At 47.2% G+C, this 121,896-nt stretch overlaps 2 protein-coding genes across 2 annotated transcripts; both read left to right on the plus strand.

The window, feature by feature from the left end:
- Window positions 1–16,126: 16,126 nt before the first annotated feature.
- thsd7aa (thrombospondin, type I, domain containing 7Aa) lies at window positions 16,127–95,322 on the plus strand. Its single transcript, XM_084695966.1, has 28 exons — window positions 16,127–16,283; window positions 48,982–49,861; window positions 53,030–53,278; window positions 56,435–56,616; window positions 60,188–60,343; window positions 62,564–62,767; window positions 67,881–68,075; window positions 70,814–71,054; window positions 72,165–72,280; window positions 73,352–73,484; window positions 73,755–73,858; window positions 74,794–74,988; window positions 75,311–75,577; window positions 76,695–76,873; window positions 77,245–77,250; window positions 77,519–77,652; window positions 77,919–78,072; window positions 79,003–79,144; window positions 79,432–79,547; window positions 79,661–79,778; window positions 83,008–83,153; window positions 84,106–84,280; window positions 85,439–85,612; window positions 85,889–85,984; window positions 88,600–88,682; window positions 90,760–90,973; window positions 91,411–91,498; window positions 93,249–95,322. Exons 1-28 carry the CDS (start codon window positions 16,127–16,129, stop codon window positions 93,334–93,336), a joined length of 4,992 nt encoding a protein of 1,663 aa, XP_084552092.1. The 3' UTR covers window positions 93,337–95,322.
- A 3,892-nt stretch (window positions 95,323–99,214) lies between these two features.
- Window positions 99,215–120,510, plus strand: nxph1 (neurexophilin 1). The gene is made up of 2 exons (XM_084695543.1): window positions 99,215–99,656; window positions 118,516–120,510. Exons 1-2 carry the CDS (start codon window positions 99,603–99,605, stop codon window positions 119,269–119,271), a joined length of 810 nt encoding a protein of 269 aa, XP_084551669.1. The 5' UTR covers window positions 99,215–99,602; the 3' UTR covers window positions 119,272–120,510.
- The last annotated feature ends 1,386 nt before the right edge of the window (window positions 120,511–121,896 follow it).

Here is a 121,896-nt window from a genome sequence, read left to right on the forward strand (position 1 = left end):
AAATTTCACACCACCTCCAACCCTACTCGCAGCGCCAAATGTAACCTACACCCTACTGGCTCTTCACCAAGAGCCAGCGGTAAGCTAGAACAGTAGTTATCACGAAGGTGTGTTCAATTAAATGAAAAGGGGAGGAGGCGGCGTACAAAAATAATGCACTTTATTTATGGTACAGTTGGTGTTCCCTCGAGCCACTAGCACAACAAGCTGCACCAAGGCTGCGATCTTATTACGTTGCCTGTTACATAAAGTCAAATCAAACTAATATAATTAAATCAATCCAAACACAAGGGGGGCACTCTCACTGCAAAGAAACAAAAGGACAGAATAACGCCCGTCCAATAAAATAAATGACACACAAAACTTGGAGGTGGTTTACATAACAAAGGCACTCAACGGCAAACTGCAAGCCCTGAACTGCTGTCTTGTAATAGGCATTAGGCTGGGGAACAGCGAATGTTTTAACTAGTTGAAATTCTACGGTGGGAAAAACAGTGGCTACTAATGATCCCTGAAAATAGCAGACATTATTTTAGCCACTTGTGTATCAAAACATACAGGTTTTACATAATATTACACTGGTCAATTAATACCTTTACGTCTGTGCTGAGGTCCGATTTCAGATGGGAACCATGCGTTTCTAGCACAGGACACTACAACAACAATCAATGCATAATCAATACAACAGTATAAACATTACTCATTTACTCCCACAATTTACTCTGTTTAATTCACCTCACATTTACTGTCTTAAAATCTCAATTAAAACACAAACATTTGTAAACATGGCTTACGTGGTGACGCTTGTCCTTACCCGCTTCCAATTTATCACCGCCGGCCAGCTCTGATTGAAAACAACACTAACTGTGGTATGCCATCTACCTGCATTTAATTGAAATTAAGGTGGTCATGTGACAGAACCAGGTGAACCAAATGGCTCCCTGGTTTATCCCCCTCCCACCTGTCACATGTATATTAATGAATCTATGACGACTCTAAATTAAAAACAACGGCTCAAGATTAGTGTGAATCGATGAAATAACTACACTAAACCATCTTTGAAAGTTGTAATACCTTTGGGAAGCAGTTACGGTGGGAACACACATTCTTAAAACATTTTTTTATTATTATTGTGGGTCACACATTCTGACGGCCGTCAGAAATGGTGACCTCGGTGGTAATGGCTCTAAAACGACTCTAAATCAAAAACAACGGCTCCAGATTAATGTGAATCGATTAAATAACTACCCCAAAGGATATTTCGAAGTTTCAATACCTTTGGGAAGCAATTACGGTGGGAACAAACATTCATAAAACATTTTTTTTTTTAATTATTGTGGGTCACACATTATGACGGCCGTCAGAAATGGTGACCTGTGTGGTAATGGCTCTATGCTGACTCTAAGTAAGAAAAAATGGCTCAGGATTAATGTGAATCGATAAAATAATTACCCCAGACGATCTTTCGAAATGTTAATACCTTTAGGAAGCAGTTACGGTGGGAACACACATTCTTAAAACATCTTTTTTTTATTATTGTGGGTCACACATTCTGACGGCCGTTAGAAATGGTGACCTGTGTGGTAATGGCTCTATGCTGACTCTAAGTAAGAAAAAATGGCTCGGGATTACTGTGAATCGATAAAATAATTACCCCAAACGATCTTTCGAAATGTTAATACCTTTAGGAAGCAGTTACGGTGGGAACACACATTCTTAAAACATTTTATTTTATTTTATTGTGGGTCACACATTATGACGGCCGTCAGAAATGGTGACCTGTGTGGTAATGGCTCTATGCTGACTCTAAGTAAGAAAAAATGGCTCCAGATTAGTGAGAATCGATGAAATAACTACCCCAAACCATCTTTGAAAGTTTTAATACCTTTGGGAAGCAGTTACGGTGGGAACACACATTCTTAAAACATCTTTTTTTCTAATTATTGTGGGTCACACATTCTGACGGCCGTCAGAAATGGTGACCTCGGTGGTATTGGCTCTAAGACGTCTCTAAATCAAAAACAACGGCTCCAGATTAATGTGAATCGATTAAATAATTACCCCAAACGATCTTTCGAAATGTTAATACCTTTGGGAAGCAGTTACGGTGGGAACACACATTCTTAAAACATCCTTTTTTTTGTGTGGGTCACACATTCTGACGGCCGTCAGAAATGGTGACCTGTATATTAATGAATCTATGACGACTCTAAATTAAAAGCAACGGCTCAAGATTAGTGTGAATCGATGAAATAACTACCCCAAACCATCTTTGAAAGTTTTAATACCTTTGGGAAGCAGTTACGGTGGGAACACACATTCTTAAAACATTTTTTTATTATTATTGTGGGTCACACATTCTGACGGCCGTCAGAAATGGTGACCTCGGTGGTAATGGCTCTAAAACGACTCTAAATCAAAAACAACGGCTCCAGATTAATGTGAATCGATTAAATAACTACCCCAAAGGATATTTCGAAGTTTCAATACCTTTGGGAAGCAATTACGGTGGGAACTAACATTCCTAAAACATCTTTTTTTTTATTATTGTGGGTCACACATTCTGACAGCCGTCAGAAATGGTGACCTGTGTGGTAATGGCTCTATGACGACTCTAAGTGAGAAAAAATGGCTCGGGATTAATGTGAATCGATAAAATACTTACCCCAAACGATCTTTCGAAATGTTAATACCTTTAGGAAGCAGTTACGGTGGGAACACACATTCTTAAAACATCTTTTTTTTATTATTATGGGTCACACATTCTGACGGCCGTTAGAAATGGTGACCTGTGTGGTAATGGCTCTATGCTGACTCTAACTAAGAAAAAATGGCTCAGGATTAATGTGAATCATAAAATAATTACCCCAAACGATCTTTCGAAATGTTAATACCTTTAGGAAGCAGTTACGGTGGGAACACACATTCTTAAAACATCTTTTTTTTATTATTATGGGTCACACATTCTGACGGCCGTTAGAAATGGTGACCTGTGTGGTAATGGCTCTATGCTGACTCTAAGTAAGAAAAAATGGCTCGGGATTAATGTGAATCGATAAAATTATTACCCCAAACGATCTTTCGAAATGTTAATACCTTTAGGAAGCAGTTACGGTGGGAACACACATTCTTAAAACATCTTTTGTTTTATTAATGTGGGTCACACACTCTGACGGCCGTCAGAAATGGTGACCTGTGTGGTCGATAAAATACTTACCCCAAACGATCTTTCGAAATGTTAATACCTTTAGGAAGCAATTACGGTGGGAACAAACATTCCTAAAACATCTTTTTTTTTATTATTGTGGGTCACACATTCTGACGGCCGTCAGAAATGGTGACCTGTGTGGTAATGGCTCTATGCTGACTAAATGGCTCCAGATTAGTGAGAATCGATGAATGAATGATGATTTATATTGTGGGTCACACATTATGACGGCCGTCAGAAATGGTGACCTGTGTGGTAATGGCTCTATGCTGACTCTAAGTAAGAAAAAATGGCTCAGGATTAATGTGAATCGATAAATAATTACCCCAAACGATCTTTCGAAATGTTAATACCTTTAGGAAGCAGTTACGGTGGGAACACACATTCTTAAAACATCCTTTTTTTTTGTGTGGGTCACACATTCTGACGGCTGTCAGAAATGGTGACCTCGGTGGTAATGGTTCTAAGACGTCTCTAAATCAAAAACAACGGCTCCAGATTAATGTGAATCGATTAAATAATTACCCCAAACGATCTTTCGAAATGTTAATACCTTTGGGAAGCAGTTATGGTGGGAACACACATTCTTAAAACATCCTTTTTTTTTGTGTGGGTCACACATTCTGACGGCCGTCAGAAATGGTGACCTGTATATTAATGAATCTATGACGACTCTAAATCAAAAACAACGGCTCAAGATTAGTGTGAATCGATGAAATAACTACACTAAACCATCTTTGAAAGTTTTAATACCTTTGGGAAGCAGTTATGGTGGGAACACACATTCTTAAAACATCTTTTTTTTTTTATTATTGTGGGTCACACATTCTGACGGCCGTCAGAAATGGTGACCTCGGTGGTAATGGCTCTAAAACGACTCTAAATCAAAAACAACGGCTCCAGATTAATGTGAATCGATTAAATAACTACCCCAAAGGATCTTTCGAAGTTTCAATACCTTTGGGAAGCAATTACGGTGGGAACAAACATTCCTAAAACATCTTTTTTTTTATTATTGTGGGTCACACATTCTGACGGCCGTCAGAAATGGTGACCTGTGTGGTAATGGCTCTATGTTGACTCTAAATCAGAAACAACGGCTCAGGATTAGTGTGAATCGGTGAAATAACTACCCCAAACCATCTTTGAAAGTTGTAATACATTTGAGAAGCAGTTACAGAGGGAACACACATTCTTAAAACATCTTTTGTTTTATTAATGTGGGTCACACATTCTGACGGCCGTCAGAAATGGTGACCTCGGTGGTATTGGCTCTATGATGACTCTAAGTAAGAAAAAAAAGCTCCAGATTGGTGTGAATCGATTAAATAACTATAACAAAAGAATATTTCGAAGTTTTAATACCTTTGGGAAGCAGTTACGGTGGGAACACACATTCTTAAAACATTTTTTGTGGGTCACACATTCTGACGCCCGTCAGAAATGGTGACCTGCGTGGTAATGGCTCTATGATGACTCTAAATCAGAAACAACGGCTCAGGAATAGTGTAAATCGATAAAATAACTACCCCAAACCATCTTTCCAAGTTTGAATACCTTTGGGAAGCAGTTATGATGCGAACACATTCTTAAAAATATATATATTTTTGGGTCACACATTCTGACGGCCGTCAGAAATGGTGACCTCTGTTGTATTGGCTCTGTGATTACTCCAAATCGGAAAACATTGCTCCAGATTGATGTGAAGGGATGAAATAACTACCACAAATTATCGTTCGAAGTTTTAAATTATTTGGGAAGCAATTACGTTGGGATCGCATTCTTTTAAAACTTTTTTTTGGGTCACACATTCTGACGGCCGTCAGAAATTGTGTCCTCTATGCGTCTATGGTAATGGCTCTATGACGACTCTAAATATGAAAAAATGACTCCAGATTAGTGTGAATCGATTAAATAACTACCCCAAACCATCTTTCGAAGATAATTATTACCCTGTAAACCTAAATCATAGAATCAACATACGTGGTCTGATCTAACCTAGCCTAAGCCTTACCAAAGGGAATCGTGTTAATGACTTTCTCAATAAGTTACAGAGGAGTCACATCTTCTGGAGCCCCCTCGAGCGCTCCAAATAATACAACGTTTTTTGGGGTGTTCTAACATTCTGACGGCCGTCAGAAATGGTGTTGTATTGGCTCTGTGATTACTCCAAATCAGAAAACATCGCTCCAGATTAATGTGAAGGGATGAAATAACTACCCCAAATTATCGTTCGAAGTTTTCATTTCTTTGGGAAGCAGTTAAAGTGGGAACACACATACTTAAAAAATATTTTTATTGTTGTTGTGGGTCACACCTTCTGACGGCCGTCAGAAATGGTGACCTCTGTGGTAACGGCTCCCTATACAGCCATTCCCTATTTTTGGAATTCAGATTCATTCTGGTTCATTCTGGTTTATTGTAGTTTATTGACATTTGCATTGTGTTTCATGCTAAAAGCACCCTTGCTATTAATGGAGTATCATAAAAAAAACTATCCAAGTAATTGCTGTGTATCAGATTTGGTAAATTAGCAGTTAAGGGCATGGTGAATGTGTAATGATATGTTAAGGAACAAACAAACAGCTGAGGTCTTGACTCAGTAATTATTAGAGAGAGAGAGAGAAAGAGAGAGAGAGAGAGAGAGAGAGAGAGAGAGAGAGAGAGAGAGAGAGAGAGAGAGAGAGAGAGAGAGAGAGAGAGAGAGAGAGAGAGGGAGGGAGGGAGGGAGAGAAAAAGACTGTGAAGAGAGAGTATGGTACTTACTAAGGTGACTGGATTTCAGAGACTATCGCTTTCAAAGATACCTAAAGTAACCTAGGCAACCCCACCCACTTTTTCCAAGAACTTTTAATGCCATCAACTTAGTGTCAAAGACTAAGCTCAAGACAGCCTGAACTCTGAAGTGTGTGTGTGTGTGTGATTCTCTGTAGTGAGGCCCTACCCGCTGTGGAAGCTACTGTTTCTCCCTCTAATAGGTGTTTGGCTGCAGACACTGTGAGAGCAGCATGTGTGCCTCGAGGTGGCTGGCAGGTATTCCCTCCTAATGACCAGCCAAACTCTCAGCTACCAGAGAAGAGGCTTTTGTCTTGGGTTTGTCCCACGAACCTGCTGTGCGTTCGTCTTCACCACGGTGGGCTGTTGCTTCAGTGTGTGTATGTGTGCGTGTGTGAGAGATAGTTTGTGTGTCACGGTAAGAGCCGTGTTTAGAGCAAGGCCTCCTCAATCGGATTCCGGAGTTTTCTCAGGACGAGCCCCAATCTCATCTCTCATGCTCGTGTGAAGCGTTTATTGATCTGTCCTGCATGTCAACCCCTTTCTCCTTGCATCCAACCCTGCCTGGCAGACAGCCACGATGTGTGCATGACCTGTAAGCCTTCCTGCCCATCTCTCCATCACACCGTGTGAAGTGTTCGCCAGTGGGTTTTGTGGTTCCAGATTGACCCAACCTGACATGCCAAATCTGTACCAGCCTGCGAAACGTGTGCACAGAAATCCCACCTGCCCTTCCTCTGCCCCTCGCTGAAGGCAGAGTGGGAGGGAGGGGAGCGGTGCAGCTCAGGCAGGGGCGACTGTGAAAAACAAGGGTGGGATGACCCACATTCTAGGAATATCACCGCACACTGCATAACTTGAATAATAGATACATTTCCAAACACATATGGAACAGACGGAACATTCTATACGCAAACGGGAGCCAGGCTCTAAGTCATGGAATGGTTCTGAGGGTCCTGTGCCAGCTAGCAAATATGTTTTTATAATGTCTCTCATGCAATGACATATCTTTCATTTAGACGTATCTCTGCTTCTCTATCATATGTGGTCAATCTACGTCTACATATCTCCTCTCCTTCCTTCTCCCCCCACCGCCCCTTCTGTTCCCTTCGGTTCTGGTCAGGTGGTTTGCCAGTCTGGCTCAGTAGACGTCAGATTGTCGCCCTAGACCGGTTAGCAGCTCACCGTTTCCCATTCAACAGACATGCTCACTGTGAAGATCAATTACCTGTGTGTGCGAAACACTAAAACAAGTAGCTCCTATCAACCCTGGTGTGTTCCTCCACCTGACGGAATCCTGCCCATTTCCCAGGCTCCTTTGTGGATACGGAGCGCTAAATTCCATCCCGTCGCCAAGACAGATCCGCGAGCCGCAACGCTGGCTGGAGATAGCTCTGGTTCCGTCCTCTTTGAGTGCCTGATTGATTTCCCCTCGTCGCATGCCACCGATCAAACAGATGAGCGCGATACGGGAGAGAGAGGGAGACATGGAGAGTGTGACTGCAGAACTGATTGGACTTGGGCCCTCGTCACATCCAGGGAACGTCGAGGCGTGGGGCCGACGGAGCCTGTGGAAGAGGCCCAGGCTTTCACCCCTCCCTGACCTGTTTCTGGGCTGTTGCTGCTGGAGCCAGTGGGCAGAAAGAGGCCCTTTCTGAAAACAAATCCAGGATCTGTTGACCCATCTGTTCAAAGACCAGCCTAATGATGTGGGTTAGCTGACCGCAGGCTAAACAGCTGGATGTATGTGTGTGTGTGTTATTCTTTTGCTAATGTCATTGTTGACTTGACTTTTAAACATCTATGGGCAGATGATCTGAAAATAAATTCACAACCTAAAGCCCTCCGAATCATTTTATGACCTGATTTCCACTCTGACTTTGCATGGCAAGATCTTTTTTAATCATTGAATTGAATGGAGCTATGAATGAGCACAACCCAAATCTCTGTCATCGGCTGACGCAGTGTGCTGTTGACACTAAGCTGATGTGGAGCCGATTCCACTTAACCCAGTAACTTTCCAACTTCTGTGAGAAACCACCCAGGCTGCGAACATGTGCTTGGATTGAGATCAGTAATATTGACCATCAAACTTCCTCTTACTGTGGGTGGTGATACATGGATAAATATGACTTGTAGGATAACTTGTATTCATGATTTAATTGTCAGTAGACCAAGCAAAGAAATAAAAACAAGTAACCAAATCTATGTAAGCCAAAATGTGAAAGGTAATTGGCTTTGTCTGTAAGCATGGCTTTACCAGGCAAGCAGTCACGATGCCTGAGGCTAGTAACCATGAAGAACCACATATTGTGCGCTTTGCCAAATCGGAAGTCTCTGATGCGGAATCAGTTGAGGCTGAGCATGTGATTGGTGTTGAGCGCCATGACAAGCAGAGGGAGGGAAGCAACAGACCTGGAGGTTCTTGTCTCTGGGAAGGAATGCTGCCTTTGCGTTCTCATTGGTAGAGTGGGTAAGATTCCGGGGGTCGTGGGGGGGAGGGGGGGTGGCGCGGCATGGGGGGTGGCAGGGGGGCGCGGCATGGGGGGCGGCGAGGGTGGGGGGTGTGCAGCGCGGCAGGGGGAGGGGAAAAAAACGAGGGATGTGCAGAAGAGTGAGAAAGATGAAAAACAAGCCTGCGTGGTTTCTCTTCGCCATCGTTATGGTTAATATCCTCCAACTGCAATTACAGCATGGAGAGAATTAGGCTGATTTCTTCACTGGGGTCTCTTAAGACTCTGGTTCTCTGTTCTTTCAAAAAATAAGCCTGATCCTCTGTGCTCTCAAGAATGTGCTCTTTTGTAAATGTTCTCACAACCAGAATATATATTCATGACAGCACTTTCATGTCATTTCTTTTGATCTGACTGTTGAAAACATTGTTAATACCGTATGTCCCCAGCTATTCTTCATAGCCCATGGGATTACACTCCTGGAATTTGCCAGTGCTTTTCTAAAAGCATGCAAACTGCATTGAATATTTACATGCATCTCTTGTTTCCCCCCCAAAAAAATCTTGACTAAATTCTAGACTCAGCAGACGGTGTCGGTGGAAAACTGTCACAAACTATCAGTAAGAGGACATATTTCAGAGTCACACAGGAAGCTTCCCTCTCCAAGAAATCCACCTTGACTGTGCATGAGTGAGATAGCTGTTGCTAGGAGACACCGCATAAACCGTTTTTTCCTGACAGAATACCTACACTTTTTTTTACAAATTTAAGACGAAAATTCAAGTTGACAAAAATGCTGCATAATACATTTATTGTACAAAAGTCGAGACACAGCGCATCCACGAAACACAAACCACCACAGCTTCCTCAACTTTGGCCAATGTCCTCTGCAAACTTTCAAGTGGAGGTGTAAAGCAGAAAATGACTTCATTCATCAACTTTAACGACTGAAGGAAAGCATAGCCTGTGCTTTTTCTGTCAATAGTGGTAAAATGCAACTGAATCAGTAATCAATGGTCAGTTTCCTGTTGGGGCACAGAAGGGTGGGCTGACAGCTGTTGATTTGTGAGTCCAACCGAGTCAGCAACTCTCCCAAATTCCATAGGGGATCAAGAGAGCAGATATCGGGGCAATGTGTCGACGTGCAAAACATCCTGCTAATGGTATTAATTTGTTTGGAATGAATTAAATTAGACCTTCGCCAGAGCAGACCAGGGGGAGTGCACTGGGGCATGACGACAGGCCCGGTTCAGCTTGGGAAATTTGACCAGGCTGTTTGTGCAATTACAAATCAATCAATCAACGGCAGCATGTGGAAAGATGAGATAAGGAAACGCGGAGAGGCAAAAGCCTGTCTATATGTACTCACCGGAACCACTGTGGACGTACGAGTTTGTATTTTATAGACGTTTTTGGATGTTAACCATGGGTTTGTTTACCTATTGGCTTATGCAAATGATGATTTGATTAGATTTGGCTCGGATTTAAAATGTCGTAGCACACATTGTAGCATTGTTAACATTTAATATGTGTGGACATATAGAGGCAGATAATCACTAAACCTCCACGAGTTCACGAGTCAAGGTGAAGGAGTGTAGTATTAGCATGAGATAGCATCCCAGATCCTTCATGAGAACGAGCGGACAGCGGCGTGTGTCTGTATTCCCCTCGTGCTGTCAAAGTTAATACGAGGGCTGCCGGGTTCACCGTGGAACATCCTCCGAGTGTCATTGAGGAGGAGGTTCTTCGCTGGGGTTTCTGCCGCAGCGACAGCAGGTCATCCACGCTGGCAGACGGCGTCTGGGTTGCGGTGGGGGGGGGGGGCTGAGCCGGGACGACAGGGTAGCACTCCCCCACCACCCTCCACCTCTACCCCCCCCCACCCCCCCACCCCCACCCTCCTACCGTTGCCACAGATCTGTCAGGCTGACGTGGGGGGGGATGAGCTGCACCTGAGAGCTTCACCTTGTCCACAGGACACCGTCTGTAACAGTCTGCGCTCGCCCCTGGGGGAAGCAGCCCATATTGGGAGACTGTTTACTCAGGTCCACATATGGCAAGAGGCGTTTGATAATGCCTTTCAAGGAAGGAAGATCTGAATGTGATGCAGGTGCAGATGTTGGGGTCCAGCCACGGCGCATCCTAGTCTGACAGCAGAGCCAGACGTCTTCACCAGGGGAGAACCAACAGGAGACACACGCACGCACGCACGCGCGCGCACACACACACTCGCACAAACACGCATGCAAAGACACACAGACACACACACAGACACGCACACAAACACTCCTCTGTCAATCCCCAGGCCCGGCCATCAGTCCAGACACCTGTCTGCTCCCCCCCCCCCAGCCTTGCCCCAGGAGAGGTGGGCTGATATTCATGCTAGCTCACTACATCATGTAGACAAGGTCATTACAAAAGGGATCAATTGAGCACACAGGCTGACAGTCACGCAGGGTTTTGGCACCGCTTGTTTAAAGATGCCGGCAAACACCGGGTTAGAATCACTTTCCATCTCGGCTGTCTGGGAAGAAGGGGCCGGGTGAGGGTCAATAAATGCCCCCCCTCCACTCCTCTGAATCCCCCAGCCCCCCCCCCCCCCCCCACACACACACACACACACACACCAACATTTACATATCTATCTCATCTTCGCTGAAAACTCAGATTGAGTGCTTCTGGCACATATCAGATAACTGTGTTACGATTTCACAATTCCACAGCAGCCATTTTCATCCCAGTCAACGAGAAACGTGGTTAGAGTTACCATAGTGTCGGTGGTTGTGTGAGCGTGGCAGCTAAGCATACGCTGAAGTGCAGCCAGCAGACAGTACTTGTGTGTTTGTTTTGGGGATTCCCCAGGGGTTGCGCTTATATCGTGAATGGCAACCCGTTTAAATCCTCTTTTAGGGTGCCCCTGTAGCTAGCGTGAAGTGGGCCTCTTTGGGGGGTTAAAAGCAACCTCCTCTGGAGGCTTTGTTCTTTCAATCTCGTTACAGGCTCCAAACCCAATCAAGTGGAAGACAATGGGAACCGTTGGATGAGGCTTGGAGGGCTGGTTCTGGTCTTGAGATTCCGCCTGATTGAACTCATTTCAGGGATGATTTGCCTTGACGGATATGAGCTGCTTGGATTAGTATTGAGTCTCTTTGTTCCTGATTGGGGAAGGGGTCAAAACAACCTTCCCCCAGCTTTACGGGTTTGCCTGTTTTAGGTGTCACTTGACATATTCCAACAGCTGTGCTCATGTTTGTGATTTTGGGCCATTTCAAGGGATGGTGAACTGAATGAGAATGAGAAATATAAGAACTTCTATTTTACATGTTTAACACGCATGTATTGGTTATTCCTGAATGAATACATGGATCACTATCATAGAGATTCGTTAGATCTAGTCTAATCTTGTTCTGGTGGTCCAGGGCATTGATCCTGTCACTTGTGTTTTAACTAATAGACACTAAACAATCACCCTCTCCATCGCAAATTGGTTGGAAGACACTTTAATGTAATTATCATCTATGAAATGTCTCTCTGGCGCTTGGACAAAAGACTCCGCTCACATTCGCCACACCTTCTAAACGCCCTGATTGATTTCTCGATGGCTCAAGAAACAATGGTAAACATTTAATTACATTACAGCGTTGTTATTCTCTCTGTTCCCCGTCATTGTCTCCTTGTATTGTCACTGGCGCCCTGCGATAACATTTGCATATTTAAATTGGATCAGCTTGGTTGGGCTTGGCCCTCCCTCTGCACCCAACCTCTCCACCACACCCCACCGACCCCCCTCCCTTCTCCCCACGCAGGATCCCCCCCCACCCCACCCCCTGCCTGCAGCTGTTCTCTCTGAACTCTGAAGTAAAACTGTAATCCAACATTCTGGGCAGGGGAAAAGGTCCGAAAAACAGGATGTTTGAAAGGGTTATCAAACCAATCTTCACTTGAACACAAATCACCTAAACTCTCTCTGAATTGTATCATGCCTCTATAAGTTGGAAAAACTACAGATTTTCCCAACCTACACTGAAATTGAGAACATTCAGTTTGAATTAGAGCTGTATTCCACAACCATAGAAAGAGTTACCTCAAGTGTGACAGACTGAATGGCTTTTCTCAAGGCGAGATTTCATTCTCTAGTCCAATCATTTACTGTCATACTGGTACCATGTTTATAACGGTCGTACCAACTGTTGGCTCATCCCTTCCTAGTTTGAAGTTCTGGGGGGCATGTGGCTCAGTGTTGCATGGTTTTCATGTGATGAAACACTCCTGTACACTGCTGCTAATTGCAGAGCGTACATAGCTGGATAAGGGATGGGACAAGTGAACGACTGGGTTGAACAGAAATTTGCAGGAGTGGCATATGGTCTTTCTCTCTCTGTTCTGCCTCTTTTCTCTCTTACTCTTTCTCTATCGCTTTCTCCTCTCTCTCTCTCTCTCTCTCTCTCTCTCTCTCTCTCTCTCTCTCTCTCTCTCTCTCTCTCTCTCTCTCTCTCTCTCTCTCTCTCTCTCTCTCTCTCTCTCACTCTCTCTCTCTACTTCTCTCTCTACCTCTCTCTCTACCTCTCTCTCTTTCTATCTAGGTGCTAATCAGAGATGATCACAAGTGCTGTTACTTTCTGAGAGCAGAGCAGTGCAGAGCTTGTACTTGTAGTCATCATTATGCCTGCCTCTCCTTGGATCTCCTCATTATACAGTCCCGTGTCTCAAATGCAGAATCTCTTTCTCTGGCACCCCCCTTTCCCCCCCCCGCCCGTCAGTTGTGTGGTCCCCTCCTCTTCCTTTCCTCTCCGTCCTTCCTTGTCCTCCTCCTGTCCTGTCTGGTTCTTTCCCTCGCTCTGTCTTCCACCTCTCCACTGTGTTCGAGAGTCTGATGGGAGGATGTGTCCTGCCGGGCCCCAGCAGGGTCTGTCCCTGCAGCTGTGCTCCCCTCCCAACACAAGGTGGTAGGGAAACTGACAGGCAGGCAAGTAGATAGGCAGTCATCCAGGCACGGCCTCAGAATCCGACCGCTTGTCAGTGTGTCTCAGTTTTCCTGTGTGTGTGTGTGTGTGCCTGTGTTTGTGTGTGTGTGTGTGTGTGTGTGTGTAGGTGTTTGCCAGTGTCTGTTTGGAGTCTTAAATGAGAGCGGCCGAGGCTGTAATCCGACCCAGCTGATTCCCACTAATCAGGGTCGTGCACAACCTCTTGGTAAGCTCTGATAAGCACCTCCCCTCTCTCTCACTCCTTCTCTCTCTCTCTGTGTGTCTCTCACAATATCTTTTTGTATCTATCTACCTATCCATCTCTCTTTTATTCTCGCCCAATCCCTTTATCTCTCTCTTCCTTGCACCCTCTCACTCCCCCCCCCCCCCCTCTCTCTCTCTCTCTCTCTCTCTCTCTCTCTCTCTCTCCCCTCCTCTCTCGTTCACACACAAACACACATACATCTGTTTTTTTGTCTCTCTCCTTGTTTGACCCATCCTCTCCTCCACACAGCCATGTGACCACTTGGCCATGATGAGACCTGCGCTGACTTGGCTAAGTGGACCCTAGACTGCCCTGACCTCTGTCACCTCAGCCGGTCTCATCCTAACTAAAATGTCAGCTTCTGTTGTGCATCTGTTGTATTTATTCGTTGTCCGTAGTTTTAGTTCTCTAGTTCAGTGAACAGTGCTCTAATGGCATCAGCTGTCTTTCCTGACTATCCTCTCAGCCCACATGCAGTTTCCATGAACAGGTGTCTGGACGGAAATGACCCAGTTCTTCTTTTAGCCCACCAGCTCCACCCCTCCTTAAACCACCAAGCCTTGGCTCAAAACAACCCACAACTGGCTGGTCTCTGGCTCTGCTGTGCTCAGGTGACCACTAAGACCTTGCCCTCTGCCTGTTGGTGTTTATGTGTGTGTGAGTGTGTGTGGGTAGAGGGCATGTCTCGGGCCCAAAACCAGCCAGTTCCAGGCTTGGCACGCAAAGGAGGGGCCCAGCTCAGCACTGGACAGCGCCTGGCTAATTTGTTGGGCTGCATGCTTCAGCAGGCGGGGGGCAAAGGCTCCCTTTATCAACCTAATGGCTGTGAAATGCCTGAGACGGACGTGAGGGGAGGCGGGGGCACTGGGCAGAGGGGCGGGGGTTGGGGTGGAGCAGGGGTGGAGCAGGGGTGGGGCTGTGGGGTTGTGGTAAGAGGAAATGGGGGATGGGTGTGTATGTGTGTGTGTGTGTGTGGACCCCTTGGCGATAGGGGGTGTGGCCAGCTCGGCTCTCCCTAGGGAGTTGAGCTTCAAAGGGATTCTGGGAAAATACTGAAAGAAAAGGATCTGTATGCGTCTTCTTCTTGCACGTCACTCATCAGCTACATCAATATCCTTATCCTGTTACTGGTTCTATTCCAGTAATGGAAGCTGTGGATATGGATAGGATGTTTAGCATCACTGCTTATGGCTTGGATGACTGACACTCTGGTGGCTTTACGGTCAGATTGATTTAGAGGCCTTTTTTACAGGGGATCAGATTTATGGTCTGGTTTCATTGAGTGCTCGGGTCCTCTCAGTGAATAATACGGATAGTCAGATCCCCCCAACTGGACTCTTTGGCTTGAATATCATACAAGGTCAAACTGAACTGTCATCAATAATTCATCAGAATTCTTCCTACACTGATTTCAAGGGGTTCATATTCTCACTCTTTTTTTTGTGCATTTTAATGTCCATGCAAGGGTGCACACACACACATGCACACACACACACGCACACACGCACGCACACACACACACACACTACAAAAAAAATATTCTCTGAAGTGCTAACTGTGTCTCACTAAAAAGATTCATGACCTGCTCTCACTGCCCCCCTCCCACTCAAACACCTCTCTCTCCCACACACACACATACACACACACCCTCCCCACAGCTCCTATCCTGCCTCTGCTGTTTGCTCAAAGTGGAGCGGCTTCAATGAGCGCCCTGCAAACTGAAAAGGAGGGAGGCAGAGTGTGTGTGTGAGAGAGAGAGAGAGAGAGAGAGAGAGAGAGAGAGAGAGAGAGAGAGAGAGAGAGAGAGAGAGAGAGAGAGAGGAAGACCGAGAAAAGGGCAAGTGAGTGAGAGAACAACCGAGCGAGAAAGAGGGAGGGCAAGTGACTGAGAGAGCAATAGAGAGAGAGGAAGGGAGGGAGAGACGGCAAGTGAGTGAGAGAGCGGTAGTGCGAGAGAGAGACAGGCAGAGGAAGAGAGAGGGGCAAAGAGAGTACGAGAGAGATTGAGAGAGAGAGAGAGCGAGAGAGAGAGAGAGAGAGAGAGAGAGAGAGAGAGAGAGAGAGAGAGAGAGAGAGAGGGAGGTGCTGCATCAGCCCGGCACACTCAGGACGCAGCAACAGCAGCAGCCTGGGCTTAGGGGCTCTATTGTTCCCTGTTTTCCAACAGCAGAGCTGGTTCTCCCTGACTGACCCAGCAACCGGAGCCAGAGACAGAGAGAGCCAGAGTGAGCGAGGGGAGGACAGCAAAGGAGCCCACACAGCCTTTCATTCACCCCCCGGATTACCCTATTAGGACGAGCCGCGCACCCTCGTGTGAGAGGGACAAAAGCCAAGCCTCGCTTGCCCTTCTCCCTCCCACACCCTCACGTCTCCGCGGGCGCTCGCCTTGGAGAGCCTCGGTCCTCTGGTCTCTCCCCCTTTTTCTGTTTTGGCGTGGATATCTACTGGCCGTGGGAAAGCCATGGGGCTGGCCGGCGGAGTGCAGGGGACGCTTGGTGTCTGGAGAGTGGCACTCCCCCCTCTCTGGAGGCTGGCAGCACTGCTGCTGCTGCTGGGCGTCTGGGAAGTCAAGACACAAACCGAGGAGGATACCAAACCTGTCTACGTCTGGCAAACAGGTAGGGTGCTGCCCGCTTACTCGCCTCCCTTTCCCTCGGTGTCCTCGCTCGGCTTGATCTAGCTGGAGAAGCAGGGAAAGATCAGTTGCTGGAAGTGAATGCCCCACTCGCATTTGAGTGGTACTGTGTCAGAGACCCTCCCTCCCTCCCCACCCCTTTATCAAATATTGATATCCAAATGTTTGTGTGTGTTTTTGGGGGTGAGGAGGGGCAGTCGAGGGTAGAGATTAGTGATGGGGAAAGCTCCAGAGCTTTAGCTCCTGGAAATCTTTCCCTGAGGGTGGTTTCTTGCCTAAACACCGCTACATCCAGGAGTCAGTCCCGGGGTGTCTGTGATTCAGGTCTAGTTATTGTCTGCAGTGCTGTCGCTTGAGTTCTTATCAGATCTTAGATCTGGCTGGCTTTAAAGTCACTTCCAACTGCCAAGTAAAAATTAAACATGTAGATCTAGCTACTGCTTAGTACGAGAGAGAGAGAGATAGAGAGAGAGAGAGAAAGAGAGAGTAGAATAAAAGATTAACCTAAGTTGTTGAATTGCTCTTTGCTTTGAAGTCGCCGTTTATTCCCACTCCTCTGTGGGTGTAAAGGTGTGAAGAAGCGTGTTCAGGAGGGGTGGGGGCGCGGGGGGGGGGGGGGTCATGTTGGAGCCATTTTTGCCACGCTGCGTGGTATGAGCCATATTTACTGCAGTCCCTGAGGTGGATCCCTGCTCGCCCTGCTGAAGCGCGGGGGCTGGATCTTTTGATGCTGCTGCTCTCCGATTCACTCTCCACGACTCTCTCTCTATCCATCTCTCTTTCCCTCTCTCGCTTTCTCTCGCTCACCGTGGCGGGCAGGACCCGTTTCGGCACTCCTAACCGCTATCGGAGCCATTCGTCGCGGCTTTGACATGTGTGTTTTGAAGTGGCGTGCCGCGGTGGACACCCGAAAGCCGCCGGGGGAACGTAGGGAGTTTGAGCGCGTTGAACACGTGGCCGGCGCCGCTGGAGGAGCTGCAGACGATGCAGGCCGGTGTTCATTAGCCAGGACCACGTCACAGTCGCCGCCATACATTCTCTCTGTTGTGAGGATGATGGAGGTTAGAGTGCGCGGCGCCCGAGAGCTGTAGACCCTAGCGGAGTGTCGCTGTGGGTGGACTGCTGCAGCCCCAGTGTGTTCCGGCACAGTAGCCGTGTTCCGGCAGAGCGGCTGCTTTGGATGGTGCCTCCCACCCGTCGGTTAAATAGAACCACGTGGTCAGAGGAAGGCATTGAGCGTGCATGGACGAGGGAGCAAGGGGAGTAAGTGGGGGGGGGGGGGTGGGTGTGAAGGTGGGGGGGGGGGGAGTCTGTGCTCCTTCTCTCAACCTCCTTCTCTCTCCCCTCTCTGACTCTCTCTCTCTCTCTCTCTGTTATTCTCCTCTCTTTCGCTCTTTATCCATCCCTCTCCCTGGCTCTCCCACTCACTCCCCCATCTCTCTCTGTCTCCCCTTGCTCCTCTCCCCTCTCCCCTCTCCCCTGTCTGTGGATCAATGAGCTGGTTTCTCTGGGACCCTGAGCCCTCTGCAGCAGCAGATCAATGAGGACTCATTGCTGGCCTCATCCACCCAGATGGGGCTGGATCAATGCCTTGTCGGGTTGGGAGTCCTGGGCAGAGACGCGGTCATCCCATGGAGGGGGTCACACCGCTCTCTCCTAACGACATGATACATCACTGACTGGCCCTGGTCATGCTCACTGTCGCATGTCATACTATATCTCTGCAAAAGGTCCAAGTGTTACCGATGTAGCATGTTCAAGTGTGATGCTGTTTGACTTGGCTCGACCCCCAGGAAAATGACTGGAAGCAAAGTTTTTGCATCAACGTGACTGAGTGTGAGGTTTGGTCTGGTTGGTTGCTGCCAGCTGCATGCTGGATTTTCCAGTGATAATGAAATCTCTAGACCTAGAGAGGGTAACGTTCACAGCCTAATGGCCACATGTTTGTTTGGGCCCTTGCCTTTGTTGTGCCAGCCCCCCTCCTCCTCCCATCACACACCTCTTCTAAAAGGCTTTTTGTTTTTGTCTCTATGTTCACTCTCTCTTGTCCTCCAACCCACCCATCCTCTCTCTCTCTCTCTCTCTCTCTCTCTCTCTCTCTCTCTCTCTCTCTCTCTCTCTCTCTCTCTCTCTCTCTCTCTCTCTCTCTCTCTCTCTCTCTCTCTCTCTCTCTCTCTCTCTCTCTCTCTCTCTCTCTCTCTCTCTCTCTCTATCTCTTTCTCTCTCTCTCTCTCTCTCTCTCTCTCTCTCTCTCTCTCTCTCTCTCTCTCTCTCTCTCTCTCTCTCTCTCTCTCTCTCTCTCTCTCCTTTTCTGGTTAAAGGCATGGAGCACAGAGTAGGAGATTAAGGATACAGGGAGAGAGAACAGATTGGCCGCTCCAAGTTAACCTAGATACAGGCATGTTTATGTACAAACACTAACAGCACAACAAGCTGCTTTAACTTGCTTAAGTGGGAATGTGCTAAAAAGTGTACAGCACATTTTTTGGCTGGGGTATCTTTTTGGGGGGGAGCCTTCCAGAACCGGACACCTCCTGTATTCGCCCAACGTTGTTGAGGAGAGGTCTGCAGTAATATGACATTTTGATGAGGTCCCACGAGCCTCTCTATGTATGGCCCTGTCCTTCATGTACAACACAATGAACCCAGACACTGCTCAGCCCTCCTCAGCCTGTGAGGGGAGCGCAGGGGGAGGGGAGGCAGGCTGGGGGTGGGGGGGTGATGAAAGATTCTCTTCAGTGACAAATAGGCTGGATGTCTGTGTGTGTCTGCCGAACAGAATCAGATATTTGAAGGAATGATGTTTCTGGAGTCAGGAGGATTCCCATATTTCCCACCGGGGTAGGTTATTCGTGCAGGTGATAGAAGGGGGAGCTTTCATGAGCACTATCTTCTTGGCATGATGTGGGGAAGGGTGAGTGGAGAGAAAGAGAGTGAGAGAGAGCGAGAACGAGAGGGAGAACAAGAGAGAGAGGGAGAGTGAGGCACAAAGATGCACAAATAGACAAAGCAAGAAATCTCCATAAGTGATGTGAATTCCCTAAGTGATTTCAGTTTATTTTCCCTGATATTTTAATAACCACCCTCAAACCTTTCCAAGGCCAACGACACTCAAAGAATACGAACACAGACACGCTCTTAGAGTGTCTGCTGATTGCTGCAGTGCTTCAACTGCACGCCTGTCAACGCTTTGTTGCTCCGGAACATTCCTGTGGAATCTTCCTCCTCGTTCACATCGTCAAGATGCACCTGCTGCTCTCTTTGAGGACCTCCCTCCTCCCCTGCCTTCTCCCCTGCCCCCCCCCCCCTCCCATTAAGATGGTCATCAGTGGGAGTGACGGCTGGCACGGGGACGGTCACTTCCTGCTCCACGTCCGCGGGACAACAAAGGCGTTGCCCCGGGTTCAACACAGTGTCCAGCTGACTGATGGTAATTGACCAGGCAGTTCCCTTCCCTGCTGTAGAAAGACATCCCAAATAAAGGGCCCCTATTGAGGGATGTAAAAGGACCGCCCACCCTCACTCCCACCCTGCCGGCGTCAGCACAACCCCAAAAGCCGAGGCTCCACACTCCTACTATTGTCCCCGATAGAAGACGTCTGGCACAGATGCTCATGTCCCCAACTTCACACAAAGAGGAAGCCCTCACCTAGCGTCCCCCAGCCAGGGTCCTTTGTTTCTCTGCCAGCCCCGCCTCCTCTGCTGTGAAGAGTGACCTCTGACCCCCCCCCCCCCCCGGAGGGTCCTCGTCAGCACATCACCAGGGAACAGTGTGTGTGTGTGTGCGCGTGTCTGTGTGGTGAGGGTAGAAATGGAGGGGAGGAGTTCACTGCGGTTTTGTGCGACCAAAGTGTCAAGTGCCTAATTCAAGCATTTCCACTTGCTAGTTGTGTGCGGGGTGTGTGTGTGTGTGTGTATGTGTGGGTGTGGGTGTGTGTGTGGCCGCGAGGAGCTCGAGATAACCTCCGGTTACTCTGAAGTGGAGTATGTACACTCAAAGAAAACACATGGACATTCACAAAAGATTAAACCCATTTTGTTGTTGGGAATTACACTCAGTCATCAGATTGCATTGTTCGGAAGAGCTGCAAGCAGGCCCATCAAGCCGTAATCGAGGAGGGTGCAATGATTTCTGTTTTCCCCAGGATTCATCAAGTGCCAAATTGCAGCCATTACGGTGGGGGTGGGAGGCTGGTGGGCTTTGAGGAGAAGCAGAGTCCAGCTGTTCGTTTCAGCTTGGCATTCAACTCCAGGTGGAAACACAAGGGGCACCCACTCACCCCCCCCCCTCCCTCCCCAACAACACACACATGCTTACACATATGAACACACACACAAACACTGGCACTTGCACACCAAACTCAACTCTTCTCGGCTTCTTTCAAAGCTGATCACATACTGTAGACCTTCTGTTTTCACCGTGTAGCCGTCTGTTCCTCTGGCATCACTGAAAGCTTGCTCAGACATTCTCCTTCTTCTCATGAAAAGCCACAAAGAATTTCTAATCAGGTACCTTTGAATATTCACACCAGTAGACAATAGGAGAGTGACAGTGCGATTTGTTTCGCGGCCAGCTCCCCATCCACCCATTCACTCCTCTCCTTTTTACACACACATACACACACACACATGCATTTATTCTCGTCCCAGTGTGTGTGTGTGTGTGTGTGTGTGTGTGTGTGTGCAGCACGCCTCATTACTCTTAGTGAAGGGGCTGATAGTGTAGGATGTGTGGAGCTGTCAACAGCCCACCTACAGGCCCTGGACACAGGGAGTCTGGGTAATTACACGGGAGTGGCGTTTGTTCGATCCTGCCGCTACTCCGGCCCGGGGCCAACGCCTCGCCTCACTAGCCCCTCTCCCTGCTGATGAGATGGCGGTCCGAGCCACTGTACGCCGCGCCATCGCACATTCCCCCAGTGATACACACAGTATATGACTGCGCCCAGCAAAGGCTGCAGGGTCATTACGGCAAGACAACATTTCAAGACGAGAAAAATGAAGATGAAGGATGTGAATGAACAAACACACGGCCCAGTAGCCCATACTAGAGGGTGACTCCTCTGTACAACGTACCGCTGAAGTAAACCAACAGTAGCACTCCACTGTCCACAGGGTTCATTGGGTGACCAGTAACCAGATGACAGTGATTACCAGTGTCCCCCTTCAGGAAGCTACCTTGGGTAAATCTGCTGCACCGGGGTCAGTTTACGGTCTCTGTGGAGGATTATCGGGCCCACAGAAACGTGCAGGGGGATTGCACTAATCACTTTAAGTGCTTGCTCCCGACGCCTTGCAGAAGAGACTTGTCTCCGCTCCTGCTGTAGCAGTCCGGCCCTGCCAGCGTGGAAGATCTCCGAGCTGAGCCCTTTACACAGGGCTTTAGTCCTTCTTATCTTTCACCCCTCCAATCCCCAAAACACACATTCACGCTTGCAAACAAGCACATGTACATCCAAAACACACACACTGTTAGCTGGCCGCAGATGCTATAGGTGGGAAAGAGTGTCATTGCTAGACGAGAGAGTGCTGTGAAGTGCCCTGCATTTGAAAAAAGCCAAGACACACACACACACAGTTGTAGTAGCTGGTCAGAGGTGATATAAATAGAGGAGCTGACACCAGCAATGTTAACCTCTTGCAGTCAAGACTATGCAGCAGGACAAGCAAGGGGAGAGAGAGGAAGACAAAGAGAGGAAATACACTGAGGGGAACAACAACAACGATAATCTTGTTTTGGTTTGCCTTTGAAGACTATTGAGATTACATTTTAATTGTGTTAGGTAAAAAACAGAAGTGATTATGCTTGTATGAAAATGCTTGCGCACACACACACCACTTTCAATAAACAACGCTTTTAAACCACAGCTTATTACTCCATTATTCATAGCTGCTCAGTGAGAAGCATGAGCTCCTGGAGTACAGAGCAGGCAGCAGTCAAGCTCAGCTTAAAAAGGCCCTGAGGAAGTCACTAGAGCCAAAACGTGCCCGACGTTGTGAAATGAGCTTTCTGGTTCGGGGTCAAATGAGACACACTTCATCTTCAATAAATGATATCACAGCGTCCCAGCGTGTGGGTGAAGACACACTGTCATGGCCTGCCTTTAGAGCCAAGGGTTAAACCCAGGTGACAAGTGCAGGCATAAATATCCACTGACAGCGGACTAGAGTGTATCGTCGGGGCGAAACCACTTCCTCTCATCTCCGCTTCTCTAAATCCTCACATCCAATCATGGGAGGACGATTTAGCTAATTGAAATTGGGGGCTCTGTCCGGAACGAGTGTTGCAGCCCGGCTAAGAAGAGAGGGTAGGAGATCGATGGATAGTAAGAGGATGAGATTGATGCTGCTGTTCATGGTGGAGCGTTTTCTCTACTCCACCTTTTCTTTGGTGGAAGAAAACTCCTGTCTTCGCTAAGCACTCCATCCAATCAGCTCATCAATTACACTGCATCTGGTGTCTATAGTCATCCTATCACTGTCGTCCTATCACTGTCCTGAAACTAGGTCACATTTATCAGATACAGTAATTGGCCGGCCTGGTTAGCCCAACTCAAAGTCTTCTGACTTCAGAGGCAAGACTTCTTTGATCCCGTTGACGCAGTACATCAGTAATGAGGGGATATATTGTGTCTTGGATGTCCCCCTTTCAAATCAAGCGTCTGTAGAACACAGTGAAAAAATGCCTTGTCCCACAACCATTTCAAAATACACAAACCAATTGTTTAAAATAACTCCATCCACCAATGAAGACGTAGCTTCAAAGGACAGCTCATCAGGTGTCACAGTAAGAACCAATCCAGAGTGACTTATAGTGCAAGGGATGACTACACAGCAGAGCATAGGACTCTTAGCTCCCTGCTGTTGCATAAGAAGGCTTTGTCCAATCACCATCCAGATCACTGCCAAACCACTCATGGTCTGTTTGTGTGTGTGTGTGTAGGTGTGCCCACTGTACATGTTAGTGAGCTATTTGGCCTACACATGCTGTGACCTGGATTCTAAAACAGCGTGTGTTTTGTGTGTGTGTGTGTCCTTGACAGCCGTAGGTGGGACAGTACGTTCTGTTAGCTGAGATCCACTTCTTGGCTTCATTAGGCATGTTTTGTGTGGTGGTCGCAGATGGGAATTGCAGGTGAGCCAGATGATCAGCTTCCTGTGAACACCCCAGCCAACAGCTAGCTTTGTGCCTCTGGCATGAACCTCTGAAACACCTACTGGAAACAAGCAGAGACCAAAATCAGATTGTGCCGCTGATGGATGACAACTATTGCATTCTTGCCATTACACTGTGTGCTGGCTGGCTTGCTTGCTGCGCCATCAGTATGCAGAGAGAAAAACGCTGTGAAGTGTTTTCAAGAGGAGATTTGATTATGAAGGCAGAGAGAAAGGCAGCCAGCCTCAGTCAGCCAGCCAGTCAGTCATGCATTCGGCTAATCAGCCAGTCAGCCAATCAGACGGCGAGTCATTTAGCCAACGAGCCAGCCAGTTGGTAAGTGGTAAGTTCTTTAGCCAGTGATGATAGTGAAGAGAGGAATGAGCAATCGCACTAGTCTTCTTCTACGGCATGGGAGCCTCACACCTCTATGAGGAAGCTAGTCACTCACACACATCCTTATCACAGGCAGACACACACCCACACACACACACACACACACACACACTTACACATAAAACAACCCACCCCCACAAACACAGGCATGCACACAAGCAATACCACATGGTGCCATCCACCACTTTTCTTTCACATACTGTACATATTCTGTACACTTAAAATACGCTTTTCTTTAGATACCAGAAGAATCCATGGTGTGTTAGTCCCCATTGTGACTGGGGTCTAAAGTGGGCCGCGCCCTAGAAACGGCTGCCCTACTCAGAGCTAGGAGGGGGATGGAATGGAAGAAAATACAGACCCATTCAGCTGGTCACTGTCATTTCATCTCAGCCACTGTGCTTATCGTTCCCCAGTGCCTTTCCTGCCCAGGCAAAATGAGACATATCCCTCAAAATATGGACTGAGGGGGATTTAAACACAAAGACAAACTTTGGGGAAAAGGGGGATATTTCCACTGTGAGGTTTCTTCATCGGCAGGGTCTACAGAGCCCATTTAAGTGAGTTACCAGAGCAGGTCGATTCATCATGGTTACGGCAGCCAATGGAGCGAACACCCCCCCCCCCCCCCCCAAGGACCACTCCCCCAAATCATCCTCTTTCCCTCGCTCCCTTCCCACAATGCACCATTACCCACAAGCCACCAGCCGCCCCCGACACCTCTGGCTCATCAGGTCTGTGTGCTGTGCGATGCACTGCCTGATCGTTCACTCCAGTTGGAGTGCTGTTCTTTCCGTGGCGCGCACTATGCTACAGACTCCGGTGTGTACGTTTCGCTAACTTAATGTTATCCTAGTAGGGCCCCACACGCACACACAAACGCCCACAGAAGCAAACACATGCACACAAGCCCACGAAGGAGGGAGGAAGCTAACACTGGGCATTGCTCCAGAGCGAGAGCTGTACAGGAAGAGAAAGCAAAGGATGGAGAGAGGACGGGAGAGAGAGGACGAGGGAGTGAGAGAGGGAGAAAAGGAGAGGCAGAGAGAGGGGGGGGAGAGAGAGAGGAGAGGGAGAGGGAGAGAGAGAGAGAGAGAGAGAGAGAGAGAGAGAGAGAGAGAGAGAGAGAGAGAGAGAGAGAGAGAGAGAGAGAGAGAGAGAGAGAGCGTTTGTATTAATCTAAAGGGCATGGCTTACACTAAGTCCAGGTCATTACTGATATAGGGATGTAGGATGGATTATAGATTAGAGTTTATTCAAAAACTTTATTTAAAATATCATAAGAGGATTTGAAGGTTGTGCGTTCTACATGAAATGCATCTTGTTTTGTAATGCTTAATGCTATGGTTCCTTTCTCATACAGCTTTGATGCGATTTGAATCGAAAGAATAGTCTTTCAAGACTAACACAGCATTATTTCTTGTCTTGAAGGGATTGGAGGGGGGAAAGTCGCTCTGGTGAGGACATGTCACAGCAAACAGGAGCGGAAACTAACTAGCCCATAGCCCCTGCCTTCCGGAGGTGGAGTTTGGCTAGATGGTTCTGATGAGAACAGAGGACTCTTGTCTTCAGTGTGTCTGTCGGTTCCTTTCATCATGATGAAAGCATGCGGAAAGGCGGTTGCCGATGACGACGACGCACCCTGCTGAGACAGCCTCACGAAAAAGGCCCGGATGCCTGTTGGGGTTGTCAACACATAACCACCATCACCCCCCACTTTTGACACCTCCACCACCACCTCACCCACCTCCTCCACTTCCTCCACCCAAACTCAGGCATGCCCTGAGCATGCACAGAATCCCTGCCACCTGTCTCTCAGCGCTACGTCGCAGATAACCTCGGTAAAATTATACTGCCTGGTTCATCATTTACTGCTGCTGTCTTAAATGAAATGTCACCAGGCACGCTAGAGTGCTCCTGCAGTCAGATAGCTGTCATTTGTGTACTACTTGAAGGGCTAATGGCAGGACAACATGACAGCTGGAATTGGTAAGTGAGTGTGTTTCTCTCCCTGCGCTGGTATTAAACAAAAGGGCAACAGTGTGCATCAGTCTGTCTCATTACCTCTGCCACCAGCCCCCGCCTTCAGCCTCCGCTTCCAGCCTCGACCCCCAGCCCCAGCCCAAGCCCCAGCCCTAGGCCACAGCCTCTATAGATGCAGTCCACTTTGGACTCACAAACCCCCTCAAGCTGTCAGCAGTATCCATGGCAACGGAATTGACTGTATTAAAAGATACTACTGCTGTGATCTTCATAAAAACAGCCAGTATGGTAGAAGTTATCGGAGGAGTTTCAGGGGTGCTTTCAAAGCAAACGGTTGGTCTCAAAATTACCCTTTCATATCTGTGCAGAAATACACAAATACACACAGAGCTCCACCGACATCTGCAGACCGCACACCCCCCACCCCGACTTCTACACACACACACACATACACACACACACAGACCAACACATACACACCTGCTGGTGTTGTAGATTATTTCAAGTTTGGCAGGTGTGGGACCAAGGACAAGATGACCAGATAGAAAGAGAAAACTGCTCCATCAACACTGTAATCTACCATGCTGACAGCTGTCACTTTAACGGCTGTGCTTTTCCATCACTGCTGTGGACCAAACGTATTCACTTGTGTGTGATATGTATGTGGGAGTTTATCATCACTCATGGTGTTTATCATGAAGCCACCTGGATTTTCCTTTTTATGCTTTGGGTTGCTTCTGATCCTTGATTTCCAGCTGCACGTTCTATATGCAACATTTGTCCGTTGATTTGGATAAAAGCGACTGTTTAATGAATAGCATGAGCAATGGACATGTTTGGTTCTACTTCTGAAGCTTGGCTACTGAATAGCATGCAAGGGAAATGATCTGTTACGATATGTAAAATACCTCAGGTTGTTTGTGCACATGCTCAGTCCGCAAGCCTTGGCATGACTGAGGTCCTCGCAATGTTCACGTTTCTGTCCACGTCCATCTGTCTGTTCCTCTCCATTTGTTGTGTGGGAGACAAAGGTCAGGCGAAGCGGCTTAGAGTGCTGTTGCATGGCTAGATGTGTGTACAGTATTAACCTGCAGGTATTATCACTCCAGGGTCACTGGGCACTAGGCCTCACCTGTCATGGCAGCCATGTTGACACATGGACACAGATTATCTCTACTGGCAGCTTTCCTCACACCGCTGGGGGGGGGGGGGGGGGGGTAGGAGGGGGGACTGGGGGGGGGGTCTAGAAAGTTGAAACAGGGCAGATTAGAAAGGTCTGGCTTTGCTGTCTGCTTTGTTTCTGATGATATCTGCGTTGAGGGAAAAGGGAAAGGGGAGAGAATGAGTGGAAGATGTAGTTGAGTAGAGGAAGGATGAGAGAAGAGAGACTGATAGGCTGCATGTGAGATGCAGGCAGGCTGAAGAGGAAACCCTTAGTACACGCCCATAGACCCAATAGATTTATGAGGTGGACTGGCAATATTCAGTCGAGTAATGCAAGCACACACACACACACAAAATCAATTTGTGTGTTTCTGTGTGTGTGTTTCTCTGTGTGTGTGTGTGTGTGTGTGTGTTTGTGTGTGTGTGCGTGCACAGCCCGGGCTGTCAGTCTGTGTATGAGTGATGAAGTCTGAGCGTGTCTCATTACAGTAAGACATAATATAACACTGAGCTGCCCCTCTCTTCTCCTCCCCTCCTCCTCTTCACTACTCTCCTTTTCTCCCTTCCTCTCGTCTCCTCAGCCCCTGGCACTTATAAAAAAAAGTTGTAACTGTCTCTCATTCCATTCCAGCTATACCTACAGGGGAATACATGCCAACCAACCGTTTCAATACACTGTTACATTTCCTCAGAGGGAAAGATGCATTTTATAAATTATACACCCATCCAAGTTTCCACAGGAAAACATTTATAGAATATCCTCTCAGATGAAACAGACAGTCACATTCTTACACAGTATAATTACGATAAATGAGTACCAAACGGCACAGCTGTAATTTGCTTGCTGCATTGTGCCATGAACACAGACAGGAGCTCTTATGCCTCAGTTCCCTGTGAGATGCTCTGGTCTGTCTCATTAGCTAACACTGAGCGTCAGCACATGGGGCCTGCTGGAGAGAGCAGCAGTGTGGGTCTCTCCTCTCCCCGGTACTCCTTTCTTCTCCTTTCCTTTCTTCTTCCCTATCTTCCCCTCCTCTCCTCTCCTCTCCTCTCCTCTCCTCTCCTCTCCTCTCCTCTCCTCTCCTCTCCTCTCCTCTCCTCTCCACTTGTCTACTTTCCTCTTCCCTACCCTCCTCTCCTATCTTTTCCTCTTCTCCTCTCTCCCATCCTTAGCTCTCCTCTAGAATATTCGGGCTTCTAACAGTTAGGCAAGACTTGCCCTTTAAACATAAGCCCTGCTGATGCTGGCAGGGCGGGGAGGGGTGAAAGGGGGAGGGGAAAAGGATGAGGACGATGGGGAGAAGGAGGAGAGGATTGGGGTGGTTGTTTGATCTCTCACCTGCTGGGTCCTCTTTAAACTGGTCTTTCTGCTGATGGGCATGATCTGTAACCCGACCTGGCCAGGGTACATCAGAGGGGTGTGTGTGTGTGTGCGTGTGTAGGGGCAGTCTTTCTCACAATCCTGCTTGCTGTGCAAAGCACGTTCCCCATTCCACCCCCATGACCCCTATGTTCCCCTGCCTCCTTCACAGGGAAGAAATCAAATAGTCCCAGATTCCCCCCCCCCCCCCCCACCCCCCACTTTAATTTTGGGCTCTGATTTCCTCTCAAGATGGCATCCCACTGGGCTGCTGCACCAGGAGCATGGGAGCCAGGATTCTGGCTTCCTGTCATTGTGTACAGAGGGCTGGCCTGGTACACTCAGCCTCTTGTGACCCCATTTCCTTTGTCCTACCATACTTTAGTTAGACTGACTTCACTAACCTGTTTTACTGTGATATCATCTGTTTGTCAGCAACAACCAGTAGCAGTGTTGGACCTCACTCTAGACCAGATTATTCTCAATCTGAAAGGTCAATCTGGAAGGTCAGACCAAGATCAGATCCAACATGCCAGATTTCAAAACACTTCTTGACATAAATAGTACCACTGCATTTGAATGCAGTCACAAGAATCTGGATACATCTGGAAAAGATCTAACCTGCTCTGAGTAGTAATTTAGGTATTCTCAGCACTTCCATCCTTACTCTGTATGGCAACCAGATAACGCTTTTGAAATCTCCATTTGAACACAGTCCAACTGTGTGTGTCCAGCCGCGATGACAAGCTTTGGTCTAAAAACAGGTGCCTCTTAAATCTTACCCACCCCTGACCTCACCTTAAGCGGAAGCCTCCCAGAACAATACACCATCCATATTTAGGGACTAAAGCCTTTCTTCTTATTCAATTGAATTTCTAAGAAAAGCTGATTGTGTGTGTGTGTGTGTGCTGGTGTGTGTGTGTGATGCCCTTCCTTTGTTTTGTGTTTCTGACGTCCAGTGTAACAATCCTGTGGTGTTGCCTCTGAGGTCATAACGTCCACAGTGCCAGACCCTCTACAATACGTGACGGGTGACATCACCATCCAGGGACTTATAAACCCTATAACGACTCCCTGTGGAGTTTAAGAGATTTCGTCATTTTATTGTGAAGGGGATCATCTTATTATGTTCTTTGTGGCCACAAGCGGAACATACATTTTTACCTGTGCCAGTAATATCAGTAATATGATATCCTTTGTTATACTGTCTATATTCCTTTGTTATACTGTCTAAGAATATATATATACATATATATATATATATATATATATATATATATATATATATATATATAATTGTTGTGTTAACAAGCAGTATAGCAATAAATGTGAGGCAATTGATTAATTAATTTGATTGGCCTAGAGCTATGTGATAGTCTGGAGTTATGTGATAAGTAGCCTACATGGTTCTAATGAAGTGGGCTAGTCTATCTAGGACTGTCAAGTACATTTCAATCAAGTATGTGGTGTACATTGCACCGCCCAAAGATACAATAAATATTTGAAAGGTCTCCCATAAACAATTACTGTACAGGGAATGTGCTTTGGTACGCTACGAAAGAGCTATAAAGTATTCACATGCTTTACGAAAATGCCAACAGTTTGTAGTGGGTGACCAGTAATTGAATCAAATGAGAAAAACAAATCAAAATCACAAACGCAATAAAATGAAAGTGCTGAGTTCTTCTGCAGACAGCAAGAGGTGAGTTTCTGCGGGACACTCCTACAGCTCTGTCCCCTCATTCACCTCGCCAGGAGAGTTCCGGAGAAAGGACCCTGCTGGACTCATTCATCTCCTGCCTGAAGAAGGGTGACAGCCCCCCCCGCCCACCTCACCCTTTGCATCAATGTGACTCCTATTCACCCTCCTCCAACTCCAAACTGTGCTCGCAGCAGCACTTCAGGCCTTGTGGATCATTCCAAACTAGCGAGACAATTACATTTTCTCTTTGAAAATGAGGAACTGATTAGTTTTAGAATGGGTGTGTATCCCCATCTGAATGCGGGGTCCGGGCTAAAGGTTGTCACCAGAGCCATGCAGCCTCACCCTCATTAGCTAATAAGACATTGTTCCTCACAAGAATAGAGGGCGCTTGTTTCTGATTTACAAACCCCCGGATTTGTATAGGATTCATGCGGCTTAGCTTGTCAGCCAAGAATTGACCTTGTGTAGGCTACCTCTACTCAAGATAAAGGAGGCCATTTAAAATATTTTTCTTCAGTGTTAAAACATGTGTCTGTAGGTTTGTTGCATGTCCATGTGAATCCCATTCAAAGTGTTCTAGCTGGGAAACAGGACACAGAGCAATGAATACAACCATAATCCCTCTTGTGGAAGTGCTGAATGTAAATGTAACTTCTGTTCCTCACGGAGATTTAGTTATGGATGTTGAGAAGGGTGAGCTGGAATTTAACTGCTAAAGTTTTGATTGGCTGATCTCACACTGTGTCAATATAAAGCACGTTATTCATTTCCCCAATGATGTTAACATAATTATCTCCTTTCAATCATAGTGTGTTTCTCTTTTAATGAACAACACCACTGCAAGCACATTATTCTTTCAAAAACGCAACGAGAGGGCGAGAATACAGACAGAATAGAGCTCTTGCTGTGCAACACGATTAGATTAGTCGGGTGCTGATATGATTTTAGTTGGACGTGTCGTAAATATTTCGTTCATATTGTAGCCAGTTTGTGACTACTAGCGTGCGAGGATGCACGCAAATATTTCATATAGCTTGTCGGTTGTGCTTTCATGTTTTTCGTTGTACAACGCTTATACCCTGTAGGCCTAATGACCGAAAAACGCAATATAAATTGAGATTAACTCCTCCATTCCGAAGTCATTCAATTCCTGTAGTGGTCCATCTGGAGTATGGCTACCCACGATTCCATTAGGACAGGCCAGATGAACATCACTGGAGTGCATAGCAGCCATTCTTCAGTTGGGCCGGTTTTAAATATTTATAGCTATTGTCTACACCACTGCGCTAGCTGCCTTTAGGAGACTAATTTGGTCCAGGAGTCGCATATGTGAAAGGCTATCTCGTTGTTTATGATCAGTGACCTATGAACCTTTTGGTCTTTTTTGTAAATCGTCTTGGATTAAAGCGTCTACTAGGCCTAAATGACTAAATGTAAAAGTAAATGTAAAGGATTTGTTATTTCAAATTGACGTCAGTCGCTACTGGACAGCAAAACATTTAAGCTAGGTAAAAATGAAAATATGTAGTAATTAGCCTACGTTTTTTGTCGACGGGTATTTTATTCCTCTAACTTAAAGCAAACGCCCCAGGGCTTACTGCCCATTTATTGATCCGTGTAAGACTTTCAGGAGGCTTTGGTAAAGCATAACCCCTGCATTGTGAAACACTGCTGTGTGTATTAGCCTACTAATACATCCATACGTTTACTTCAAGTGATAAACACCTCCATTCCAACAGCAGAAGGATCATATCAGGAACGACTGAATCAGACAATAACCAGGAAAGAATAACCAGAGCTGTGACAGAAAGATCCTACTGCTGTTAGGCCTAGCACCACTTTGTGCGTGTGTGTGTTGCTCTACACAGCCTCCATGTCGTCAGTAGTGAACAGGTTGGACTGCAGATTCTCTTGCACGTCTGCCGTCCCCGCAGCCCGCTTACTCCCGAAGTCTCATTAAGCAATGCACAACTGTGATCATTAATAATACAGCCACTATGCTAATGTAGGCCTACTGTATGAATATACACAGTCCCTCCATTTGAAGATCCCAGCATGCCCCGGTGCATGTGAGGGGTTTCACGAATATTAGAAAGAGGAGTGTAGTGAAAGATGAAGACCCTCTAAGATTGAAGAGAAACCAGTTAATATATGTAATTGGTTTAGATGAAAATCTATTGGTTTAGGAAAAAAAATTGTTCTGATGACGTTGGTGTAATATGTCAAAGTGCTTTCACTTCAACATTGATAACAACAGCTTTACTTAAATTTCATTAAGGTTATTTTTTTTCTGTTGCTATTAAATATTGTATTATTATTCTGGCTCCATTCTTTGGATCACAGTTGTGGATGAGGTCAGATGGTTATGAATCCTGTAGATTTTGCAAGGTTAAAGAGCTGAATCCTTATCGAAAAGCAATAAGCAACTGGCAACATTATACATATAGACCAAAGTGCACTTTTTTAAAGTGGATTACATGCAAATTGCTTACAATTGTTTTTGAATCATGGACTTTCATCGATCTCTACTTTTGCTCTCGTCCAAAGTAAGCTCGGGTCTGAGTGGTAAAACAGGGAGCCATCGACGGAGGAGACGAGAGCTGTATAGAAATGCTCCGCACACTCCTGGAATGAGCTAATTGCAGCATGAAGAGCAGTGGTGTCATGGCCTAGATATGCCTGTGCTTGTGCAGCATGCTAATCAACACCTTCCACCCCCCCCCCCCTCCCCCTCCCCCTTGCTCCCTCCTCACCCCCAGAAAGCCGTCCCCAGGTGATGCTGTACCCCATCTGGTCTGTTTACGGCAATTAACATGAAAGAAGGGAGGGGCTGTGGAGGAAGGGGGTGGGGCACAGTGAGCTATTCTACACCACTCCCCACGCACGCTACACATACCGTACTGCACCAAACGCAACACGCACACAAACACACACAACCTGGCATCTATGCATGCATTCAAATGTTTTTGAGTGTGCCTACGTATACTTTACACAAACACACACACACGCACGCACACACACACACACACGCACGGTATGTAGAGAGAGGCCCACGTGTACACAGGCACACACAAATGTGCACAAGCTCACTGGCACTATTAAACAAACACATATAAGCTTAGGCTCACCCACGGGGGAGGATAAGTGTTTGAAACACACATACATTTTTTACTTGTCTTCTTGTTTTACTGATTGACTAAACATAAGCTATAAATCCCTAGCTTGGAGATGTGTGCTCAAGAATGTGTCCTTATCTGTTGTTTTTGTATCTGTTTTGAACCCCCCTTTCTTGTTTATACCACACACTGTCCTATATTCATGTACACAGACGATGCTACAACTGCAGCATGTACAGCAGACTGGTGATAATTGGGCTAGCTAGCTGTGGGTCCCAGCTCATGCAACAGACTAACAGTCTCCTTTTGTTTCTTCTGTTCTGGTGGTTGTTGTTTACAGACAGAACATTGAAACGCTGCTGAATTTTGCATGTGCAGTAAGCGTGGTCGTTGGGTCATTGTGCTCACAACTCCCCCCCCCACACACACAAACACATTCCCCATCCCCCCCATCCACACATCCATGCCACAGAAGCATGGCCCACAGGCGTGCTGGCAGATGCAGACAGGAGCCGACAGCTCCTCCTAAAGATGGTGACACATGGTGCACGGCGGCGGTTTTCATACCCTCAAACAACAGCTCCATTGAGAGGGTGGCTGGTGAAGCGCTTGTTGTGGTGTTTGTCTGTGGTGGTGTTGTGGTGTTTGTCTGTGGTGATGTCTGTGGTGTTTGTCTGTGGTGGTGTTGTGGTGTTTGTCTGTGGTGGTGTTGTGGTGTTTGTCTGTGGTGATGTCTGTGGTGTTTGTCTGTGGTGGTGTTGTGGTGTTTGTCTGTGGTGATGTCTGTGGTGTTTGTCTGTGGTGGTGTTGTGGTGTTTGTCTGTGGTGATGTCTGTGGTGTTTGTCTGTGGGGGTGTTGTGGTGTTTGTCTGTGGTGATGTCTGTGGTGTTTGTCTGTGGTGGTGTTGTGGTGTTTGTCTGTGGTGGTGTTGTGGTTTTTCGCCGCTGTGTCTAGCGGAGTTGAGCTCACGCTAGACATGTGTCCTCCAGCTCACTTGCACATCATTAATGTAAATACATTTGGAGACTCCTCCCCCCCTCCCCCTCCCCCGCCCCCCCCCCTCACCGCAGGACTGTGCAGTCATGGGTGAGGGTGTGGTTAGCGATCAGATACTAAGCTTAAATCAATAGCCAATATCGTTGTGGCTGACACGCCTGCAAATTGCACGCAAAAACACAGCTCCCTTATCCAACACCATACTGGTTGCTTAGCGTAAAGTACAGTAGTTAAGTGATTCTCAGACACAGTAAATGGTGAGTTTAAATATCAGCGTCACATTCCATTTCATTTGTGTTTCCCAGCCCGGCAAGAACATAGCCTGGCTTGTGTTTTGAATAATTCATCAGTTACAGTATGCTGCCAGTCATTGACTGGAACATGAGATGATTATTCAGGACCAGGGGCCTGCTCTCCCATGGGAGGGCAGGCAGTGATGAGGTTTCATTCCAGTTATTGTATACCTCAAGGTGCCCTCAAGGTGTCCGTAGACAATCTATAGACTAGAGAAAGCAGTATGAGATTCCATCATTGACGTGCGGCCGTCTTCTCATAAGCCACAAGCGTTCTACGAACCTATGCGCGTCCTTCAATGTAGTGCTGACTCAATGTGTCTGTGTAAGTGTGTGTTTCTGTGTGTGTTTCTGCGTGTTTCTGTGTGTGTTTCTGTGTGTGTTTCTGTGTGTACGTGTGGGAAGGACATGTACAAGGCCCGAGATCAAACCAGTGCAGTCAGAAGTGTTTTGGCCGGAGGGAAGGTCTGTTTAAACATATGGCTTTGTGCTTGCAAGCAGGAGTGGTGTGAACCACTGAAACAAGTCCTGGTTGAAAAGGACACGGTGGCCATCTGCACCTCCTGAATACAGAGGAAAGGGTGTTGAGTATGAAAAGCTAAACTGCAGCCACTCCCGGCATCAGCGTGACGTGATTGATTTCTCTCTGTGTTTCTCTGTGCTCACTGACACATTGGCCCTGATACAACGCATACTCCGCCGCTGCAGGGCAGCCTGCTCTCTCCCTGACCCCCTCTCCTCTTCATTCGCCCTTTCTCTTTGTCTTTATTGCTGTCTCTCTATCTCTCTTTCCTCATCGCCTCTCGTTTATTTGGTGTGTAGCTCTCTGTCTGTGACAGACTGAGAGGGACTTCCATGTACCACTTCCTTTTGCTCTGTTTACCTAACGGCTGAGGCTCCTCTCAATCACTATATTCACACCCTGAGGCAGAGCTCCTCTTGAGCATCATGGACATGTTTTTTTCCCCTGCACCGCTCGTTAAGGGACTGACTGAGGGCTTGTCAAGCATAAACAAAGACATGTTCAGACTGTACCGTAGAGTCTTTTAAAGTTCAGTAGAACACTCCCAATAGTGCATCATCAGTAGTTTAAACACAGAGTCAAGACATCTTCCTGCTCATTTGGTAATGGACCAGGGCTCTGTTCCTGTGTGTTCATCAGTAGCAATCATCCGTTTGGATGTTTGAAAATCTCCTTCTGAGATAATGAAGGTAAAAATCCCTTCCATCGCCTGGCACATCACAAGAGAGGGGAGGAGGAGAGGACTCAAGACGAGAGGACACAAGGAGAGAGGAGAGGAGAGAGAAAGAAACATAGAAAGGGAGAAGGAGGAGTTGGCTGGAAGAAAGGAAATAATGCGTGTTTTGCGGGGCATCGGTGATGACGTGACTCCCTCAGGGGAACCCCTCACATCCTCACCCCCCCCCCCCACGCTGTGCTCGCTGCGCCGGGCAGACCTCGCCGTGACCTTGCAGGCGCAGCGGCGGCTAAATGAGGGACTCGTCCTGAATATTCAGTGATCTCACGGCGAGTTGTCTGCAGAGTCGACGGCGCTGGATTATGGCATGCGCTTGTGCGACTGTGACCTTGTGCATTCGTCCCACTGCGCAGGACACAATCAGCACAGTCCTGATGGTCAGATCAGTCAAACGCGGGAATGATTGTTGTTTTGATCACAATTATTGCATTTCCCATCCTCCTGTTTCATTGAGGATTAGTTTGACTGCCGCCTCGTCATGTTGAGATGTGTTTCAAACATGGTTTTATGGCACGAGACGAGATCCCACTTTCCTATCTGAGTCTCCCTGTGTCGGCCCACATGGTGAGGTTTATCCTGTACAATCTCAATCACCATTATTTCATAATGAAACAGGCCACAATGTGCTCATCTCATCTTTTTCCAACAGGAACACGCAGTATATCAGTCGCTTCATTGTAAATCTCATTCAGAGCCGTCATGGAGGGCTTGTCGTGTCCTGATTTCCCAGATTGTTGCCACTGCCTGTCCGTTTGCCCCAGTTGTGGCCTTAATCTTGTAATGCAGTCCTCCAGAAGTGATGAACTCTTACAGGATGCTGATTTGATTAGAATTCCAGTTCTGCCAGCTCAAGCACCATCAGAACAACCTGGTAACTTATATGTGTTGGGAGGTGATTTATGTGTGTTTTTCATAACACCAGTATAGACATAATGTAAAGTTATCTTTACATTATTTCAACCAAAAAAAATCTACAGGGTCAAATAGGCAAAAATGACTTCCTCAGCTTGAACTATAGAACTGATGAGATAACTGTCTGTCATGACTCGAGCCTATATGAACTTTTCCCATTCGTGCAGTAAGCATGGGAGACCTCCCATTTCTCACTCTGTATCTTCTTCCAATCCTAGTTGAAGTGTATCATGATCTCCAGCTTGGAGCCCAGCGTCTTTGTAGCAAGTGGAGTTAGGGTAATCGCTTGGAATCGGGGTGCTACTAAGACAATAGATGAAATGGAAAGGGATTTCCTTAACAATAATGGCCTGTAAAACTTAACCAATCCCATCCAATCCTCTTCTACCACTCCTGTTGATCCTGTAGCTTATTTCAGTAAGCTGTATGGAGCTCTCCGCCAATCACCACTCACCCCAGTGTCCACAATGATGTCCAGTCTAGACCAGGAGAGTATTTCCGTTCCTCTAAGGTGATAATGACAGTATCATTTTACAGGTGGTAGGAGAGGAGATATAGCCTGATTGTCAGCATGCTCATCCGAGGCCGCGTGATATTGGATGCTTCTCCTGACTGAACCGCGCCACACAAACTACTGTTCTGTATGTTTCCGGTCTTTTCCTGTTCAAGTCTCATCTCATTTAATCAAACCTTAAAAGATTAAGTGTCGAAGGTCCGCAAAAAAAGCTGCAAGCATGATTTGCTGACCTCACACAGTCTCGTAAGTCAAGTCTTAAGATGAAATCAAGATAGTCATGGTCGGGTGAAAGATGAACCTTTCTGGTTACGCCATCGCCTCAGCACCATGCTCTGTGCCCTAGCAGATGCCTACAGACAGGGCCTGGTTTTGGCCTGAATCTTCCTTTCAAACCATCTATCAGAGACGCTGGTCATCATAACCCAAGCTTCTTCTTGTTCACTTCATTTCAATCAGTCCAAGTCTTGTATTCATTGAATCTAATGATGCTGGCCTCTTCTGTGGTTTGGGGTGGGAGCTTCACTGTATGGCTGAGACCTGCAGATCAATGCATGAGTGGTTTTCTCAGAAGAAGGTCTTGGGTGATGTCCAGACGTCCAGCTCTGAGGACTGTTTCTGGTGCCTGTGTGTGTTCTCCTGTAGGTCAGCTGTGGGTCCTTAACATTTTGAAGGTCTGATTGGAATCTAAGTCTGAACCAATGTGTTTTTTTCCTCAGTCTCTCTACTGCCAACACAGATTTGGGGATGTCACCAAACACCAACACAGGTTGGACTGGTGAATGTCTTAGGCAAGCACCTGCCTGTGCTGTAATATCCTACGTCTTTAGTGTCCTGCTTGCCTGGGAACTGATTTCACAAGGAGATGGATTACTGATGAGATTGTTAGAAGGAAGGGCTTCTGTTCTTTAAGGAAGAACAATCCATGTTCTATATATACTGTACAGACACAATGATCTGTGTCCTATTTCATGCTTTGACTTTCATTTAATCACAATATATTTTATGCTGGTGAAGTAATCAGTAATTTAATGTCTCAAACAAAGCATCTTGATGAACGTACAGCTAGGACTACTTCAATTGGTCCAATAAAGTAACTAAGTATCTAACAAAAAAGTACAATAATAGCAGGTTCATATTTTTACATGTTGGCAGCATTTTTCTCCTCTCCTATCCGATGGCAAACGCTGCCATGACAACAAGCAAAAAAAGAAGGCATTGAAAAAATAGAACACCTCCCGCCACCCCAAGAGCGGTGCAGTTATTCTAGTCCTGGAGTTAGCAGGGCTGGTCATGTTTCTACATGGTCAACCTACACATGCCATTCCCTGTCTGTTCATCTAGCTGGGTCTGCCCAAGTCTGAGTTGGTGCTGATGTGGAACGAGCTGAGACAGAATAATGTTCAAGCTCCCGTTTTCAAACCCCCATCATTCTGCTACCATTAGACTCCCTTTCCTTTGTCTGTGTCAGAACCGCCCCCCCCCCCCCTCCCCCTTACCCGAACATCCCCATCCCCACCCCCCACCCCCCACCCCTCTTCTGTTCGGTCCCCCCCTAGTGACATTAAGGCTGTAGTCCCTCCCCTGTTTGCCACTCCTGGAGTGGAAAACCCCTTCTCAGCACACCTCCACATGGAGCCAACCTCAACTCTCCTAGTTCCCTGCTACTTCAATGTCTGCTGACACTAGAGAGTCCATTGTTATGTACTGCAGCCCAACCGGTGTAATGATAATAATGTTTACATTGCTAACAATGCGACCCATTCTTACTGAGGGGGGTAATGATGATCATTACTAGGTGTTAATAATGATATGGGTTGCAACAGTCTCGCTCCCGCTTTCAGGAACAGGTTTTGTCTGCTGTCACTGTTTCTGGGTGACAGAACTAACTGTCAGAACATCCTGTCCTTTGTATATGTGTGAGAGAAGTCTCTCCCCCCCATGTGGAGGAAGGCCCACGCAGTGCCAGACAATGACCCAGGTCAATCTCCAATGTTCTAGTTAAGCCATCTCTCGCTAACAAGAAATCATCTGCAGACGTACACACATGGTGACGGTTTTCATCAGCTCAAGTCTGCCATGCTGCCCCCTGAACTTCTCTTTCAATTTAGTCACAGCACTGCATTGTGGGAAAGAGGTCTCCCAGGGGGCAGCGTGTAATCTTATCTGAACCCCAGGTAGAGGCCACCGCACAGGATTCTGGGACAGCGATTTGGAGTGCGGTGGCTTGGAGTTGATCCCATCTGTGTCATGATCCTCAGATCCTTCCTCCCGAGAAGAGTGGATTCATAATAACCTCACTTCACGGTTGAGGCATGGACACACACATACACACACACACACGTGGATGCACACACACACGCGAACAAACCCACACAAAAAACACACGTGTACACATACACAAAACATTCACAAACACACGCACATGCACACACACAGATCTCATGAGAGCTGTTTTGTGAATTGCTTGCAGTTTTCACAAAAAGTGGTAGACATCACTGTTGTATCAACATACAGCTTTGAACAGATTTATAAAAACCCAGTGGTCCAACAAATGCCTAACACATGCTGCATTATGTTGACATCACGCTGATCATGACATCAGTGTGTAGCTTGTAAGCCGCTAAAAAACCTTGTTCCTCTTCCTCTTCCCCCTAACAAGCCTCTGCCCGGGACAGATCAAAACTCTGAGCTTGTTTTTCTGCTGAGCTCTCTAAATCCATCTTCCCTCTTCTATCCCTTTTTCTCTCATTCTGTCTTTTTCTCTCTGTGTAACTCACTCTCCCTCCCACCCTTTCCATGTCCTGGGGTGTTTTCCTCCATGTTTCACAGCCAAATCCAATCATGTTAGCCTCTCCACTCCAGTCCGGCTTGACTAATGCCTTTTCATCTAAAGGGCAGATTTCACTAAAGAGTCATCATGCCATCTCCTGTCTCTGGTGGCAGGGAGTGGAGTCCCCATCTTTTTATACACACACACCCACACACACGTGTACATTCTCCTCAGCGAGGAGCTTTCTTAGATGAGCCTTAGAGAGTCCAGGCCCTCTGGTGGATTGACAAGGTCAGAGGTCATCGCTGGTCCTGTCCTCTGCTCAGAAATGAGCCAGCTGCAGCACACGCTCTCTCTCTTTCCATCCCTTAATATTTACTTCTCTCTCCTTCTCTTTCTCCCTTCCTATTTCTCTGTCCCGCTTTCTTCCTCCATCTCTTTTTACTTATGTATTTTCATTTCCCTCTCCACCCGTCTCCCCCTCCCTCCCTCCCTCTCTCTCTCTCTCTCTCTCTCTCTCTCTCTCTCTCTCTCTCTCTCTCTCTCTCTCTCTCTCACTCTCTCTCTCTCTCTCTCTTTCACTCTTTCTTTCACCTTAATTGTTTTCTATACTCCCTCTGGCAATCAGTATTCCAGTGCAGATAAATCAACGAAGGGCAACATTGATGTTGTGGCTGGAGGCCATTAACGCTGTGTACTCCTGCGCTTTCACCTTGTAGGCAATTTTACCAGACGCTTAGTTTAGCTCCTTACCGCATGCCAAACTTATAAATATTTCGATAATCAACAGTGTTTATGTCATTTGATTATATTTTTACCGTCTGCAGTCTGCACGTCGGATACATGTAGATAAATAATGGTACAAGGGCAAAGTGGTGATATGTTTATCTGTAATCTACAGTAGTGACATTTATTTGTTGGCTGTGCATCTGAAAGACTGAGCCCTGCAAGCCTGGTTAACATTGTAAGGACAACTACCCCCCCCCCCCCCCACACACACACACACACACACCCCCGCAGACACACACCAACACACCCCCAACCCACCCCCCACCATCCCAAGTGCTGTCAACCTCTCTGGGGATGCTTTGTGTCTAGATAGTGAGCAAAAACAAAGGATAAACTCTCAACATCTGGGATGGTGGGGGGAGGGAAGAGGGAGGACGAGCGCAGGTGGTGGAGTATGAGTGTTGGTGTGTGTGGGGAGGGGATTCTTAGGGAACAGCTTCCTTATTGTACACTGAGACACTGGCTTCCACACAGAGCCCAGACAGCCAGCCTGACACCCAGACAGTCAGTCTGCCAGCTAGGCAGCCAGTCAACCAGCCAACCAACCAGTCTGCCAACCAGCCAGCCATACAGTCAGCCAGCTGGGTAGGGACTGAGAGAGCAGGTCCATTGTGTCTGACTGAAGGGAACCAGAAGACCGGGGCGGTAACCAGTCCCACAGCCCAGCATGGGAGAGGGGCAGCAAGCAGCACGAACAACCAGCAGCATGTGTCCTGGGTCTCTTTCAAGCGACAGGCCTCTGCTGTGAAGTAAGCTTATTCTAGCAAGCACATTCTATCATATTTTAGAATATTCTAGCAAATTCTGACATATAGAAAATGCTAGAATACTGTATTGTGCTAAGTGATCGCCACACATATATTGGGCATCTGCTTTCTTATCATGGCATGGCAAATTACATCAAGCTTTTTTTCCATATTTAGTGACTTCAAAAGCACAATGTAAGGGATGATCGTGTGTTTTGCAATGTCTGTGCTCATGTTTCTGTGCTTGGGAGCATTTGTGTGTGTGTGTGTGTGTGTGGGTGTAGATGGGACAGGAAGGGTTTGGCTGGGAGTTTCTAATTAATCCCCTTTGAAATCACTTGAGATAAATGTCCTCCTATCTCATCCTGTGTGCTCTTGCATATTCAGACTCATATTGGCTTCCTGTTTCCCGCTCCAATGGAGCAGTTGCTGGTTCTTACTCCACTGCATGGTGTGTGTGTGTGTAACGTCTGTATTGGTGAGATTGTTCTAAGCCATTTAAATAGTGCCCTGCAGTTCCCGGTGTACCTGTGTGGAGCAGCTGGCTAGCCCCAGGCTGGTCGAGGACAGCCTGACTCAGATGAGAAGCCTGTCCCCTGCCTGGCTGCCTGGCTGCCTGCCTGCCTGGTGCAGCCAGCTGGGCACCGTGTCAAACGCTGAGCCGACTGGGCCTCTCCCAGTCCTGTCCCTCAGTGACACTGTTCCTACGGAGGAATGCGCCCACTGCCCTGGCCGCCGATGGAGCAGGTCAAAACGACATGCTTACGTGTCTAAGGGGCTCCCTGGGCGTGAGAGGCTCTGTGTGATTCTCCTCAGCAGGGGGGCTTTGGGTGCTCTGGGAACGTGTTCAGATGTGGCAGGGGGTTTCCGGCGTTCGAGGATGTGTCTGACAAGCAGCCGACTAATAAGATCCATTTTTTGTTGTTGTTGCTTCCATCTCAGCCATAACAAGCATCAGTAGCACTCTTTTCATGTGTCATACGTGCACGCACACCCACACACCCCCTCATACACACTCGTGCACGCTCAAATACCCCCCCCCCCCACACACACACACAGAGAGTGGTGAATAATGAATGCTGTGCTGTGGGAGGTTGAGGCCTTGCAGCCTCTTACAGCGGGGTAACAAGTTCTCCATCACACTCCCATTTCAACACGCGCGGTTGCCACGGTTCCACACAGATGTTCCCACCCAGCCGTTCCTCCCCCCTCCGGCATCGCGGGGAGGCTGCCGCTATTGTTCTGCTCAGCAGCCTCTCTCTAGGCTATGATTTATACATGCAGACAATATGATTCCTCTTGTTTGTTGATACTGTGCAGAGTGTCTCGTTTTCCTTGCCTCGAACGGAGCGCACTCAACGAAGCTCTGTTCCTCTCTCACTGTACTCACACACACACACACACACACATGCATACACACACACTCAAGCCCAGAATCCATTAACTTTTATAGCAGCACCTGATGTCAGGAGTTTGTCGCAGATCTCGGTTGACATTCAATGATACGCTTATAAACTACACATGTACTGTGCATTGTCAATCATCATTAGAATTGCCGGAAGAAAGTTCATCCACTTCGTCATTAAATTGTTCGGTGTGAAAGTTCACTGTGATGTGAGTAGGAGTTTTTGCCAATTACTGGCCCAACGCTTCCGTCTGCTAAACCAATGTGTAATCGCTTTGCCACGTCAACCTGTAAGTAATGTGTCTTCATTTTCTGTGAAATATATTAGGCTGTAAACAGGCACTGAAAGCATGCTGCCAGATTCCTTCCAGAACTCAAAAGGTGGGGGTTGCTTCATTTCCCTTCTCAGAAATCTGTCTTTGATGTCCTAACCCCCACACAAAAAAGACCGCACACTTGAGAATATGGGTTAGGCCCTATCTCCCCTCAGGTCTGTGTGATGGCAAACAGTGAATAGACCTTCAGAAAAGCCTGTCTGCCAGCACTATCCCAGGCAGACCAGCATGCAGAGAGCTCCTTTTAGGATGTGCTTAGGCACGGCGTTGTTAATGAGCCGTGTAATGGCCTTCCCTAAAAGAGAGAAGCCCCCTTTTACTGACGGGCCTTCATGAAACATGCATGAGCAGTTTGAAACGCTGGTGGATCATGTCTCTTTCATGTCAACCAGACAAGCTGAGATGGCCTTCCATGCACTATCCTCTGAGAAAATGTAGTCTTAAGAAAAAAGACATATAGACACGTTTTGCTCAATGTATTTTCTTGCCACAGCAGGGTACATTGTGAACTGGGCAAATTGTGGTTAGAACGTTCGAATGCCTGTGGGGCATTTGGTTTAACCACACTTCCATTCAATGTTTTCAATCCTTTTCTTAATCAGGGTCTGGGCCCAGAGAGCTGTTCCCCCCCCCCCATGCTGCCATCACAGCAACATCAGCGGGGAGCTCGGAGTGACCTCCAGACAAAGGGAACGTGCCGTCCTGTAATTCACACACTGGCTGTCCTTTTGATCACGGCTACCGCGGATCAAAGTCCGGAGCCACTCAGCGTAGGGTCGACAACACCCCACATCACCTGACCTGGAAGCACATTACTCACACAGGAGGGAGGAACAGAGAGGGATGGTGGGGGGGAGACGGAGATAGAGAGAGACAGGGAGGGAAAGGAATAGATAAAGAGAGACAAGCAGACAGACAGGCTGACAGACAGACATGCTTCTCCATTAGTCGAAGCACTTTCCCCTCAGTTGGTCGGTCAGGGTTTTTTTCCGGATGGTTTTCCCAGGGGTGTGTGCAGCTGTTCAGTGCCGCTGGACGTCTCGTGGCAGGCTCCCTTACCGACCCAGGGGGGTGCCATGTACCCGCTAATAACATTGTTTGGCAGGTTCAGGTTTGCTCGACATGTTCTATTTCAACCACACGTTCTAGCTTTCCTCATGTTCTCGTTCTAGGACGTGTTCCAGCTCTATTATATATTCTCCTTCAATAACATGTTCCAGCACTTATTGGCTGGGGTGTATGGCTGAAGGAAGACATGGAGAAATGGGTTTTGATATTCTTTCTTTTGGGGGCGACAATTGGCAAGAGAGGATTTCTTCTTCCTGCAGAACTCAGAGTTATGAACTAACAACCTGTATGAACTAACAACCTGTCACATCAGCTGTCACAGCCCCGAACACAGACACACTGATGTCCAGTGACATTCACTTACCTCTAACTCACCGCCCGACCCCATGTGTCTGAGAGCCCAATATGACACAGGTCACCATGGCAGCTATGTTCGGAGATTTTGACCACAAAAAAACACACCAAAGCTCTGAGGTCGAAAAACAAAACCAAAAGAAAATGTAAAAACCACAAGCCGTGACACCTATCATTCCTCATCTGCGTTCTTGTGGTTTTACTCTCCAGATCGTAGGCTTCCCTTCGCTCTGGAATGGAAATGTCGGCTGTGCGCGAGGACACCCAGTGGTTAATGGTGATTTCCTGACCTTTTTTATGGTCAATGGATAACAGGCGTGTGTTTAACATGTGAATACAGATTGACTGCCTGCTGGTGGGCTTGTTTCCTCCGCCGGCCCGTCCAAACCCACTGGCGGGATGCTTGTCACACACTGGTTTCCATTTTCCTAGTAATTGCCAACGCCAATCCTCGACTTGGCACCATGGGAGATGGGAAGGGAGGGCCTGCGGGAACTGCGAGGGCGATGGCGAGGGTGGTGTGTGTGTGGGGGTGGTGTGTGTATGTGTGTGTTGGGGGGGTGGGCGGGGGTGGGGGCGAGTTGTTGGATCTGAAAGAGCAATCCCATTATTGGTGCTGAAATTATTTCACACAGATCTCATTTTTTTTTTTTGCTGGCGGGCTACAGCGCAGATAAGCCTCTGGAAAAAAAAAACGCTCTCTCTCCCTCACTTCTTCTCTCTGCCATCCCCTCCCTTCTTTCTCTCCCTTCCTCCCTCTCTCTTTTTCTCTCCTCCTCCTAATCTCTCTCGGCCTCACTGGCTCCCTTTCTCTCTCTTCCTCTTTCTCTGCTTCCCCCGGCCTTTTCCTCTACCTCCTGTGGCAGCTATCAGGAAAGCCTCCACTCTGACAGCTATTAAATAGACCAGATCATCTTATCTGTGAAAACCGTGTGTTCCGACGTGGGCATGGCAGTACATCTCCAAAGCCAAAACATCACTAACTCCCCTCAAAGTGTGACCTTCTTCCTTCCGTTGATTTGCTGCTCTCTGAGGTGACAGGATGAGGATTAAAACAAATAAATAGTAGTTGATTATGAAACGGAATCGAATGTCCCGAAAAGGAACTATTTTGAACAATGCTAGACAGGAAGTATGTCATACTGAATCTATAGTGGTTCATCAAATGTGATGACAAACTGACTGACACATGGGAGTATGAGAATATGATTTTGTGCATGAAGCCAACAAGTACAGTATATAGTTAGGATGACAGTGTTTTTAAATGTGTTAATGGACGAACAGGAGTTTTCTCGTCAGTCTTGCCCTGTGTGGTAGGTTTGTATGCTGTGTGTGCAGAAAAAGGGCAAATTGGGAGGACGATGTTCTGAGGTGGTTGAGAGGCTGATTGAGGCCAGTCAGTACCAGTGGTCTTGGTGGTGAGTGGGGGAGATGAGTTTGCTAATAGAATCTCCTAGAGGAGCCTTGAGGCTGTGGATCATAAGACTGGGGCAGGGGGCCAATTATGGGCCAAGGAGAGACAGACTCCCTCTCTTTTCTTCCCCTCTTCCTCTTTCCCTCTCCCTTCGCCTTTCTCCTTTTCCTCCCTGCCTCTCCTCCCTCCCTCGCCCCAATTCTTTGTTTATATCTCTCCCCCTCTGTCTCTCTTATCCCCCCCCCTCCACTTACTGCCCCCATCCCCTCTCTCTCTCAACAGCAGCCTCTGTGACTAAACCCAAATGCCACCCATCCCCCAGCTCCCCTGCCCTTCATCTCCCTCTTCCTCTCCCTCTCCCTCTCCCTCTCCCTCTCCCTCTCCCTCTCCCTCTCCCTCTCCCTCTCCCTCTCCCTCTCCCTCTCCCTCTCCCTCTCTCCTCTCTCTCTCTCTCTCTCTCTCTCTCTCTCTCTCTCTCTCTCTCTCTCTCTCTCTCTCTCTCTCTCTCTCTCTCTCTAACTGGTTCCTTATTAGTACGAGTGGTGGCACCCCTGGGGTTCGTGCTGGGAGGGGAGACTGAGGGGGGGGGAGGTGGAGGGGGAGGGGGAGGGGGGGAGCCATGTGTCACACCCTTCACTCTTCACGACGGCCCTCACTGCCTCCTGGCTTCACTCGGTGGGTGACGGAGGATGCATGCCAATTTGAACAGCCACACGGCACCACGCGCACACACAGACATCCAGACCCACTCACACACACACACCCACCCACACCAGTGTCGCCCACTGACACGTTCATGAATTACGGGGAGCGCCTGCAGTGAGATGCTGAGGCTGTGAAAGGGAGTGCTGTGTGCTGCCCCCTAGGGACTGTACTGCGGCGCTGCAGCTAAACACGAGGGCCTCTTTGCGGCACAATCCGTGCTAACGCCACAACCAGCAGAGAAGCTAACAGCTCCCTCCACAGCCTGGCTGGCCTCTCTGTCTCTCCCTCCTGACTGAGAAAATCTATTCGCCAACAGTTTTCTGTCCTTCTCCTCCGCCATTGACCTCTCAATTTCCAGTCGCTGACACATATACAGATAGGCTGAGGGGCACACACACTTCCTGGTGTGTGTGTGTGTGTGTTCAGAGAGTAATAATAGCAGCCGGCGGGAGATGCGTGCTCTGTGACCGCCTGCAAGTGGCCGCTCCGCTGTCTCCGGCGTCCGGGGCAGTTTCCTGAGAGCTCCATTGATCCGCATCGATTGGGCTTCTCCGGCTGCAGACGTGGGCTCATTCAGCTCGCTGGTTCATCCACTGACATTTTCATCGCCACAACCTGGCTTAATTGAGGTGAGCCATAAAGCATGCTGCTTTAAACCGCTCATGTAGCCCGTTCCTGGATATGCTAAATCACTCCCAGGCTCAGGGCCTCTACTCCGGGCCGACAGATAGCTGTGACATCAGGCCCGGAAGGAAATGACACTGTAGATTTTCAGGAAATCATATGGATGGTACAAAACTGGGGCTGTTTGTTCATGAGGAATTTCCCATGGTGAACCTCAGGCTACCAGTCACACAGTTGATTTACCCCATTGGCTCCATCTTTGCTGCATGTAGCACACAGACCCATGGAGAGGATGCTCATGGGAGTAGTGACGACCAATCTGTCCTGAATAAACTGTTCTCTCTCTATAAAAATGAGAGTGTTTACAGATGACACAAACACACACATGCACACACAGGTTGACTCATTCAGGATGCATCCCTCAGCCTTATATTTTCACTCTTTCTCGCTCTCTCTTGCTCGTCATCTCTGTCTTTCTTTTGGCCCCTTTAAACCCCCTTGGCTCTTTTTCTTATTCCGAGAGTTGATCTTGTTTCCGCCGCTGGCTGGTTGGGCACAATGTAAGATAGGACACCAGAGACCAGAAAGAGAGCGAGAGAGACATGAGAGAAGGAGGGAGACCATGGTATGGTTCACCAGGAGATGATTCCACTGACTGTGACCCACTTCTGTGATTCTGATCCTTCAGAGAGGCTATAAGACCTTCTCATCAGGAACAGGGGCAGGCCAGGGGTGGCTAGCTAGCCGCTAGCACAGCAAGCAGCCAAAGCCATCACTACTGACAGTTCTGCTTGGATACGCTATGTTGGTTCTTCATGCCTCTGTCTTTCTCCCTCTCTCTCTCTCTCTCTTTCTCACTCTCTCTTGCTCTCTCTCTCTCGCTTATTCCATATATAGAATGAAAAAAACGTGTTCCTCCTTGAAACAAATTCAAATAAGAGCCTGGAACAAGAAAGATTGTAATTGGTGTAGAATTGAATGGGATTCCATCTGTATGTTCTGGGTTGCACTGAGACACCAGAGGCTTGGGTACACAGTAATAGACCTGTCTACACACAAGAACACTGACATTTTCACAGTGCCTTTCATTTCCACGTTCCTGGGAGCATCGATCTCCACTCAATGCTTTTCAAGTATGAGATATGCTCCGACAGGATGTTTACCTTAACCTTAATGGCTCTGTCATAAATCCCGAGGAAGTGCAATCAGAACAATCGAGTGGGTGTGATTTAGTGACAAATCTGTTTGTCACGAAGGTATTACTCAAGACGCACTTAGATTGGGTTTGGCACCTCCCGAATGCACTTTTATATTTGGACTAATATTGTGAGCTGTGTTGTTCAATCATTTCTTTCAGTGGTTTTAGGCAGGGATACACAAACATGATTAGATTTGGTTTTGTGTTGTTGCATTCCTCTCCAAATTTCAATCAAAGTCAGCCGCCCAAGTGTCAGCACTTAACATAGATGGGAACGCCACTGATAGTCCTGATTGAAACTGACAGAAGAGAAAATGAATACCCTATCATTTGAGTTTTCATTGTCCTAAAGAAGTATTCCCTGTTTTGGACTTTTCCTGACCTCTCCCTCTCTCTTCCCCTCTGTTTCCTGCAGGCCCGTGGGGCCGATGCATGGGCAGCGAGTGTGGTCCAGGGGGCAGGCAGAGCCGGGCCGTGTGGTGCGCCCACTCCGAGGGCTGGACCACCCTGCACACCAACTGTGACGAGGCGCTGCGCCCGGACAACCAGCAGAGCTGCTTCCACGTGTGCGACTGGCACAAGGAACTGTACGACTGGCAGCTGGGCGCCTGGAACCAGTGTGTCCCCGTGTCCATGCGCAGCCCGGGCGTCCAGCGGCCGGCCGTGTGCACGCGCGGGGAGGAGGGCATCCAGACCCGCGAGGTGGGCTGCGTCCAGAAAGCCGACGGGGTGCCTGCCGAGGACGCCATCTGTGAGTATTTTGAGCCCAAGCCCCGTCTGGAGCAAGCCTGCCTGATCCCCTGCCCGCGGGACTGCGTGGTGTCCCAGTTCACCCCCTGGAACGCCTGCTCCAAGACCTGCGGCACCGGCCTCCAGAACCGCATCCGCTTCGTCCTGGCTCCGCCCCTGTTCGGGGGCTCGGCCTGCCCCAACCTGACTGAGTTCCAGACGTGCCAGCCAGGGGCCTGCCAGGGCAAGGAGAGCCTCTACAGCCTCAGGGTGGGTTCCTGGGGGCTCTGCTCGGTGCCGCTGCAGCGCCAGGCCCGCCAGACGCCGGAGAAAGGCAAGAAGAGGCAGAAGAAAGCCAAAAACAAGGAGCGGGTGAGAGAGAAGGTGAGGGAGAGGATGAGAGACAGAGGCAGGGTGAAGGACCCGGAGACCAGGGAGCTGATCAAGAAGAAGAGGATCCGGAATCGTCAGAACCGTCAGGGGGGGAAGTTCTGGGACCTGCAGGTGGGCTACCAGACCAGGGAGGTCACCTGTGTGCACAAGAGTGGAGACACCGAGGCCCTGAGGTGAGTCTGCCTCATGCCCCTTCTGTACCCCAAGAATATCATCCATGCTCATCCGTTCCTCCCTGGTGTCTCTAATCTCATTTTCAATGCTATACCGGCTCCCTATGGAGACTGAAGTGTTGGAGAGATGTCTGTTCAAGTATATCATTTATCATGTGCCGTGTGTGTGTGCATGCCTGTGTGTATGCATGTTTGTGTGTGTGTGTCTGGGCGCGCACGCGTGCGTACGTGCGTGAGAAAGAGATAGATAGACTTAAATCTGAGGTCCCTAGACCTTGTTCTCGGAATTGGTGAATCTATTTTCACATTTCGCACTTCCCAGAAGCCCTCAGCACACGATGTTGTGTCATGGGCTGAGACTGAGCCGCAGCTCGAAGAAATTTCCGGAGCCTGAAGTGTTTAGCTCTCTAACAGAGCCTGACACACACCATGAACTCATTGCCCCACAATGCACTGCTAATGTGCCACTTTGAGTAACCAAGATGAGTGGATTCTGCCAAAGCAACCAGGCTGTGTTTTCTTCCACTGGGTTGTTTAAGAGAATTCAATTAAGACTGACAGTGTCTCACTGGAAGATAGTGTGGTGGCGTTGTCATGTTTTATTTGATTTCAGACACGCTGTAACATTTTCGAGGTGCAATGTCACTGCAAAGACTGGATGCTAGCTTGTTAACGACAGGCTGTTTCTGCTGGATGGTCAGCTGTACATAGTGCTGGACATTGTCTTAAAAATATTTTTCTTGAAAAATAATGAGAGCAAAATACAGTCCATAACTAGTCTGTCTTGTAGTCATTCTTGGTACATAATCTAGTTGGAAAAATCTAATGTAGGAAAATACTAAAAAGTGTAATTATTAATGCTGTCAACTGGTATGCCCCAAAGCGTTACCCCAACTTATGGCTGTGAGCTCCAAACATCACTGTCTATCCTGGCACTATCCTTAAAGGATTGGCAAAACTCTGCGTTTGGAAAAGTGTCAGCAGTAACACATATGTCCTGAGGCATATTAATATTAATCTCATGACTTGTTTACTCTTAGTATTGAAATATTAATGCCTCTCCTGCAACCTCCAAAAAACTTTTCAGAAACTAGAGCATAGTTTCTCTCTGAGGTGAACTACAAGCTCCGTCAATATGCCTGCAGTGTTTTTCATTTTTATATTCTGCTTACATTTAGATAAATTTGGTTCAAGTTCAAACTGGGTTGGCAGGGGGAAGTGTTTTCCAATTTTGTTCTCCACCATTTGATTTACAATATGAGGCCTTGAAATATGACTTTACGACATCTGATAGGATTGTGACACTCATTATTGCAATGTGAATGTCAAGGTCGTTTGTCCAGTGAACTTTAGTTTGTCTGTGCGAATGACCGACACGACTGTAGTTGTCCCTAATTTATCTCTGATTATGTCATATTTAACTGGCGTCACACTGCTATCACAGAGAAATACTGCATAACCATCATTCACCAGCTCATAATTCAGTCTGAAGCACCAATGCTCTTCCGCAATATACTGAGTAAGACCACTTACAATGCAACTGAAAAAAATACAATTTTAACAAAGGAATGTGTGCATAGATACGATTTCTTGAGAGACTCAAACTGATGACCTGAAAGGGATTCAGCCAGTGCTGCTTTTCATTTTCATAATCACTCAGCTCTGTCACCGGGGCTAATTAGACATTCGCCCACATCTCCGTGGGAAGCTTCAACAATAACAGAGTCCTCGGGAAAGAAAATTATGTCCATTTCAATTAGGACCAGTCCTGCAGCGTGTCTCTATTTGACACCATCAGCAGCGCGGGCCACGCTCTCCCTGTGAGCGAGGAGGAGGTGGCGGCACCCAGCTCAGCCAGAGTGAGCGTGTTGGTTGTCAATGCTTTGTGTATGTTTTATTAAGGAGTACCACCGATTCACATGTACTGTCTAAAAGACGTGTTCTTAGCAGGGATATACAAAAAGCATGTTCAGTACAGCGTGTCCTCATTCTGTCTCAGCAGAGGCCTGGCTCTTTCAACATGCATACTGCAGACCACCCCGCTCTGCCTGCTCTTCACCCTACATACATGCCTTTCATCTCAGATATGGGAGGAAATCCCCATTCAAGCATAAATCCTTCAAACTACAGCCTAACACCTATCGTCATGGTCCTCTCAACAATTTACAGGAAATGCACGATACTGGATAGTCATAATGTGATTCTGTAGAGGTCTGTTCAGATGCAGATGCACCTGATTTGGGCCACTCAGAGACCGCCCAGATGTCTGTATCTCCCAAATCTGATACGGATGATGAAGGCATCAGTGCCCAACCAGGAGCTGAGAGCGTCTGTGTTTACTGTTTGAGGGCAGAATATGACAGAATACATTCCTGACACACTTATTCAGTGGTGGTTCTGTGAATACAGTGCAAGTGTTTGAATGACTTAATGACATATTCAATTCTGTCTTTTAGTGTCAAAAGCATTGTCAACATAATAATAAGACTTCATTTATTTAAACAACAATCTATGCTCTCGGCTGTGGTTTGACAAGAGCAGATTCGGAGCTGTAACATAAATGTTTTCGTTGTTGGGAATAGGCTTATGAATAGGCTTATCTTTTCTCATGTGCCACATAAAAGGATCCAAAAAGATTGGTCTCTTGTTTAATTAGAACGTATGATTGAAAGTCTTTGATTATCTTAATTGAAAACATTGAAACTAAGTGAAAGGCAACTGGCTCTAGGAAAAAAAATCCTGGTGGGAAAATAGGTCATAGTGTAATCGGTGTTAAGATTTGTATCTGTCTGAAAAGCTGCATAAATCCATAATCGTTTGTTTATACTGTGTCAGATCTAGGTTGCAGCCAGAGTCACTGTGATTCCAGTGCTCTCTGCCTTAGGGGGTCCTTTTAACTAATCTGGATAACAAAGGCTAAAGGCAGACTGAGAACCACTGGGACAGTGTCTGAGAGAAGTTCAGGGGCCCTCTTGGAGAACAACCAATCATTACAGAACACATTCAGGGACATTATAGATGAACCTTTAGACCCATTCATAAGATTCACAAGATCACAATACAGATCCACAGAGCCAGATATAAAGATCTGTTCTGCTCCAGTTGGTGAGGAGAGGTCCTCCTTTCATCTCCTTTCCTCTCATCTCCTCTCTCCCCCTCTCCGTCCAGCCTGTGCTCACAAGACACGCTGCCCGTCACCTACCAGGCCTGCGTCATGACCAAGGACTGCGAGGTCAGCGAGTGGTCCGACTGGTCCGCCTGCTCCAAGGACTGCTACGACCTGAACGGTCCCAAGGGCGAGCGCGTGCGCAACCGACGCGTGCGCCAGTTCCCTGTGGGAGGAGGGGCCGAGTGCCCGGACGTGGAGGAGAAGGAGCTCTGCACCCCCCAGGGGGACGGGGTGCCGCCGTGCGTCGTGTGAGTACTTCCCTCAGATGTCTCGAGACCCTCGGAGAGTTGTCGCCATTGATTATAGGAGCTGATACATCTGAATGGTCATTTCCTTTCGCAGGGTGCTTTACACCTTTCCTAAAGGTTATCGTTGGTAAGCTTTTTTGCTAAAAAGCTTTGCTAACTTGTTTAATGACTTTGGCTTCATCGCAAGAGACACTTGACCAGACAGGGTTGCTTGCCTGACCAGCACTAAACACACATGTACCTAAAGTGCTCTCTGGCTGCTAAGTGATTTAAGCCTGGCACCATGCTGACAGTGTAACCAACTCACACACACAATTACACACACGCACACACACAATTATACACAAACACAAACATTCACACACACACTCAAACAGCTGTGTTAACAGTATGAGAAGGAAAATAACAACCCCATTACCGGGAGGGGGGGGGGGGGTGTAGGGTTCTTACACACACTATCCTGAGTGTGTGTACAGTCCAGACCAAAGAGGGGAACATGGGAGAAGAGATGGTGAGGAAGTGATCCGGTGTTTTGGCTCCGGGCCAGCCAGCCAGACAGGATAGAGCGGGTGATGAATGGCCTGTGTCTGAGAGGGAGTCAATAGGCGTGCTGTCTAATGTGACCCCCTCCTGCTCCCCCCCCCCCCCCCTCTGCTACTGACGGGGCCTGTGATGCATCATCACTTCCCCCCCTGCCTCCACTGTGATGGCATGCCTGGCCCTCTCGTTGAAGACTGAAGTCGACTGTACCAACTAAAGAGAAAAGGGCTGTGACAGATATAATGCTGTGGACTGAAGCAACTGTTTGGCCTGTTTCTCTGCCCTGTTTCTGTGCTTCACTTCCTGTTCCTCTGCCCTGTTTCTGTGCTTCACTTCCTGTTTCTCTGCCCTGTTTCTGTGCTTCACTTCCTGTTTCTCTGCCCTGTTTCTGTGCTTCACTTCCTGTTTCTCTGCCCTGTTTTCTAAGCTTCACTCCCTGCCTTTTGTGCTCTCTTGATGAGCCTCATTTTCCTTTTGCACTCATCTCCTAACTGCTGAGACTCATGCAGGATTTCTGACCAAGAGCATCATTATCGATGCCTCAGTGATGTTGTGCCAGGCAGGCCTCCAGAGAGCCCAATGCATCACTGACGGCCAGGCCAGTATGCCATCTGCAACTGCCTTTGTTACTTTAACTTTTCTCTTTCATTCTCACCAAGAGAGACAGTGATGAGTGACTTACACAGTATAGTTATTTTAGTTAAGACAGCAAAACGTTCATATCTCTTTTCTCCCCTGTCTCACTAAAGGCCATGTTATTGCCCTATCAGGACACCTGGGATTCACTTGATGAATTACCTAACTTTGTATCAAATTGACATTTTTGTATACTATAAATTTGTAATCAGTATACGCTGAAACTCTTGCAAGGTATTGTAACCTTTTGATCCACTTTGGCATTATAAATTCTCCCCTGGTTAAATTAGGCTGAGCTGTTTGTGGAATAAAACATTTTAGTAAGACTACTTAATTTAACTACAATTTACCATAATTGCACAGGTCTTGATTGATTAATTACCTTTGTATTGAATCTCTAAACACATGGGACATTGAGGCGCCAAGTCCCAGGATTGAGCTGGATGAGAAACAACATAACCTCCAGAGGCTTTTTCCGAGCAGCTGGAAACAACATCACCACATTACAGTATATACGGGTCTCAATGAACAGAGGGTTAGTGGCTGAGCAGGGCTTTGGATGTATAGACTTAATCACAGTACATAAAGACGTTTCATATGATTGCAACTGGACTCAGCTGTATGCACCTAAATAGTCAATGTGAAACATTGGTTGTAATAAGGAGACGGATTTCATGATCCTTAGATTAATGGTTGGTAATATAGACTACAGTACATTAAGCAACATCACAGTGCAGATTCTGAATAGGACCAGCCTTGGTCTATGTCATTGAAGTGGAACCATATGTTCCATTTACAGCTGGACTTTAATTAGCAATATCAGCCATTGTTGCACTGGTAAGATAAATCAACTCAGGCAGCAAGCACTGGTCGTCTCGGTTTTAAAGAGAGCATGAACAGAAGTGTGACCCCTGTGACCATAACCCAGTCTATATTATTGAAGAATATCTCTTTTTAGAAGGTGTCCCCATCTGGGAGACTCAAAGCCCCATGATGCATTGGTGTCCCATGGGCCTCGTTGTTGCGGTGCAGCGCCGAGGTGATAGAGAGAGAGAGAACCACGGTGCTCATGAATATGGAGCTCTTTCATTGCTGACCTCAGATTAATTATATTATTGCCGTGGAGACAGAGGCAAGGGCCCTGCGTATTCTAACCGTGGGGTGAAAAAATAGTCGCTGCGTGAGCACTGAAGCAGAGGCAGTTAGCCCTGTGACTAGCTCCTCTAGAGGACAGCCTATAATCTTTGTGTAGCTGGAACAGGTGATTGTACCTATTGAGGATCATTTAGGTCATCGTGTTCTCAGAGGGAAAACCAGGGCTATGGAAAATCCTGAGGCAAACAGTAGACGAAATGATAAGGACTGGTTGACGTCATCAAGCTTTTCTAAGGACAAGTATAGATTAGGCTGTCAACAAATGCTTCCTCCAATGCGGTTTGACTGAGCAGCACAGTCATCTCATTCAGTACTCTCTTTGCAGTGGGCGTACAATAAAGAATACAAATAAGACTAAGCAGGCTTTTCTCTACAATTTTCAGGAAATTAGGCAAGATGATGCTAAGTTTATTGCAGTGTTTTGTACTTCTTCGACTAAGCAAGCAATCCTCTTGGGGTGGGGAGCTAAATTACAGTAAAATTATGAACAAAAACAGTTTGTCCACAGTTTGTATTTTTGCACCGGGAAATGATACAGCATCTCAGCCAGTCCTAGCGTGGGAAAGTATATCAATCTGCTCTATGGATGGCTCTCTACAAAACACGTCATCAATTGCATGAAGTAAAAATGCATGACCTTGTTCCACATAATGAAATGGGGCTTAATAACCTGTCGCCTTCATAGAATACACAGCTTTGGCTTGGCATCTGTCTTTGTAAGAGGCCCTGTTTCACTGGCTCGCCTGGAGGGAAGTCACATGTACAGTTTACCGTTCACCCTCCACCCCGTCTTAAAGGCAGTCTCTTGCCTCTCCTCCTCTGCAGGTACAACTGGAAGACCACGGAATGGAGCGAGTGCCGGGTGGACATGTTGCTAAGCCAACAGGACCGTCGCCGTGGCAACCAGACGGGGCTCTGCGGGGGTGGGGTCCAGAACCGCGAGGTGTACTGCGTCCAGGCCCCTTCCGACATGCCATCCAACCTCAGCGCCCTCAAGAGCAAAGAAGGTAGCTTTCCCGGCAGTCATCAGCTCCATCCACACCCCCACACCTCCATCGGCCCGGCTACATGCTCTTATTATACTCCCATCATTAGCCCGTTATCGCCAAGACAACGCATCTAAATTACCTCGTCAGCACGATTGGCTTTTCCTAGCAGACGCTCCCCACCCCCTGACAATGATTTATAAAGCATGTTTGTGCACACTCCACTGAACCGGCAAAGACACCCATCTGACGCTGCACATGTTTTGTCACACCTGTCAGGCCGGCTCCGTGTCACGCCTGCAGAGCAGAGTTAGTTGAGGGTGGAAGTTGGCCAGCGTGTGCGGAGGGATCCCTGCCGCCGCTTCCACTCCTGCACCCCCATCCACCCCCCCCTTAACCTGCTCCCCTTCCCCACATCCCCTTCTCCAGCCCTGTGCACACTCTCACGGATGCTGATTCACCACGTATTGGCAGCCATGTGTGAAAGGGAAGAGGGAATTAGAGGGTTTTAAACGGGGCTGTACATCTGGAGATGGCCTGCAGGACTATGCTAATGCATGTGAGCAAGTGCAAGAAAGAGAGATGGAACGAGGGAGGGAGGGAGGGAGGGAGGGAGAGAGGGAGGGAGGGAGGGAGGGAGGGAGGGAGGGAGGGAGGGAGGGAGGGAGGGAGGGAGGGAGGGAGGGAGGGAGGGAGGGAGGGAGGGAGGGAGGGAGGGAGGGAGGGAGGGAGGGAGTGGGGGGGAGTATGAGCGTTGAGTAAAGTGGTGGTCCTTTGCTGTGTGTGTAGAAGCAACTTGGCCTGGTGCTGTGCCCATGCTATCCTGGGCTGACACACACATGCACACACACACACACACACACACACACAGGCACACGCACACTCTCTCTGTCCATCTGGTCCGGGGGCTGGACTAGCCACTGCTCACAGAAATTATTCAAATGGCTGCAGCTGCTGCGAGCCAGCCGAACAAGTGATGCAGTTAGAAGTTTGACATACAGAGAGAGAGAGAGAGAGAGAGAGAGAGAGAGAGAGAGAGAGAGAGAGAGAGAGAGAGAGAGAGAGAGAGAGAGAGAGGTAGGCTACAATTTAATTGAATCTAATAAAATTGTTCCACCTCATTAAGGCTCCCACATACTGTGAAAAATATCTCTCCTTGTTTGCTTTTGCATTCACCAATTCATTCCACATGCTCTTAATGTCTCTCCTCACCTTAAAACAATCTGCACAACACACCTTCAATTCAATAAAGCAGGTAATATGCAAGCCAAAGCTCAGACAACAACCTTCTGGGAGGAAAACCTAAGCATAAAGAAATATGCGCTCTGTCATATTTTCAGATGATGTCATCTTGTCATTTGCTTTCAAGGATGGTATGTAAGTCCCGATGTAACTGAGCCAGGCTATGCTTGTAACAAATCATTTCTGCAAACTCCCAAAGGCCTCTGGACCATCGGCCCCAGTCAGATTACTCCTATGTGCTGTCCCCATCTTTTATGGACACACACACACTTCCTCTCTGATCTACATAGGGAAATGGAGGCTTTATTTGGCCCAAAAAACTCTGCTTCAATCATTCAGGGATTACGGCTGGCTTTTGGAAAGCACGCTATGAATGCCAACAGGCCGCTATGAAGGGTGCATTGTGCTTCTGAAAGACATCTTTCCACCCTGGTTCTCCCTGCCGGTACAATGTCTCATTCAGCGTCTTGTATTTGGCAAAATAAGACTCTGGTTTATTTTTCTCTCAGCATGGGGCCTGCAGACACGGCAGAAAGGGGTAAAAGCAGCTGTCTCAATATCTATATTCATTACTAGTCACTGGAGGGGGAGGACAAAGGGATGGTTGGAGAGAGAGAGAGATAGAGAGAGAGAGAGAGAGAGAGAGAGAGAGAGAGAGTGAGGGAGAGAGAAAGTGAGAGAGAGAGAGAGAGAGAGAGAGAGAGAGAGAGAGAGAGAGAGAGAGAGAGAGAGAGAGGCAGAGAGAGAGAGAGATAGAGAGAGAGGGGGGAGAGAGAGAGAGAAGGTAGGAGAGAGAGAGAGAGAGAGAGAGAGAGAGAGAGAGAGAGGGAGAGAGAGATAGAGAGAGAGAGAGAGAGAGAGAGAGAGAGAGAGATAGAGAGAGAGAGAGAGGGAGGGAGAGAGAAGGAGGGAGAGAGAGAGAGAACGCTGATACCACTGTATTGGCTGTGATGCTTACTCGCTTTCCAGCCGGGTCTGTTTCGATTGTTTAATCAATGTGGTCGGGGTGGTGAGTGTGGTGGGGGTGAAGGGGGAGTGGGGGTATACTGCACCCTGGTTAGCATCATGGCGTGCCTCTCAGCAGCCAAAGGCAGTGGAGTTATTGATGATGCCTGCCGGTGGGTGGGGGGGCCGGGGAGACGAGGGGGAGAAGGGGAAAGAGTGAGCAGCAGGGGGTGGGCTCAGGCTGCGAGGGGGCCTGAATTGGGTCCTGGAATCCCTGCGTGGAGGGGAGGGGGAAGCCCGGCCCATCTGGCAGGAGAGGTAGAGACGGGCCACCTGTGCAAGGTCAGCCTGCAAGGAGATGTTCATTAATCATCCTTTATTATGGCCAGGAGACATGTTCTGCTGCCGACACACGGAGACGGAGGGAGAGGGACGGGAATATTGTCTAGCCATTGTCTACTAATGCAACACCGAGAACAAACCACTTGTAAAATCCTTTAGATGAAAATGGGCTGTCTGGCGGAAGGCTCAGTGTGTGTGATGTGTAAACATGTGGAGTCATTATCATTACCAACAGGTAATTTGGAGCCTGTGCTCTCTGACAGCTGCGTGGCCTGGAAAACACAGGTAGTAAGCATCCACTTAATACCTTTTTAAAGCTTATGTACGTACTCCATTTGATTGCGCCTATTCTGTTAGCTCGCCCAGAGGGATTTGACAATAAAAACAGAATAATGGACTGCACGATTAGGAGAAAACATCAAATGGTATTGCTCCACACAACGCACAAATACTCCCACGCATGCGCACACGCACACACAAAAGTACACACCTATTTTTGGGAGACTCCATTTAAATGACACACGTTTGGCCAAGTGGAGGTCATTTGCATGTGAATGACACTGGGTTTAGTGATGTTGCGAGGGGGAATGATTCATCAATGTGGTGACCTTGCAGAGAGTCCCCCACAGCTCACTACCTGACTGCCTCACTGCTTCACTGCCTCTTTCAGCACAGAGTGCAGCTGGAGGCAGCAGGCAGCCTCACCTGCCTCCTGGGAAAGGGGAGGGAAACAAAAGGCTTTGTTGTGTCAGAGTCGGTCGGTACAGGGAAAGATAGGAGAAAAATGAAAGAGAGAAGATGGAAGGGAATGAAAGGCCAAACAGCTTGCGAACGCTCTCTGTGTTTTCAAAAGGTTTCGCGAGCGGAGACTGTGAAGTTGGAAGGGCAGGGAAATTCACAAGCTCCTCTTTCCTTCAGCGTGGGGCTGTGGCCCTAACAAAAACAACAAAGTCATTAGCCTCGAGTTGTATCCGGCCTCCTGGAGTGAAAGAGGTCAGGTACACTGGTCCAAAGATCCTCCAACATACCCACCCGCTGTCTATCTGTCTATGTGTTCCTCCAGCATCCAGGCCCGTAGATAGTGACTTGTGTCTGGGCATGGCCCCCAGCACCACCCAGCTGTGCCACATCGCCTGTCCTGTGGAGTGTGACGTGTCTTCCTGGAGCGCCTGGGGCCCCTGCACCTTCGAGAACTGCCAGGACCAAGCAGCCAAGAAAGGTAGGCAGACATCAGCCACGAGACGTCCTCCTCAGTAGAGAGTCTCGCTCGTTAAAATGTACGGCAGTATCCGGCGTCGACCTCTATCATGTCACTGTTTCTAATCAATGTCAGGCTATATTGAAGGGTGTATTGACATTTGTGAACATACAGTCTGTGTTCCCACACAAAGTCTTTGTTTTGTTGAATTTGTCCAAATGTGAGTTATGACTGTGAGTGGAGTCTCACAATGGGCTGTCTTCACCGCCCCTCCCTGCCCTGAGACACTTCAAGCTTGCGGCGTGTGTAATGATCTTTAAAAGACCTAAAATAAAACAAAAACACACAGCATATGTGTCATCCAAAATAAACTCTACTTTAGAATATGGAAATGGGGATCAAATGTGAACATCTACAGAAGTCGTAATTTGAGGCGAAAGGCTGCCGACAAGTCATTTGTTGATGTATTAACTACAGCGGGTGTTTGTAGTGGCTGTGCAGCACATGAGGCAGGTCCCACAGCTGTCATTAACAGACTTAATGACAGAAAGAGATGCAGGCCTCCTCATTATCACCAAGCCCTATGGTGTTCATGCCCTGGAAAAGAAGGAAAGACAAGTGACAAAGGGAAAGAGAAAAAGAGAGAGTGAGGAACAGACAAACAGACAATCAGGCAGACAGACGGGTGGGTGGCTGCTTGACGGACAGACAGAAGGACAGCAGTGGGGGGGGGGGGGGGGGCGGTGACGGAGGGCGGAGGTGGAAGGGGGTTTGGTGTTGGCGTTGTCCCTTTCTCCCTCTTTGTTAGACGACGTGACAGTTGGTGCTAGTCCATCAGCCAGGCTGACACGCTCGCTGGCTCAGCCCTTAATTATCGCGGGAACAGCGGCCTCCGCAATGACTGATGCATATTGACTCTCCCTTAATGAAGCGCCTCAAATGTGGGGGGATGGCTGGAAATTCTCCTCGATGCATCTTAATGATGGATCCTCTCACTCTGGTTCCGCCATCGTGCGCCGTTTCCTGCTTGATGTCATAAAACTCACACACTCGAGACACACACACACACACACACACGGAGACTTGACTGTGTAAACACTGGCTCTCATTATCGAGAGAGATGTGGACTCTCTGGGATCGTCTCGGTCTTAAATCTTCTTTATCCACCTGACACGGAGCATGAACGTCATCGTGCTGCGGTGCCCAGCCTTAGCTTAGCAAACGTTTGTCACTGTGTGTTTTGGCTGGCAGAAGGAGTACAGGCTGAGATTGGATCTAGACAGATTTGATGAATCCCAGGAACAAACCGTCTCGCTAATGAGAGATCTGCTGTGCTTGTGGCCGTGCACACACACACACACACACACACACACACACATACACACCAGCCTACATCAGTCACTAAATATGGTTTGATTTTAGTATTTGCCTGTGCGCAGGACAGAGAACCCTCCTGCTCTAAGGCGAGGGGCTTCTTCCAATATTCACACCTTGCTGTCCCTCACTGAGATCCAGGCAGTGGCTGATCCCTGGGCTCCCCAGGCCCCCTCCCGCTCCTCCCACACCCTAAACCCTCCAGATGAAACCCCAACCCCAGCCCTCCGGCACATGACAATACACGTTCGGCTGACCCGCCCGATTGAATAACAGTGCGAGGGAGAAGAAGAAAGAGAAGGGGATAGAAATAATCAGAGAGGAGATTGAGCGGTCCCCACCTGAGTCCTGCAGGCACCCCGCTGCCCTCCTGCCTTATCTGGCCCAGGCAGCGGGGTGATTAGGGCCCCAGGCTGGGGGGAAGGTGACCTTGGGCTGGGCATGGGTTCTCATGGTTCCCCCCCCCCCCCCCCCCACACACCCCCAGGTCTCCCTGGGCCCCAGGCTCTGCTCGCACGCCCTTCATCAGAGCCATATACCCAATCCCTGCCGTATTAATGGATTGCTGCATACATTAGTCACTTTGGGTAAAAGCCGGCGTAATGAGGGAAGAATAATAATAATCATTATGAGGAGCTGTTCCTGTAATTCCTCTCATCTGTGTGGCTTAATGGCCTGTCATGTTAATGCAACGTTACGGGTTCTCATCAAAGGCACACTGTGACCGTCGGGGGAAGTTCATGTTTTGAAGTTGCTCAGATGGCTTGAGTGTACACCACAGAACAAGTGTGGCTCCGTGCACACCTGACAGAAGCAGGGGCAGAGCGGCCTTCATCACCTCTCTGACTTCCTGTTGCTCTCCGGCAGGTTTCAAACTGAGGAAGAGGAGGATCGCCAATGAGCCCACGGCCGGCACGGGGAATTGCCCACACCTGGTGGAGGCAATACCATGTGACGACCCCAGCTGCTACGATTGGCTGCTGGTGAGACTGGAGGAGTGCGTCCCGGACAATGAGAAAGAGTGCGGGCCGGGGACACAGGTCCCACAAGTGCAGTGCATCAACAGTGATGGTAAGCAGAAAGGACAAGTCAGAGACATTTATATTTACATTGTCATTTAGCAGACGCTCTTATCCAGAGCGATTTACAGTAAGTACAGGGACATTCCCCCGAGGCAAGTAGGGTGAAGTGCCTATTCCAAGGACACAATGTCATTTGGCATGGCCGGGAATTGAACCAGCGATCTTTTAATTATTGGCCCGATTCTCTAACCGCTCAGCCACCTGACTCCTAAGACACAAACAGAATCACATCCTTCGGTTCACACCTTTGGGATAGGCAACAGACTTGTTGATTTTATATTAGATTTTCCTCTAGTAAGTTCTCGAGGAGAGTAAGGTAAAGACCAACATCTGTGTGCTGTAACGTGATTAGGATCATAATCGAATGAGTTCATTACCATACGAGGAGAAAGCCCTAGCTTGTTTTGAGGATGTGTACAATATGTTTCTGCTCACAGACGCAGATTGCTGTGTGCCTGTGCTTCTTGGTCTTTCCTTGAACCGGCACTGCTGGGCCTTAGCCCTGGACTGGTGCCCAACATATATAATTGCTGTTTTTGTAGCTGTTATACGTTTTGTTGTTGTTTTTGTGGTTTTAAGATTACACAGGTCTGTTGAGGCTTGTGCCAGTGTTTGTATTTGCACTGTGTCAATGAGAGTGTGTCAATGCGTGTGTATGCGTGCGTGTGCGTGCTTGTGTGTGTGTGCTTGAGGGCCTGACTGAAGCCAAGCTAGCTCCAGCCTGCTGCCTTGTGTCCCTGGGGCCAGGCACAAGTGACTGGCTGTAATTGTGCTGGCTGAGAGGATGAGGCACTGGGAGAGCTGTGCTGGCACTGCCTGAGGGATCACACACACACACACACACACACACACAGTGTGTACTGGGTACTGCATCTGTTTTTTAAATTCTCTCCAAATGAATCTGGGCAACAGAGGCAGAGTTCTGTTAGTTTGACATCAAAGACTTACTCCCATATTTGCTGTGTTTGGAAGGAATGCCCTCTTGTAATGCATATTTACCAGACACAGCAGGTACAAACTGAAGTACCCTTTGTCTCTCTCTCTCTCTCTCTCTCTCTCTCTCTCTCTCTCTCTCTCTCTCTCTCTCTCTCTCTCTCTTTCATACTCTCTGTCTTTTTTTGTTTCACTCTCTCTGTCTGTAACACTCCCACACACAGACCAAGTGACAATCTCACCATTGTGTGCTGTTAGATGATCTTTTCTTGTTAATGATTTTTTTTTCTCCTAACCAACTAAAAACAAAGAAAAGACACAAAAAAAAAATATTATCAGAGGCAGTCTGATACAGGGCAAACATTTGTTATTGTGTTCCTAGAGAAAACCATACTAATGCATTTTTAATATGATCTGGGAGGTTCATTTTGGTTGAGTACACCAAGGAGACTTGTCCGTACGGATGACTTGAAGTCTAATTTCAATAATTTGATTTACCTGACTACCTGACTTGATTAATTTCAACAGTATATCTGACTCAATTTCTGAACAACGAAAGCAGTAAGGAGTGTGAATCCCAAGCCTAATGGACATACACAATCCAAATTGGACCTGCCTAATTCATTTAAGGGCTATAAGCTTGGGTACTAAAAAGACAAAGGAATTGAGATGGCAATATGAGATGACTACCACTGTGACCTTCTCTTTTCACACTATTGTGTTGTGTTAGAAGGAATTCCACATTGCATTAATGATTCAATTATGGACTATGAGTTATAATTGTATTTTGCCATCCCCCATTCCCCATCCCCCCTCCCACCCCCACCCTCCCTTCTGTAGCTCTATTCGATTTTTGAATTTGAATCTAGCAATTATAGAGGACATTCCTGTTGCATGGCATACAGGCAGTTAATGAGACCTCAGGGGAATGAGAGTGAGAGGAGAGGCAAGTAGAGGGAGGGAGGGAGGGAGGGAGGGAGGGAGGGTGGGAGGGAGGGAGGGAGGGAGGGAGGGAGGGAGGGAGGGAGGGAGGGAGGGAGGGAGGGAGGGAAGGAGGGAGGGAGGGAGGGAGGGAGGGAGGGAGGGAGGGCGTTTGCACTCCTCAATCAGTTTCCATATTATGGTCGTAATCAAGGTTCCCATTCAGCACCATCGCTCCCTCCGTGCTGCCTGCATGCCTGTCACCGTGGCGATAATTGCCGTCATCTCTCGGTCAAACAGAGAGATGCTGAGTTGAGCTGGGTACTAGATTTATGCCTCGGCTATTTCCCATCTCTGTGTTCCTTCTTATAAAATAGATCATAAACAACTTTCATTTCGAAGGATTTATCCCCAGCACTCTCTGTACACAGCCCACTCAGTCTGCAATGCTTCATAGATACAGCACCGCACTGTATGTTTCCATGCATACAAACACACAACTGGAAGCTGTATTGCTCTAAGGGACACCTCCCATTTTTTCCGAACATTAAGATCCCAAGGAATGAGCGGAATGAGATACATTGCTGATGTAAAATAATAAAACACCAGCCCTCTCCCAGACACTCTCCTTTACTTCTTTCTTTCCATCCCTCCATCCCTCCTATTCCACCGGGTAGCTGTGTTATATTGACCCATTTAGTTATGCAGTTAACAAGCCCAGGTGGCTGTCGGAGAACAGGAAGAAGAGAGATGAAAAAAACAGATTAAGTTTGAGGTGACCTCTCCATACCCCTTTCCCTCTCTGCAAGGCACTCTACTGAGCTACACAGCAGGCTTGTTTTTTCCTCACGGCACCCTGTTGAATCAGACTTATTGCTAAATTAGATTACGTGTGCCTGCTCCACTCTGTCGAGTTGGATTCGGTCTGCCTTTCTTCCCCATTATCTCCGAGTGTGTGTGAGAGAAGCAATCTTTCTCGGATGTGGCAGACGCTGAATGGAGAGGATGTCAGACACTGGCTGGTACATTTCCGTCAGCGGAGGTTCAGACACAGGTAGAGAACACCGCTTGACTCGTCTGATGTGTGTACCGTTAAAAGGAAACTTGTTCTTTTGATCGCCTGGGCGCCTCCCAAAATCGGGGCCAGACGAATAGATGTGAGCTTTTTGCAGATTTCTTATTTGGGGAGTTTTGCTGAATGGATTTGTGACACTAACCAGACCCAGAGATTGAGTGTATTGTCTGAGAGGAAGGTTTCTTTGGGGGGGGTTGACATGTTAACACATAACTGTTTCCTTGTGGGTGCATAATTGACAGTAGCCAGACTCACATTGTTCCCGTAATAGGACATCCTCTGAATCATCAGTGTTACACAAACACTTTCATGATCTTCTCCCATCATCCATCACCAGGATGGGATCCATTCAGCCCCCCCACCCCCATCAGTGACCCCCCCCCATCCCCCAGGGCCCCCAGGTGGCCCTATCGGTCCCTCTTGTCTGGACCTTATTGATCCCCTGTTGTTTGCTGCTGATGGAAATTGATTTGTTGGTTCCCTGGGGTTCCAGAAGTGTCATCTGACTCACTGCTTCCTCATCCTGGCTCAATGGGATTTTATTTGAACTGATATGGCCCATGGCAGGGTGATGGGATCGGGTGGAGGGTGGAGGAAGGTGGGGTTGGGGGTTGGGGGCAGTGGGGTAGATCTCAAGATCAATACAATCCAGTTAGTGGCGAGGCTCACTGTGTTTTAAGTGAGCCAAAAAACCTTGAAAGGACCTCAAATGTCTAAATCCCCTGTTTTTTCTATAAGCCGTTTAGGACGATCCACACTGAGGCCTAGGGTGGTCTCAGATTCAGCCTTTCTATTTGACATTAACTGCCCAATGCTCTCCAACCTGCTTCCTGGAAAGCTACTTTGTAGGTTTTTGCTCCAGACAGAATCTACTATAGCACACCTGATTCAAAATGTTTCAGGTTAGTTATAACTGGGGTGGGAGCAAACATCTATGGTAAAGGAAGCTATGTTCTCCAGGAACCAGGTTGGAGAGTCCTGGCCTCAGGGTAATCAATGTAGCAGCTTTAAAAAGGCCCGCCAGAACTAGGTTTCCCCCAGCAAACCTCAATTTGTGACGGACAAGCTGAAAATATCTCGCTCAGTAATGTACTTGGCTCTGTTTTGGCTCTGAGAGGATTCTCTTTCATTCATGTTTTCAAACACCATGGCCTTTTTTACACTTTCCTCAGCTCAGCGCTGTCTCCTCTAATTTCCCTACACGTGTGCAGAGGAGGAGAATAATGTTGTATTAATGCATACTGGAAGCTGCTGAACTTCAGCTGAACCCCTCTCTTTATGCTGTGGCCGTTTCCACACTTTTACCGTTGGGTTTTAAAAACACAGGGATATGGGCATCACGGTATATATTCCTTATTTAAAATAATTAAAAAATGATTCTACTTGTGCATTTCTAGCAGTTTACCTACCAAAGATGTCTTTCTATTAAACGCACATATCTATATTTCAGAATGTTAAAGGCCAGTGTTAAGCATAAGTCGGTCAGTGTCAAACCCAAATGAGATCGGCGGAAGACTGAACATTTCATCCGTGTTCGGATAACGATTGAACCCTGACCCTAACGGTCTCCCATCAGCAACATGGTCTGATACAGCAGATGCAGCGGGATTTATTTAACGCGTGTAAGCCTCTGTCTCAAGGACGCATTCGCCTCAGAGTTTATTTATTTTTTCTCTTTCTTGCCGGCTATCAAAGTCATGAGACGCAGATTACACCGATTAATGCCTGACTAAATCTGAAAGTCAAAGTAGCATAAACCTCAGTATTTATGCATGAGGTCATAAATGGTGTTGTTGCAGGAGCTGTTATCACATTGGTGTGTTTCCCTGAGTCTGACAGTTCTGACTGGAGTTTGTGTTTGTCTGAAAAGCTAGGCTACAGTTGTGTAGAGTAGCATGTTGTAAACATACTGTCGATAACGTACTTTTTCTTTTCAGTCATTGATACTGTATGCATCACTGCTTAGTGGAACACAAGTGTGTCGACACATGTGAGGCTGACGCATCCAGGCTCTCTTCCTCACAATCTCTCTCTCTCTCTCTCTCTCTGTCTCAGTGCGTGTGTGTGAGATATATATATATATATATATATATATCTCACACACACGCACACACTTTCTGTCTCTTTCTCTCTCCCTCATGCTCTCCGTCTGTCTGTCTGTGCGCGTGTGTAGGGGAGTACGTGGACCGACAGCTGTGTCGCGATGCCATCCTGCCCATGCCCGTGGTGTGTGAGGTGCCGTGCCCCAAGGACTGTGTGCTGAGCCCCTGGACATCCTGGACCCAGTGCTCCCACACCTGCTCAGGGAAGAACACGGAGGGCAAGCAGACCAGGGCTCGATCCATCCTGGCCTACAACGCAGGCCAAGGTAAGTCCAAAGCACACACACACACACACACTAGAACACACAGACACACTAGTACACCCACCCACAAATCACAGGAGACACTTCTAGATTGTCTAAGCTGGCTGCTGTGGCAAGTGCTCCCCCACCTGTCTTTGTCTTGAGCGGTGTACTCCCAGTAGAATGTCAACACTTAATGAATTCTTCTGGATGCTTCTCTGCAGCCACTGCCCAGGTTGTGGCTTGGGTAACGGTGATGCATGGTAAGGAGATGTGTCGTTTTAGACTAGAGGGTAGCCAGCTTGATAGACGTCAAGTGGTTTGAGGTGACTTTCAGCCATGTTTACTGTAGATGCCCAGTGCTTAGTATTTATGTCTGTCAGAAATGCTCTCATTTCGGTCACAGGGTTGATAACTTCTGCATTTTGCCGTCCTCTCAAGGTCTGTCACAGGTGCCAAAGGTCCCTGCTCTCTTCGGTATAAGCATCTCCTTTGCTCTCAAACAAACGTAGAACGTCCTAGAGGTTTCTGCTGATGTAGAAAATGCTCCCTTCACATCATTTAGTAGTAGATGCATCTGTAAGTAGATAGCATGTAGATATTCGGCTACCAGGATGGCAGTCTATCCCTTCCCATGTCTGCTGGCTCAGCAATAACTCCTTGCTCGGGGAGGACCAAAAAAAGCCCTTGACTGTGTGTAGTGGTGTAGTGTAGTCCAAGTAATGAGGGTTCCTTAGTGCTTGAGTGCTGTAAACCCCCTGGTGAGCGGAGCTGTGGATGGGAGAGTGTGATAGGGCAACGATGCCATGTGAGAGAGTGAGAGATGCTCCGGGCCCCCCCCGGACCCCCCCCCTCCCCTAACTAACAGTCAGCCACTTCACAGCCCACTTACACCAAAAGCCCAAGCACCATAGACTAGACACAGAGTGATAACAGGCATGTGTGGGTTGTAATGGGATGTTTTACAGCCCCTGCTGTTGTAGTAGTAGTGGGTTCTCCCACCGGCAGGTTCTCTAGACGCCATCGTGGGGCTTTTTACAAGGCTTCCAGCCTTTACGCACGGATACAATCAAGTGTTATTGATGGCGCGCTGACTTTGGGAAGATATGCCGGAACACCATAGAGTATGAGTACTCGCTGAATTTCCTTTCCAATGATTCAGCAGACACTATCTACTATAGATATCAAGCAGGCTGGTGTGTGTGCATGCGTGTGTTTCTGCATGTGCCAGCCAAGCTGGTGTATGTGTGTCTGTTTTTACAGTCATGCTCGTGTCTCTGTGTGTGTCAGTACCCAGCATGCACTTCTGCATCCCCGCTCAGTCCCGGCTCAGTCAATCCGCCAGCGCAAAGCAACAGAGCTGCTCATACTGTCTCCTAATTCAGGCTAAGCACGTAGCGACCCCCAAGCTAAGTAATTACACCGGGCCTCGAACACCCCTTTGGTAGTGACACACAGGATTAACACACGGACAAGACACCGCTCAGAGAGAGAGAGAGAGAGAGAGAGAGAGGTCCTCTCTATTGGGAGAGATACCGGGGCCTGCACCTCGGAGGGGAACTAGGAACACTTCCTGTGAAGAAATAAGAAACACCATATTTGCAGAGCTCAGATTTGAGACACCCTCCACTTGCTCCAGATTCAATTTTCATACACACCTCACTAGATAAATTGGTGACACTTGCACCTTCAAGTGCCGATAAAACTGTCTCATTTAAACACAGAGTACAGTGGCATCAATAATGTCATCACAAATGAGCTCTCCAACGAGCTTGCCAGCTGATTAATGAACATTGGGATGAAATCCAATAATATCTTTTATGAATTGCCCAGTGAAGGGCATCGGCCTGCCTGCCTGCCGGTGATCAATTGTTTCTTCTATCTCTGCGGCCCTCGACGGAAGAAAGAGCAGCGGCCCTCCAAGTGTGGCCTTATCTGCTTGTTCCCACTCCAGCATCGATTGGTTGTTCTCGCTCAATGCCTATCGCCCAGGTAACGGCTGACCTTCCCCTGGAGGCGGCCTGTTTCCCTGGGGCGACGGTGGCAGCTAATGACAAGCCTATGTGGTGGTGGTGATGGTAGTGGGGCTGGAGGGGTAGAGGGCTGGGGGTTCACGTCCTGTCCCCTTCAAGTTATTGTCCCCCTGCCCCCTATAACTCATATCTGTCTGTGCCCCCTAAGGGAGAATACCTGGTTATCTTTGTCACTCTGCTTTGGTTTGTATTTTTTTAACCCAGTGAGAGAAATCAAAGGAAAGACAGAGATAAAGAAAAAACCTCTCTCTCTCTCTCTCTCTCTCTCTCTCTCTCTCTCTCTCTCTCTCTCTCTCTCTCTCTCTCTCTCTCTCTCTCTCTCTCTCGCACACACACACATTCATGCAGTAAAGCTGCATGAATTATTTGGATGAGATGAGCTGAAAGAGAGAGCCTTTGAATGGAATACCTCTGGTTCCTCTGCTCCATTGTGTTAGCATCACAGAGAGATACACCCAACTGGCTGAGAAGGTGTCCAGCATACAGCCTTTCATCCCTACCCCTCCTATACAGTACCTACACACATGACATACCCATCGAGGTACAGCATTTTAAGGTCTATTGTCTTTTATGCATGTGGGTGTGCGTTCCTTCGTCTACACGTGTGTGCCTGTGTCCTTTCATGTATGCCCGTGTGTGGGTGTGTTCGTTCATGTGTGTTTGTGTGTATTCGTTCATGTGTGTGTGCTCCTTCATTCACGGGTGTGTGTGCATGTGCGTGTGTGCCAGGTGGAGTCCAATGCCCGAACATCAGCGCCCTGCAGGAGGCCCGGAGCTGTAACGAGCACCCGTGCACCGTGTACCACTGGCAGACCGGGCCCTGGGGCCAGTGCATCGAGGACACCTCCATCCCCGCCCCCAACTCCTCTGTGGGGCGGGCCCGGGGCGACGACGCCACCTGCTCCGTGGGCATGCAGACGCGCAAGGTCATCTGCGTCCGCGTCAACGTGGGCCAGGTGCCGCCCAAAAAGTACGTGCGGGTCCCCCTCTCTCCCATTGGGCGCAGATGAGCGTTAGCTCGATCCTAATGTCCTGAAACGACGCCATTAGAAGCAAATGGCTGAGACAGAATGTGCTGCCGAGTGGTTATGCTGATGTGCTGCTTCTGATAGCCGGCGCAGATGCTTCCTGTTACGGTTGCACGTTCGCCCCACGGCTCCCGCCTTCCTCGTCCTCCAACAGAGCACTCCCGGCCCGGCCTTCATAAAAGACCTTATGTAGCGTTAGTATTAAAAAAAAGCGCCAAGCCTTTTTTTCGAACCACCGTCCGCCCATGGGCCAGTGCCGTTGCCAGCGCCTGTCGCTCCCTTGTCGCTGGCATCTGGCTGAGGTGTGAGATGAGGAGCACTCGGGGCTCGTTGTTTTAAGCATCTGGGTCTTTTTTACCCCACCCCGAGGCATCCGCTGGGGAGAGGAGTTCTCTATTTATTTCATTCAGCTTGATAGTTGCATTATTCTGGCAGGCACGCGAAGGAGCGCTCAGGCAGCCTCGCTCAGTCCCATGCTGAGTATGGAGATGAGCCCGGGGTGGGTTCCGGCTCTACCCCCCCACCCCCCACACACACACACAAATCTCCTCTCCCCCCCAGCCCCCCTCCTCCTCCCAACCAGGATTCTCTACCCAGAGTTCCACAGTGCTGCCACATGCTGAGAAGCACGAGTCTATCTACGAAATAGGAGCACATTAGGATGCGCCAGGAATCCGAGTTTGTTGTCATGGCTGCGAGCCGTCACATCAGCCTCTTAAGCAGTAGGAGCCAATCATCAATAAACCAATGACTACTGGTCTAGAAATAAACTGCGGAAAGAAAACCGCTAAGACCGATAAACGCTGTAGGTATGTGAAATGTATTTTATGGATGAGTATCATCGTGGGTTTTAATCACGCGCACACACACACAAACTCCCGCTGTCGAGGTACATGACTGAACACAGCCCGTGAGGGAGCTTCCAGCATGGTTTCTTTGGCAGAGATCCAGGTTGTAGTTTTTGTTTTTTTTAAGAGGCTGAAGTGCTTTTTGTGGCCCTGGTCCTTTGTATGTATGAGGCTGTATGAAGCATCTAGATGTTGTGATTTCAGGTGCCCAGAGAGTCTCCGTCCAGACACCGTGCGCCCCTGTCTCCTGCCCTGCAAGAGAGACTGCATAGTCACCCCCTACAGCGAGTGGAGCCCCTGTCCAGCTGCATGCCAAGCAGGTATGCTGTTATTTCCCTGCATGTCTAATCACTTAGAGCTACGATGCATAACGATGCACTACCAGATGTACTACTGAATGTATAATAAACAAGAGGCAAAGGTTTGGTTACTTGGTTACTTAAAATAATCTCTGTAAGTATTTTTAGTTAAGGAATTGTCGAAGAAAAACACAGAAAAACACAGTTGCCAAGCGACCTTCTCTCTAAAAAGCTTTAAAAGTTCTAACAAGCACTGTTCTGGGCAATTTGGAAGTGGTTTGCCAGTCACAGTAATCGTGTTGAGAGCTGAGCACGCTTGTTAAGATAGGAATCTCTGTGATTTATTTTCCCTGGAGTCGTTTGGTACTGTCTGAAATATTGATACGACTTATATCCTTTCAGAAACAACTACTCTATTCAAACAGCTTGATCTTTTTTTTCAGTTGTTTCAAAAGTTGTTTTAATTGGGCAGCCATCTTGTTAAACTTGCCATCCGTTTGCTTCCATCCTTGCTTTATGGATGAGAATCTCTGTGCATAATCATTTAAAAGCCCTCACAGCTGTCAAAGAGTCTCCCACACTACCCACAAGGACTCTGGATTCTACTATACAATACAGCTATATAGATATGGGCTTCATAGAAAATGAACAACCCTACTAAATAACCCTACACCCACGCCCACAGAAGTGGGTGGCCACAGAAGAGCTCAGATACAGATTAAGATCAATATTGCGAGCTGCATTTCTGTAGTCTCCCTGAGAGCTGGCCAAGTCACTGGCAGCCATAGCGAGCGAGGCGGTGGAGCAACTCGGAAAACCAACTGTGCTTCGTTATGTTTCAGTGTTCATCATGGGCACGTTTAATGAAACACTGCTCACACAAATGAAAGTCACCAGCACACAAACGACTTTTATTTTTCAAGGACCTTTTCAAGAAACTGTGATATGCAAGGGATCACGTAAGGAGGCATTCCATCTCAAATCAATTTCTTGGTAGACTAGGAGGCTGTAGACCGATGCCTTAATGCCGTTGGCTCTCTGTGTACTGCTGCGTGAAGTACTGACCGTGTGGGATGTTCTTGCTCCTGTAAGGTGGCAACACCAAAAGGAAACAATCGAGGAAGCGTCTGATCATCCAGCCGCCTGCCAACGGGGGCCAGGACTGTCCCGAGGTCCTGACCCAGGAGAGGGACTGCGATGCTCCCTCCCTCTGTCAGGGCTTCAGGTAACACTCCATTCTAGAACATTGTAACATTTAGGTAACACTTTATTCCGGAACATTCCAACATTCCATCACCACTGTATGCCCTGTGAACTCATCATGAAGGAAAGAGGCTTCAAACTGCAGCATCAAACATCAGGAACAAGGGGTTAAACTACAATACTCGACAGTACTTAACGTAGCAAAATGAACAGTTTGGAAGGTGTTTAGAAAACGGATGTTTTGCGGGGAGCAGCAATGTAATGTTAGGTAATTCTTTTCAATGCATTTCAGGTGGAAGACCCACAAGTGGCGGCGGTGTCAGCTGGTCCCGTGGTCAGTTCGCCAGGACAGCCCTGGGGCTCAGGAGACCTGCGGGCCAGGCCTGCAGGCCAGAGGTAAGGAACGGCACCAATCCCCTCACACCTGGAAAAAACAACTTAGGCCAAGCCAAGATTGTTTTCCAGTGGGAGTGTGTGTGTGCTTGAGGATCAAATCAGTGTACCCACCAACTCGGCCGACTGGCTGGCAGGGTCCAAGAGGGAGTGTTGGTATCAAAGTATCACCCGAGGCTGCGTGCAACATTTATCTTTCCCGAAACGTTCCAGTCGGATGTTGAGGTCAAACCAACTCTAAGAAGCCTATTCGAATCCCTCCCTCCGGCCTGAGCTGAAGAGGACTTACATTTAGGTTCACCCCGTGGGCGGAGAGATCTCTTTGTTCAATACGTCGCCCCGCACACATCCAACACTTCAAATAGGAGAGTTCCATTTACAAGATGAAGGCTGAGAAAGGTGGACTCTGAGTGTTGTTTCCGACGCCTGAACAAGACCTCTATTAAGGCCTCGCAGACAGTAGCCATTATCTGATTCCCAGCACCTTGCTCCTCCATCTTGGCTCATGTCATTAGAAGCCATTACCTGTAATAGTATCCCTGTAGACATCGACAAAGGGCCTGAAGCAATTCAATACACATCTTTTACTTCTCACTCAGTGCCAATCTGTCTGGCTCGGTTGATGGTGGAGGTCAACAGGCTGCATGTGTGCGTGTGCGTGTGTGTGTGTGTGCCTTAGCGCTGCATTGCGTAGTGTGGAAGGAACATGTGGATATGCAAATATATTGATGTTCCTGTGCATCAATCCTGAATCAACCACATACTCATTTTACGAGTACCTCCTAAAGGTCTGTTTGTGAAACAGTGCTAATCAGTTGAGCCATCTACATCCATCCAGATAGCTGTCAGTTTAAGAGTGTCATGAGATTGGGATTATTGTCAAAGTGTCGCAAAGCTTCTTGTTCACCTTTGCCTCTTCCCCCTTCCTCGTTTCCCAGCGATCTCGTGTCGGAAGCAGGACGGCGGCCAAGCGGATGTTGGCTCCTGCCTCAAGTTCGCCAGCTCCATGCCCCCGCTAACTCAACCATGTCAGCTCCCTTGTCAGGACGACTGCCAGATGACCAGCTGGTCCAAGTTCTCTTCCTGCACGGCGGACTGTGTGGGGGTCAGGACCAGGAAGAGGATGCTTGTGGGTGAGTGGAGAGCTCACTTGAACTTTGACCTCTGGGCCAGGCAGCCTGTGAGATTATTATGAGACCGATGACTGATTGACAGGTTTAAAGGTGGCTGTCTTGTTAGGTTTCCTGAGGTGTTGGTGCCATCTGAGATTCCAACAGGGCCATGTGGGATAGGCATGTGTGTCTTTAGGTGTTTGGGATATACTGCTGTCAAACTTTTCCATGAAACCAGAATGTTTCCTGTTGTGTTTAAAAAAAGCAGGATGGAAGATTAACTAGCTTTGTTTTTATTCGAGGATGTCTCAATAAAAAGCATCTCTATCTCTTTCTCTCTCAGGAAAGAGTAAGAAGCGTGACCAGTGTAAGAACAACCAGGTTTACCCTCTGAGCGAGACCCAGTACTGCCCCTGCAACAAGTACAACGCCCAGCCAGTGGGCAACTGGTCGGACTGCATCCTCCCAGAAGGAGGTCGTGTGGAGGGCCAGCTGGGCATGAAGGTGCAGGGGGACATCAAGGAGTGTGGCCAGGGCTACCGCTACCAGGCCATGGTGTGTTACGACCAGGACAACCGGCTGGTGGAGACGTCGCGCTGCAACAGCCATGGTGAGTCCACACTGGCTCTCCCACACCACCCGCTCCCTGTCTAAACACCTCCCTAAAACACTACGGTGCCCAGAATGCACCTCTGTCGAAGGGCTAACAAGAGCTGATGCAATTAGAGAGGCTTTTGTTAGTGTTTTTGAGTGGGGCTCTTGCTCATTTGTTAGAGTCTCGTCCAATTACTTCGCAGCGCCGTTTTGTTGACTTAAGAGGTTGTTGTGCTTCAAGTCAAGTGTATAATTATTCTTCCAAATTACACATCTGTTTTATTGATTCTTTCTCATCCTGGCCTCATTTGACGTCAGACAAGAACATACTCATCTCACTGCGTCCTTTTATCAGTTCCTGATTGTAAATCCAATCAAGGGGAATCAATGAGGACACGGCAAGCCTGGCTCCGGTGCCCGCAGCCTAGATCTGTCAGAGTTCTCCTCGACCAGCCACATTAGCATTCCAGAGCAGACACGGTCGGAAGCAGGAGAGGGAATTAGGCATCACAGCGCTGTCGTATTCTCTGTGTTTGGCCGTGAAAGATGCAAGCTCACATCAAAGTGCTGAGCGCATGACTGGGACTTGGATAGCTCGGCCCCGAACCCATCCGCTTTATGACTCATAGGCAGACTCACAGCGTGATCCTGAGTAATAGAGGTTCAGCTTTGTGTGGAACCAGATGCTGCGAGCAGTTGCCACTGTTCTTGTGGCTCTGTCAGCAGCTGTTCCGGGACTCTAGTGGAGTATTGTGAATATGTACACTACACAACACACTGAGGGGTGGTTGTCATCTGTTGACATGTGGCCCGTGGCGATGGGGTAGGAGGGCAGTGAGGTGGGTCTGGTGGGGGTGATGTTGTTTACAGTGCTGTGGGTGAGTCAGGGATTTTGGTGAAACATCACCATTGCCTTCCCAGCGAAATTGGGTTTGTTGACGTCAACAGGGTGGCCAGACACACAGGAATTGCTTCTTTCTTCTAAAACCTTCAATGCTTCAGCATTCCTACCCGTACTGCACTACCCATGGCAGATGGGGGATATACAGCAATTCTTTTGGATCATATTAGATGGAATATTTTGAGTTTATTGAGTTCTTTGAGCTGAGGCCTAGAACTGTGTGTGCTTGCAGGTTACATAGAAGAAGCATGCATCATCCCCTGCCCGTCCGACTGCAAGCTCAGTGAATGGTCCAACTGGTCACGCTGTAGCAAGTCGTGTGGCAGTGGGGTCAAAGTACGCTCCAAGTGGTTGAGAGAAAAACCGTACAACGGTGGACGACCATGCCCCAAACTGGACCATGTTAACCAGGTAAGTAAGGAGGGGGAAAGGGGGGTCTCTGGTTCTCACCAAGCACACAGCAGGAGATCCCTGCCCCACTTGAAGGTTTCTTCACAAGAAGGATTCCTATGTGTTTAATACACGAGGAAACGACTCATAACACTGATTCCTTTTGATGAAGTCTGTGGCTTCACAGTGGTGGACATGTTTTAATTTCTTATTCAGCACCTAATTAAAGAAAGCTCAGCCCCGGTGACATAGAAGATTAAAGGGAGAGCAAATAATGTGATGAAACTTCCAGAACTTGTTGTATGCTGCTACCTCACGATTTGTTTGAACTCTTCTCCCTCCTCCTTGTTCTCTCTTCTTCTACTGGACGTTTGATCCCCTCGCCTCCTCAGGCACAGGTGAGTGGCAGAGTGGTCCTTGTTCTTCTAAGTCAAAATGAATTATTACCGACATCACTTTAGGTCCATAAAATATGCACAACTTACATGATCTCCCTGGCAACATGGAAAGACTGCCCCACACGTGTACTGTACATTGCAGCACACATCAGTCATACTACAGTAGTTCTCACACGTTTCCTTTACCAAATAAGAAGACAAAATATTCAAGTATGACATCCTTTGTTGGTGGTGGGCTGTTGGCTGACGGTTTGTGGCGTCCCTCCAGGTTTACGAGGTGGTGCCGTGCCTCAGTGACTGTGGCCAGTACGTGTGGGTGGCCGAGCCCTGGAGCGTGTGGAAGGTCAGCAATGTTGACCTGAAGGAGAACTGTGGAGAAGGAGTCCAGACCCGCAAAGTCAGGTATGACGGGTCCAACGCCAAGTCACACTCCCTCACGCAGTCAGTGATCCAAATTGAACTTTGTTTCAGTCAAACGTAGATGTACTGTGCCTGGTAAAGACACCACCAGAGTACTTCCTTAGGAATTACATCTCTGAGAGCCTTCATGTGCGCTTTGAAATCTGTTCATGCTTTATTTAAACACTTTTGCACAGAACTTTGGTCATATTGGTTTCTTGGAAATGTGCTATAGAAATAAATGTAACCAGACTTGCCTTGACTTCCAGGTGCATGCAGAACACTATTGACGGGCCGTCGGACCAGGTGGATGACTACCTGTGCGACCCGGAGGAGATGCCCCTGGGGGCCAGGGACAGCCGTCTACCCTGCCCCGAGGACTGTGTGCTGTCCGACTGGGGGGACTGGAGCCTGTGTCCGCTGGTACGGACATTCATCTGCAGTCCCACCTCGCCGATCTGCCCTGTCATGCTCTAACTAGATGTTAATGCAAGGTGCTCTGCATTCACAGCCTGTTTTTCAGAGAAGTCGATCTCCCTCTGAGTGGTCTCGTGGAGAAGAGTTTCACACTTTTCACACATGCTAACAGGCCTTCTGTGTGTCCACTCCACTATACCAGTGCTTTCCCCAGCCGGGGAAATAGGTTTCACTGGACACTCTCACTAACAGCTCTCATGCTGGGCTCGCCCCAATTTAAACCATGCCATTCAGGCTTGTGCGGAAGTTGGCCTGGACCGCTGCTGTAATTTATATTGAGAATTTCAGTAGGTGTGTGTGTGTGTGTGTGTGTAAAAGAGAGTATGTGTGGAGGTGTGTTGGGCGTGATGACTTTCAGCAGGGGGGATGAGCTCACACAGCTCTAAATAGCACACTGTGGCAGAGGTGTGTGTATGTGCGTGAGGGTGTGTATGTGTGTGTGTGTGTATGAGTGAGTGTGTGCAAGCAGACATTATGCTTGAATGTGAGCGGTGGAAGGGTGATGTACTTTCGCTCCCCCGGCACTTCCCAGGCACTCTGCCAGGGATCTGTTGGGAAAGTTAATTACCATGGATATGGAATATGTCCCTATGGAGCAGGCAGACAGGAAAGCTTTCCAAATAGACCTGGTCTGACACCAGGAATAGGCCTCAGCCTGAGCAAACTACCACAGATACAGATGAGAAATGAGGCAGGAGTGGAAATGAAGGCACTGGATGTAGGAAATATTCATGGGGGAAAAAACATGGTGGAATTGCCGAATCTGCGTAAGAGATTGAGCGACTTCACCTCTCCAAGTGGCTCATACGTCACGTGCATGAAAAGCTCAGTGCATGTTACTGTTATGTCTGAATGCTCCTTTTCTGTGCTATTCAGCCATGCAACAGCAACAGCAGCAGAGAAAGGCTGGCCTCCCCCATCCGTCTTCCTGGGGAGGGAAAGCAGTGTCCCCCCACCACTGAGACGGCCCCCTGCAAACTCAACAGCAACTGCTTCTACTACTCCTATAATATCACCGGTGAGACAAATCAGGAAGACCTTAATGATACTGAATACGTTAGCCTGGCATGACATTTATAGGATGTGTCTGACAACGGGGGTTGGCAAAAGATATTTCTGGATTCAGAAGGGTTTTGAGCGTTGACGTGTGTGTGTCTATCTGTGCATGTGTGGGAGGGGCTGAGGGAGGCGGATGGGCGGGTTGTGATCGTGAGTAAATGAATTCAAAGAATGCATTAGAGTAAGGTACCATTCTCTTGCTAACGTGCTAACGTACTAACGAGCGGCATCTTGTCTCGCCTCCAGACTGGAGCACCTGCCAGCTGAGTGAGAGGGCTGTGTGTGGCAGCGGCATCAAGACACGCATGCTGGACTGTGTGCGCAGCGATGGCAAGTCTGTGGACCTCACGTTGTGCGAGAAGGTATGTGAGCGGCCTCCTCCGGCCTCCATCACTCACTAGCCCTCCATCTGGGCCAGGCTACTTCTCAAAGACACAGCTGCCGGCCACAGTAGTTGAATCTGCTTCCTTTTCAGCTCGGCCTTGAGAGGAAGTGGCAGATGAATGTTTCCTGTGTGGTGGAGTGCCCTGTCAACTGCCAGCTGTCTGATTGGTCCCCCTGGTCCGAGTGTACCCACACATGTGGACTGGCTGGTAGGTTTTGTCACCTCCTCTATGGGAGGCCTCTTTGTGACCCTGAAGTCAAGCTAAATGCTTTTAAAAAAAAATTCCTGCACCAATCTGAACGGCAATGTACAGTACAACCGTGATGTGATTTACGTGTTGACCCATACATTAAGCAGACATTACCTGCCCCGTTTTAGTCTATAAATAAATACTTGTGTGGTAAGGTGTATCGATGGGCGTTCCACGGTGTCTAAGATGTATTCCGCCGAACTGTGAGAAAGGGAGAGAGGCTGATAGATAGGGAAGGGGATGTGGGGGAGGGGGAGGGGGAGAGAGAGGGAGCGAGTGAGAGACCTTCCCAGGGTAATGGATGAAACTGGAAACGTTCTTTATGATGTGAGGAATGATTGTGTGATCGCCTTAAACCAACTGAGAGGGGGATAATAATGTCCAGCCATGTAATTCCATAGGATCAGGCCATTGATTGGTGGTCCATTATGGCTGTGTGCTCAGAGCCCGTGGGAGAAGTCCATTGCAAGAGTCCTTGAGATCCCATACTACCCAACAATGTAGCAGCCACAGCAAACACACACACTCACACACACACATATACAGTATATATACGGGCCCAGGGATGTGAGGCCTAATCGGTCCCTGGGAGAGGGGATCTTCCACAGCATGGTGAAGCTGCAAGTGAACCACAGGGGCAAATGAAGAAGTTCTCAAAAAACAAAAAAAAAACCTGCTTGCGATGACAGAAATTGCTGGAATGACATGCTTCCCCGGAGAAACAAGTCACTGTTCCTGAGCCAGGAATAGAATTCCTTTTCTTTTTTTCCCTTGCCAAGGAAATTATAACACCTGGAGGTAGAAATGGCCAGGAAAGCGAGGGTCTAGAATCCCGGGCATAACCACCCTGTATGCACACATAATCATGGCAGCGTGTGTTCTTCGGCCAAACACTGATAGTGACAGCTGGCACTGACAGCCCCTGCCCATCAGCTGTACCAGTCACCCTCTGCATGTGCCCTGAACCCACCACTGTGGCCACTGCAGTGAGCAGGAGAGAGAGAGAGAGAGAGAGAGAGAGAGAGAGAGAGAGAGAGAGAGAGAGAGAGAGAGGGAGGGAGAGAGAGAGAGCACACAACCACAAGAAGTCGTTACCATGGGTACACGCAATAACATTTAAGCGAGGGAACAAAGCTCACATGAAGAGAATGGCTAAGGAGTCGGCGCCAGCTGATTCACCAAAACCGGGGCTTGATTGTGCTGGCGGTTTCAGAGACAGGGAAGCCTTTGAAAGTGCTCTCAACGGGGCGCGCATCACCCCGGCCTCGACACAAGACTAACTGGCAGCTGGTGAGACTCGCTGCAGGCAACCCCACCCTGGGACTCCTCTGATTGTGTTCTGCATTAAGATCCCCCCCCCCCCCCCCCATCCATGGTCCCATGCCCTTTCCCCCGTGTGAAACCTGCCTGGGAAAACAACAACATTGCGGATAATATCAATTACATGCACTCCATGTGGTGAGGAACGAAAGTTAATTTGATGTACTGCTGCACCCCCCAAGTGATAGAATCAACTGTAGCCAGATGAATAGAGGGTCGAGTCAAGGGGCCCAATTGTGCATGGAGGACAGAGTGACCTTTGGCAGTAAACATAGATGGATGGTCCTGGGCCAAGCTGGTGGAGGAATGGAAATGACCTTTACTGCTGGGACCTCTCTGTTGTACCAAGAGAGAGGATCTCAGACTACGGTTGGCAGAGGAGTCCTTGGAACTTCAGAATAAAAGAGGAGATGGTTTGCTCTATATCTTTGCTAATGGAAAGAAGTGGATGAATCCCATCTTTTCAGTGGTGGGTCCATTTAGTACTTTTGTGAAGATAGGTATTGGAACAAACTTTGGACATAGTCATAGCAACTAACCAATGTTTTTTTGAAAGGCCTGCAGTTTCTCTGAAGCTGAACTGAATATGTAACAGCCCCTTTCTCCACCGTGAAAAGGTTTCATTTTACTTGGTAAATTGCTCTTGTTTTCAGAGAGACCTAGTTTCTCCCCAGTTGTGGGTTGTGAAGCGATTTTGCTCAAAATATTTCTTTCCACAGTGATTTTGTTAGATGACGGCTAAAGCTGTTCTCAAGAGAGTCTGTCTAATCGTGAGAATTTTACACCATCACTCCCGGGGCCTTTCTTTTACACACAGGAATAATCTGGGTAGAAGATGCTGTGTCTGTGTCAACTGCCTTACTTCCACCCTCCCTAACCTACCAGCAGCCATACATATTAAACAGTCCTTAATTCAGCCTTAAAACTACACTGGAATTATAAATATTCAGAATGGCTCCAGGCATAAGCATTAGGAGCTCAAATTGCGTCATAGATCAAGTAATTTAGAAGCCAACGCGACAACTGAAACTTTTAAAAGAAAGAGAGATACAGAGAGAAAGAAAACAAAGGAAGAACTATTCACCGAGAGAGATGGTGATGGAGAAAGAGGGAGAAGGGTGGAAGGGAGGTAGAGACTCAAGTGGACGCACAGAAAGATCTTTCTAAGGTCTTGCTCATCAGCCTGATCCTTGATAAACTAATTACCTGGAAAAGTGCAGTAACGTGATAGCGGTCTCACAGTAAAGCACCTCTAAGAGCCTCCAATCTCTCAGTCTTTAATGCCGGTGTGAATCATCACTTGTACAGTAGCATCCCTTGTACAGTACCAGGTGCTAGGAATACTGGCATTCTGTTACTGCAGGTCATTACAGGTTCAGATGATCCAGAGTCTATGAGAGACCAAAATGTGCACAGCTTGACATGGGCCACACACCCACCCCAACACTGAATCATCTCTTGCCATTCCTCTGTTCTAAGCAATGGTGGATAATGCTTTGTTTTTGTTGAATATACATGTGGATTAAGACCATCTCAAATCCCTCTCCTTCCACCCCTCCCTCTCCCCCTATCCCACCCCTCCCTCCCTCTCCCCCCACCCTCCTACCCCATCCCTCCCTCCCTCTCCCCCCACCCACCCCTCCCTCTCCCCCCACCCACCCCTCCCTCTCTCCCTCCTGCTCCTTTCTTTACTACATATCCGGATTAAAAACCCATCCCCGGCCCATCTCCGCCCCCTCACCCTCACCCCTTTCCACCTCAACTTTCCCCTCCCACCCCCGTCCTCTCTCTCTCTCTCTCTCTCTCTCTCTCTCTCTCTCTCTCTCTCTCTCTCTCTCTCTCTCTCTCTCTCTCTCTCTCTCTCCAGGGAAGTTGTGGCGGAGGCGAACAGTGCTCCAGGCCCCCCAGGGAGATGGGCGTCCCTGCCCGCCCCAGATGGAGCAGTGGAAGCCCTGCCCTGTCAGGCCCTGCTACCGGTGGCGCTACAGTTCCTGGTCCCAGTGCACGTCTGAGGTAGGACTTTCCTGCTTCAGCTCGGGATAGCACAGCACAGTGAGCGACTGCAGGCACGCATCTAGACCTGTCTCTGTCTCCTCCCTCTTTCTCTCCCTCTATCTATCTATCTATCTATCTATCTATCTATCTCTCTCTCTCTCTCTCTCTCTCTCTCTCTCTCTCTCTCTCTCTCTCTCTCTCTCTCTCTCTCTCTCTCTCTCTGGGTGTCCAGTATTTCACCCAGCACATTGCTATTTCATCACCTTTCCCATTTTTTATTTTATTTCATGACTTCCTTTATCTGTCTGCAGGTCTTTTTCAATCACTCGAAAGAAAAAATAATATTCAATTCCATCCCAGACTATAAAAACGTCAGGCATTCTGCGCAATCCTTTCTCCCTCCTCTCCTTTCCTCTCCTCTGCTCTTGTCTCCCCCCCCACTCTTCCTCTCCTGTCAAATGTCTGCCACTCTCTGCCCATCAGGGGGTTTAATTAAAGGCAAGAGGTCTCAGACAGGGACTCTCTCTCTCTTCTCTTTATCTCTGTCTTCCTCTCTCTACCCAGTCTCTTGTTCTTTTCTACCACTCCCCGCCCACTTCCCCCCTTTTCGCTCGTTTGTTGCCTAGAGCAGCTTATTTTTGACACGGTGCAGAATTTTCCGAAAGTGAAGGTATGTTGACACTCTCCTCTGTTCAGGGCCGTTTCTTTTCTTCCCTCCAGCTGAGAGTTTTGACAGCTTACAGTGGCTCATCAGCTGCCTACAGCAAAGACCTGGCTCCCTCCCTCTGTTCCTCACAAACCCCCAAATCAATGGGGCCAGGTTGGCAGCAGCCTATGGTGCCTCTGAGCCCTCGCTGCCGGCTGTTTTACACATAGCCCCCCCCCCCCTCCCCGTGTGACGGTCCACACAGAGTGGGCCATGGCAGCGGGGTTTGACCTCTCCTACCCTTTCTCTCCGATCTCCTCCCAGGGGGCGAGGTGCGGGGAAGGCCTGCGCTTCAGGAACGTGTCGTGCTTCGTGTCGGATGGCGAGGGCCGTGGGGAGGGCAGCCTGGTGGAAGACGAGCTGTGCGGAGACCTGGAGCCCTCGGTGGATGGGGACAAACAGATCACCCTGGAGGAGGCCTGTACCGTACCCTGTCCAGGTAACCTCTAACTCTGACTGATACCCTCTCTAGTTAAACTAAACCGCCTGACAGATACCATTACTGGGTAAACTATACACCCCTCTAACACTTTTACGCTGAGTACCCCCTCCTGGTTGTTGCACACCATGTGCTGGAGCCAGAGCTCACACACCTGCTTTTGCAGGAAAGGCTCTCTGAGAGGGCTCTAGCTCCAGTCTCAAGCTGTGTTAGAGGCCACATCAACACCCTCACTACTTGTCTCCCTGACCGGCGTGACAGATACAGTTCTTTCTTCTTTTTTTCCTCTGGAACCCAGAAAAAAGTTCATGCTCATAAAGGTGTTGACAGAGGATTCTAGAGAATCTAAGAAGCTGCGAAAAGTATGCTACTTTATGTGAAAGGTGCTGTATGTATCTGCAGGGTAGGAAATACCTGCCGAGAAAATGATTTATTCTTTAAATTTTGATCCTTGGAAATATTTCCTCCTGCACTGTTTCCGTTGAATGACACATCCAACATCTCAATTTGACATGTTCTGTCAACTGTAAGAAGAGAGTTGTGACACTCATTCATGCGGCATAGAATACTGCAGTGAGATGTGTGTTTGTGTTTATTTTTGCCTTGTGCGTGAGGCAGTGTCCATCAAAGTAAAGTTTGAGCATATCCAACCATCAACGTCGAGTCTGGTAATTCACTGATGCCCTCATGCCACATAATTGATGTGAAATCACGTCCCTGTCACACACTGAATGAGAGAGAGTGAGATCTGGTGGCGGTCGTCTAATGATGAGGTAGACAGAGTCAGTTTGTGGGGACAGCTTTATGATTAATTAATATTTTGAAGTGTGCTCACATCAGACCTGTCTCTTCAATGTTTCTCTGACCTTGTTCTGAGGAAACCTGTCTTTTCCGGAAAGCACCAAGCTTCCAACCCGAAAGATAATGAAAAATGGATCTGAGTAAATTTTGAGAGGATGTTCAATTTCCATGTCTAGCCTTTGACCTTCGACAAGGCTGGGGATTTTCCTACCCCAAATCCAATCACCGTCAACCCATGTGATTGGAAAATGGTATCTATAGTAAATTAGGAAACTGCATTATTCCCTACTTTGTTTTATTACTTTGAAGTCAACTGTGTGTGTTTGTGTCTGTCGGTCTGTTTTTGTGTGTTTGTAGGAGAGTGCTATCTGACAGACTGGACCGAGTGGAGCCCGTGTCAGCTGAGCTGTGTGGGTGGAGATGACCTGGGCTTTGGGTCGGTGCAGGTGCGCTCCAGGGCCGTGCTGGCCCAGGAGCCAGAGAACCTGATGCAGTGTCCAGAACCGGAGTGGGAGGCCCGACCCTGCACAGGTCTGTCACCAGCACAGTCCAATCAACCCAGACTGAAGTCATACTGCAAGTTGCTGCCATCTCTGTTCTTACGACGGAAAGAATGCACTGTCGCTTCAAAGAGCTGTTTCCTGGCGAACACCAAAACGCTGTGGCGTTACACTGTGCGGGATCTCCATTTCATGACGGCTTATAGGCTATAAATTATAGGTTGTATAGTGCTGATGTACTGTTTTGTGCCCCCCCACATCCCAATCCCCATCTCCCCTACCCCCCCCCCCCCACACACACACACAGAGGGCCAGTGTTACGAGTACAGGTGGATGACTGGAGCTTGGAGAGCTTCGTCACGCCAGGTCTGGTGCCAGCGCTCCGACGGATTAAATGTCACAGGTACGTGGGCCCTCCCTGACAGAGCCCCCCCTGACACCGTATCGTCCCACTGCAGGCACATCATAACACCTGAAGCATCTCCTCCACGCACCCCCGTCCCCTCCGTCCCCCCGTCCCCCGCCCCCCCGGTCTCGATGACGGGCCCCTTCACCGTCCCCGCGCGTGTGCGCGAGCGTCTCATCGGATACAAATCGGTCTCGCTTTTTCAAGTCGCTCCGGCGCATGACAACACAATATACGAGTGGATCTAAATGAGTTTCCGTAAGCTTCCGTGTACGGCGCTGACAGCGGCGGTGACCTGCCAGTCTCCAGCCCCACGCTGCCTGGCGGGCGGAGGTGGATGGGGTTATTTAAAAACCCTGCCTGTCCCTGTCAGGTTGGAGTTGCGCACCCCCACAAGCCCAGATTGCATTCCCTGTCACCGGGGAGTACAAAAGTGGAACTATGGGGCCTAATCCACCTCAATGTCACAGACGCGTTTTAATCCCGTTGGCCAATCACGCGACGGCTTTGGCTGCGACATCCCAGAGCACTATGGGTCGAGAGAGAGATATAGAGAGGGAAGGAGAGAGTAAGACAGGGATGGAGACAGAGAGAGAGAGAGAGAGAGAGGGAGGGAGGGAGGGAGGGAGGGAGGGAGGGAGGGAGGGAGGGAGGGAGGGAGGGAGGGAGGGAGGGAGGGAGGGAGGGAGGGAGGGAGGGAGGGAGGGAGGGAGGGAGGGAGGGAGGGAGGGAGGGAGGGAGGGAGGGAGGGAGGGAGGGAGGGAGGGAGGGAGGGAGGGAGGGAGGGAGGGAGGGAGGGTATATAGAAAACATATAGTTAAAGATAGGGAAGGAGAGGCAGAGATAGAGAGTGGAGAGAGCGAGACCAAGAAAGAGTAAGGAGGCTAGAGAGTGAGAGAGAAATCAAATGGAGAGAGTGGGTTGGAGAGACAGGGAAGGAGAGAGAGACGACCAAGAGAGAAGGGTGAACATGTTTTATGTAGTTAAGGATCACCAGATGGATAAGTCGAAAGAAAACCACCACTCTGCCTCACCTCAGCACTTGTAGTCCACAGTCCATGTAGTAGGAGGCGTGTGTCCCTGAATTCACAGTTCTATTAATATAAGTGTATTAAATACCCAGACATCCTATACTCCAGATGGTCTGTATATTTCAGGTTGCTTTGACTGGCAGAGCGCCTTGATGTAAATGTTCCCTCTCAAGCCCTGGTATTCTCTCATGAATATTCATCCTTAACTCACTAGCCGTCACACCATGAATATTCACAACCACAACCTCAGCCTCTGATGGACAACTAGGATGTGTTTTTTTGCTGATGCTTGCGTTTCTGGGGGAACTCTAGGGGGTATGCCAACCACAGCTCTTTATATGCAAAAAAAAACTGTTAAAGTAGTGAGTCCTCTCTCTCGTCTCTGTGAACATCCAGGGTCATCCCTGTTACTCTGGTGCCGTTAGAACTCCCGGGGACAGATCTGGTCCTCAGTGCAGCATCACAGAGTGTCATAGAAGCAGGTCGTCACACTGAGCGGTGGCTGGCAGTGATTGAGTCCTGAGCTGGTCTGGTTTGCTCTCCTAAGCACACAGCTCCACTGTTGTGTGCTTGCAGATGTGTATTGATTTCCTGCAGCGGAGTGAAAATAAAAGCTCAGTGAGAAAAGCCTCAGCCTCCAGGCTCTCCCTTCCACTGCCCTGATAGGACAGTATAGTATTCTCCCCAGGGCGATCACTTAAAGAGATGTGGCATGGCCTAGACAAGGTTGTTTAGCTAGGGTTCCTTTTCTCAGTCTCTCTCTCTCTCTTGCTCTCAGTCTCTCTCTCAGTCTCTCTCTCTCAGTCTCTCTCTCTCAGTCTCTCTCTCTCTGTCTCTCTTTGTCTCCCTCTGCCTCTTCAACTCTTTCTCTCTCTTTGTGTCTCTGTCTCCTTAACTTCCCCTGCCTCTCTCTCTCTCTCTCTCTCTGTCTCTCACAAGTCACACCAGTCAAGTGCATCCCTGTGCTACCCACTAGTCATTTGGGAGCCGTGGCCACAGCCCCAGAGCTCAGTCCTTCTATCTTACTAAGTGGTTGTGCATGCATACACACTCTGGGAATCTCCACGTCTGTTAGAGCATCAAGATTGTGTGTTTCCGTCTGGGGATTTGACCAGAATTTTTTTTACGATCACAGAGGGCTAATTACCAATTTATTCCAATGGAAACCCAGATGCAGTCAAGCCGAGAGGGATGAATAATGGGGTTGCATGATTCTATTGTTGTCTTGTGCTGTAGAGAAACACAGAGAGGAAGACAGATACAGAAGGAGAGATAGAGAGTAGGAGAGCGAGTGGGCGTGTGGATTCTCTGATCATTGTTGCCTCCAGCCCAACCAACGAGAGAAGAGCGAGAGTAACAAAGCAAACAGAGAAGTTGCCCAAGAATCTGAGCCACGTGCCACCACCCATTTTGGGATGTGTGTGTGTGTGTGTGTGTGTATGTGTGTGTGTGCACGTCTGCACGTGCATTGGTGCGAGTGTTTGTACAGGGGAAAGGATTATCTTCAGGCACCCTTTTTTTCTTCCACAATGCCTTAACCAATCACCAGTGACCTTTGGACCTTGACCTTTACCCTCACAGGTGGATGTCCAATGACAGCCCAACCCATCGCTGACCGATCATGTGACCCCGCCTGCACCAAGCTACGCTCCATCTGCACAGAGGTGAGTGTGAACGGTTGCCCTGGAGACGAGAAGAAATGTTGAGTCATGTATGACTTTATAATATGATGTACAGTACATGCATATTATATTCTATATACATATACATATTAGAGAGGGGTAGACAGAGACAGGGAGAGACAAACAGGGAAGGAGAAGTTCAAACTCCTGGGGGATGTCACCAGTAAAGCTGAGACATTTTAGGAAAACAGACGGAAGAGGAGAAAACTGAGAACAGAAAACAATCCTGTTGTGTTGCTGCGATGACGTGTTGAGTGGGTGTTAGGCTCTTCTTATTAGCTATGCTGAGTGCACCTGGGCTCACACGCTGTGGGGTAGAGAGCATCTGCTCACTTCTGCCATCGAATCTACCACACAAAATTACAACTACCTGGAAAATTGCACATCAAGCATAATCAAGCTGTTTTCTTTTTTTTTCCCCAATTATGTTCCTCTCATCTTACTGAGCATGTTGTCGTCATTCACAAAGACAGGGCAACCTTTGCACAATACATCAAGCTTTGTTTCCACCCCCCCCCCCCTTCCACACACACACACACACATTGTCACACACACAATTAATCATGTTTTCCTCAGCAAGGGAATGTGCAATTCTCCGTTCTGGCATGAGAACAATCTACCAGCAAACCTCTCTTTCTCTCTCCTCCGCCTTTGATGTTTAGTTTCGGCCCCTCCTCCCGAGACTCTTGCTTTCAGGCCATTGGCTTCCTCCAGTATAAACAGAGCACGTTTCCTGGAAACAACATGGGTGCAGTTTAACCAGGGAAGGGGCAATTGTGTTCTTCCAAGACTCTGGTGTCAGGACGCATCAGAACCAGGCAACGCTCAGCTCCAGAACCCGGCCCTGCGGAGGAACCTCCGGCTGGGGAGGTGTGGGGGGGGGGGGAAGTGCAGTGCAGTGAGGGCAGCTGGCACAACATGTCTGTCTCAATATGGCTCAAGAGTGGGTTTGTGTATGTTTCCATAAAGCATGCCTGCTTTCCTGCTCTGGGTGTGTTGTGGAGTTGTTTGTGTTTCTACGACCACAAGTTGGCACATTAAACCATACAAATGAAATCTTATTCCCAGCTTAACACTTTTAGGGTTGATGTGTGTCTGTGTCTGTGCGTGCACACAGTAGGCATACGAGACATTGCAGTGGCCATCATTACAACAGAGGTCCGTAAGTCCCATGGTTTGGGGCTGTGTGTAAATGTGTGTGTGTTCATGGGTATGACAGTGTCTGTGCATGACGGTGTGTGGCTTCACTGGTGTGTGTTTTGTACAGATGAGTGTGTGTGTGTGTGTGAGTCTGTTTTGGTGCCCCCATGCTGTGTCATTGAACTGGGTTGAATATAAAGCAGGTGATAAGGCTGCCTCCTGCCCTTCTCTTTGTCTACCACTTTGAATATGCTAATCACCCTCCCATTTCCTGCTCTGTCATCTGCCGGCCCTATGCCGCCAGCCCCACCAGCCACTGTTTGCATTGTGGGTATTTCTGCGGGTGATTATCTTCTGGAGATTGCCGGGGAATAGGAGACCTCCCACCGTGAGAGCAAGATAGAGAGCGGGAGATAGAGAGCGAGAGACCGAGAGCGAGAGACAGAGAGCGAGAGAGAGCGAGAGAGCGAGAGAGATCGAGTGAGAGAGAGAGAGAGAGAGAGAGAGAGAGAGAGAGAGAGAGAGAGAGCGAGAGAGCGAGAGAGCGAGAGAGCGAGAGAGAGAGAGAGAGAGAGAGAGAGAGAGAGAGAGAGAGAGCGAGAGAGAGAGAGAGAGAGAGAGAGAGAGAGAGAGAGAGAGAGAGAGAGAGAGAGAGAGAGAGAGAGAGAGCTGGTTGAGGAAGGCACCAGCCTTTTGGATGGTGTACATCCCTAGACACCTCACCTTCCACATCAGAAAGCACCCTCTACCCCTCCCTGCTTCATTCCCACTAAATTGACGAAGCATCCATGCGATGCTGTCGGAACCAGAGACTTCAACCGTACTCCAGATCTTCCACATGAGTGGACCAGTTCCCACCTCCGCGTCTTGTGCACTGTGCGAGGCTCCGTCCCAACACCGTGTGGGTCTTGTCCTCCAGGCGGGGGTGTGCGGCTGTGAAGAGGGCTACACCGAGGTGATGAGCTCGGATGGCGAGCTGGACCAGTGCACCGTCATCCCTGTCCTGGAGATCCCGACGGCGGGCGATAACCGGGCGGACGTGAAGACCATCCGTGCCGTCAGCCCCACCCAGCCCTCGTCCAGCCAGCCGGGCCGCGCGGGGAGGACCTGGTTCCTGCAGCCCTTCAGCCCAGGTACTGGAGACATCCGTACTATCCAGTACTGTGTCCAGCACAGTACCACTGATGAAACGACACACAGTCCAGGGTTTTTCGAATGGGGGTACCACAGGGGTATGTGAGAGAAAGTGGAAAAATGGATAGATATGAGAGTCAATCATGAAAATATGGGTCTAAATATGTATTCAGACAATATAAATAACGGTATAGAAATCATGAAAAGAAGGTACCAAATCCCAGAGTATTGAGATCCACTGGAATGTGACTGGTTCACAGACAGCAGTTTAAGTAGACAGCCGCTGAAATCGAGATACCACAGTGCTCACTGGCCGTGGAACACTACTGCCCTCTGCAGTGCAGGAGAGGAAGTGGGCTGGAGAGAGGAAGTTGTGCACAGTGCTATGACAGTGTCCTCATGCTGAGTGTGCGTGGTGTGGTTGCGTTCCCCCCAGATGGTAAACTGAAGACCTGGGTGTATGGAGTGGCAGCCGGAGCCTTCGTCCTCATCGTCTTCATCGTCTCCATGACCTACCTAGCATGGTAAGCTACCAGCCTTCACCTCACTATCGCTCACTCCTTCTCAATGTCACCACCCAACCCTCTCATCGCCCTTTAAATCGCTCATTTGTCTTTCACCAAATCCTCATTTTCATCATTGTTTGTCCCGGCATTTTGCTTTCTTTTCTTTTTTGGCCTCCCTCCCTCCCTCCCTCCCTCCTTCCTTCCTTCCTTCCTTCCTTCCTTCCTTCCTTCCTTCCTTCCTTCCTTCCTTCCTTCCTTCCTTCCTTCCTTCCTTCCTTCCTTCCTTCCTTCCCTCCCTCCCTCCCTCCCTCCCTCCCTCCTTCCCTCCTTCCCTCCTTCCCTCCTTCCCTCCCTCCCTCCCTCCCTCCCTCCACTGGTCAGTGTGGTTTGTTCCCGGCGCTCCAAGTCGACCCCCAGCTCCTCCACTGATGGCGAGCTGTGGGCAGAGTACGACAGTTACACTGTGACCTACACATGCCCTGACTGCCAACAGCAGGAACAGCAGGAGAAAGAGCAACAGAACCAACTGCTGGAACACGAACAGGAAGACCAGGAAAAACATTACCAACCACTGCACGATTCCCATCAACAACAACAATCACCAATCAACAATCAGCCACCATCACCACAAGAGCATGTGGAAACGATCATTTCATAAGTGTCCTGAAATGACTGTGACTGTCACCAGCCACAGGAACCACTCTTGACTCCCCATAAGCCCTATGACCATGTGTGCCTGTACAACCAATCATGTCGAACGGTGCTGGAGGTGAGCAGGAAGTCCCATCCCTAATCTACTTGCCCTGTTGTGACCCCTGAGATTCCTGGATGTTGTAGTTCTTAGGCCACCTCCATGAAGTTGGTGGTTCATTTATGAGTAGAGAAGCTTTAGGAGCAATGTAGCATCCCTTGAATTCCTTACTTCTCATGATCCTCAAGAGGCAGCATTGATTTAATAAGCTTGAATTCAAAGACCATGCTCTGTGTGGCACTGTCCTCTTGTGGTGAGATGGAAGAATTACATGCCCTCTCAGGATCCTACATGCTGTTGTCACGCGATCTCCGATGCCTCCTTCAATCCCTCTCTCTCCCTTCATATCTATTTCCCCTTCATATCTATTTCACTGTAACAATGTATCTCATGTAATCATATATTTTCATTCTGTTGTTTTAGATGTAGCTTCAGTCCATTATGTTGTAAGTTGTCATAGGTTGCCAGAGGTTCTAGAACTAACCGTCTACACTGTTTCTGTGTGTTAAACAGTAGTGTTCAGTAAGGTGAGTGAGAACTGCTTACACTGTTAGGCCTACAGCTGCTTTGTATGCCTTCCCTTCTCATCAGCCCACAGGGTCTGCCCTGCTTCTGTTCCACGCTAGGGGGTCAAGGGTCACTCAAACTTGCCTCAGTAACTTGTGTTTTAAACAAATGATGGCCCTAGACTGATCCTACATGACTCACTTTTATCAGTTAAGCAATGGTGAGCTTCAGTACTGCCATTGCATGAGTGAACTGACTCCCTACTAAGTGCATGGCGTTCAGTGGAGAGCTGCATGGAACTCTAACATGTTAGGATAGGATGGAATCTCTAAATCCATCGCGTGCCCCTGGTCCATAGCTGCAAAAGAGCTTCAACTGTCCTTGAGTGTATCAAATACATTGAAAACAAATGATTCACATCTTTTTTTATCAATAGGGATTCAATGTGTTGTTGTTGTTGTTAAGGATTACAATGTGTTCATTGTCGGTCTTCTGTTTTTGTCTGTCTAGTAAAAAGCCAAAGAAGCCCCAGAGGAGACAGATGAACAACAGGTTGAAGCCCCTGACCCTGGCCTATGACGGTGATGCCGACATGTAGCCCCGCCCCTTCCTGCTGACGGACACACCTGACACGAAGACTGCCACTGTTTGGGGTCCGCGGTGGTTGTGATGGCAACGCACCTCAGTCCTCAAGCTATTGTTGGGTGTGGCTTCAGGAACACCTGGGATCTCGAGAAGACAAGGGTTTGACCTAAAAGAAAGAGTGCAACCTCAAAGAGATAAACAACCTAATCCCACGTCTTTGGTAGCGTAGAGATTCTTCTTCCTTCGTCTTTTTGTTTTTGTTTCGTTGTTTCTTTACATTTTACAGACTTTGTTTCACAAGAGCCTTCACAAACTCTTCTCTTCTTCTGGAAGTCTGCCTTGCTTATCTGCCATTTAATACTTTTTCTGTAACATAAACGTCTTTGGAAGCGAAGGTTGTCGGAGAGTGTCACCTAGAAACACAAAGCTTTCACGTCAGAAGCACAAGTCTCATCTTGTCCCTGTCCCTCATTGGCCAGCCGTGAGTGGACGTTGCTCTGTCGGAGACATGGTGACGCTCTGCGTTGCTCTGTCATGTTCCCACAAATATCAAAAAAAGACAATAAATGTACCAGTCTCTCAGAAACAGTATCCATCTTGAGTCCTGCCTGCCTCTCCCATCTCCGTTTTACAGGCAAAACAATTTGCACTATATTAGTGCAGCATGAATACTTACTTATGTTTAGCAGCGCCATAGGAAACTGCCTCTCTCAAAACAAGATGGTGTACAGTCTTGTGCTAGAAATGTAAAGTTGAGTTTTTTTGCAAACAGAACTCACCAATCTTTGTTGATATTTATTTTCTTCTATTACCTCTTGTTCGTAATATGGTGGGACGCAATGTAAATAGGATTTTTTGCTGTGGTCACAACTCTATCTTCGTCGTGTGTACAGCTACAATGTCTCCGTCATCTGTCCAGACTGACATTTTGTCCATTTTTTGGGGGGGGGTCTGTGGCTTTTTCTTGGTTTAAATGTTCTGTGTATCAGAGAAATAACATCACATCCTCACAACCTGTAAGCAGATAATGTGTCTTGAGAATGCCAAATTAAACTTTAGATCCTCAACAGAGAATTTTGACAATGGAAGACCATTGTGGCATTTCTCTACCGCATTTTCATCTGAATCCATACAAATCCTCCTGACTGGAGAGTCTGGGATTGTTCAATGTCTCCTCAATGACCATACCACTGAGAGACTGAGACACTGATAAACGTATTACATGTCTCAACTGTCATCTCACCAAACCTTTTCCTGTATTTAGACTGGTATGACTCCTAGTCTAGTGATACTTCAGATTTCATTGAAGGACAAGTTCATAAGATAACTTGCAGTAAGTCTACCATCCCTCACAGTCTCCTCATAAGCTGTCTCCTCCTGCCTCGGGGATTTGATTTGATGGGTCTTGTTTTATAGCTGGAACGTGGCTCCAAACTCCAATGTTATGATATCGAGAGATGTCAGTGCATCGGGCTAAATGCAGGCATTATTCAAATAAATGAAAAGGAAATTGGTTGTCAATTGCAGACAAGGGTAAAAAAATTAATCGCCTTCTTGAATAAATCCGGTCTTGGAATATTAAAGAAGGCATCAAAGGTGAAAGACAGAGTGTTGTTGGTGACCAGTCTTTAAAAAGTTTGTTGCCAGCAAGTCAAGGGAATGTTTACTTATAATTATGTTTCTTAGATTATAAGTTGTTTATAAAGGTGCATCATGTTTCTTTTTTTATTTATTTAATGATTATTTATGTATCATATATAAATAAATATGTTCATTTCTTTTTTTTATTGCACAAGGTGTTATGTGAAAACCTTTCAAAGTGTGAGTGTGTGGGTGTGTGTGTGTGTGCGCGTATGTGTGCGTATCGGGTGTCAAGTAACTGATCTTTGCTAAAGCGATACCGATTAGCTTGTGAAAACGAAGTCGCTGGGCTCTGTCCTTTTCCTACAGGTTGTTTATATGTATCTGACTAATTGCTGATAATAAATAACAAAAACTATTTACGTGCCTTGCCTTATTTTGGAATGTACATAATGTTAGGTTATATGGCATATTACGGAATCTTATAATAAATGTTTTTAATTCACTACACATTTTAATACTGGTAATTTAGATTGACTGCGTGTTAATGCCTGGTAAAAAAACGTTCTAATATGTTCCTCCCAATAGAGAACTGCCTTTGGAGGAATTGAATGGAGCAACATGGACCACAAGATGTCACTGAAAGACAACTGAAGATTTCGACTTGCGCAGACGTTTCAGACAGCCAACCTTTACGTGTTGAGAGACAGAGCGGAAGGGGGGGGGGGAGTGAAGAAGAGGGCATGAGAAGTAGCGGGGGTGAAACAAAAGTTCAAGCCTGAGAGACAAATACAATTTCTGCTGCGGAGAAAGGGTGGGGGAATGGTAAGAAAGTTCAATCTTTGACCTCCATGGGTCAGATGCTCGACATCAAATTAAAGGACAGGGGGAGGTCGACCAGAAGTAAACTAACCTCTTGATATGAGATCGCTTTGTGTCTAGCCACGACAGTACACATGTCCTTGGGTGGTAGGGCATCAGGCAACTGTAGGTACACAATGATTCAAAACCGTCCAAAACTGCATTCAATTCCCATATTACGTAGCAGTGGCGATTTTAGATTCTTTTTAGGGATGCTCAAGCACACCTACATTTTATCTCAGCACCCCTAAAAATTATAATAAAAAAAAAATAATAATAATAATAATCATTGGGGGCTGAGCCCCCCTAAAGGTCTGATCCTAGAATTGCCCCTGTTGTGTAGATGATCCACTGTTTGCTGCTAGTTAAAGAAGTAAGTAATTTATTTTATCAACAGAAGTTATCATGCTGTCAAGATTGTAATCAGGGATTGGAAGACCACATGGAGACGGCTTGCATGGCCTTGGTCCTATCATCTAATCAGCACTTCTCATAATCATGTCGGTCTTCCAATTAAATTCCTCCTGCAAAGAAGGGGGAAGTTCTACAGTCTGACCTAATCAATTAAGTCCTGTTGTGAACCCACTTCAAACGACTGACTTTGTCTCGACCTCTGGATCCATCCAGATCTCGTGATTATGTCAAGCACTAAATAAGATTGGTAGGAAGTGTTTTTTTCCACAGACACAAATGTGGTTTCCTCCGTTTTAAGAGACATTTGTTAAATTGACCTCCAGTGGAAGAAGATATTGGCTCCATTAAGTGGATGTATTTCTTTGTTCTTCAGTGATCTAACGATTCGTCTCAATCAGATAAAACCAAGAAGAGAAACTTTCCCAGAAGAACTCATGTCACAGCAGCTGTGAACAACTTTCTGGCTCCATACCCCAAACACAGAAACTTTTTCCAAATAGTCACACGTGTCTCTTTATTTTGGACTCTACTGCAACCCTTCAGAAACAAAATGACAAATGGCCGGTGGTTGCATTTCCTCTCCTCCCAGCTCAGAGGCCAGCAGTCATTCTAATTGTGATGAGGAAGTGCTCGATCCACACCAGCTGCATCCTGAGCCCAGCGCTCTGCTTCTGTCATTTGTCTCTGTCAGCTCCCTCCCGGCCCGCCCACTCGCACGTACTGATGAAAAGAGTTGGCGGGCCCTGCCTTGGCTACGGAAGCCTGGGTTCCGCACCCGCTTGTGGAGGTACTGCCCACCCCGCCACCCCCACCCCCCAACCACCTTCTGGTCAGTGCCAGTTTGACTTCTATAACTCCCCGTGGGTGAGAGTGGTCCTTCAGATGACAGCTGGCAGGGTGGCAGCCACCCAGCCCTGCCACCACATCTTGGGTTGGCCTGCGGGCCCGCCCCCTTTATCCTCCCCCCCCCCCACACACACACAAAAACACACACACCCCTTTCTCCGCAACATCTGCCCTCACAATCGGGAACGCCGTCATGCCAGCTGAGTGTATTCATGACTCCGGACACAGCACACACGTGCCGCTAACGTCACTCAGCTGGGCTCAATCAGCCTCTTCCTCTCCCTCTCTCTTTTCCCCTCTCTCTCTCTTTCACACTTTCTATGTCACTCTCTTTTCTCCCAGTCTCATTCCACGTCTCTTCCTCTTGCTTGGTCTCTTCTCTCCACACTCCCATGGGCACCAAAGTTGTGCCTTGGAAAATGAACAACTTGACCCCTCATATAATCCTTCAGCCTGCTGAAGTGAGAGAGCATGGAGGCAAACTTGACTTGATGGTGAGCACAGAGAGAGAGAGAGGGAGAGAAGGTGTGAGCCACCCTCTCTCTCCTCTTCACTCTGACTTTATTCTCACGGTTGTATAAAGATCTTTCCCTTTGACAGTTACACACCTTCCTGCATTAGTCCTAACCGGGCTCCACTCCGGCTGCACTGCACTGAATGGCCTTTGAAAGGCCTCGAGGTCGGAGAGACCTGGCTCTAAGACATGGCCAAGACACCAGGGTGACAAGTGAGGACAAAGATTAGCAGTGGTAAATGGCATGGGACACATGCAGTTGAATCATTTTGGTGGTACATGTAAGAGCAGTGCCTGAAACATGAAGGCTCAAATGAGTATCCACAGTCTGTACATGACTGAGTCATGACATGAGTCACAGATGGGGTATAGGTTTCTTTTGCTCAAATGCCTGTGTGGACGAATGGACAGTGTTGGTGATGCATACCCAAACCCAGGGTACGAATTACGGGGGGGGTTGGGAGAGTCTGACCCCCCTAATTAAGACTTGGACCCCCCCAAAAGAGGTCAAAACGTTGGGGGGATCGATACACGCCTTGGAGAAGAAGCTGACCCCCCCCGATTGTCATTGAATAATTCGCACTCTGCTCAAGTCCCCCCTAGACCCTTGAAGTGTGAGGGTACAGCCCTCCAACCTGGGGTACTGGACGGTTCAGATCCGCGTTATCCAACCCTGTGATTAATCCTGGCCCTGGTTGGCAGCAGCTCGGCATGCTGGGAGTGTGAAGGCTATCGGAGCCATTCAAAGCAGGATTCTATCAGGCTGCCGGCTGACTTACAGCGACATGGGCCAGACCGCTGCAATGTTGTAGCAATAAGACCTCCTCAGATTTATGAATGCTGAACCCCTTCTTGTCATCTCTTTTCACCTCCTCCCTGCTCCCTACTTTTTCAGGGAGAGTTTTAGAGAAGAAAAAAGCAGGGCCATCCATCCTGCTCCTGCAGAAACCACACACTCAGCAGCAGTTGTCTAGGGTCCTGTCACCTTCCTGTGACAGTGTGTTTGTGTTGAGTTTGATGTGACACCAAACACACACGCATGATCTCTCTGACAGTTACACAGACACACACACTTCCACAAACAGACACACAGACACACCGACGCAGTGGGGTCGGAAGCTGACCTTACTGGAATGTTGCACTAGGGTGCAGTTGGGTACATGTGTGGATGAGGACTTTCTCACTTTCAACCATAAAATGTTTCTGCAGGCTGTAGGTGTGTGACTTCAGCTTCTTTTTACATTAAAATCTTAAATATTATTATGGAAGCTCAAGAACATTATCTATAGCAATTAATGATGTATTTATGTCGCCTTTAAACTTGACCATGTTGGCTGACAAGTTATGCGTTGCAATGCGCCGTTTTTGGTTGAGAGAGGGAGGCACTGGAGGTGAGAAGAACGTGTTTGTCCTCGAGTCATACTCAATGGAGTTCTGAATGTCAGCTCGTTCATCTGAATCAACCGCAACACTGCAGCCAGTGGATGAACAGCTTTTCTGTAGAGCTTTGGTGGTTCTTTAAAGACTCCGCTCTGTGATCCTTGCGTCTCGGACCAATCTCGCCTCGTTTTTTAATCTTACCACTGCTCCTGTCGTCCCTCCCCCTCTCATATTAGATGTGGATAGAGTGGAGTTTCTCTCCGGGTAGGTTGTGGCTGTGCGTTTAGGAGCGCGCAGTATAAAGCTTCGGCTATTCATCAGACTCCAGTGAAACCACTGTTCAATTTCTGAAAGGACCGCGTCGAGAGCTTCGCAGGGAAGCAAGACAATCAAATCTGGACTGATCCCTCATGATTGCTCTGAATCGAATTTTGATCATTCTCTGAACTATGAGATTGCTTCAACCTTTGTCTGGATTAATTCCCATGTAATCGTTATTTATTTTCCCGTCCTATATCTCTCTCCAAGTGTAAGCTCTGTGGTTATGGGGTGTATAATTTCATTTTTGCCTAGGCTGGTGAGGGTCTTGACCATTCTGTAAGGCGGATACCAGGTGGATTTATGGTCCGCGGAGACAAAAGAGCCAGCGAAGGGAAATAAGAGGAAGTTTGAGATCCAGGAGGATGCAGGCGACGTGTTGGTGTGCCGTGTTATTACTGACGCCAGCAGTTTACCTGGTGAGTTATATTTGTTGTTAGTCTGACGGAACTTTTGTCCTTTTGTTTTTTCCTTTTGGTGTCCTTTCCTGTTTAAGGCTTTTCGAAAACTAATGATATGACAGGTTTTCAAGAAAGAAAAACACTTTCAGTGTGCTGTAGTCAACACCTATAGAAACATCAGTGCATACCTTTATGTCATTATTGGCCAGTACCTGAAGTCCCTATTACCCAAGTCTGGGCTGTTGTGAAATATGGTATGTTTACATCAAATAGTTTTCTGTTTCAATTAGGCTATTACGTTCTCACTTTGAGACTATATAAGTCCGATTATTTTCAAATATACCATAGCCTAATAATTTATAATTTAATTACTAAATTAATTAATTAATTACCAAACGATTAAGACAAATCCAAAATGTTTATTATGGGGAGAATAGGCTAACAAAAATACATTTTATAGAAGCGTGAAACGTGACGGTTTTAGGGCAGTTATAAAATGCATCTCTTGGGGGCGCCCTAACAAACGGAATAGTATTTCGTGTCTTGCTCACATTTAAAAATGTCAGGATGCTGACATGTACAGTAGGGGTACTAGAATATTTATTTCACTGGTAAGAATATTACCCACCATAAAAACACAGAAAAAAATACTGCGAAATTGTGTGTTGTGCTGAAATTGTCCTGTCAAAGGCACAGACAAAATGTAAGGGTAAACCAACCGTTCACTTCTGTTTCATAGAATGTCTCAAACGATTTGAGCCATATGATATTTTATGGACTTTACAAGTGAAGGTTATAATACGTCAATCATACTGACTTCATATTGAATATGCCACAAAGTTTCACTTTAGGGTACAAAAGATTAATTGATCATGTTGCTCCATGTGGAGGATGAAATAATCCTTCAAACCAGGTCCACGTTTTCTGTCCATTACAAATTCATTATATCCAAACCAAAAATCAGTTTGGTATTTTAATTGACTGTGGGCCTATTGTTTAAGATAACTTTTTTTCTCTTATGCTCAAGCCTGCCCGGTATGCTATTAAATATGTAGGCCTATTTATGCATAATTAAAAGTTAAACTATCGATTATTTAAAATCAGAAGTTTTGTGTCAGACTACTGACATTCGCGTTGCTCTTTCTATGAATTGAATAGTGCACCTTAAGTTACACTCCATAACCGGACGTTGAGAAAGCTATACAACTGCTTTGCAGTAGGTTAAACCGAACATGAAAAATATGAAAAACAAAAACAACAATTCTTGGAACAATTTGTGAATCCGTGATATTTGGATTTGTGTTGCAAATTGTCTAATTGGCATTTTATGGATGTTTAACCCTGAACCGGTCACAGCCCTGCAGCCTCCAAAATTCCAAGACTCGTGACTTTATTGTGAACCACTTGAATTTAATATTTTTAATAAAAACGTGAAGTCTACTTGTAAAAACGTTGACTATACTATAAAGACTATACTTCACTCTAAAAATATATTTTATATGGAAACATTTTAGATAATAATAATTATATATATAGCCTATGCACGGATGTAGCCTACACCTTTTCCAACTGAAGACACGGGTTTGGAATTAAGGTAATGTGGAACTGCCACGGTCCTGAAAGTAAAAGCGCTGACAGGTCTATGCAACATAATCCTCTTGGGTTTTGATTCTTGGTTGCGTCGAATAAGTTTTGTTTAGTACATTGTAACTGCACTTTCAAAATAATTAAATAGGCAGCAGAAAGCAGACTTAAAAAATATTTACAAGAGCATCCAATTTGTGGTGCGCCATGCAAAGTTTCATTTGAGGCATTTCAGACCTATTTAGGTGACACATTTCTTCTTTAAAATTAGGCTATTCATAAATACTAATGAACAATAATGTAAATTGAGAACCATTATTACTATTATTGGTACCATGCTGTAGTGCTAGACTACGCCTAATGGAAAGATTTCGATTTTGTGCAATTAAACAAATAGCCTAGGCTACTATGAATTTTTGCATGTGATTTTTTTTTTTGCAAGGCCCGTCTGAGTATCTTGTGTTTTTAAAATGCTGCGTTTCCTGCCCGTCTTCTGTTACATTTGGCAAACTTGAGGACTTTAGCACAGATGTTTTGAATTATGCCAACTGTAGACTAATCTTTAATCGTAGTTTCACAAATTCAGTACAGAGCTGCGGCCTTGTCTGTTCACTTAAAGCCAGATTATTTCACATCCTGTTAACTGGCAGCTTTATCCATACCGGCGGGGATTAAAGCTGAACTTTGATGGTTTTATTCCGTGTTAAAGGCTCTTGTCTCCGCTTAAGCCTCTTGTCTGAGCAACGAGCGCCTTGACCTCGATAACCGCGTTCACCACACAGTATTGTATGTTGGAGAAGCACCGCGCGCGCTTTTACGAGCATGGGTAGGCAAAACGATGCGGTCACCTATGGGTGAAAACATTTAATTAACAACGTCCTATTATACAAACTGTTATGATCCATAACGGATTAAAACAGGGTTTGTCCATATTTTATTTTATTATTTTCGTGTCTTTACCTCCGCGACACATTTATAGGCTTTTCGGATCATTAATCTAGTGGTTACCAATTGAAGTTTTGATCTCTGATATGTCAGGGTTAGTTAAGGTTAGAGTTAGCGTTATTACAGTTCTATTGTATAAAATAGAACCTTAAAGCAGCAGATGTATTTGTGTGTGCATATGTGTGATGAATCTTTTCCCCACCTGCATTCTGGTAACCTCACTAACCAGCTGGCTTTTCTCCAGTTCTCATATTTGGCCACTGTGGGAGATTTTGCTCCCATGAGTGACTGAGTGAATGACACAGTGGTGATCCTGTTGACAATGTGAGAAACACGGATGGCAGGGAGAGTGTGATGACTTTAACATGGTGCTGTGTTCTGATTGAAAGTTTGCCTCACAACCCCTCCCTTGCCCATACCATGCCTCCATGGGGGGCAAGCAAAGCCTTTACAAACATGAGTCTGACACAGAGAGTGGTCCAATGACAACCCCCCCCTGCCCTCCCCCATCCAGTCCCCTTCCCTCTGCAGTGATATTAAATCATCATCATCAAACGGGCCGAAAACTGAGCCTGACATGGCTAAGCATGCTGCACCATGGGAGAGGAGGAGCCATGCTGAGCGCAGTGTTATTGTACTTCCTGTTAACCAGAAGCCTACAAATCAAGGAACAGGAGAGAAGAAAGGGAATTTATTTTGAGTTAGAGACTGGCACACGTTCATGGAAGCACACAAGCATGTGCGCAAGCGTGCACGTCGATACACACACACACAAACACTCACACACACTTACACACTCACTCACTCACTCACTCACTCACTCATTCATTATTTCACTCACTCACTGTCTCTCACTTTCTCACTTTCTCTATTTGTCTCTGTGTTTCTGTGTCTCTCTCTTTCTCTCTCTGCACAAAGGCAGTATTCAAGCTCATTTGTGTTTTTTAATATTCACTCTGTGGGTGACTTGTACTCTCAACAGTTCTTTGCATGTAAGTTTATGGGGTGCCAAATTGAACCACTCAAGATTGAGAGCTGAGTACAAAAGGCCTGAGAGTTTAGTGACTGAGTACATTGCGGCTCTTACACAAGCACAGCCCCCTCAACGGCTCACAGTGGACCAGAGGGAGCTGTGGTACATGTTAAGTAGCCGTCAAGTGTGCACTTACACCAAGTGACCTATGTGCAAATCACACGACTGTAGAACAATGCAACCTCAACATTGACAGCTTGCAACCAGATCAGCTGTAATGACAGAATAGTTTCCATGGGTTCATTTCTAATGGTTTAATCATTTTCATTCAGAGTTGTTAGATAGGGCCTACTACTACTACTCACGACTTGACCCTGCATCTGTTAAGTGTTTCAGTCTGGTTGACCTTTGACCCCCAATCAGAGAACTGTTACTGTATGTCTCTCCCTTCACAGCAAAGTTACTCAGCAAAAGCTGAACATTTCTACATTTGCATTACATTTGACACGTACTCATTTAGCATGTGTTTTTTATGCATTACAACATACAATGCATATTAGTACATAATAGACAGAATAGTGCACTCAAAGTAAAGCAGCGTCAAGGAATGATCTGTATTTACTGGACACAGTGCAAAATAACTACATCTCAGCACACAGGCATGGTGAACCATAGTAATATCTCAACTACAGGACAGCAAAAACAACTCCACTACAATCTTCCATAGGACAGTGTATCATAAACATTGTACCTTAAGTGCAACTTTCGTATTGACTCCTCAAGGTGACACTATCCCCCTGTGACCTCTTCAATCGAATTGCAATTGAGCCTTCTAAGACCCCCCCCCCCCTCCAGTCATGGCTAATAAGTCTTGGGGGATGGGGGCAGGGGCAGTGTTTTCAATACCAGTGAGATGTATAGACACCTCCTAAAAATACCAGACGATGTGTGGAAAAACAACACGTGACCTTGGTTTGGCCCAGAAGGTCAACCATAATGACCCGTTGTTTCGGAAACGGCCCCTCGGCACTCTGGGGTAATTTCTAGGCTGCATGCGTAATTAAAGTGTTGTTTGTTCCAATCCTGGAGAGACACGCTCGAAAACTGGCTTGTTTTCATGGCACAGTCTTTCTCAGATCTTTTATGGTGCCTAATTGGAAAATCTTTCCCTGTTGACCCTTTACCTGTACACAGTCCCAAACAAACCAGAAGTGTGCCTCCTGTGTGTGCGTGGGTGGGTGGGTGGGTGGGTGTGTGTTTTACTGGTGACTAGGGTGATTAATGACCACTGCCTCCATTCTCTCCACCATGCACTGCTCCAGATTTTCAATCGCATCCAGGGGTCAGAGGTGAGAGCTTGAGCAGACCATTGAAGGGCACTGCTTCTGGAAAAAATCCACCCTAGACTTGACCAGGCTTTAAGACAAGACCTGAGAGTAGCGTCTGCTCCACATTTAGCCTCGTTTCCACCGTCCTTTTTGGGTAAGTGTGTGGCACTTTGATAAGACATGCTTGGAAAAGTCTGAAGGTTACTAGATAAACTCCCTGCAACCTGCTTGACATCTTCAGATACGCAGACGTACATGCTGGGATCTTACACATTAGCTTCTGTCGACTGAAGCTGGAGGATGAGAGATTTTTCAGGGAAGGGTCAACAATCTCAAGAACAGTGTTGCTGAATAATCTCAGTGAGTCTTTTAGTTTTTTTTGGTGTGTAAACATCCCCTCTCATGAGTGCTACCCTCGAGCATGTGACCAACTTCTTTGGATGTCGTAGCTCCAGATGCAAGGGTAGTTTGGTATTCAAAGGTATCCTATTGTGGGAGGTGCACCTGCTGCAGGTTGCTGCAGGCTGCAGGATGATGGAGTGATGGATTGCCTTGCCTTGCAGTCTGATGATGGGCTCGATTGACCACTGAAACAGAGAGAGCTAGACCCCGCTCTCCTGCTCTGCTGACTTTGAGGGAGGGGGGGGGGGCGGCAAAAAAAGGGATGAGGGAAGGAGGTGTTGTGTGTGACGGTGCTCTCCGCTGCTTCCCGCCAGTGATGGATCTGCCATGGGGCTGGCGTCTGCTACACAGTCCGTGGATCCCGGCGTCCGCTGATGGGAATTACCAAGCACGTCCGTTATCTCCGAGATCTTTCCATTCCGTTGGGTCACAATGATTGGTGCCCAGCACCGCTCCAGGGACATGTGTAGAGAGCTGTAAAGAATCCTGGAGCGATATCAAACATGCACCCAAGCATTCGAAAGGGCCTGCCTGACTGAAGTACAGGACCCATGTAGGAAGTTTTCAGTTGCTAGCTTCCCTCTAGTTTAGAGCAATTTTCTCATCTGATTAAGGAAAATCATGAAATTAGCTCCTCGCAAAGATGTCATGGTTCTCATCCAGAAACTAAAGGTTATGTTGGATGAAGGGTATTTTTAGAGCTAATTGCTGGTTTAGAAGACAGAAATGGAATATGGATAGGAGAAAGAGAAGGACAGAGAGAAGGTTCTGGAGGTGAATTAAAAAACACGAGGATATAATAAACCAGGGTTACGATTTTATGAAATGTTTATGATTTTGTTAAGCTCTTGTTTTTAGTTCTTAATTTTAATGCTAAGCAGAAAACAATGTTTTACTTTAAACCAACACATTTTTAGTTATTATTCCCTCATGATTAGGAAATAAGTATCTGGAGGTTGATAACCTTCCTTAGAGTCTGTGTAATCATTGATTGGCTTATCAGGTGTAGCCAGTTATCGGGGCAGAGGTGGCACCGTAAGCTTCAATGTATCAAAATACATTTGTGCTGTACGCACTATGTAGTTCTTATCTTGATATTATTTCTGATCAATAAGTAATGCCATGGAGTTTTATCAACTTTTTTCCATTTGGACAAGTGAAAAAAATTGCGGGCTTGTACTGCAGTTTCATGAAAGAGAAAACAAGCCATGACTGAGGGCTGGGTTGGTGCTATAGACCAATCAGGGTCCTTATCAACTCCCCTGTGCGGCGTATGACAGCACTTCATTACTGACACGAGGCTGGACGATTTCACCCCCATTGATTTTCAGGATAACAATTACACTTCTGCCTCATAGCATCCACGCAGCCATAGAGAAGAGAGAGAGGCGAAAATAAAAAGTATGTGAGGGTATTTCAGTATTGAAGGGCTTTGGATGACATCTGTCAATCATCCATCAGCAAGATAAAACTCCTCCTTTGGCATCACATTCCATTGAGTCGAATATGGACTCATTCCCATTCCCATTCTCTCTCTCTCTCTCTCTCTCTCTCTCTCTCTCTCTCTCTCTCTCTCTCTCTCTCTCTCTCTCTCTCTCTCTCTCTCTCTCTCTCTCTCTCTCTCTCTCTCTCTCTCTCTCTCTCTCTCTCTCTCTCTCTCTCTCTCTCTCTCTCTCTCTATATATATATATATATATATATATATATATATCTCTCTCTCTGTCTATCTCCTCATCTCACTATCTCTCTCCCCGTCTTTCCGTTCCATAAACAGAATTGTTCTCTCGCAGAATCACATGAATAAGTCCTTTTTATCGGAGTGACCCTGAGGTCCTAATGCGGGTCTTGCTCAGGGAATCAGAAGTCCTCCATGTTTTATGTTTGTCATTGCTCACTTTGTGTGTTCCGCTTATCACAAAGACTGCACCTATTCCTGCTTCCTCTCACAGCCGTGGAAATACATTCCGTCCTATTGTACTGTCCAAACACGTTGAGTAAACATCCATGCATTCGCCTCTGTTTACAGCAGAAAACTTCCCTCCTGATATGCATACCAAATGTAAATGTGGAACTCAGGATATGGTGAAAGGTAAACATGAGGTTGGCCTGTCTGGGTTTGGAGATTTGAGGTCTAAGCTCTCTCTACCACTCTCTACCTTTCTCGTTCGCTCTCTTTCTCTCCCTTTCACCCCAAACCCTCTATCTGCTCTTTCTTTCTCTGTGGATATGCTGGAACATTTATCAAATCAATTACTGCTGATGGGAGTTCTTCTAACAGGTAGTGAGGTGTCTCAACACTGATTCCTCCTGTCGCTTTGATGGATTCTCTCTGTTCTCCCGGCATCAGGCCCACAGCACCAGGGGAGCACAGGCGATCTGTCAGACCTCACAAGCCATTACTTTAAACATTAGCCGGCCTAGTGGATGCTGTTTCATGTGGGCACAAACAGGTGCCTACCATCCCTTTTAGATGATTGTCTGGACAGAGAGAGTTTGTGTGTGTGTGTGTGTGTGTGTGCGTGTGTGTGTGTTGCAAACATACAGTAAATAGGCATACTGTATATATGAGGAGGGGGATATGGTTGTGTATACAGTATTGTAATAGGATTTATGACAACAATATGACAACCATAAATATTAAATTCAAGAGACTACTTATTTTTGGAGTGTGAAAGCTTGTAAGTATTCAAGTAGCCTAAACACATTACACTATTGCAGACATGCGACATTTCTCACTCTGTAAATTCACTCCACTGTCTCTTGGACTCTTGGCTGAAATGTAAAAAAACAATCTGACTGAATGTCTCAAGTTAATGGCCTGGGCTATAAAGCTTTTTCCAAAATGGCTCCATAGTTAATTGAATGTGTTTGCTTGGCAGCCGATTTCTTTACGGTCAGCATAAAAGTATCTTATTAATCTTGGTTTATGATCAAATGAAAGGGGAAAGAAGCTGTGGTTGGCTCTATGCCCCTGTGTGTTCCCCTGTCTGTCCTGCCTGTCCTCTCAGTGGACAGAAACAGAGCTCCTCGTCTCATTGTGATGAGTGACAGCGAGGAAATGTAAGAGCAAATGAACTGCCAGCTTTTCAGAGATGAGCAATCTCTTTACATGCGCACCACATGACACCCCTCCTTCACCAGCAGCCTCCAGTGCCCCCATCTACAGTTAGCATAAATATCTGCTTAAATTGCAGAGCATATTGTGTCATCATTAAGACATGAGCTACTGTTATGATTCTAATGGATATCAGCCCTCAAGTGACTCAAACCAAACGACGATACATATTCATTGTTTTACAAAATGTTTATGTATATTTATTAGCCTGGGGACTAAACACACTTCTTGTTTCATCCATCAAATAGCCACCTTTTAAAATATATTTTTCCTCTGCCTTGAAATGATGTTGTAAATGTAAGGCTGTGCCAACAGGAGAGCCTCCCACTGTAGACACAGACTAGCAGTGGGGTGGGAGAGGAGAGGAGGGTGGAGGAAGAGAGGAGTTATAGAACAGAAGAACAGAGGGGTGGAGGAAGAAAGGAGAGGAGTTGGAGAACAGAAGGGTGAAAAAGGAGAGGAGTAGGGAAAACCGGGGGGGGAGAGGGGGGGGGGGTGAGAGAGGAGAGGAGTGGGAGAACGAAGGGCTGAAATTGGTTCCCTAATCCTCCTTTTAAATAGCTCCGTGCTCCAAATCCTTGGTGGAACCCTCAATGGATGGACTAAAATGGGCAGCTTTCACTTACTTGGGGGAAATTCAGTTAATGAAGTAAAGTTACCGTAGTAAATTTACCCAAAGCATAGCCATTCTTCTGCAGTCGAGGGTGGCTGTCAGAGAGACATGCTGTAGCTTGTAGGTTCTGATGGGTGGATTCAGTTAGGAAAAACTCCCCAGTACAGATAACCCAGTCCAGTTAAACCCATGGGATAAGCAGTGGCGAGGCAAAGAATGCTAACCAGAGCTAGCCTTAGCCAGAGACATAACAAGCTTATTTTGGTAAAATAACACATCTCCCTTGGTGAAAATTGTGTGAAAGGATGTCTTTGTTAATGATTATTTAAATTATCTTTCTGTTTACTGACTCATATTGGAAAGTCGCATTCATCAAAATGCCTAAACGATGGGAGTTACTACTACTGTAATAACAGTTAAGGAGCAAGGTAGTGTGCATATTACATTTACAATGGAAGAGGTAAGAATAGGGAACACCTGTTTCTATAATACCAGAATTCGGTGCATATAATGTCATTCCCACCCATAGAAGTCCTCGGGGTGGACCCTCCCTGTTCAGTTGTGAGCAGTGATAGCAGTGCATAGAAAACCCATTTAAGGTTAAATCTAGCATTTAAAATCCACTTTTATTTGTAATGCTGCCGCTTTCCCCTGCACCACTGTAAGTGTAAGTCATTTTGAATTAATCTTTTTCTCCTCTCACGCTGTGCTGAGGCACAGCGGAGTAAGCTGCTGTGAATATCTCAGCCAGTCAGTGCTAGGCTCTATCTGTGGCCATCCAATGCTGCGGTGCATTATGTGAATCCTCTATTTACAACGGCAGGACAGTCTCTAATAATACCAGTGGCTGGGAGGAGCAGCACATTTCCTCAGACGCCACAGCTGAACCACTGGGCACAGAGCGGGTAAAATGGGAGAAGACTTTCACAGAAAAACTAAACAAATCCATTAAAAAAAGGTTTAAACACCCTCCATCTAAATCTGAGATGACTGAAGATAAAACGTGTGCTGAATAAAGGTGTCAGGGTAATTCCATGATAAGCATTATCGTTGGGCTAATGCCCTCACAATTCTACCCAACAGTTTCATGTGTTTGTGTGTGATGGGATGGGGGCAGTATTAGCCCCCCCAGCCCCCTCGTCAGTGAGCAGTGATGTCTGTAGTGCTGTCTCTGGTGATTAATGGTGCAGAGAGTCAGACTGAAAGGTAAACTGTGAGGACAATGAGGTTTGTTAATGGACGTGACTTCTACAAAAGCTCCATCCTGCCTCTGGACAAAAGGCAAGGTCTGAGCATAGACAAAGACAAGCTGGAGATCTTTTGTTCCAATTTCAGCGGCTGTTTTTGTTACTGAAAGTTTTATATAATTGGGAAATCAGGGATATCTAGGGTCTTACAAATTAGCTTTATTTTCTGGTCTGTTTTTTTCCACTATGGTTCTGGCTCTGTGGTTGAGGTCAGGATCCTTGGAGTCAAGGACTGGTGATGAAGTGAAAGGATGAGGAGAGGGGACGATGACCACAGGGCAGCAAGGCACCTGCCGCAATACTGCATAATACTCCATAATGAACATGACAGCCTATCATCCACATCTCTGTTTACATGGGGCTCCCCCCCCTAGGATCTGTCACGTCACTCAAAACAGGCGTCGCCATGGCGACAGCTCACCTGAGTGACGGAGGCTCCTCCTGTGACTGAGACGCTGTCTGTTGGCTTCTCTCTGTCAGGAGAAGGAAAGCTGGACGTCCGTCCGCTTGTCTGCAGCCCACAGCCCCCTGTGGAGCCGTGCTTGGTCTTATACAGGTTCAGCATTCGGATCGAGCTGGGCTGACTGTGTCCCATCCACTTTCATCTAGCCACATGTGCCAGACAGTCATCCAATCTGAACCCCCTCTCTCTAACACGGCTGCTGGAAATCCGAGTGGAAATTAGAGGAGCAATTAGTCCCGGGGTACAGATAAGGAGCTGGGCTTTGACGGGCGAGGACATGGCACGCCATGCAGAACATCATGTTCACTTTAGACCCTCCAGTCTTCTGCTTCAGACATGACACAGGTCTTTGATTTTCCCATTAGTAAGCAGAGTGGAGGAATCCAGACCCTACCTGGCTTATGGTGCTCAAATGAGCTCAGGAGATTGAGTCACACTGGGCCGGGTGGACATCCCCCACGCCCCCGCGTGCACCCTTCCCCTCACAGAAGGGCCAGATAAGAGCTAATCTCGAGCTAGCTGCTGTTCATTTAAGGCAGAGCTTTACTAGATCCCACACTAATGTCACGGCTCTCGCTCCCTGGTGCCTCTTCCAGCGGCAGATCCCAGATGCAGGCCAGTCCTCAGCGGTCTACATCGTATCAGATGAAGACGGGCTTGTGTCAGTAGTACGTCCAAGCAGCTCAGCCCGGCAACATGCCCCAAGTAGAAAAGCAATTGGGCTGGATTTAATTTGAATAGTGGTTGATAGGAGTTTTCTTGGTCTGTGTAGGCACCTGTTGTGCCAAGGTCGTATGTCATTTTGTGGACATGACATAGTTCTACATATAGCATGAGGCCTTCACCCATGAGACAGTCAAGAGACAGTAAGAAGACTGTAAGGTCATTATGAGTTATGATATTGTTGTGGTGTTCCTTGCAAAGCCAGAAGGTGAACACTGTAGCATTCTGTGTTGAGACTTGACCACCCCATGCTGTGCCCCAGAAAGACAGAATTCTATGGAAACAAAATTTGTACTTGTTTACTCCACTGTATTTCACTCTGTAACCTACCTACATTACTGATTAGGACCACAAATCACTAGGATGGAAAGGTTTAATGATCTGAGCTTGTACGAATAAACATCTTAGTCGAATCTTTTTATTGATAGTCTTGTTTTTTCCTCAATCATCGATTCTTTCCCATTGGACATCATCACAGCAGTGTAAAGGGTGGCTGTTTCAGGTTCAGGAGGAATGGATTTTGTTTAAATGTTTTGGTAATACTTTGGTCATTTTTATTATGACCACTTCTTTGAGTTTTATCTTTTTGGGTTGCGCTGGTTATTAATTAAATAGTGATTATTTTCATGTAAATTATTCCTTTTTCTCCTCCATTTTCATCACCCACTCAGGTTAATGAAGATGATACCAATAATAATAAAGATCCAGATGAAATGTTTCAATGTTTACACTTCGTCCTAATCACAAAGGGCAATTACTTTTTGTCTGAGTGTGCAGTCTCATTGTACTTCAGATGAGGAGTGTTTCTGCTTAAGCAAACGTTCGAAACGACATCCATTGAAAGTCCACAGCATCGACATCCAGTAAAACGACCGCAGACCACCACTATTGACACGGTTCTCTGTTCCTTCACCCTTTCTTCCCTCTTCTTTTTCTCTTTTTGTCTGGCCACCTTGAACCCTGAAATCAATGGTGGACAGTAACAAACTAAAAGCCTTTTATAAAAACACAATTACAGACGGCCAATAAAAAGGAGTAAAAAGATCCTGCAACTCCATCTTTGTCCCCAGTTGAGTTATTTGTGTTCTCAGCCACTGAATCATATTGATTAAACACATCATGAATGTGAGAGGAGGTCCTCCGGGGTCATTGGAATCAGAAATTCCGTTTATTGGTCTATGGGTTTAATTTGATTTGGAAAAACAGGCATGCATAGCCAAACTCCATTACCTGACTTCTTCTGACCTCTCTCTCTTTCTGTCTCAAACAAACACATACACTCTCTCTGTACACAAATCACTTCTTAGTTCTTTTGCAACAGCATTCTCTTTTTAAAAGGTCAGCTGGTACAGCAGTTTTTGCTAAGGACATTTCGGACTCCTCCATTCTGCTTCTCTGGTGCTGCATTGCTGCTTGGACTGTAAGTTATACTGCTAGCTGGTGCTATGACTGTGACAGGATGAGAGGGGGGAGGAGGGGGAACTCAATCTAGTTAAGAACAGACTTGGTAAGCAGACTGTGTTTGCCTTGAGAATCACACAGCAGTTAACTTGTTGGGTTAACAACATTGCAGTCATTTGAACCCTTCCCCTATGTATTCCTGTCAGTTTAAATATTCAAGCAAATGCTGCTTAAATATGCTACAATATGCGAACACAAGCTATTATTTAATGTTTTATAACAGTAATCACGGAACTAATTGCATTGAATATAATTTCCTACCCTGCCGGTGACAAAATCAATTAATAATGTACATTTGCTTAACAAAATTAATTTTGATACGTGTGTTTGCATAATTTGGTTGAAGCATGATTACATGAGCTATTGCTTGTTTTTCACTGACATCAGGAGTAGTTTAAACAGATCATTATAAATTATTAAGCTAATTGTAACACATTATGCACTACATAGCAGACTGAGGGCTCCGTATTTGTACAGTTAATTGATGAAATGAAATATACCTTATTTAGATAATTAACTTAGAGAAGTGAATACTCCAAATGGTATTAAAGGAGATGGGGGCATGGTCTTCTTTATTTCCTTTTACAAACTGAAAATCTCATTAAGTGTGACACTGAAGATTAGTTGAGAGAGGGACGAAAGTGGAAAGAGAATGAACTCACAAAGGGCCAGGAGGAGACTCTGGCTTTGTTTGCCATCATTAATTCTCCATCGAGAAGGCTCCGAGGAACGCTGCGACACGCTGATCAGAGGAGCTCCAGATATGACAGCAGAACAGGTGCCCTTTTTCTCTCCAAACGCTTCTCTCTTTAGCTTCCTTCCCAGGGTCTTAATTGGGGTGAGTTATGTATTCGGGCCATCTGCGCGCTGACAAAATAAAGCCTGCTTTGATTTATGGTGCCTCGGGCCCTATTAGCTTCAAGATTTTCAACAACAAATCAACACTAATCTTGTGTTGTGTCTGGTTGACTGTATCGCCACAAAATAAGCATGTCCGTTTAGCACTCTTCTGTGACAAGACATATTACTTCTCTCCTCACATGGGGCATTCTAGACCAGGGACTTGTACTTGAACCTGTAAATTTCTCTTCCAAGGATCTGTTCAAATGTGCTAATAAGCGTAGGGCAGTAAAGCAGTCTGAGGTAGATTGTAAAAATGAAAGCTGAGAGTTGAACTACACAGATAAAGATGATAAACCGATTGCACAAGAATGAATTAGAATAGAGCTAATTGAGTTATTTAGTGCAAGATGAAAGGTTGATGACTGGGCTCTCTATCTTATTTGAACTACACATTTGCTAACTGAGGTTAGCAGAACATTTGCAGACATGGGGTTGACAATATTTTGTTTGAGATTGGGTGACTTGAAAGTTATTTTCAAAAAGTAATGTGAAAACTTTACCAATAAGATCACAATTAATCTATCCCCAGTGGAAAACATATTCAGCATGTTGAAGAGGGTTGAGTGCAAATAATGACAAACAGACTACAGCCTGACAAACGCTTGGTATTAAAAATAAAAAAACATATTTGACTTAACTGTGAACATGGTAAACTATAACTGCTGAACACACAACAAAAATGTAGAACTGTACTGTCTAGTGGCTAGTACTTGCCCTAGGCATCAGATCACCTTCAAACACAAAAACATCAGTGTCTTCAGGGTTTTTGGGTTGAGGTGAACCTATAGTCAGTTTTGTGTCTGTGTATTATCTAGCGTCCAGTAACACAGCTTAACACTCCAACAGAAACCCAAATTACCCCTGGTAATTTTACAAACACACATTCACGCACACACATATGCAAGTCCGTTCACACAGTGTAGGAAAGTCTGCTTTAATGATGCGTCTAACTGCCTTCTTACAAGGCCATTAAGCAGTTCTAGTGCATGGTCACAATGGGATATTCCAGGGCCACTTAACAGCTGTCTAGCTCTCTGCTGGCTTGCATTATATTCAAGCCCCAATCGTCTGGCCCCAGAGCAGGGACAAGGCGCGTTTGTAGTGCTCCTTTTTCTCTGTCTATTTTTTCTCAGGTTGCAGACTGTACATGGCTAAAGCATTGTGATGTTGCGAAACAGAATGACTGGCTTTGAGAACAACTTTTTAGTGTTTACAGGAACTGGAAGAAACGTACTGGTGCTTCAGAACTAAGTGTACTATATTATTTCTCTGATTCTCCAGTACAATAATTCACGATACAAGACATATTGTACTAAACCATACTGTGTGTTCTTGGACAAATTGTGCGCAGTAAATATTTGTCTCGTTAGCTTCTCAGGACAAGGATTGCACTCTTTGCTGTTCTAGGCATTGTAGGCTTCTGTCTGAAGAGTCTGTACGTTTGTGTCAGTGTAATTGTGGACACAAATGGAGATGACGTGCCGGTGTGCTCAGGGTCACCTCTGCACAGTTCTCACTCTCCTCATTCAGACGTCTTCTCTCTCTTCGTTTCCTCATTTCCTTTCTCCAGATATTTCATAAGAGCTCCTTTCATGCCATCCATGCATACAGTCCTTCATTTTTCTGTGAGAAATGCACCGGAGCCAATCCGTCTCTCTTCCCTCTCAACTGTGTGGATGTGATGTGAGGTTTAGAGAAAGACGGAAAGGTCGATTTGGAGCACATCCCATCTCCTGCTTTTGGTCTGCCATTTTATAACCGTGCTAGTTCAGTGAAGGGGACGACCTTAGGCTGTTTTTTGGATGTTTGGGGTCAGCATTCGGAATGTTTGGTGCAGATGGGATTTTTTACTTTTAAAAACACAACCTGTCCATGTTTTTTATTAGAACATATTTGGAATATTGAACTTGAAGCAGTAAGACCTACTGTCACAGTAGCCGATGGAGAAGGGGATCTGTATTGTTGGAGTATACTGTGAGCTAGTGTCGAAAAGTTGAACTCTTAATGGATATACTGATGTGCAGTAAAACCTTGATTACAGCCAATTAGCACTTAGATTTGTGGCAGCAAATAGTGTCATTGCATTTTTTATACTGCCATGATCCTGTTGATGATTTACTGTCATTAGTATACTGCAACCTTAAAGCCTTAAGATGCGCCTATCTAATGCCACCTGGCAGGCAAAGTGAAAATCCTTCAAAGTTTTCTACAAGAGTGCGACACGTCCTTTCTGGCCCCTCCTGGGTTGAGAAGTTAGCACGTCTGTGATGACATGTCCTGTGTTTGAGCAGGGTTCTGATGCTATCAGAGAGCACCGTCACACAGCACAATGGGGCTGAAATGAACCTGAGGGAAGGCCGGGTGCGCTCACTGGTGCACTGCTGGGAAACTTCTGGCATCAGATGACCTGTCGAGTGAATGGCCGAGGAAGACTTGAGCGGAACAAAGTGAAGCTGCTTGATAGCGGGTGGAGAAAGAGAGCCCACAGACAGGGTCACTGAGAGCGCGACGAAGGCGGAGTGGGGAGAGAGATTAAAGAAGAGATAGAAGGAATGCAAGTAGAGAGGAAGAGAGAAAGACACAGGAGGGAGGAGGGAGGGACAGAGACGTAGAGATAGGGTATTTTGTGTTTCGTCTGCGAGTGAGAGAGAGAGCGAGAGAGAGACGTCGAAACAAAGAGAGACAATGGAGTAAAAGGTAGAGACTGAACCCGTAGTGGCGCTGTGTTATGCTGTGTTATGACTTACATCGCTCACACATAGAGTGTGTTGCTCTTTCTGCCCTTGCCTCATCCCCAGCCTGGGGGAGCACAGCTGTCTCACTCTGGCCCCCAGTCAGCTGGGAGGACGGTGGCGGCCAGAGTGCTGGCCATGTTTACCAGATGCATCGTCCCCTCAGGTGAACACTGCAGCTGGCAGCACCAGGCTCCAGCAAACACCCTGGCCCGCAGCCCAAATCATGCTGGACCATGGAGTCCGAAAGCCATGCAGATAAACATGTCTGTATACACTGATTGGGAATTGTGCCTAAGCAAGCAGTGCTGGACAGGAAAAAAAAAAACTACAACTATGTTGACAAATCAAGCTGGGAGCAGGGAGAGGAGATGCTGAGAGCATTCACTGTTGTCTTGAGTTTTGCTTCACTATTGGAACGTTTCTGCTCAATGCTCTGTCCTCAACGATAATTTGAGAAGGAATACCAAATGTGTGTTTTCAATATTTGAATCAAGTCCTCATAATCCATCACAGTCAGAAATGGATTCTCCAGGCCCTAAAGGCGATCTCTGTGTCCCTCTACTGCTCCTCAGGCCACTTCTGTTCTTTTCCAGCTCAATGTTAATCTCTTAATGTTGCCCTTGACCAATGTAACAAGGAGCCAAGAGGGAAGTTTGAAATCTATACTTTTTCTGCACGGTCTACAGAGCCAATCAATAGCACAGCGTTACACCATACTAAGTAGCAGTTTTTGTTTGGATAATTTGTTTTTCAAAACATTCCAGGCATGGATCCTGAGTGGCTGTGTCCATGCTCCTCAGATCCATAGAATCAAACACGAAGCATGATTGTTTTTGTAATGTCACCTAGAAAAGAATTTGATAGTCGCAATAGATTATTTCCAGTACGTTCTCATGTAATACCCATCACTCTACCTCCGCTTAGAGACAATAATCGATTTTACACAACTATTCCCAAGCACTTAATTCAACCTTTAATCTGCAATTCAAAACACATTCATGGTCTTGTATTGATTGTGTATGTCTTTCATTTACATTTACATTTACATTTATGCATTTAGCAGATGCTTTTATCCAAAGCGACTTCCAAAAGAGAGCTTTACAAAAGTGCATAGGTCACTGATCATAACAACGAGATTGCAGGTAAGCAAAACATGAAGCATACATTGTGAAAACTAAATAAGGGCCAAAGGGAAGGACCATAAGAGCATGTAGTTAAACAAGATACAATTACACAACATGAACCTCGAAAAAGTGCAAGGGTGTACCTGCGGAAAAAAGCAAGCAACATAAATATATTACACAAAAAACACAATAGTCTTAAGTCAGTTACAACTAACCAACAAGAGCAACAAGTCTCTCAATAAGAGTCATTGTGATCCTGGAGGAAACATCAGGCACAGACAAAAATTCCTAAGTGCCGTTGTACTCCTGGAACAAGTGCGTCTTGAGCCTTTTCTTAAAGGTGGGGAGACAGTCAGTGTCTCTGATGGAGGTGGGGAGTTGATTGCACCATTTGGGGGCAAGACAGGAGAAGAGCTTGTTTTGGGACCGGGCGCTCTTTCCATACCCCTCTGCATTCCAGACAGGCATGTCCCCCCCTCCACCCGCCCCACCCTCTCCACCCCACCCCCAACAATGTGGTTGAACCTGGACAGTTCACCCTTGTGCTGACGCGTGTTGGGAGGCAATTCAGTCGAAGGGCTGAATGATTGGTAGCGAAACCTTATTTTCTACGTATCGATCCCAGCGGCAGCCCGCAAAATGCAAAAACCTCTGCAAGACAGATCTGCTGTCTCTTCTTACAGTAGAAATCAGGCAATCAATGTCAGCATAGCTGTGCCTGGCCTTGTATGGACCTAATTCCACTCATCTGGGCTAAATGGTGAAAACCCAGGGGTTCATCAATCATCAATTCAAGGAGCACTCTGTAGTTAATAGTCTGGTCTTTACTCACTGAATAGCCAGTGTATCTGTCTGTGTGTGCCAGTGCAAAAGCCCTCGATGTGACAGAGCAGGAGAAGGGCTAGGCACAAATCGGAACAAAGTGTTTCACTCTGATCTCTTTTTTTTTTCATCCGGCACGTGTCATTCAAATTACCAAAGGGACACAGTCTGCTAACATGACTGCAAATAAAAGCTTGCAGAAAGATTGATTATATATAACCCCCGCCCCCCCCCCCCACCACCACCACCACCACCACCACCACCTCAGAATCCATTAAGAAAAAACTGTGAGAGTGAAGTCAATATTTCCTGAATCTAATATTAACGATATCTGCTGAAGCGTCAACTCGACTACTTGAGAAATCGCTCCTTCTCCAACTGTGTAATATAGCTCAAACACACCTATTAATGAATTACATCTGTGTTCTCTCTGCTCCAGGTTACAAGTGCCCATGCCTCCAAGGCAGACCTCCTGAAGTCTGGGAGCCCCAAGTCCACGTTAAAACACATATGGACGGAAAGCAGTAAGGACTTGTCCATCAGCCGACTGCTGTCACAGACTCTGCATGGCAAGGAGAACAGCACTGCCCTGGACCTGCGCTACGACACCCCCGAGCCCTACTCAGAGCAGGACTTATGGGATTGGCTGCGGAACTCCACGGACCTGCAGGATTCCAGGCCCCGGGCCAAGCGGCGGCCCATGGTGAAGACGGGCAAGTTCAAGAAGATGTTCGGCTGGGGGGATTTCCACTCCAACATCAAGACGGTGAAGCTCAACCTGCTCATCACCGGCAAGATCGTGGACCATGGCAACGGTACCTTCAGTGTCTACTTCCGCCACAACTCCACAGGCCAGGGGAATGTGTCCGTCAGCCTGGTCCCGCCCACCAAGATTGTGGAGTTTGATGTGGCGGCACAACAATCGGTCATCGACGCCAAGGACTCCAAGTCCTTCAACTGCCGTATCGAGTACGAGAAGGTGGAGAAAGGAGCCAAGAACATCCTCTGTAACTTCGACCCCTCCAAGACCTGTTACCAGGAGCAGACCCAGAGCCATGTGTCCTGGCTCTGCTCCAAGCCCTTCAAAGTGATCTGCATCTACATTTCCTTCTACAGCACCGACTACAAGCTGGTCCAGAAAGTGTGCCCGGACTACAACTACCACAGTGACACTCCCTACTTCCCCTCCGGCTGATTCGACCCACCGCATAATGTGATGGACAATTGAGTTACAGATTGGGACTTCTTATTCCACTAAAGAAGTCTAATGTTAATAACTGTACTGTGCTGGCTTTGTCCATAACAGAATTTCAGCTGTCGAATTTATTGATCGTCTAATTCTCAAATTCTGAATTGTAGGGACAATGCAATTGTCTGAAAAGTGAGGCAACATATGACTGATTGTCATTATGATTTGAATAAATATAGCTTAATAATTGATACTACAATTGATAATAATAATAACTCTGTATGTTTGTTTTTGAGTTCAGTTTGTATTTCATAGATTATTCATGTACACATAGGGGGAAATTATAGATTCATCTAGCAGTGTTTATCAGTATTTATGTTGTGATTTTTAGTTTGCTTTTCCATTACGTGCATTTCTGGTTAATTAGATGGTCCAACTTGATAATAAATGCTTTGATTTTCTCCTTTGAATATATGTTATGTACAGTATGTTCACATCTGAGACAACAATGTATGGACCTACAGAAGCTTGGTTTGCTCCTTTGGCCCCTCACAGCAGTCCAAATCCTGCATCCTCAGAAACCCCTGTTCCTCCCCAGCATCCTGAATGCCTTCAAGATCACCGCACATTTCCTTCAAACTTCCAACCCTACAGGCAGGAGGATTTGAGGACCCTGGGGAGTTAGAATGATCCACATCCCAGACAGTGCTTTCAGAGGCTTTGTGAACAGTGGGACTGAGCAGGCTTCACCCGCTGGCATGTTTTACTTCAAGAATAAATAGAGAACATTTAAAAAGTTCAGGTATGTAATGCTGTCAATCCTTGGCTGTTTCTGGAGTGTTAAACTGTGAAGTCTTGACTTGGAGAAGTAGAGGGTCACAGCCTTAGTTTTCATATTCCAGTGTGATTGGTCGAGGGGCTTGCTCATTGTCACTTAATATTTAAAATGTAATGTAATGAATTCTATATATTAGAGCCTAATTTGTATGAATGGTTTGTATTGTACATAGTTTATCCCAATGGCGCTGCTTCTGTATAATGCCCCACAAGATGTGTCCCCCCCTTTTTTCCCACAAATTCCCCTCCCTCACTCCATTGCTCGTTCTTGGTTCCTCAAAGAAAATGATGTTGCTGATGTAGATGTGAATTTCTTGAAAACAGCAATCTTGTACAGACGCTGTCAAACTGTCTAAATATATTATAAGTACTCATCAACTGTATCACTGCATTTAATTTCTGGGGAGGGTGGGGGTGGAGATGTACATATGAATAAAAAATACAGTACGTTTTACCAATTGAATGTTCTTTGAGTGAGTTATTTTAGGAGTGTGTCTAATTTCATATAAAACACTCACTAGAGCGTTATATGATCGAAGTGAGAATGAGTAATGAAGTTTGAATATAAACTTTCCAAAGTATTACATTTTACATGGAACTAATGTGCACCCTCTATGCTTGGATACAGACACCTGAGTCATTATCTTTTGTCACTTTTATATCACCCACCTATGTCAGAATTAACATATTTTACGATATATATAACCAACTACCGGTAGATACATTTTTAGGATCAAATGCATCTGTCTTGTCGCAACACATAATTGGTTAGGATATGACAAAAACCCAGTACACTTTCACAAGTTAAGAAAATTGGGCAGTCATGCTGATGTTTTCACACGAACAGAGAAGAGTCTACATCCATGATTCTGCCAACCCATGGCTTGACTAAACCCGCCAAACACGATAGAACAACCGCACACCGAGTTCTCTGTTCAGATCCTGATCATAATTACTTCCTGGGGTTTCTCTGATCTCACGCCAAGTGTGGTAGAGCAGATTTCCTTATAAGCTATCACAGAGGAGAAGTTGGACATGTAGAGGCGAAGTTGTGTTGTGGTCCCAGGGAGATGAGGAGATTGAGAGCGCCGGCCCGATAGCGTCTGTTCGGGGAGTTTGCAGCGGCACCTGCCATGGAATCCTCCGGCTCGGCAGTTAGGATCAGCAGTCGGCTTTAAAGCGATTAAGGCCTCCAGGGGTGGGGGGGTGGGGGGGTGGGTGGTGTGGTGTGGGGAATGAGGGGATGGTGGGCGTTGCATTTAGCTGGCTCCCAACTTATCAGTAATTAAAGTGTATGCCAGGTTTGTGTGTACTTCAGCGGTCCACTGGGGGCTTTTATAGCCATGCTCATTAAGGAGCTGCATCCAAAGTTTGCCCTGAATGCTCACTTTTAACAAGTCTGAGGGGATTCGACATGTAAACTCAACATGTAAAAGGAAACATGTCTTCAGTTTACACTAAAACACATTAAACATGTGTAATGGAAGGCAGTGTAGTTGTGCTTGTAAATTGGTCTAATACTTTGAGGTATTCTTTTCACTCATTTTCCAAGATCGACATATTGCACTATTGAACTGTAAAATACCTGTATGTGTGGAAGTAATTTCCCCATCCTTACAGTATATTTTTACTAAACTCCATTTCTACCTGGAGTAAGAACACATCTCTATGACCTGAAACAGAATCATGATTAAGTCACTGAATATACCAATTAATCCATTTACATAATTATCCCTCTGCCCCACACTTTTGGGGGCCAAGACATATCTGATTTATTTACAGACAAACCAACAC

The sequence above is a fragment of the Hypomesus nipponensis genome, chromosome 4, assembly GCF_054491055.1.
Source record: "Hypomesus nipponensis isolate SF chromosome 4, ASM5449105v1, whole genome shotgun sequence".
Taxonomy (NCBI): domain Eukaryota; kingdom Metazoa; phylum Chordata; class Actinopteri; order Osmeriformes; family Osmeridae; genus Hypomesus; species Hypomesus nipponensis.

Excerpts from the sequence above, each read along its gene's own strand:
- nxph1 (XM_084695543.1), top strand. The coding sequence starts at position 99,603 with ATGCAGGCGACGTGTTGGTGTGCCGTGTTATTACTGACGCCAGCAGTT. Across the intron at positions 99,657-118,515 it reads TGACGCCAGCAGTTTACCTG|GTTACAAGTGCCCATGCCTC; the intron begins GTGAGTTATATT and ends TCTCTGCTCCAG.
- thsd7aa (XM_084695966.1), top strand. The coding sequence starts at position 16,127 with ATGGGGCTGGCCGGCGGAGTGCAGGGGACGCTTGGTGTCTGGAGAGTG. Across the intron at positions 75,578-76,694 it reads GTCGCGCTGCAACAGCCATG|GTTACATAGAAGAAGCATGC; the intron begins GTGAGTCCACAC and ends GTGTGCTTGCAG. Across the intron at positions 79,145-79,431 it reads CTACTCCTATAATATCACCG|ACTGGAGCACCTGCCAGCTG; the intron begins GTGAGACAAATC and ends TCTCGCCTCCAG.